Here is a 144,179-nt window from a genome sequence, read left to right as displayed (position 1 = left end):
AACTATGCGCTTTTCTATCAATTGCTCGGCAGTAATTTGTTCACCCACCGTAATATATGCTATCTTGAGAGAAGCCACTAGTGAAACCTATGGCCCCCGGGTCTACTTTACATCATATAAGTTTCCGATCTATAATTCTAGTTTACTATTTACTTTGCAATCTTTATTTTCCAATCTATACAACAAAAATACCAAAAATATTTATCTTATTATCTTTATCAGATCTCACTTTTGCAAGTGGTCGTGAAGGGATTGACAACCCCTTTATCGTGTTGGGTGCAAGGTTCTTGATTGTTTGTGCAGGTACTAGGCGATTTGCGTGTAGTCTCCTACTGGATTGATACCTTGGTTCTCAAAAATTGAGGGAAATACTTACGCTACTTTGCTGCATCACCCTTTCCTCTTCAAGGGAAAACCAATGCATGCTCAAGAGGTAGCAAGAAGAATTTCTGGCGCCGTTGCCGGGCAGATCTACGCTCAAGTCAAGACATACCAAGTACCCATCACAAACTCTTATCCCTCGCATTACATTATTTGCCATTTGCCTCTCATTTTCCTTTCCCCCACTTCACCCTTGCCGTTTTATTCACCCTTCTTCCGTTCGATCTTGTGTTACCATGTGTCTTGTTTTTGCTTGCATCTTCACTTGCTAAAAGTTTATGGATCCTCATCCACTCGCTGATCTCTTTAAGAGATCCAATTATGATGAACCTATTGCTAGTGAGTTGAGTGCACTAGATTATCTTTGTGAAGTTTTGCTTGAAATTCATGAATCTAAAAATTGTGATGAAGAAATCTATGAAGTGATTCATGATAGCTCCTTGAATAAAAAGCATGATTGCAATGGTTTTACAATAAATTCTATTTGTGTCAATTGTGCTAATAACATGCAAAATCCTAAGCTTGGGGATGCTAGTTTTTCTATGTCCACTACTTGTTGCAATGATCATGATTGGGGTGATTCTTCTTATAATCTTGAAAATTTATTTAGGCCCCATGATGAATATGAGATTGATAATAATGTTTGCAATAATATTGAAAGTGGGTTTGGAAGAGTGTCAACTTTAGATCCCACATATTTGGAGAATGTTCAATCTTATGAAGTTTTTGATAAAAGTGGGTTTGGAGAGGTCATGACTTTAGTTAATGTTAATCCCGCTATTTTGGAAGAGTGTCAACTTTGCATACATGTGGATCGTGTTAAGAATATGTTTTGTGATAGATATATTGTTGAATTTGCTTATGATCCTACATGTAATTATTATGAGAGAGGAAAATATGGTTGTAGAAATTTTCATGTTACTAAATTACCTCTCGTTATGTTGAGACTGCTATTGTTTCTTTCTGCTTCCTTGCATATGCTAGTTTTTGCTTGCCTTGATAATTTGTTTGTCTATAAGATGCCTATGCATAGGAATTATGTTAGACTTAGATGTGATTTTCATATGCTACATGATGCTCTCTTCGTGTTTCAATTGCTATCTTTTATGTAAGCATCATTGAATTTATCAATGCCTAGCTAGGGGCATTAAACGATAGCGCTTGTTGGGAGGCAACCCAAATTTATTTTTCTTCCTTGCTTTTTGTTCCTGTTTAGTAATAAATAATTCATCTAGCCTCTATTTAGATGTGGTTTTATGTTTTAATTAGTGTTTGTGCCAAGTAGAACCTTTGGGAAGACTTGGGTGAAGTCTTTTTGATCTTGCTGTAAAAAACAGAAACTTTAGCGCTCACGAGATTAGCTGCCATTTTTTTACTGGAGAGATCTTTTAGGTTGATTCTTTTTGTAGATGATTAATAGATAAATTCCTCACGTTCACCAATTTATTTCAGAATTTTTGGAGTTCCAGAAGTATACGTTTGATGCAGATTACTACAGAGTGTTCTGTTTTTGACAGATTCTGTTTTTCGTGTGTTGTTTGCTTATACTGATGAATCTATGGCTAGTATCGGGGTGTATGAACCATAGAGAAGTTGGAATAAAGTAGGATTAACACCAATATAAATAAAGAATGAGTTCATTACATTACCTTAAAGTGGTGGTTTGTTTTCTTACACTAACAGAGCTCATGAGATTTTCTGTTTAAGTTTTGTGTTGTGAAGTTTTCAAGTTTTAGGGTAAAGATTTGATGGATTTTGGAATAAAGAGTGGAAAGAGCCTAAGCTTGGGGATGCCCAAGGCACCCCAAGGTAAAATTCAAGGACAACCAAAAGCCTAATCTTGGGGATGCCCCGGAAGGCATCCCCTCTTTCGTCTTCGTCTATCGGTAACTTTACTTGAGGCTATATTTTTATTCACCACATGATATGTGTTTTGCTTGGAGCGTCTTGTATGATTTGAGTCTTTGCTTGTTAGTTTACCACAATCATCCTTGCTGTACACACCTTTTGGAGAGACACACATGAATCGTAATTTATTAGAATACTCTATGTGCTTCACTTATATCTTTTGAGCTAGATAATTTTGCTCTAGTGCTTCACTTATACCTTTTTAGAGCACGGTGGTGGTTTTATTTTATAGAAATTACTGATCTCTCATGCTTCACTTATATTATTTTGAGAGTCTTTTAGAACAGCATGGTAATTTGCTTTGGCTATAAAATTAGTCCTAATATGATAGGCATCCAAGATGGGTATAATAAAAACTTTCATATAGAGTGCATTAAATACTATGAGAAGTTTGATACTTGAAAGTTGTTTTAAGATACAAAGATGGTAATATTAGAGTCGTGCTAGTTGAGTAATTGTGGAATTGAGAAATACTTGTGTTGAGGTTTGCAAGTCCTGTAGCATGCACGTATGGTAAACGTTATGTCACAAATTTGAAGCATGAGGTGTTCTTTGATTGCTTTCCTTATGAGTGGCGTTCGGGGACGAGCGATGGTTTTTTCCTACCAATCTATCCGCCTAGGAGCATGCGCGTAGTGCTTGGTTTTGATGACTTGTAGATTTTTGCAATAATTATGTGAGTTCTTTATGACTAATGTTGAATCCATGGATTATACGCACTCTCACCCTTCCATCGTTGCTAGCCTCTTCGGTACCGTGCATTGCCCTTTCTCACCTCGAGAGTTGGTGCAAACTTCGCCGATGCATCCAAACCCCGTGATATGATACGCTCTATCACACATAAGCCTCCTTATATCTTCCTCAAAACAGCCACCATACCTACCTATTATGGCATTTCCATAGACATTCCGAGAAATATTGACGTGCAACTTCCACCCGTTCCGTTTATTATGACACGCTCCATCATTGTCATATTGCTTTGCATGATCATGTAGTTGACATCGTATTTGTGGCAAAGCCACCTTCATAATTCTTTCATACATGTCACTCTTGATTCATTGCACATCCCGGTACACCGTCGGAGGCATTCACATAGAGTCATATTTTGTTCTAAGTATCGAGTTGTAATTCTTGAGTTGTAAGTAAATAAAAGTGTGATGATTTTCATTATTAGAGCATTGTAACATGTGAGGAAAGGATGATGGAGACTATGATTCCCCCACAAGTCGGGATGAGACTCCGGACGAAAAAAATAAATAAATAAAAGAGGCCAAAGAAGCCCAAAAAAAGAGAGGCCATAAAAAAGAGAAGGCCCAAATAAAAAAATGAGAGAAAAAGAGAGAAGAGGCAATGTTACTATCATTTTTCCACACTTGTGCTTCAAAGTAGCACCATGATCTTCATGATAGGGAGTCTCTTATTTTGTCACTTTTATATACTAGTCAGAATTTTTCATTATAGAACTTGGCTTGTATATTCCAATGATGGGCTTCCTCAAAATGCCCTAGGTATTTGTGAGCAAGCAAGTTGGATGCACACCCACTTAGTTTCTTTTGTTGAGCTTTCATATATTTATAGCTCTAGTGCATCCGTTGCATGGCAATCCCTACTCCTCGCATTGACATAAATTGATGGGCATCTCCATAGCCCGTTGATTAGCCGCGTCGATGTGAGACTTTCTCCCTTTTTGTCTTCTCCACACAACCTCCATCATCATGTTCTATTCCACCCATAGTGCTATGTCCATGGCTCGCGCTCATATATTGCGTGAAAGTTGAAAGAGTTTGAAAAGGCTAAGTATGAAACAATTGCTTGGCTTGTCATCGGGGTTGTGCATGATGGGAGCATTTTGTGTGACGAAAATGAAGCATGGCCAAACTATATGATTTTGTAGGGATACACTTTCTTTGGCTATGTTATTTTGAGAAGACATAATTGCTTGGTTAGCATGCTTGAAGTATTTTTTTTATGTCAATATCAAACTTTTGTCTAGAATCTTTTGGATCTAAACATTTATGCCACAATAAAGAGAATTAAATTGAAAATTCCACATCAAAAATTCTGTTTTTATCATTTACCTACTCGAGGATGAGAAGGAATTAAGCTTGGGGATGCTTGATACGTCTCCAACGTATCTATAATGTTTGATTGTTCCATGCTATTATATTATCTGTTTTGGATGTTTAATGGGCTTTAATATACTCTTTTATATTATCTTTGGGACTAACCTATTAACCGAAGGCCCAGTGCAAATTGCTGTTTTTTGCCCATTTCAGTGTTTCCTAGAAAAGGAATATCAAACGGAACGAAACCTACGCGAGGATCTTTCTTGGAACAAACGCAATCCAGGAGACTTGGAGTGGAAGTCAGAGACGCAACGAGGCGGCCACGAGGCAGGAGGGGGCGCCCCCACCCTCGTGGGCCCCTCGTAGGTCCACCAACCTACTTCTTTCGCCTATATATACTCCTATACCCTGAAAACATCAGGGAGAGCCACAAAACCACTTTTCCACTGCCACAACCTTCTGTACCCGCGAGATCCCATCTTGGGGCCTTTTCCGGCGATCTGCCGGAGGGGGATTCGATCGCGGAGGGCTTCTACATCAACACCATAGCCTCTCCGATGATGTGTGAGTAGTTTACCATAGACCTTCGGGTCCATAGTTATTAGCTAGATGGCTTCTTCTCTCTCTCTCTTTTATTCTCAACACAAAGTTCTCCTCGATGTTCTTGGAGATCTATTCGATGTAATACTTTTTGCGGTGTGTTTGCCGAGATTCGATGAATTGTGGGTTTATGATTCAACACACGTACGGAGCAGCGACGTCTCCTCCTTCTTGATCCAGCAAGGGGGAAGGAGAGGTTGATGGAGATCCAGCAGCACGACGACGTGGTGGTGGAAGTAGCGGGATCCCGGCAGGGCTTCGCCAAGCGCAAGCGGGGAGGAAGAGGTGTCACGGGAGGGAGAGGGAGGCGCCAGGGCTTGGGTATTGCTGCCCTCCCTTCCCCCCACTATATATAGGGACAAGGGAGAGGGGGGGGGGGGCGCAGCCTTGGCCCTTCCTCCAAGGAAGGGTGCGGCCAGGGGGGAGTCCTTCCCCCCAAGGCACCTCGGAGGTGCCTTCCCCCTTTAGGACTCTCCCTTTTCCTTATCTCTTGGCGCATGGGCCTCTTGGGGCTGGTTCCCTTGGCCCATATAGGCCAAGGCGCACCCCCTACAGCCCATGTGGCCCCCCGGGGCTGGTGGACCCCCTTGGTGGACCCCCGGACCCCTTTCGGCACTCCCGGTATAATACCGATAAAGTGCGGAACTTTTCCGGCGACCAAAATAAGACTTCCCATATATAAATCTTTACCTCCGGACCATTCCGGAACTCCTCATGACATCTGGGATCTCATCCGGGACTCCGAATAACTTTCGGGTTACCGCATACTAATATCTCTATAACCCTAGCGTCACCGAACCTTAAGTGTGTAGACCCCACGGGTTCGGGAGACACGCAGACATGACCGAGATGACTCTCCGGTCAATAACCAATAGCGGGATCTGGATACCCATGTTGGCTCCCACATGCTCCTCGATGATCTCATCGGATGAACCACGATGTTGAGGATTCAATCAATCCCGTATACAATTCCCTTTGTCTATCGGTATGTTACTTGCCCGAGATTCGATCGTCGGTATCCCGATACCTTGTTCAATCTCGTTACCGGCAAGTCTCTTTACTCGTTCCGTAACACATCATCCCGTGATCAACTCCTTGGTCACATTGTGCACATTATGATGATGTCCTACCGAGTGGGCCCAGAGATATCTCTCCGTTTACACGGAGTGACAAATCCCAGTCTCGATTCGTGCCAACCCAACAGACACTTTCGGAGATACATGTAGTGCACCTTTATAGCCACCCAGTTACGTTGTGACGTTTGGTACACCCAAAGCATTCCTACGGTATCTGGGAGTTGCACAATCTCATGGTCTAAGGAAACGATACTTGACATTAGAAAAGCTCTTAGCAAACGAACCACACGATCTTGTGCTAGGCTTAGGATTGGGTCTTGTCCATCACATCATTCTCCTAATGATGTGATCCCGTTATCAACGACATCCAATGTCCATGGTCAGGAAACCGTAACCATCTATTGATCAACGAGCTAGTCAACTAGAGGCTTACTAGGGACATGGTGTTGTCTATGTATCCACACATGTATCTGAGTTTCCTATCAATACAATTCTAGCATGGATAATAAACGATTATCATGAACAAGGAAATATAATAATAACCTATTTATTATTGCCTCTAGGGCATATTTCCAACACGATCATCATCCTATGGACAAGAACATCAAGCCCTTCACGGGACATAGAACTGTCCTTGAAGAACTGCTCAACAAGCCCTGTGAGATACACACGATGTCGAATACCTAACCAACACACAGCCTTCGGGCATGTTGGGTACTCCGGCAGGTGGCTAAGAGGAGCAAGGCCATCCTCACAAACACTACCTCAGAGAAGCATTCTTCGGAGGATGCCGATCTCAATGTCTTTACGGTCTTCGAGACCTTTTCCTTAAATAATCGGCGCAAAAGGGCGCACCGCGACCTCGCCAAAGTCAACCAAGTAGCCGCAATAAATCCTTGGAACGATACGACCATAACTTTACCGCTGATGACGAACCAAGGGCCCGATCAGTCCGAGCACCAGCCGCCTTGGTCTCAAACCCAATTGTGGATGGCTTTCGGCTCACCAAAGTGCTCATGGACAGCGGCAGCGGACTGAACCTCATCTACGAAGACACGCTCAATAAATGCAAATAGACAAGCGAGCAAAGCAGTACCACCTTTCGAGACATTATCCCCAGTCGAGAAGCACGATGCTCGGGGAAAATTAAACTTGATGTAATATTCGGCACTCCGGAGAACTACAGGTCCGAAGAGTTGCTCTTCCACATGGCAGCTTTCAATAGCGGACATCATGCCCTGTTGGGGCGAGACACATTCACACGCTTTCAAGCCATACCCCATGATGGATACATGAAGCTCAAAATGCCAGGGCCCAACGGAGTTATCACTATAACCAGTGATCCGGATATAGCACTCCGCGCTGAAAACAAAACCGCATCCTTGGCCCTCGAGGCACTATCTAAGGCACTTGCGGCCGAGGAGCTAACCACTCTGCGTTCCACAGTGGACAAAGATGATGTAATCCTCGATAAGAGACCTAAGTCCACGTCTTTCAAGCCAGCAAACGAAATAGTCAAATTTCAAGTACACCCGACGGAATCTAACAAAACAGCCTCCATTGGAGCACATCTGGATCCGACGGTCGACGTCGCCTTATGAGCGTTCCTGTGCGAAAATTGGGACATCTTTGCCTGGCATCCTTCGGATATGCCAGGAATCCCACGCAGACTGGCTGAACATAGCCTCAACATAATAAAGGGGTTCAAACCAGTCAAGCAAACGTTGCGGAGATTTTCCGAACCCAAACGACAAGCTATGGGAGAAGAGCTAGCCAAACTACTTGAAGCCGAGTTCATCAGAGAGATCAAACACCCGGACTGGCTAGTGAACCTGGTCATGGTGCCGAAGAAGGATAAATCCTGGCGCCTTTGTGTCGATTTCAAGGACCTCAATAAGGCTTGCCCTAAGGACCCCTTCCCGCTGCCCCGCATTGACCAAATCATTGACGCGACCGCAGGACATGACTCGCTGTGTTTTCTTGACGCATACTCCGGATACCATCAAATTGAGATGAAGGAATCCGACCAGGCCGCAACGGCATTCATTACCCCATACGGGCCTTTCTGCTTGAACACTATGCCTTTCGGACTCAAAAACGCTGGCGCCACTTACCAACACATGATTCAAACATGTCTGGAAAAGCAAATTGGCAAGAAAGTGGAGGCATACGTAGATGGTGTAGTCATCAAAACTAAACATGTCGAATCATTGGTGGACGATCTACGCCTCACATTCGACAACCTCCGAACATATGACATACGGCTCAATCCGGAAAAATGTGTTTTCGGCGTTCTAGCCAGAAAACTACTCGGGTTCATTGTTTCCAATAGAGGAATCGAAGCGAACCCAGCCAAAATCCGAGCTTTGTCACAATTGGCAATGCCAACAGACTTAAAGTAGGTCCAAAAACTAGATGGGTGCGTGGTAGCCTTGAGCTGCTTTATCTCCAGATTGGGAGAAAAGGTGCATCCCCTATATCGACTGCTCTGACGCACTGACCACTTTGAATGGACGGATGCGGCTACTGCCGGATTGGAAGAAATCAAAACTTTGTTAGCAAGCAACCCAATCCTTGCCGTACCAAGCATTGGTGAACCTATGTTGCTCTACATATGTGTGACTCACCAGGTGGTGAGCGCCGTACTCGTCGTCGAACGAGAGGAAGAGGGACACAAATTCCCACTCCAGAAACCAGTGTACTATGTATCGACGGTCCTTACACCATGCAAATCTCGATACCCACACTATCAAAAGATAGTGTATGCGATCTTCATGGCTTCCCGGAAGCCGCGGCATTACTTTCAAGAGTATTCGATCATGGTGGCATCCGAAGTACCACTCAATGACATCATAAACAATCGGGAGGCCACCAGCCGCATAGCGAAATGGGCCATCGAGCTCTTACCATTTGAGGTAACATACAAGCCACGCCGAGGTATTAAATCTCAGGTGTTGGCCGACTTTGTCACCGAATGGACAGAAGCCGAACTCCCCAAAGAGTACAACACATACTCCAACTAGGTGATGTATTTCGACGGCTCCAAAATGCTAGCCGGATTTGGGGCAGGTGTCATCCTAACATCCCCTACAGGGGCCACAGTCCGCTACGTATTACAAATCATGTATATGGACTCCAACAACGCGGCCGAATATGAGGCACTACTGCATGGTCTCCGAATGGCTGTTTCTATGAGCATACAACGCCTCGAGGTGCATGGTGATTCGAACCTTGCAATATCCCAAATAAATGGAGAATTTGAATAAAAAGATCCAAAGATGGCGGCATACCCAAACACCATACTCAAAATATCAGCTTAGTTTGAGGGGCTCGAGTTTCATCGTGTTGCTTGAGACAGTAATTAGGCAGCGAACATCCTTGCTCGAATGGGCGCTAAACGCGACCCCGTCCCGCCTAACACCTTTGTGGAAAGGCTCTTCAAGCCATCCGTGGTATGGCAAGACGAGAGCGGCAATACTAGTCCGGAGCCGATCATACCCCCAGATGCCGAACACAATTCTGATATCATCGGGGGCTCGGGCACCGAAATGACACCTTCCGCCCATGTAATCATGGTTGTCATTGCTCCATGGACCGAACCCTTCCTGGCCTACCTTAATAGGCGGGAGCTCCCTGATGACCAGAATGAGGCCCGTCGCATAGTTCGACGCTCAAAAGCCTACAAAGTTCACGAAGGAGAACTCTACAAGAAAAGTACTATGATAACCCACAAGTATAGGGGATCGCAACAATTTTCGAGGGTAGAGTATTCAACCCAAATTTATTGATTCGACACAAGGGGAGCCAAAGAATATTCTCAAGTATTAGCAGTTGAGTTGTCAACTAAACCGCACCTGGATAGCTTAATATCTGCAGCAAAGTATTTAGTAGCAAAGTAGTATGGAAGTAACGGTAACAGTGGCAAAAGTAACAGTAGTAGTTTTGTAGTAATTGTAACAGTGGCAACGGAAAAGTAACTAAGCAAAGAGCAATATGTGAAAAGCTCGTAGGCATTGGATCGGTGATGGAGAATTATGTCGAATGCGATTCCTCATGCAACAGTTATAACATAGGGTGACACAGAACTAGCTCCAATTCATCAATTGAATGTAGGCATGTATTATGTATTCTGAATATAGTCATACGTGCTTATGGAAAAGAACTTGCATGACATCTTTTGTCCTACCCTCCCGTGGCAGCGGGGTCCTATTGGAAACTAAGGGATATTAAGGCCTCCTTTTAATAGAGTACCGGACCAAAGCATTAACACTTAGTGAATACATGAACTCCTCAAACTACGGTCATCATCGGTAAGTATCCCGATTATTGTCACTTCGGGGTTAACGGATCATAACACATAATAGGTGACTATAGAATTGCAAGATAGGATCAAGAACTCACATATATTCATGAAAACATAATAGGTTCTGATCTGAAATCATGGCACTCGGGCCCTAGTGACAAGCATTAAGCATAGCAAAGTCATAGCAACATCAATCTCAGAACATAGTGGATACTAGGGATCAAACCCTAACAAAACTAACTCGATTACATGGTAAATCTCATCCAACCCATCACCCTCCAGCAAGCCTACGATGGTATTACTCACGCACGACGGTGATCATCATGAAATTGGTGATGGAGGAAGGTTGATGATGAGGCGATGGATTCCCCTCTCCGGAGCCCCGAACGGACTCCAGATCAGCCCTCTCGAGAGAGATTAGGGCTTGGCGGCGGCTCTGTATCGTAAAACGCGATGAACCCTTCTCTCCGAATTTTTCTCCCCGAACGTGAATATATGGAGTTGGAGTTGAGGTCGGTGGAGCACCAGGGGGCCCACGAGGCAGGGGGCACGCCGGGGGGGGGGGTAGGCGCGCCCCCACCCTCGTGGACAGGGTGTGGGCCCCCTGGCCTTGATTCTTTCGCCAGTATTTTTTATATATTCCAAAAATATTCTCCGTGAAGTTTCAGGTCATTCCGAGAACTTTTATTTCTGCAAAAAAATAACACCATGGCAATTCTGCTGAAAACAACGCCAGTTCGGGTTAGTTCCACTCAAATCATGCAAGTTAGAGTCCAAAACAAGGGCAAAAGTGTTTGGAAAAGTAGATACGATGGAGACGTATCAACTCCCCCAAGCTTAAACCTTTGCTTGTCCTCAAGCAATTCAGTTGATAAACTGAAAGTGATAAAGAATTTTTTTTACAAACTATGTTTGCTCTTGTTGCTGTAAATATGTAAAGCCGCATTCAAGTTTTCAGCAAAGATTATGAACGAACCATATTCAGAATAACATTTAGGTCTCATGTTTACTAATATCAATGCCATAATAAACTAGCGAGCAATAATAATAAATCTCGGATGACAGAACTTTCTCAAAACAACCATAATATGATATAACAAGATGGTATCTCCCTAGCCCTTTCTGAGACCGCAAAACATAAATGCAGAGCACCTCTGAAGATCAAGGACCAACTAAACATTGTAATTCATGGTAAAAGAGATCCAGTCATAGTCATACTAAATGTAAACTAATAGTAATGCATGCAAATGACAGTGGTGCTTTCCAGCTGGTGCTTTTTAATAAGAGGATGATGACTCAACATAAAAGTAAATAGATAGGCCCTTCGCAGAGGGAAGCAGGGATTTGTAGAGGTACCAGAGCTCGATTTTGAAATAGAGATAAGTAATATTTTGAGCGGCATACTTTCATTGTCAACATAACAACCGAGAGATCTCGATATCTTCCATGCTACACACATTATAGGCGGTTCCCAAGCAGAATGGTAAAGTTTATACTCCCCCACCACCAACAAGCATCAATCCATGGCTTGCCCGAAAGAACGGGTGCCTCCAACTAACAACAGTCCTGGGGGAGTTTTGTTTGCAATTATTTTGATTTGGTTTGAGCATGGGACTGGGCATCCCGGTGACCAGCCATTTTCTCGTGAGTGAGGAGCGGAGTCCACTCCTCTTGAGAATAACCCGCCTAGCATGGAAGATACAAACAGCCCTAGTTGATACATGAGCTATTCGAGCATACAAAACAGAATTTCATTTGAAGGTTTAGAGTTTGGCACATACAAATTTACTTGGGACGGCAGGTAGATACCGCATATAGGAAGGTATGGTGGACTCATATGGAATAACTTTGGGGTTTATGGAAGTTGATGCACAAGCAGTATTCCCGCTTAGTACAAGTGAAGGCTAGAAAAAGACTGGGAAGCGACCAACTAGAGAGCGACAACAGTCATGAACATGCATTAAAATTAATCAACACTGAGTGCAAGCATGAGTAGGATATAATTCACCATGAACATAAATATTGTGGAGGCTATGTTGATTTTATTTCAACTACATGTGTGAACATGTGCCAAGTCAAGCCACTCGAATCGTTCAAAGGAGGATACCACCCTATCATACCACATCACAACCATTTTAATAGCATGTTGGCACGCAAGGTAAACCATTATAAACTCCTAGCTAATTAAGCATGACATAAGCAACTATAATCTCTAATTGTCATTGCAAACATTTTTAATTCATAATAAGCTGAATCATGAACGATGAACTAATCATATTTACAAAAACAAGGGAGATCGAGTTCATACCAGCTTCTCTCATCTCAATCAGTCCATCATATATCATCATTATCGCCTTTCACTTGCATGACCGAACGGTAAGGATAATAATAATAGTGCATGTGCATTGGACTAAGCTGGAATCTGCAAGCATTTAATACAAAGGAGAAGACAAGGTAATATTGGCTCTTGGTTAAATCAAGAATAATGCATATAAGAGCCACTTCAACATTTTCATTATGATCTTCTCCTCTCAACTCCCAAAGAAAAGAAAAAGAATAAAACTATTTACACGAGAAAGCTCCCAACAAGCAAAAGAAGAACAAGAAATATTTTTGGGTTTTCTTTTAATTACTACTACTACAGGCATGGGAAGTAAACTAGCTAAAAGCTATAACTAATTTTTTTTGGCTTTCCTTATGGTTATTCAAACACACAAGACGAAAGCGAGAAAAAGAAAACAAACTAGCATGGATATTACAATGAAAAAGTATGAGCACCGACAACTAGAATGAGTGTGTGAACATGAATGTAATGTCGGTGAGAGATACGTACTCCCCCAAGCTTAGGATTTTGGCCTAAGTTGGTCTATGCCCATGGATCAAAGTGGTAGCTGGGGTCGTACTGAGATGCAGTAGCTATTGCCTCATGAGCTGCAGCTTGGAGGCGAGCTGCCTTTGTCATCCTCTCATACTCGTTCGCCTCCTCCCTGGTTATAATATATCTCCTTTTTGCCTGAAAGTCAAAGAAACCAGGAGCAGGGAGAGCAACATGGACAATGCGACGCTTTTCAAAGATTAGTCGGTATTGGAGGAACTGTTCCTTCCTCTCAACAAACTGATGGTGAACCATAGCATTATAATCTAAATAAGCAGGAGGCAATTCCATATCATTTTCATGTATGGGTATCTCAAGATAATTAGCTACACGGGTTGCATAAATTCCACCAAACAAATCTCCACTTAAACTATTAAGATGCAACCTTCGTGCAACGATGCCCCCCAAGTTGTATTGTTTATCTCCTAATACAACATTCTTGAGAACAGTAAGATCGGTAACACACATGTGACATGCCTTGTCCTTGCCGTTAATGCATCTACGTATAACGAGAGCAAAATAATGTATAGCAGAAAAATGAATGCTCCCTATGGTAGCTTGTGTTATTTCTCTAGATTCCCCCACAGTGAGACTAGCAAGAAAATCTTTTAACTCAGATTTGCGAGGATCACTAGCACTACCCCATTGCGGGAGTTTACAAGCAGTATTAAAATGTTCTAAGTCCATGGTATAGGATTTATCATAAAGATCAAATAGGACAGTGTGAGAATTGCGCGAGGATGAAAATTTGTACCTTCTCACAAAGGAATCCGTTAGGTAATAATACTGAGGGGCACTTATCTAGCATGAAGCCTTCGAGTTCAGCATTACGCACATATGCGTCAAATTCCTCCATAATTCCTGCTTGGACCATGAAATTTTTCTGACGGCCATTCACAAGGCCGCACTTGAGCTTCTCTTGGTAGTTCATAGTCCGGCTCACGTATTGCGGGCCTGGGTCCTTGCTTCCTTGAAGAACCACCTTGGTACATTTTCCTAAACATATTTCTTCCTCTGAAAAATTTCTGAAATTTTTAGTGTCTCAAAATAAAAGTGAACCAAACTCAGCAAGATTGATAGCAACTACTCCCACAAGTGCCTAGAGACTATATCATGCATTAACTACTTGGGACCATATAAATTTTACATGCAAGCTCAAGAACAGGGTCACCTCAGCAACAAAAAATTGCAATAAATAAAGCACTAGAACAAAAACTAATTGGACCATTGGAGGAGTCACATACCGAAGAACAATCCCCCAAAGCAGTTTTGTGAGTGGAGCTTTGAGCAAGGAGATCGAAAATGGCAGCAAGATGAGCTAGAACTCGTGCTTGAGCTGGTGGGTGATTTTTTCTGGAGGAAGGAGTGTGTGGGTGCGAGAATAAGTGGAGAGGGGCCACGAGGGGCCCACGAGGCAGGGGCGCGCCCAGGGGGTGGGCACGCCCTGGACCCTCGTGGCCAGGTGCTGGCTCACCCTGATGTGTTCTCAGTGCCAAAAATTCTTAAATATTCTAGAAAAAAAATCATGTTTCATTTTCGAGACATTTGGAGAACTTTTATTTTCGAGGTATTTTTTTATTGCATGGATAATTCAGAAAACAGACAGAAAATACTATTTTTGCTTTATTTAATATAAATAACAGAAAGTAAAAGGAGGGTACAGAAGGTTGTGCTTTCTAACTTCATCCATCTCATGCTCATCAAAAGGGAATCCACTAACAAGGTTGATCAAGTCTTGTTAACAAACTCATTCCGAATCGCATGAAACCGGAGAATTTTTGAATAGCACTAGGTTACCTCAATGGGGATATGCACGTCCCCAACAATAAGAATATCATATTTCTTCTTGATAGTAGGAAGAGGAAATTCGAAACCTCCAATAGTAATAGTTGAAATTTTTCCAATAGAATTGATACTGTGGACTTGAGGTTGTTTCCTCGGAAAGTGTACTGTATGCTCATTACCATTAACATGAAAAGTGACATTGCCTTTGTTGCAATCAATAACAGCTCCTGCAGTATTCAAAAAGGGTCTACGAAGGATAATCGACATAGTATCGTCCTCGGGAATGTCAAGAATAACAAAGTCCGTTAAAATAGTAACATTTGCAACCACAACAGGCAGATCCTCACAAATACCGACAGGTATAGCAGTTGATTTATCGACCATTTGCAAAGATATTTCAGTAGGTGTCAACTTATTCAAATCAAGTCTACGATATAAAGAGAGAGGCATAACACTAACACCGGCTCCAAGATCACATAAAGTAGTTTTAGCATAGTTTTTTTTAATGGAGCATGGTATAGTTGGTAATCCTGGATCTCCAAGTTTCTTTGGTATTCCACCCTTAAAAGTATAATTAGCAAGCATGGTGGAAATTTCAGCTTCCGGTATCTTTCTTTTATTTGTAACAATATTTTTCATATACTTAGCATAAGGATTCATTTTAAGCATATCAGTCAAACGCATACGCAAAAAGATAGGTCTAATCATTTCAGCAAAGCGCTCAAAATCCTCATCATCCTTTTTCTTGGATGGTTTAGGAGGAAAGGGCTTGTGTTTCTGAACCCATGGTTCTCTTTCTTTACCATGCTTCCTAGCAATGAGGTCTCTCTCATCATAACGTTGATTATTTGATTGTGTTTCATCATCAGAAATAGAAATATCATTGGGATTCTCAGGTGTGTCAACAACAGGTTCACTAGAAGCATGCAAAGTCCTATCATTTTTCTTTTTCTTCTTCTTAGAAGGACTAGGTGCATCAACATTAGTTCTCTGAGTTCTCTTAGGGTGGCCCTCAGGATACAAAGGTTCCTGAGTCATTTTACCCCCTCTAGTCACAACTTTAACAACATTATCATTCTTCTTATTATTTAATTCATTGAGCAAATCATTTTGAGCTTTAAGCACTTGCTCTACTTGAGTGGTAACCATAGAAGCATGTTTACTAATGAGTTTAAGTTCTCCCTTAACTCTAGACATATAATCACTCAAGTGTTCAATCATATAATTATTACGTTTCAATTGTCTACCAACATAAGCATTGAAGTTTTCTTGTTTAACAATAAAATTATCAAACTCATCCAAGCATTGGCTAGCAGACTTATAGCGAGGAATATCACCTTCATCAAATCTATAAAGAGAATTTACCTTTACTACCTGTGTCGGGTTATCAAGACCATGTATTTCTTCAATAGGTGGTAAATTCTTAACATCTTCAGCTTTAATACCCTTTTCTTTCATAGATTTGTTTGCCTCTTGCATATCTTCAGGACTGAGAAATAGAATACCCCTTTTCTTGGGAGTTGGCTTAGGAGTTGGTTCAGGAAGTGTCCAATTATTTTCATTAGTCAACATATTATTCAATAGCAATTCAGCTTGATCAACATTTCTTTCCCTGAGAACATAACCAGCACAACTATCCAGGTGGTCTCTGGAAGCATCGGTTAGTCCATTATAAAAGATATCAAGTATTTCATTTTTCTTGAGAGGATGATCAGGCAAAGCATTAAGTAATTGGAGAAGCCTCCCCCAAGCTTGTGGGAGACTCTCTTCTTCAATTTGCACAAAATTATATATTTCCCTCAAAGCAGCTTGTTTCTTATGAGCTGGGAAATATTTAGCAGAGAAGTAATAAATCATATCCTGGGGACTATGCACACAACCAGGATCAAGAGAATTAAACCATGTTTTAGCATCACCGTTTAATGAGAACGGAAATAACTTAAGGATATAGTAGTAGCGAGTTTTCTCATCATTAGTGAATAGGGTGGCTATATCATTTAATTTAGTAAGATGTGCCACAACAGTTTCAGATTCGTAGCCATAAAAAGGATCAGATTCAACCAAAGTAATTATCCCAGGATCAACAGAGAAATCATAATCCTTATCAGAAATACAGATAGGTGAAGTAGCAAAAGCAGGGTCATATTTCATTCTAGCATTCAAAGATTTTTCTTTCAGCTTAACTAACAGTTTCTTAAGATCATATCTATCATTGCAAGCAAGAAAGTCTCTAGCAGTTTCTTCATCCATAACATAACCCTCAGGCACAACAGGCAATTCATATCTAGGGGGAGAATCTTCATCATCACTTTCGTCAATATTATCAGTTTCAATAATTTCATTCTCTCTAGCCCTAGCAAGTTGTTCATCAAGAAATTCACCTAATGGCACAGTAGTATCAAGCATAGAAGTAGTTTCATCGTAAGTACCATGCATAATAGAAGTGGCATCATCAATAACATGTGACATATCAGAATCAATAGCAGAAGCAGGTTTAGGCGTCGCAAGCTGATTCAAAATAGAAGGTGAATCAAGTGCAGAGCTAGATGGCAATTCCTTACCTCCCCTCGTAGTTGAGGGAAAAATCTTAGTTCTTTCGTCTTTCAAGTTCCTCATAGTGATCAGCAGATATAAATCCCAAGTGACTCAAAGAATAGAGTTATGCTCCCCGGCAACGGCGCCAGAAAATAGTCTTGATAACCCACAAGTATAGGGGATCGCAACAGTTTTTGAGGGTAGAGTATTCAACCCAAATTTATTGGTTCGACACAAGGGGAGCCAAAGAATATTCTCAAGTATTAGTAGTTGAGTTGTCAATTCAACCGCACCTGGATAACTTAATATCTGCAGCAAAGTATTTAATAGCAAAGTAGTATGGAAGTAACGGTAACTGTTGGGGATATTACTGCTGGGCGTAAACCGGCCAGGAAAGGCCGGGTTATCCCCATAATGAATTATTATACTTGAAGCCCACGAAGACAAAGATGAGAGTGCTTTATGAAGGCCCAGGGCCCAAAGGCGGATTAAGGCCTGTAGACGTAAACCGACATTGATATGTAAGCTTGTGTTGTAAGAAACAAATAGTAGAGATCGGGCCGGACACGTTTATGAACTGGCCTCGGGATCTTATAAACTGACGGGCGTCAACCCATGTATATAAGGGGACGACCTGGCGGCGGTTTAGGGACAACAAACAACAACTCGAGAGCCAAGCATAGCGGATTCGCTCCCTGGTCATCGAAACCCTAGCAATTCCACAACAACTGGATTAGGCTTTTACCTTCACCGCAAGGGGCCGAACCAGTATAAACTCTCTGTGTCCTTTGTCCGCTTTAACCCCTTTAAGCTAACTCGTCGCGATGGCTCCACGACTATGTCCTTTCACTAGGACATGTGCCGTGACAAAACCACGACAGTTGGCGCCCACCGTGGGGAAGTCGCATGATGGTTTCGAGTTCTTAGAGGGCAGCTTCGAAGGGCTCAAGGGATACGCTATGGGCTGGATGACCAAGAGTCATCGCGGCAAGCTCTACATCGACGACGCAGGCTGGGTCCCCGAGGCCGGCTCAATCGAGTATGGGTATCGGGTCCCCTTCGGCAGCATCCACGTTTTCATTGGCAAGATCGGCGAACCGGGCCCTGAGCCGGACATCTGCACCGACATCGTCGAGACGGCTCAGCGTGCGAGACCCGCCCGGGTTCAGCCTGCCATGAAGCGTGCCTTCGTGGGAGTCATCCATGGAGCGGAATCTGAGGATAGATCGGCATCTGGTGGTGAGACCGTTGTTTATTCTAATGATGCGTCATCGACCGGAGAGACCGAGTCATTGTACCAGTTGCAAGACGGCCGGATTGGGGGCTGTTCCGATGGCGACAGTATTCCGGACCCCTTTGATCCGCCAAACCGGGTTGCGATCTCTATGGGCGGTACGCAGCCAGTGCTCCACTCTTCGACCGCAATGGCGATGGTTTCCGGATCAGTGGCGGCGACAGCGGCCGAGGCAGGAGGCCCCGTGCGACCGCCGGCTCAGATTTTATCTGATTTATTTGACGCTCTGGCAACACTGATGGCAGAAGTTAACCCGGTGAATCAAGATGAGCATAATGCGGAAATCGCAAAGGTGAAAGATCAGATAACTCAGGCCAAGGCCGACCTGGCAGCTCAGGATACCAGGATGGCTGCAGAACGGGCCACATTGGATGCAAAGGCTTACCGGCTTATGTTGGATTAGTGCGCGTCAAATGATGTCATGAGGAGAAGGTACCGATCTCACCTGCCGCCGGTTTATGAGGCCAGGAACCTCTTTAATACCCCAGGAGCAGGGACCAATAATCCGCCTATGGTAAACCGGACGGAGGCACCTGGAATGGGGGCGCCGGTTCAGCCGCGTCCAGCAGATCTGCCTCGTCAGAACAACGTTCCGTCACAGCACTTCCCAACACCACCGGGTCACTACTCTAGCCCGATGGTTAACATTGTCGCTGCCGCTTCACGATTGGCAGCTCTCCCGATCGAAGGCGAGTCCCTAGTAGCAGTCGAGACACGACGGGCTAGAGAGCTCCTTCAGACAGCCTTGACTCAGCAGCAGGCTTATTCATACAGCCGTGAAAGGATTCATTCTACTCCCCGCCCGAGCCGGAGTTACAGCAGGCATATGGAGGAACCAGCCATGTCAAGCAGTGCGCGAAATCGTAATCCGCCCCGTGGCTATAACCCGGCGGGTGGCGGTGGAGATGCTCAGGATGTGGTGGATCGTGCTAGGGCACGTCAAGAGGACGAATTAGCAGCGCGGCATGAAGCCCGCCAACTCATTCCGGTTCGTCCAACAACTTCGGTGGCAACAGGGGTTACCTCCAGTTCTTTGGGAGTGCAGTGTCTTGTTCTGGCTCTGCGCAACGTACGGCTGCCCAAAGACTTCAAGGGTCCACGTAAAGTACCCAATTACACTGCCGATTTATCCCCCGAGTCATGGGTCGAAAGCTATGAGATGGTGATGGAGATGCTGGATGTGGATGATGTGGCGTGCGCTAAATACTTCACCATGATGTTGGAAGGAACGGCTCGCACTTGGTTGAAAAACTTACCAGCTAACTCCATTGGGTCATGGGCCGAATTGAGGGCCCAGTTTATTCAGAATTTCAAAGACACATGCAAACAGCCCATGTCAATTGTGGACTTAGCTGCCTGTGTCCAGGAGGAAGGAGAAGCAACAACCCATTGGGTGCACCGGGTTTCGGAAATTTTTCATTCATCAGACCGCATCAACGCTGATACAAAAGTTTTGACATTGGAGGGCAATTGCCGGTTTACACCTCTGAAGTTGAAGTTGGGACGGCTCAAACGTCACTGCAATGACATGGGGACTCTTATGGCTGCCTTGGTGAAGTATGCTGACTCCGATAGTACCAAGGACCCTGAATGTGACGATGACAAGACATGAAAGGGAAAGAAGGGCAGCAGCACCAAAGGACAGCAGCATAACCCGGCGGGTCATGGAAACAGCGGTAAGCGTAAAGCGGATAACAGTTTAGATTTTGTGGCTAATACCAACGCGCAGGACAAAGGCCAGTGCCGTAAGGGCAAACCGCCCCAGCGTGGTGGAGTACCAAGTCCCAATCCAGAGTGCCTGTCTCACCTATTAAACCAGCCTTGCCCGAAGCACGGGTCGCGGGATAAGCCGGCCACGCACCTCTGGAAGGATTGTTATATTATGCAGGAGTTTAAAAATTCAGATTTTTTTGGTATGATCATGGACCGGGCCGCGGTTCAGGCCCCGGATCTCATGGGCCGGGTTACGGTGGAGGCAGTTCCGGTTCAGGTTTCCACGGTAATTAGAGCGGACATGGCAATCAAGGCAATCAGGGCAACCAGGGTGGTTATAATCATCAGGGCAATCAGCAGCAACAGCAGCAGTCGGGTTACCAGAGCAACTCGAAGCAGTTGAATAGTGGGCAGTATCATGTCTTCACCACTAGCCTGTGCAAGCGCGATCAGAAGCTTCATAAAAGGGCAGTAAATTCCGTTGAAACCGGCGGTGCCCCATTACTTACGCTGGTCTGAGCAGCCGATCGTGTGGAGTAGAGAGGATCATCCACCCCGGGTTGATAATCCGGGTCATCTGGCATTGGTGGTGGCGCCTCAGGTTGGAGGATATAAGTTCACCAAGGTACTCATGGATGGAGGGAGTAGTATCAATATCCTTTATTATGAAACCTTTCGTCGCATGGGGCTAACAGATAAAAATCTTAAACCGTCCAACACGGTCTTCCATGGTGTCGTGCCTGGTAAATCGGCGTATCCGGTTGGTAAGATAGCTCTGGAGGTTGCTTTTGGTGATGAGCATGATTCAAGATCAGAAAAAATTGACCTTTGAGGTGGTGAAAATCAAGAGCCTATATCATGCCCTGTTTGGACGGCCGGCTTATGCTAAGTTCATGGCAAGGCCCTGTTATGTCTATCTGCAGCTCAAGATGTCGGGTCATAAGGGGACTATCACAGTTCATGGAAGCCGTAAGATCGCCTTGGAATGCGAAGAAGGTGATGCAGCATATGCTGAGTCGGTTTGTGCAATAGAGGAGTTGAAGTTCTACAAGGACAATGTTGATCCGGCGGATATGACTTCTTTGAAAAAGCCAACTACAGAGCATGATCCGGCCTTGAAGTTTAAATCGGCGGATGAGACTAAGCTGGTTGATTTTGTTCCAGGCGTTCATCCAAGCAGTTTAGCATCAGCGCTAACTTGGATCCGAAATAGGAAAGCGCGCTCATTGAGTTCATCCGTGAGAATCGGGACATCTTTGCGTGGAAGCCTTCTGACATGCCAGGTGTACCGAGAGAACTCGCTAAGCACACTCTTAATGTCGATCCCAAGTATAAACCGGTCAAGCAGTTTCTTCGTCGGTTCAATGAAGAAAGACGCAAGGCAATTGGTGAGGAGGTAGCCAGGCTTTTGACGGCTGGTTTTATCATTGAAGTATTTCATCCTGAGTGGTTGGATAATCCGGTGCTGGTACTTAAGAAGTACGTCACTTGGCGTATGTGTGTGGACTACACAGATTTGAACAAAGCTTGTCCGGCAGATCCTTTTGCTCTCCCTCATATTGATCAAATCATTGATGCTACGGCGGGTTGTGAGCGTTTGAGCTTTTTGGATGCATACTCTGGTTACCATCAGATCAAAATGGCAGTTAAGGACCAAGAGAAGACAGCTTTTATAACTCCTTTTGGAGCCTTCTGCTATGTATCTATGCCTTTTGGGCTCAAGAGTGCCCAGGCGACTTATCAGCGCTGTGTGCAGAATTGTCTTCATAATCAGATCGGCCGCAATGTTCATGCTTATGTGGATGATATTGTGGTGAAATCCAGAAAGGAGGAGACATTGATAGATGATTTGAAGGAGACCTTTGATAACCTCCGGGTTTATAAAATGATGCTTAATCCGGCCAAGTGTGTCTTTGGTGTACCGGCAGGTAAGCTCTTGGGCTTTCTGGTGTCTAATAGGGGCATTGAAGCTAATACGGAGAAAATCAAGGCCATAACTTCATTGGCGAAACCGAAGTGTATCAATGATGTTCAACGCCTGGCAGGCCGGATTGCAGCCTTAAGCCGGTTTATCAGTCGCCTCGGAGAGAAGGCCATCCCCTTGTATCAAATGCTGAAGAAGACAGATAACTTCGTCTGGAGTGATGCCGCCAATGAAGCGTTTGAGGACTTAAAGCGGCAGCTAGCTGAACCGCCTATCCTTGCTGCTCCTGTTGATAAGGAGCCCTTGTTGTTATATGTGGCTGCTAATGCCCGGGCTGTCGGCGTGGCTATTGTGGTGGAACGCAAGGAGGCTGGAAAAGAGTATCCGGTTCAATGGCCGGTTTATTACATCAGTGAAGTACTTATTGAGTCCAAGCAGAGGTACCCGCATTGGCAGAAGCTGGTGTATGGAGTTTTCATGGCAAGCCGGAAGCTTAAGCAATATTTCCAGGGTCATCCCATCACTATGGTCAGTTCTGCTCCTTTGGGGGATATAATCCAGAACAGGGAAGCAACTGGCCGGGTTGCCAAGTGGGTGAGCTTGGGCCCCACGGGCTAAAATATGTGCCCCGGACGGCAATCAAATCTCAGGCACTTGTGGATTTCATCAATGACTGGACAGAGTTACAGGCGCCAGAAGAGAAGCCGGATCATACTTACTGGACTATTCATTTTGATGGGTCCAGGCAATTGGAGGGCTCGGGGGCTGGAGTCGTATTAACTTCCCCACGAGGTGATAAGTTTTGTTATGTTCTCCGTTTAATGTTCCCTTGCACTAACAATGCAGTTGAATATGAGGCTTTACTCCACGGTCTTCGGATGGCTAAGGAGATGAATTTAAGCTGGGTTAAGTGCTTCGGTGACTCAGACCTGGTGGCTCAACAAGTGTCTGGTACTTGGGATTCCAAGGACCCACTCATGGCAGCATATCATCGAGAGGTGGATATTGTCGCAGGTCACTTCAAAGGTTATCAGGTGGATCATGTGGACCGGCGGAAGAACGAAGCGGCGGAAATTTTCACGCCGAGCTCATGTTCCGGCCCAGGAATTGAGGATGATTCCAATCACTTGGCCATTTGCAACTTGGGGGCTGGATATGGTTGGGCCCTTTAAGAGATCCAAGGACAAGAAGACCCACCTTTTAGTGGCGGTTGATAAGTTCACTAAGTGGGTGGAGGCAGAGCCAGTTAGTAAGTGTGATGTAGCCACGGCGGTTCAATTCCTCAAGAAGGTGATTTTCCGGTTTGGCTTTCCACACAACATTATAATTGATAATGGTACCAATCTGTCCAAAGGTGCTATGAAGGAGTTCTGTCAACGTGAGCACATCCGGCTTGACGTATCTTCAGTGGCTCACCCCCAGTCTAATGGTCAAGCGGAGCGAGCCAATCAAGAGATCTTGAGAGGCATCAAACCTCGGCTCATGGTTCCTTTGCAACGGACGCCGGGCTGTTGGGTGGAAGAGTTACCTTCTGTGTTGTGGAGTATCAATACTACACCGAACAGATCCATGGGTTACACGCCTTTTTTCATGGTTTATGGAGCAGAAGCGGTTCTCCCTAGTGACATCCGTCATGACTCGCCTCATGTGGCGGCATATGTCGAAGCTGATAATGAGAAGGCACGACAGGAAGCACTTTACCTGTTAGATGAGGAGCGTGACATTGCAGCGGCTCGTTCGGCGATTTACCAACAGCATCTGCGTCGTTATCACAGCCGCTGGGTTAGAACCAGAACTTTTCAAGAAGGCGATCTGGTGCTCCGACTCATCCAGGATCAGACTGATATGCACAAGTTATCCCCGCCTTGGGAAGGGCCCTTTGTGGTCAGCAAGAATCTACATAACGGGTCATACTACCTTATACATGTTCGAGAGCACAAAGACTCACGTAAATCGGAGGAGGAGACCCACCTGCCATGGAATATCGCTCATCTTCGGCCCTACTATACTTGAGCCACAGGCTCTGCTCATGTACATAGTTATGACAATGTATATATTATGATCAATATGATAAACCGGAGCCTCAGCTAAGGCGGGGTATCTGTTGTTTTTCTTACATCATGTGTGGTTACATGGGGGCTTCTGTTTATAAAATGACATCCGGTTTACCCCTTGATTCAGTTTATAAGGCCTTATATAAAAATCACTTGGGGGCTTGGTCGTACTCGAACCATAGCTACACCTCTTGATCGGTGCAAGGCCACCAGAAAAATCACTTGGGGGCTTGGTCGTACTAGAACCATAGCTACACCTCTTGATCGGCGCAAGGCCACCAGAAAAATCGCTTGGGGGCTTGGTCGTGTCCGAACCATAGCTACACCAGAAGATTACTTTGGGGCCAAAGAGAGTGTTGCAAAAGAACAACTCAAACATAGGCACCCGCTGAGCACAGCTCAAAATATTACTTGGGGATTCTTTGCTATCGCAATGAACAAAGAATCTACACTTGTAATAGGCTATCAAGCCACGGCTTGGAAGCCTGGTGTATACACCTAAAACCCCGGGTTAGCCTGCCTTTTTTAAGTAAGTCACTCCGTCCAGGTAAACCTGGTATGACCCGCCGAACTTTGACAAGTCAATCTCATAAGACCCTGAACTTGTCAAAGTTAAAACGACGATTGGTTAAAGATTGAGGTCCATCTTAAAAGGCTTTGTAAAATGGTTTAACTCAGTGGCCTGGCAGCCCATGAAAAGCCTCGAATTTGGGGCCTGGCAGCCCGTGAAAAGCCTCAACTACAAGTTTTCATATGCTTTTATTTGCCAACTTTTTTCTCCTTTGATGAGATTATGATGTTTTTGATAAACCGGCGTTCATTAACCCGGTTCGGCTTTCAACTATAAAGTTGTCAATACATGATCACTTATAATCCAGAGTTTATTAACCCGGTCTGGTGTCGACTATAAGTCGCCAGTATTGAATATGGATAACCCGGTGTTTATCATAACCCGGTACGGTTTTATCATAAACCGGCACAATATGAAAGGAGTTATCATTAATCAAGATTGGGGTTATCACCCTCACTACAAAAGTTGGTCAACCAAACATTGTGATTCAAGGTCATAGGTATAATTTATTTTCATATTTGATTGTCTTTTTTTACAGCCTTGGTTATAAACCCTGGCTCTATATCTGGGCATCATGACCCGTCCGGCGGTAAACCACCAGGACACTTTCCAACTTTTTGTATGCAGGAGCAGCTACGAATTATGAATATCATATATCTTAAGCATGGCAAATTAACAAGTATCAGGCAAAGTAAATATGCACGAAGGCATAACAGACCAAGTGTTTGAACTAGCCTATTACAAGGCGTTTCAGTGCCCAAAAGAATAATTTTTTTTCAGCAAGTATTGCGGTTCGCAGAAGGCTAACCCAGACTCCGGATCATGATTCATCACCAGGTTGACTTGACGGCTGCGGATCATCTTGCACCGGTTCATCCTCCTCATCTCTACCCAGCGGCTGGAAGTCAATAGTTGCCCAGTTGATCCCAGTTAGGGCTTGGAACACAGCTTCGTCGCTTATAAGGGTGGACGGTTCAATGTCAGGGGCATAGGTGTGATTACGAATTGGCGGGATAAGATTTTGGGCTTCAGGGGTTGGTGCGGCAACCCGTTTGTTGTTGACGTCATAACTCGCCTGATAATGTGAAAGATCAGCTTCTTCAGCCAATTGGCAAGCCAGTGGACGTACTTCCCGGTTTATAGCTCAAAGGTCATCATTGCCAAATTCTGACCCGTCTTCTTTTAAGCTCGGATAACCTTTACCCACGTCCACCGGATCAAGATCAGGCACCCACGCTTTTGCCCGGGTTAGCGCGCTCAGAGCACCAGCCCTCGCAGCAGATCTTTTCAGCTCTTCTACCCGGGCAGGCAGCATTGACAACCTCTCTAAAGTCTCCTTGATTAAGGTTGGGGGTGGCTTGTTGTAAGAAGCAGCGCAAATGATCCGTTGCGCACCGGTATATAATTGCTCTATCAGAGTATAAGCAGCCTTCAACTTCTTCTGTACGTCAGAGCCCAGATGGCTAATGCGAGTTCCTGCATCATTACAAACATCAGTAAACCGGCAATGAATGGGATGATATGATGAAAACTTAAAGCCAGGATATTTACCGAACACAGCAGCAGTCATGGCATGTACTTGCTGCTTTACACTTGTCAGCTCGTCTACCACCGGTTTAAGAGATGCTTTTGCGTCCTTGACTCTTTTTTGCAATGCGGATTTTTCTGTGCCCCAATCCGCCCGTTCCTTGTTGAAACTCTCCTTCAGCTTTTCCATGGCAGCTAAGGCACTGGTCACCTCATCTTTTGCTTTGGAGGTTTCTGCTTGCTGGGATTTGATGTTTTGTTGCAGATCAGCGCTTTGAGCTTATAAAAGACAGACATATCATAAGTTGATAGTACATATTTGAAGTACCACGCACATAACAGGTTATGCACCTGATACTTGGGGGCTAATGCCTATTTTCTCATTGTCAGAAATTTCTACAAGTCCCAAGCACAATACAAGCATTATTCTTGGCACTTGGGGGCTAATGTGTGATTGTTCAAAGTAACATTATGGGTTTTCTTCTAAAAAGTCCCGGTTTACCTAGAAAAGATAAACCGGCCCTTGGGGACTACACAAGTGAAAGTTGCAGTATTATAATTCTAAAAGCACCGGTTCATCTTTAAAAAGATAACCCGGCCCTTGGAGGCTAAGCATGCAAAGTTAAGCTATTACAAAGTACCGGTTTGAATTGATATCATAAACCGTCACTTGGGGGCTACTAGAGTTGATATTTGGAATTAAGAGGGAAACAGTTATGCAGAGTTGAGCACTAGTTACCTCGTATCGCTCTTTCATCAAGTTTACCAAACCGGCTTCATAGTCGCGGCTGGTGTACAGACGGTTCAAGAAACCAGAGTGAATGTCTTGGGCGTTGAGATGGGCATAGCTTGACAAATCGGTATTCCATTTGCCTTTGTTCATAGCAGAAAGTTCATCCTTGGCGCTATGTTTGGATAAAGCGACCGGATTTCCAGGAGCGGTATGGCTGACGCCAATAATCATAATGTCATCTTCTTTATCATCAGCAGCTTTCACTGGAGTGGACAGTTTCTCAGCAGCCTTAGCTGGACTGGCCATTTTATCATCTGTGCGAGCTGGACTAGTCGGTTTGTCAGGGTGACCTGTGGTGTCAGCTTCTACTTGTTCAATTATGAAGTCATAATCTTGAGGTGGCGGGTCATCATGTATAACGTCAGTATTTGTTCCTTCCAGATTTGGAGTCGTCTCTGGTTCAATAACCAGATTATCATCAGCCGGTTTATTTAACCGGGCCTTCTTGCTGGGTCTAGGCTTGGCGCTGAGAACAAATATAAAGATCAAGTACATTGTGTAAAACATAAGGTATTGAAAATAAATTTAAAGGTATGACTCACCCAGGAACTGTCTTGAGGGGTGGAACTGTGTGGCCGATGACTCGCCAGAGGATGAGTGAGGCGTGCCCTGATAATTTGAATCAGATGGATTAAGAGGCTGACGGAAACAACCCGCCTTAGGACAAGAAGTGTCAGGAATGTAAGAGACCTCTGATTGACGTTTCCGGACTGGAGTATTTGGTAAACCGGCGGAGGTAACTACCTAGCCGATGCCAAGTTGTGCGGCGAGCTTCGTGTTGCTACGTCTTCAAAAGAAAGTTTGGGTCCAAGTGAGCAAGGGGGTGAGAAAATTTTACTTTCCGGTTTGCTCAACGGATTTTCGGTGTTGGCAAAGGATCTGAACCGGAGGAAAGGATAATTACCTCTACATCGTCAGCTTGGCTGCCTTCAGCATCATCCTGATAATGGTCATTGTCAATGAGGTGTATAAAAAATGAACCAAGAGAGTCAAATTCTACCTCTGAGTCCGGATTAGCCAAGTCAGCATCGGCATTTGGTTCGGAAGATGCAGTGGTGTTCTTCTTGGCATATTTTTTGGTAACTTTGGTGTTCGGGCGAGTTGGTTTTGCCGGTTTATCCTGTGGTTTTTTCTTCCAGAACGAATCATCGCCCTGGCAAGGATGAACAAAATTTCGAGAGAGTATTTCAATGATTAAGCTGAAAACAAAAAAGTCATATGATTCTTACAGCTGGCGGTTTGTTGGAGGTGCAGAAAGGACTTAATCCGGTCTGGCTACAGACAGCCTCCGGGTCATTCAGTATTTTCTTAACAACCTCAGTAACTTTAGCTTCTGTTAGGTGAATGTCAATATGCCGTTGAGGATCTTTCAAGCTTCCTGTATATTCACACATTAAACCAGGGCGCCGGCTTAAAGGCAGAACGCTCCAAGATATCCAGCAACGAGCAAAATCAACACCTGTTAAACCGTTTGCCATAAAGGCTCTGAGCTTTGACAGTTGTGGAGCATAGTTGGACCTTTCCTTTGCAGTTAATCTCTGAGGAAAGGGATGTGTATTGCTAAGACGGTGAGGGCGGTAACCCGGCAAAGGATTTCCATTAGTTGGAGATGTGTCCTTGCAATAAAACCAAGTCTGGTTCCACTCCTTGGGGTGACTATGAAGTTTGGCGTGAGGGAAGCTGACATCCTTCCTCTTTTGAATCGCCATTCCGCCAAGCTCAGTATTCGGTCCGTTTGTGAACTCTGTGCGACAGTTTAAATAGAAGAAATCCCTAAACAGTTCAACTGTGGGTTCCTCCTGAAGATAAACCTCGCAAAATACTTGGAAGTGGCAGACATTGGACACAGAGTTCGGGCCAATGTCCTGAGGATGGAGTTGAAAGCTGGCAAGCACATCTCGGAATTTTTTTGAACCGGGTGGACTAAAGCCTCGACCCAGATGGTCAACGAACACGACTATTTCTCCGTCCTTGGGTTCAGGAGGATTTTCCGGGCCAGGGGCCCTCCAGTGGATGACATCTTTCTTTGCTAAAGCGCCGGTTGCAACGCATCTGTTTAGTTGTTCTTTAGTAACCCGGGAAGGAACCCAGTTGCACTCGTAAACTTGTTTGGCCATTTCAATGGAAAGCTGAAACATGGTTATTTCCGGTTTAAGATTCATATTGGACAAGTATAAAGCGGAGCAAGATAAGCAGAAGCAAAGGTATATGCATGTTGTTAAACCGGATTCAGACATTGGAGATGGTATAAAGATAAAGCGGCTTTGTGGTTCAACAGGGGACTAATGGTACCTACCGGATCGTCATTTTTCTATGAGATTAAACCACGTACTCTAGTATAGAACATACGGGTCTAAGATGCCTAAGTGAAGGAAAAACAAGTTTCACAACTTGGCATGGTAATTTCAGATCTGCAGTGCATTGGTAAATCAAATTATATTCAAACTTAAAGCGCGGGTGCTTAAGAAAGTTTAACAGATCCAGATGAGTTTTTCTACACGAGGCAGATGATATAAGGATGAAAAAGGGGATTGTAACTATAACTATGTAAGAAAGTAGCAGATCTGAAGTCATCATGTACACTATAAAGAAGAACAGGGAAGAACAGTTTCAAGCCACGAGGAACACCGAAACCCTAATGATAGATCTAAAGTAAGGGAATGGAAAACTTACTGACATTGACAGAGCAGCGGAGGAGCACCGCGTTTCTCTGGTGTGTTCAGGTCGATGCAGCAGCCAGAGTTGAGGACGATGGCGAAGCTTGTCGATGGCGGCCGTGCGTGAGGGTTAGGTTGGCTCGAGGAGGAAGAAGAAGCAAAGAGGCACGGGGGGAAATGGAAAAGACCCCCTGGTCCTATTTATAAAGACAAAGGGATAAGTGACAGGCGCGAAAATCCAGGAGCCCAAAAGTTGGATATGTGACGGAGCCGTCACCTTGATTGTCGGAGGCTCATTAATGAAGGTGAGCTATATGCAATTTTTAATAACAGATGACGTCATGACAGTTTATCATGATCCTGGAAGATGACTCACGGCGGTTTACAAGATTTATGCGAAGGTGCTAAAGAAGAAATTTTCTTAAGTATTGAAGATTGACATGAACCAGTTCAAATCAATCTGGGGCCTAATGTTGGGGATATTACTGCTGGGCGTAAACCGGCCAGGAGAGGCCGGGTTATCCCCATAATGAGTTATTATACTTGAAGCCCATGAAGACAAAGATGATGGCGCTTTATGAAGGCCCAGGGCCCAAAGGCGGATTAAGGCCTGTAGACATAAACCGACATTGACATGTAAGCTTGTGTTGTAAGAAAGAAATAGTAGAGATCGGGCCGGACACGTTTATGAATCAGCCTCGGGATCTTTTAAACTGATGGGCGTCAACCCATGTATATAAGGGGACGACCCGGAGGCGGTTTAGGGACAACAAACAACAACTCAAGAGCCAGGCATAGTGGATTTGCTCCCTGGTCATCGAAACCCTAGCAATTCCACAACAACTGGATTAGGCTTTTACCTTCACCGCAAGGGGCCGAACCAGTATAAACTCTCTGCGTCCTTTGTCCGCTTTAACCCCTTGAAGCTAACCCGTCGCGATGGCTCCACGACTAAGTCCTTTCACTAGGACATCTGCCGTGACAAAACAACGACAGTTGCCGCCCACCGTGGGGAAGTCGCATTATGGTTTCGAGTTCTTAGAGGGCAGCTTCGAAGGGCTCAAGGGATGCGCTGTGGGCCGGATGACCAAGAGTCGTCGCGGCAAGCTCTACATCGACGACGCAGGCTGGGGTCCCGAGGCCGGCTCAATCGAGTACGGGTACCGGGTCCCCTTCGGCGGCATCCACGTTTTCATTGGCAAGATCGGCGAACCGGGCCCTGAGCCGGACATCTGCACCAACATCGTCGAGACGGCTCAGCGTGCGAGACACGCCCGGGTTCAGCCTGCCATGAAGCGTGCCTTCGTGGGAGTCATCCATGGAGCGGAATCTAAGGATAGATCGGCATCTGGTGGTGAGACCGTCGTTTATTTTGATGATGAGTCATCGACCGGAGAGACCGAGTCATTGTACCAGTTGCAAGACGGCCGGATTGGGGGTTGTTCCCATGGCGACAGTATTCTGGACCCCTTTGCTCCGCCAAACCGGGTTGCGATCTTTATGGGTGGTACGCAGCCAGCGCTCCACTCTTCGACCGTAGTGGCGATGGTTTCCGGATCAGTGGCGGCGACAGCGGCCGGGGCAGGAGGCCCCGTGCGACCGCCGGCTACCAGGAAGGCACGAGGTAGGGGGGCGCGCCTACCCCCCAGGCGCGCCCTCCACCCTCGTGGGCCCCACGTTTCTCCACCGACGTACTTCTTCCTCCTATATATACCTACGTACCCCCAAACTACCAGATACGGAGCCAAAAACCTAATTCCACCACCGCAACCTTCTGTACCCGTGAGATCCCATCTTGGGGCCTTTTCCGGAGCTCCGCCGGAGGGGGCATCGATCATGGAGGGCTTCTACATCAACACCATAGCCTCTCCGATGATGTGTGAGTAGTTTACCTCAGACCTTCGGGTCCATAGTTATTAGCTAGATGGCTTCTTCTCTCTCTTTGGATCTCAATACAAAGTTCTCCACGATTCTCGTGGAGATCTATTTGATGTAATCTTCTTTTGCAGTGTGTTTGTTGAGACCGATGAACTGTGGGTTTATGATCAAGTTTATCTATGAACAATATTTGAATCTTCTCTGAATTCTTTTATGTATGATTGGTTATCTTTGCAAGTCTCTTCAAATTATCAGTTTGGTCTGGCCTACTAGATTGATCTTTCTTGCAATGGGAGAAGTGCTTGGCTCTGGGTTCAATCTTGCGGTGTCCTTTCCCAGTGACAGTAGGGGCAGCAAGGCACGTATTGTATTGTTGCCATCGAGGATAACAAGATGGGGTTTATATCATATTGCATGAGTTTATCCCTCTACATCATGTCATTTTACTTAAAGCGTTACTCTGTTCTTATGAACTTAATACTCTAGATGCATGCTGGATAGCGGTCGATGTGTGGAGTATTAGTAGTAGATGCAGGCAGGAGTCGGTCTACTTGTCGCGGACGTGATGCCTATGTACATGATCATACCTAGATATTCTCATAACTATGCTCAATTTTGTCAATTGCTCCACAGTAATTTGTTCACCCACCGTAATACTTATGCTCTCGAGAGAAGCCACTAGTGAAACCTATGGCCCCCGGGTCTATCTTCCATCATATTAATCTTCCAACACTTAGCTATTTTTATTGCCTTTTATTTTACTTTGCATCTTTATCATAAAAATACCAAAAATATTATCTTATCATATCTATCAGATCTCACTCTCGTAAGTGACCGTGAAGGGATTGACAACCCCTTTATTGCGTTGGTTGCGAGGATTTATTTGTTTGTGTAGGTGCGAGGGACTCGTGCGTGGCCTCCTACTGGATTGATACCTTGGTTCTCAAAAACTGAGGGAAATACTTACGCTGCTTTACTGCATCACCCTTTCCTCTTCAAGGGAAAACTAACGCAGTGCTCAAGAGGTAGCAAGAAGGATTTCTGGCGCCGTTGCCGGGGAGTCTACGCAAAAGTCAACATACCAAGTACCCATCACAAACCCTTATCTCCCGCATTACATTATTTGCCATTTGCCTCTCGTTTTCCTCTCCCCCACTTCACCCTTGCCGTTTTATTCGCCCTCTCTTTTTCGTTTGCCTCTTTTTCGCTTGCTTGTCGTTATGGCTAGTCCCCTATCTGCTCCTTTGTCCCCTAAGTTTGAAGTTCTTCACTTTAAACAAAGACAAGGAGAAAATTTAAAAGATGGTTGGTATAGGATGATGGAATCTTATCATAATTGCACCTTAGAGGTGAGTTTTAGAATTTTGCTTCACAGTTTTTACGTTGGACTAAATATGTCCCATAGACAACTCTTGGATTGTGTTGCCAAAGGAAATTTTATTGAAATTGATCCCAGTGTTGCGCATGAAATCATAGAGGGGGTAGTGGGAACACTACCTCAACAAAAGGGGCCACAACATACCCAGGAAGAGACACAAGTTTTAGAAAAGATTTGCGAAGTAACTAAGATCTTACAAAAGTCTCTTGAACCTCTTAAGAGCGTTAGCGGAAATATTCACCGCATGAACATGTTGATTAACCTTTGCAATAAGCGGTTGGATTCTTTAGATCTAAAAATTTCCGAATATGAAGGGAAACGTAAAGAACATCCCGGATTCGAGCATGATTCCGCTAAAAAATTGAAAGCCAAAGATGACAATACCTAGATCTATCCTTGCTATCATGCCTAGCTAGGGGCGTTAAACGATAGCACTTGTTGGGAGGCAAGCCAATTTTATTTTTAGTTTTTTGATTTTTGCTTCCGTTTAGGAATAAATATTTGATCTATCCTCTGGTTAGATTTGTTTTTATGTTTCAATTAGTGTTTGTGCCAAGTTAAACCTATAGGATCTTCTTGGATGTTAGTTATTTGATCTTGCTGAAAATTCCAGAAACTTTCTGTTCATGAAAATAATTGTTAAAAATCACCAGAACGTGATAAAATATTGATTCCAATTGCTTCTGATCAATAAAAAAATTATCTAGGTCTTCCTATTTTGGCTGAAGTTTTGGAGTTCCAGAAGTTTGCGTTAGTTACAGATTACTACAGACTGTTCTGTTTTTAACAGATTCTGTTTTTCGTGTGTTGTTTGCTTATTTTGATGAATCTATGGCTAGTAAAATAGTTTATAAACCATAGAGAAGTTGGAATACAGTAGGTTTAACACCAATATAAATAAATAATTATCTCATTACAGTACCTTGAAGTGGTATTTTGTTTTCTTTCGCTAACGGAGCTCTCGAGATTTTCTGTTAACTTTTGTGTTGTGAAGTTTTCAAGTTTTGGGTAAAAGATTTGATGGATATTGGAACAAGGAGTGGCAAGAGCCTAAGCTTGGGGATTCCCATGGCACCCCAAGATAATCTAAGGACACCAAAAAGCCAAAGCTTGGGGATGCCCCGGAAGGCATCCCCTCTTTCGTGTACTTCCATCGGTAACTTTACTTGGAGCTATATTTTTATTCACCACATGATATGTGTTTTGCTTGGAGCGTCTTGTATGATTTGAGTCTTTGATTTTTAGTTTACCACAATCATCTTTGCTGTACACACCTTTTGAGAGAGACACGCATGATTCGGAATTTATTAGAATACTCTATACGCTTCACTTATATCTTTTGAGCTATATAGTTTTTGCTCTAGTGCTTCACTTATATCTTTTAGAGCACGGCGGTGGTTTTATTTTATAGAAACTATTATTCTCTCATGCTTCACTTATATTATTTTGAGAGTCTTAAACAGCATGGTAATTTGCTTAAATTGGGAAATTAATCCTAATATGTTAGGTATTCAAGACTAGTAAAAAACTTTCTTATGAGTGTGCTGAATGCTAAGAGAAGTTTGATGCTTGATGATTGTTTTGAGATATGGAGGTAGTGATATTAAAGTTGTGCTAGTTGAGTAGTTGTGAGTTTGAGAAATACTTGTGTTGAAGTTTGCAAGTCCCGTAGCATGCACGTATGGTAAACGTTATGTAACAAATTTGAAACATGAGGTGTTCTTTGATTGTCCTCCTTATGAGTGGCGGTCGGGGACGAGCGATGGTCTTTTCCTACCAATCTATCCCCCTAGGAGCATGCGCGTAGTGCTTGGTTTTTGATGACTTGTAGATTTTTGCAATAAGTATGTGATTTCTTTATGACTAATGTTGAGTCCATGGATTATACGCACTCTTACCCTTCCATCATTGCTAGCCTCTTCGGTACCGTGCATTGCCCTTTCTCACATTGAGAGTTGGTGCAAACTTCACCGATGCATCCAAACCCCGTGATATGATACGCTCTTTCACACATAAACCTCCTTATATCCTCCTCAAAATAGCCACCATACCTACCTATTATGGCATTTCCATAGCCATTCCGAGATATATTGCCATGCAACTTTCCACCGTTTCGTTTTTCATGACACGTTCATCATTGTCATATTGCTTTGCATGATCATGTAGTTGACATCATATTTGTGGCAAAGCCACCGTTCATAATTTTTCATACATGTCACTCTTGATTCATTGCTATCCCGGTATACCGCCGGAGGCATTCATATAGAGTCATACTTTGTTCTAGTATCGACTTGTAATCATTGAGTTGTAAATAAATAGAAGTGTGATGATCATCATTCATAGAGCATTGTCCCAATAAAAAAAGAGAGAAATGCCAAAAAAAGAAGGCCCAAAAAAAGAGAAGGGGGACAATGCTACTATCCTTTTTCCACACTTGTGCTTCAAAGTAGCACCATGATCTTCATGATAGAGAGTCTCTTGTTTTGTCACTTTCATATACTAGTGGGAATTTTTCATTATAGAACTTGGCTTGTATATTCCAACAATGGGCTTCCTCAAATGCCCTAGGTCTTCGTGAGCAAGCAATTTGGATGCACACCCACTTAGTTTCTTTTGTTGAGCTTTCATGCATTTATAGCTCTAGTGCATCCGTTGCATGGCAATCCCTACTCCTTGCATTAACATCAATCGATGAGCATCTCCATAGCTCATTGATTAGCCGCGTTGATGTGAGACTCTCTCCTTTTTTGTCTTCTCCACATAACCCCTATCATTATATTCTATTCCACCCATAGTGCTATATCCACACAATTGCTTGGCTTGTCATCGGGGTTGTGCATGATGAGAGCATTCTTGTGTGACGAAAATGGAGCATGACTAAACTATATGATTTTGTAGGGATGAACTTTCTTTGGCCATGTTATTTTGAGAAGACATAATTGCTTAGTTAGTATGCTTGAAGTATTATTACTTTTATGTCAATATTAAACTTTTATCTTGAATCTTTTGGATCTGAATATTCATACTACAATTAAGAGAATTACATTGAAATTATGCCAAGTAGCATTCCACATCAAAAATTCTGTTTTTATCATTTACGTACTCGAGGACGAGCAGGAATTAAGCTTGGGGATGCTTGATACGTCTCCAACGTATCTATAATTTTTGATTGTTCCATGCTATATTATATTCTGTTTTGGACATTAATGGGCTTCATTATACACTTTTATATTATTTTTGGGACTAACCTATTAACCGGAGGCCCAGCCCAGATTTGCTGCTTTTTGCCTATTTGAGAGTTTCGCAGAAAAAGAATATCAAACGGAGTCCAAACGGAATGAAACCTTCGGGAACGTGATTTTCGGAACGAACTTGATCCAGAGGACTTGGACCCTACGTCAAGACATCAACCAGGAAGGCACGAGGTAGGGGGCGCGCCTACCCCCCAGGCGCGCCCTCCACCCTCGTGGGCCCCATGTTGCTCCACCGACGTACTTCTTCCTCCTATATATACCTACGTACCCCCAAACTACCAGATACGGAGCCAAAAACCTAATTCCACCGCCGCAACCTTCTGTACCCGTGAGATCCCATCTTGGGGCCTTTTTCGGAGCTCCGCCGGAGGGGGCATCGATCACGGAGGGCTTCTACATCAACACCATAGCCTCTCCGATGATGTGTGAGTAGTTTACCTCAGACCTTCGGGTCCATAGTTATTAGCTAGATGGCTTCTTCTCTCTCTTTGGATCTCAATACAAAGTTCTCCACGATTCTCGTGGAGATCTATTCGATGTAATCATCTTTTGCAGTGTGTTTGTTGAGACCGATGAATTGTGGGTTTATGATCAAGTTTATCTATGAACAATATTTGAATCTTCTCTGAATTATTTTATGTATGATTGGTTATCTTTGAAAGTCTCTTCAAATTATCAGTTTGGTCTGGCCTACTAGATTGATCTTTCTTGCAATGGGAGAAGTGCTTGGCTCTGGGTTCAATCTTGCGGTGTCCTTTCCCAGTGACAGTAGGGGCAGCAAGGCACGTATTGTATTGTTGCCATCGAGGATAACAAGATGGGGTTTATATCATATTGCATGAGTTTATCCCTCTACATCATGTCATTTTACTTAAAGCGTTACTCTGTTCTTATGAACTTAATACTCTAGATGCATGCTGGATAGCGGTCGATGTGTGGAGTAATAGTAGTAGATGCAGGCAGGAGTCGGTCTACTTGTCGCGGACGTGATGCCTATGTACATGATCATACCTAGATATTCTCATAACTATGCTCAATTTTGTCAATTGCTCCACAGTAATTTGTTCACCCACCGTAATACTTATGCTCTCGAGAGAAGCCACTAGTGAAACCTATGGCCCCCGGGTCTATCTTCCATCATATTAATCTTCCAACACTTAGCTATTTTTATTGCCTTTTATTTTACTTTGCATCTTTATCATAAAAATACCAAAAATATTATCTTATCATATCTATCAGATCTCACTCTCGTAAGTGACCATGAAGGGATTGACAACCCCTTTATTCCGTTGGTTGCGAGGATTTATTTGTTTGTGTAGGTGCGAGGGACTCGTGCGTGGCCTCCTACTGGATTGATACCTTGGTTCTCAAAAACTGAGGGAAATACTTACGCTGCTTTACTGCATCACCCTTTCCTCTTCAAGGGAAAACCAACGCAGTGCTCAAGAGGTAGCAGATACTAGGGATCATACCCTAACAAAACTAACTCGATTACATGGTAAATCTCATCAAACCCATGACCGTCCAGCAAGACTACGATGGAATTACTCACGCACGGCGGTGAGCATCATGAAATTGGTGATGGGGGAAGGTTGATGATGACGATGGCGACAGATTCCCCTCTCCGGAGCCCCGAACGGACTCCAGATCAGCCCTCCCGAGAGAGATTAGGGCTTGGCGGCGGCTCCGTATCGTAAAACGCGATGAATCCTTCTCTCTGATTTTTTTCTCCCGAACATGAATATATGGAGTTGGAGTTGAGGTCGGTGGAGCACCTGGGGCCCACTGAAAGGACATGCGGTGCCCCCATGTGTGGTTTTGGTAATTGATGACATTCTCTATGGACTAATGGTTGCATTGAGTTATATTTGAAGGATTTGTCCATAGGCATTTCATGAAGTACATGTGTTGGTTTCAAGGAGTTTATGAGTTGACCAAGGTGGTATTAAGGAATTATCCAAAGATTGGTCATAGAGTTGGTAAGAGTCAAGGTTGATCAAGACTAAGTACAGAGAGTGATTCAAGTTGATCATCACACAAACAGAGAAGATACACTGAGTGGGATCAACTGATCTCATGGTATGGTAAGCATTGTCCATTGTGCTTTGTGTACTAACCCATGGTCTATGTGAGAGTTCTATGTGGGGTTAGGTACGTGTTCATGGGCTTGCGTCAAGAGGAAGATATCACTCAAGCAATGGAGAGGATGACATGAAGTGGTGATCGTCATCAAGAATTCCGTGCGCAAGTTCAAGTGGAGCATCACGAAGAGATCAAGTGCTTGATGCTTGCCATCCATTGTGGTGTTAATGGACTTGTGAAGATGTGCCGAAGAGTGGCTCACCCATAGTGGAGTCAACGCAATCAAGAAAGGTGGTCCAACTTGAGGGAGTCAAGATCATCATCATCTAGCTCAAGTGGACTTCATGCAAGGCAAAGGTTTGCCCTTGATAGGTTTATATTTTACCGGTCTCATGGTGATAGTTTGGAGATCGGGTTATAGGATCGACAGCCGTACTATCAAGGGGGGCTCTCGAGTGAGTAGTGTGATCGTATCGTTTGTCGAGAGCTCAAACCATTGCATCCCTGCATCATATTTCTTGATTCTTATTTGTATTTTATTTTGAGGTTTTAGAGCTTGTGGTTATCTTCGTGACAAGCACAAGTACATCGAAAACGGATTTCATATGCTTCTTCTATCGCGTTTTCGGTGTTGGAGGTTTTACCGGTCTTTTTTGAGGAAGGGTTCTCACCATTTTCTCTTGGGCCTTTTGTAATTTCCTTCTTATTGTTAGTTCTATCAATATTGTGTTAGCCCTTGTTGCTAGCTTTCCAACAAACTTGGTTTCGTTGAATTCGGAGTCCGTTTGCAGAAGTTGTGGCAGTTTTGGTGTTCTGAAAAGGCTGCAGCGGTACTACCACGGACAGGAGCGGATGTAATTTTTTAGTACCGCTCCAGAGCGGTACTACGGCGGCTACTACAGCGGTAGTACCGCTCCGGACCAAAAACTCGTCACAAGTCCAACGGTGGTAGGCACGGATGTATTTTTTTAGTACCGCTCGCAAGCAGTAGTACCGCTACCCCTTGCGGTAGTACCGTGAGGTCGAGCAGTAGTACCGCTCTGTGCGGGCTGTGAGCATAACGGTTGGATTTTTCCCCACCTATATAAGGGGGTCTTCTTCCCCAATGAACTTTATCCTTTGAGCTCATGTTCTTCCCCCATTGTTGACCTTCTTCGGGCTTGCTAACTCTCAATCCCTCCATGGATTCTTCCTAGTTTTTGAGGGAAAAGAGAGAGGAGATCTAGATCCACATTTCCACCAATCACTTTCTCCTCTATGTGAGGGGAACCCCGTGGATCTAGATCTTGGAGTTCTTGGTGTTCTCCTTCTTGTTCGTCCTCTCATTTTCCTCCCTAGCATTAGTTGCTTTGGTGGGATTTGGGAGAGAAGGACTTGGGCACTCCGTGTGCCCTTGCCATTGCATTTGGTGCATCGGTTTGAGTTCCCCACGGTGAGACATGGAAGTTACAAGTTGAGAAGCTTATTACTCTTGGGTGCTTGGTGACCTTCAGCTTGTTCCTCTTGGGTGCTTGGGCGCCCTAGACGGTTGGTGGTGTTCGGAGCTCAATAATTGTGGTGTAAAGCTCCGGGCAAGCGTCGGGGTCTCCAATTAGGTTGTGGAGATCGCCCTGAGCAATTTCACGGGTACCGGTGACCGCCCCCAAGGGTTGCCAAAGTGTACGGCTTCGGTGACCGCCCCCAAGGGTTGCCATTTGTACGGGTTCGGTGACCGCCCTCAAGGGTCCCTTAGTGGAATCACGACATCTTGCATTGTGCGAGGGCGTGAGGAGATTACGGTGGCCCTAGTTGCTTCTTGGGGAGCATTGTGCCTCCACACCGCTCCAAACAGAGATTAGCATCCGCAAGGGTGTGAACTACGGGATACATCGTCGTCTTCGCGTGCCTCGGTTATCTCTTACCCGAGCCCTTTTACTTATGCACTTTACTTTGTGATAGCCATATTGTTTCTTGTCATATATCTTGCTATCACATAGTTGTTTATCTTGCTTAGTATAAGTTGTTGGTGCACATAGGTGAGCCTAGTTGTTGTAGGTTTTGTGCTTGACAAATTAACCGTTAGGTTTATTCCGCATTTGTTCAAGCCTAAACCGTAATTATTTTAAAGCGCCTATTCACCCCCCTCTAGGCGACATCCACGATCTTTCAATTGGTATCAGAGCCTCATCTCTCTTTGTTAGGTTAACCGCCTAGAGAGTAAAGATGTCGACTAGGGGATTAGGATTCTCTGACACTCTTAGTTTCAATGGCACAAATTTTGATGTTTGGGTTATTCGCATGCTTAATCTCTTTAGGGTCATGGACCCAAATTTAGAGAGAATTTTAGATATGGGGTTTTCTCCTCCAAAGGATCCCCAAAGATTATCTTTAGAGGATGAGAAAAACTCTTATCTCAATGCTCAAGCTTCTAATGTGCTTTTTGATGCTTTGAGTAATGTAGTTATATTTCAACTCATGCCGTTCCGGGATGCTCATGAGTTGTGGACAAAGCTTCAAGATAAATATGGTGTGTCCAAGATTTGTGGGGATGATTGTTCTCCCTCCACCTCCGGCCGTGTTGCTTTCTCAACTTCTGAAAGTGCGTTATATCGACTAGAGGGGGGTGAATAGGCGATTTTTATGAATTCTTCACTGAGGAATTTGCGGGTGAGGAAATTCCTTAGCGAAGAACTATTTGCAGCGAAATAAGTACTCAGAAGTAAACATAACAGAATACAAGCATGGTCATCATGATGAAATGAAGACAAGCACAGAGTACAAAAAGCGTAAACACAAGATGAAGACAAACAGACTGAAGAAATTGAACTAAGGAAATTGATAAAGTCTTCAGTCAAAGTCTTCAAACACAAATATGAACAAGTGCACAACACATTTATGAGGAAATGAAAGAGTTGAGGAAATAGAACCAGTAAGCTCGATGAAGACAATGATTTGGTAGACCAGTTCCAACTGCTGTCTCAGTTGTACATCTGGTTGGAGCGGCTAGGTATTTAAACCTGAGGACACACAGTCCTGAACACCCAGTCCTGAACACACAGTCCAGGACACCTAGTCCTCACCATATTCTCCTTGAGCTAAGGTCACACAGACCTCGTCCAATCACTCATGGTAAGTCTTCAGGTGACTTCCGAACCTTCACAAACTCGGTCACTCGGCGATCCACAATTCCTCTTGGATGCTCTAGACCATGACGCCTAACCGTCTGGAAGAAGCACAGTCTTCAAAGGTAACAAGCGTCGGATCCACGCCAGATCAATCTCTTCAGTGATGCTCAATCACTTTGGGTTTGTAGGTGTTTGGGTTTGGGTTTTCCTCACTTGATGATTTTCGCTCAAAGTCCTCGGAGGATGGGATGCTCTCAAATGACAAATGTCAGTTTCTCTCAGAGCAGCCAACCAACTAGTGGTTGTAGGGGGCGGCTATTTATAGCCTAGGGAGCAGCCCGACATGATAAGACATAAATGCCCTTCAATGATATGACCGTTAGGTGGGTAGATATTTTGGGATAGCTGGCACATAGCACGGCAATGGTCGGAAATTTGAGTATCAAATTCCTCAGGGCTATCATGTTCCTCACTGTGTAGGCAATCCACATTGGCGAATTCCTGACTCCTCAGTCAGAACAAATTCCTCAGAGACCAGAGGAACTTCGTCTCTGTCACTGAAGAATATGACTGAACTATATGACATTTCCAATGGCTTCACTCGAAGGGATTGGTAGGTGTAGGATTTTGAGTTGAGCATCACATGGAAATTGTTCCTTAGTATTTCCTCGACCCCCTTTAACAGTACGGTGTTTCCTGTGACTCCAGAAAGAGAAAATGAAACTACGAAAACAAAAGTCTTCACGCTTCATGTTCCTCAAATGAATACCAAGTCTTCAAGGTCACACCAATTTCTTCACTTTCAAAGTCTTCAGAAAGTCTTCAGAAATCCAAAGTCTTCAGTCGAAGAACTTCATTTTTAGGGGTCGACTTTCTCTGTAAATATCAAACTCCTCATAGACTTATAGACCTGTGTACACTCATAAACACATTAGTCCCTTAACCTATAAGTCTTCAATACACCAAAATCACTAAGGGGCGCTAGATGCACTTACAACTTCTACTACATCACCCACATGTGGTTTGCCACAAGGTAATGATATGGTGAGTAGTGGTGGTCATTGCAATGATGATAGTGTGCTTATCATTGATGACTCTTCATCACCATCCTATTGCAATGCTCCACCTTTGGACTTCAACACTCCGAGCTCTCTAAATGTTTCACATGCTTGTGTTGATAGTCCTTGCATATCATGTAGAAATTGCTTTACTAAATCTCATGATGATATGCTTGCTATGTCTTGTTGCCATGATAAAAATGCATCTATTTCCTCGAATTGTTGTGCTAACAATGTAGAGGAAATCCAACACCCCATGGAACAAGATGTGGTCGGGAATGGTGCCTCAAGGGATCCTACATCATCATCGATTGAATTTGCCTTATGGCTAATGCTTCAAAGGTATCTCCCACTTTGAATCCCAATATATCTTGTGATGATGTTAGTGATGAAGAGAATGATACCGTTGCCTCCTTAAAAATTAAGGGAGAAATGATTTTTAAAGCTCTTCATAAGAATAAAATTGCTCGTTCCAACTTCATGGAAATCATGTCTATTTCTATTGAGGGCAAGAAATATATTGATGAGTTGGAATCTCGTCTTGAGGAGCATGAGGTCACCATTGATAAAATGGAAGGTCATGAGCGTGATTACGCTAATGAGATTGCAGACCTCTCTCAAGCTCCTGAACTTGAACAAACCACCAAGGAATCTCTTGAGGAGCCTTTTGCTCTAGAATTACCTAGAGTGAAGGAATCTCGTGATAGAGCTCTTGAGGTGGCCAATGTTTTTGAAACTAAAAATGCTAAGCTTGAATTTGCTCATGATAGACTCCTTGAGGATTTTGAGCACCTCAAAAATGGCTCAAGGGTCATCAAGGGTGAGCTCATCAAACTCACCGAGTCTCATGATAAACTTGAAGCTTCTTATTTAAAAGAGCTTTCCAAGTTGTCCTCTCCTATTGTTGTTAATGATGATGCTTGTGCTACTAACTCTATTACTTGTGAAGCATCCATTTTGAAGGAGAACGTTGAGCTACGGGCTCAACTTGAGTTGCTATCTAGCAATTATGGGAAATTGGAAGAAAGCCATGAAAAGCTCTCAAGCTGTCATGATGATCTTCTAGTATCCCATAATGTGCTAAAGATGGCACATGAGGCCATGATTGCTAAGGTAACATCTAGTGACCCTCATGTGGACACTAGCACTACTTTTAGTCAAAATGCTATATTGCCTTGTGCTAGTCCTCGCGATTCATCCATGCATAACTTTGGTACATCTTGTGATGAATTGCTTTCCTTGCCTTGTTGCTCTAACAATGAAGCTTATACTTCCTCTAGTGCTTGTGTTGAGACTAACCATGTAGAGGAAATCAAAGAGCTCAAGGCCCAAGTCATTTCTTTGAAGAAAGATTTGGAAAAGTGTCATGAAGGGAAGGCCATACTCAACAATATCTTGAGTGTACAAAAATCCCCCAATGACAAAGGTGGACTTGGATTCAACTCCAATAAGAAGAAGAAGTCCAAGAGCAACAAGAAGAAGGGCCAAAAACAAGTCAAGAATTCGGCAAAGATCATTTGCTTCAAGTGCAAAGTTGAAGGGCATCATGTTAGATCTTGCCCTTTGAAGAAGAAGGCCATTAGTGACAAGCAATAAGGGAAGCGGCCACAAGTTCACTCTCATTCTCAACTTCAAGTTGAAGAAAGGCCTCTTCCCAAGAAAACTCAAGCTAATGCTTCTCAAGTTGAGAAATCAAGTGAGAAGGAAGTAAAGAGTAGACGTTGCTACCTATGTCGTGAAAAAGGTCACGTCGCTTATTCATGCACAAATGGTACCCTATCCAACCCTATTCTAATTGATGATATCTATTCTCTTGGGAAGGATAAGGTTGGCAGTGTGTTTGCCAAATTTTTTGGTGCTCAAAGTGGTGTCAAGAAAAGAACCATTTGGGTAGCCAAGCCTAATGTGACTAACCTCTTAGGACCCAACTTGGTTGGGGACCAACTAGCTCATACTTGATCAATAGGTGTTGTTGGAGGTCATTCGAGACTTGGCTACATTATGAAGAATTAAGGGGACTTCATCATTCTTATTGTCTCAAGCCAAGTCATTCGGATTATCAAGTTTCTATCTTATATCCAATGTTCCTCCTTGCGGTAACTCGTGCTTAAAGTGTTTACATTGATAGTTACTTGCCCCTTTGCATGTTTGGTTCCGTTCCTTGCATGTGTTTGTATATGTTGTGCTTCCAACTTGATTATCTTGAGCAATCAAGTATGTGTGTGTTGGTTTGCACATCATGTACGTGTGTGTCATGCGTTGAGCCTTTTGCATCTTGTTTATTTCTTAGTTGGCTCTTGTGAGAGATTAATAGAATATCCCATTATGGGGGCGTGATGTGCTTTGTGCACCTCACAATCCTATAAATGTGTGTACATGAGTAATACCATCTAGTATTGATATTTCAAGATTATCTAGTCGCTATGTGGTATGTCTTCTCATGAGAAATTCAAATTCTAAATAGTCCATTAATTATCTCTTGTTGGATCTTTTTTTTGCCTCTTGTTTATCCTTAATTGGTATGGCATTATGGGGGATTAATATGCTATGTGTATATTACTAGCCTAGAAAATGTGTACATTTGAGATATTGTCACCTAGAGTTGATATTGTAAATTATCTTGTTCCTAGGTGGCATGTTAGCTCTACAAGTTGCAATTTCCTTTTTGTTTGGTGTGAAGATGATGACGGATATCCTTGCTATCTACCACCGGGAATTATTTCCATTTACTTCTTGTCTTTTGACAATTGGTACTCACTTGTGCGGTAGAATTTATTGATCATCTTTACATTGGCTTTTGCTTTTATTTGCCTTTTCTCTTGCCAAGGAATGTATCAACTCCCTTTGTCTTCCATACCACTTGTGGATCTTGTTTATTTCTTGATCTTGTCTAGTGTTTTCTAGATATAGTGAAAGTGCTGATCCCACCTTGTGCATTTTGTATTCAAATGCAAATTCTCTATAATGCACTAGTCTTGGGGGAGCTATCCTATTTTCTATAAAACACTCATCTTGCGATCCTTATCAAGTGTGTGTTGGTGGAAGGCAAGCCATTTTCGTTTTGGTACTTTGTGCCATCATGAAACTTTGTAGAAAGCTTGGTTTGTTTGGAACCATCCTCTCTTTTGGGAGTTTGATATCTTTTATTTTGAGTGTATCAATGGATATCTCATTCCTTGATGTATCTTTTACGGATATCCTCCAAGTGATGTTTTATTCATTTGGTATCTTTTCTTCACTTGGTTTTTCTTTGTCACTTGGTATCGGTTCTTGAAGGTCTTGAGCATGCATATTTACTTCATGTAGTCTCTGTGGCATGCCTTCTTTATTTGACCCAATATATATGGAAACTCCACCAAGTCTCAAATTGGATGAGACGTGAATGAAATTCATTTCCTTCTCTATATGCACATATTTATGTGGAGTTTGTCCTATGTATATTGGTGTTTCTAACTCTTTGGTCCCAATGAGTTTGGGTACCATTTTGTTTGTGTTGTTGTTCTAGGAACAATTGGAGATGCATTGGATGCTCGGCTCACTCACAAGGAAGGCGGTGTCACCATGTGCTTATTGGAGTCAAGCTAGGATGCTCAATGAACTACTATCTACTACCTTCAATTGGTTTCTTCTACATCCTTCCAATGATATCTCGGTAACAAGTATCTATTCATGCATTATTTTCTTGCATTCAACCTTGTGTAGGTTGCATCTTGGAATGCTATTCATTCCATCTTGTGATACTTGTTTCCTTTCTCAAAGCATCTCAACGACGATCTCATGTTGCTAGTTGTGATGTCTTTGATGGTTGTATGGTAGGAATTCATTTATATACAATAAGACCATATCTAGCCATGTGCTATGCTTCCAAGCAAACATCTTATTGGTATATGTATGACTTCCTTTTGGATATCTTGTTCCTCGTGTTGTAACTATTTCGGGTGTACATCCTTCTTTGTAGATATATATCATCATGATTTCGTCTACCTAGAATCTTATACACTTGAGAGAAGTTGCATATCTAGTTGATATCCTTTCTTTCACGTCCACCTTGTCTTTCTTATGTTATTTCTTTGGTGGCTCCGTAAAAGCTTTTGCCTTGAGTGTGTGTCTTCTATCATTGCATCTTGATGCACTCTTGTGTGGTGAAGGTTATTTTCCTCATGCTTATCTTTACGAGGCTTTTGCCATGTTAATTGGTATCCCTCGTCTTGATGAGGCTTTCATCTTCTATCTTCACCACGGGTTGTCACAAGCATATGTTCTTTATATGCTTATTAGTAAGCTTGTGAACCCATTTGCTAGTTGTGTGTGGGAATGATAGGCCTTGCACCGTGTGCCTCATTCTTTCAAGACTTTATTGATGCTTAATGCTCATCCATACATTAGTCTTCTCAAGTGCATTGCCTTGACTCACACACATCATTTAGGTTGAGCCCATTCTTAAGTTGCCTCTTTTACATGTTGCTCAGCCATGTGTTTGTTGCAAGTGCTAGGCTTTGTTTCCTATATGCTCACTTGCACTTGTTGTAAGTTTCTATTGATTTTGGGGGAGCTATGATCCTATTTTGTGCACTTTGTATCCAAATACAAATATTCTTATGTGTGCACAAATCATGGGGAGCTTCTCTAGTTTCTTTAGAACACTCCTTTGCTCATATCATAATATCCTTTATTCATGTGGCTCGTAGGATCTTTGGTCCAGTTGGTTCAATTGATATCCTTTGATTGCTTGCTTCAATTGGTATCTTTTGATTGCTTGATTGCTTGTGTCTCTCTTTGTTATGTCCTTGTGGCATATCATTCTTTAGCAATCTTTGTGCCTCAATATAGTTTCTGTTCCTCCAAGTATTTACCTTTGGATATGTGTATGGCATTCCACTATCTTGTTGAGAAATACAGAATTTATGGAGGAACACTTTTTATATTGGCCTTATAAGCTTTTCGCCCATTTTGGCAATCGATGCCAATGGGGGAGAAGTTTCAGAGAGTTTTGTGGAGAAGGCTTTCAGAGTCTTCTCCTTGCTTTGGTTTTGTTCCTAAGAATTTGCATCTCATTCTCCTGCATCATTGGTTGTTGCATTGCATGGTGATGCACAATTCCTTATATAAACTCTCTTGAAAGTGATTGTCATCAATTACCAAAATGGGGGAGATTGAAAGGACATGCGGTGCCCCCATGTGTGATTTTGGTAATTGATGACATTCTCTATGGACTAATGGTTGCATTGAGTTATATTTGAAGGATTTGTCCATAGGCATTTCTTAAAGTACATGTGTTGGTTTAAAGGAGTTTATGAGTTGACCAAGGTGGTATTAAGGAATTATCCAAAGATTGGTCATAGAGTTGGAAAGAGTCAAGGTTGATCAAGACTAAGTACAGAGAGTGATTCAAGTTGATCATCACACAAAGTGTAGAAGATACACCGAGTGGGATCAAGTGATCTCATGGTATGGTAAGCATTGTCCATTGTGCTTTGTGTACTAACCCATGGTCTATGTGAGAGTTCTATGTGGGGTTAGGTACGTGTTCATGGGCTTGCGTCAAGAGGAAGATATCACTCAAGCAATGGAGAGGATGACATGAAGTGGTGATCGTCATCAAGAATGCCGTGCGCAAGTTCAAGTGGAGCATCATGAAGAGATCAAGTGCTTGATGCTTGCCGTCCATTGTGGTGTCAATGGACTTGTGAAGATGTGCCGAAGAGTGGCTCACCCATAGTGGAGTATGGGGGAGCAATCATCTAGTCTTCATCGACCCAACGCAATCAAGAAAGGTGGTCCAACTTGAGGGAGTCAAGATCGTCATCATCTAGCTCAAGTGGACTTCATGCAAGGCGAAGGTTTGCCCTTGATAGGTTTATATTTTACCGGTCTCATGGTGATAGTTTGGAGACCGGGTTATAGGATCGATAGCCGTACTATCAAGGCGGGCTCTCGAGTGAGTAGCATGATCGTATCGTTTGTCGAGAGCTCAAACCATTGCATCCTTGCATCATCTTTCTTGATTCTTATTTGTATTTTATTTTGAGGTTTTAGAGCTTGTGGTTATCTTCGTGACAAGCTCAAGTACATCGAAAACGGATTTCATATGCTTCTTCTATCGCGTTTTCGGTGTTGGAGGTTTTACCGGTCTTTTTCGAGGAAGGGTTCTCACCATTTTCTCTTGGGCCTTGTATAATTTCCTTCTTATTGTTAGTTCTATCAAGATTGTGTTAGCACTTGTCACTAACTTTCCAACAAACTTGGTTTCGTTGAATTCGGAGTCCGTTTGTAGAAGTTGTGGCAGTTTTGGTGTTCTGAAAAGGCTGCAGCGGTACTACCGCGGACAGGAGCGGATGTAATTTTTTACTACCGCTCCAGAGTGGTACTACCGCGGCTACTACAGCGGTAGTACCGCTCCGGACCAAAAACTCGTCACAAGTCCAGCGGTGGTAGGCACGGATGTATTTTTTTAGTACCGCTCGCAAGCAGTAGTACCGCTACCCCTTGCGGTAGTACCGTGAGGTCGAGTAGTAGTACTGCTCTGTGCGGGCTGTGAGCATAACGGTTGGATTTTTCCCCACCTATATAAGGGGGTCTTCTTCCCCAATGAACTTTATCCTTTGAGCTCATGTTCTTCCCCCATTGTTGACCTTCTTCGGGCTTGCTAACTCTCAATCCCTCCATGGATTCTTCCTAGTTTTTGAGGGAAAAGAGAGAGGAGATCTAGATCCACATTTCCACCAATCACTTTCTCCTCTATGTGAGGGGAACCCCGTGGATCTAGATCTTGGAGTTCTTGGTGTTCTCCTTCTTGTTCGTCCTCTCATTTTCCTCCCTAGCATTAGTTGCTTTGGTGGGATTTGGGAGAGAAGGACTTGGGCACTCCGTGTGCCCTTGCCATTGCATTTGGTGCATCGGTTTGAGTTCCCCACGGTGATACATGGAAGTTACAAGTTGAGAAGCCTATTACTCTTGGGTGCTTGGTGACCTTGAGCTTGTTCCTCTTGGGTACTTGGGCGCCCTAGACGGTTGGTGGTGTTCGGAGCTCAATAATTGTGGTGTAAAGCTCCGGGCAAGCGTCGGGGTCTCCAATTAGGTTGTGGAGATCGCCCCGAGCAATTTCATGGGTACCGGTGACCGCCCCAAGGGTTGCCAAAGTGTACGGCTTCGGTGACCGCCCCCAAGGGTTGCCATTTGTACGGGTTCGGTGACCGCCCTCAAGGGTCCCTTAGTGGAATCACGACATCTTGCATTGTGCGAGGGCGTGAGGAGATTACGGTGGCCCTAGTTGCTTCTTGGGGAGCATTGTGCCTCCACACCGCTCCAAACAGAGATTAGCATCCGCAAGGGTGTGAACTACGGGATACATCATCGTCTTCGCGTGCCTCGGTTATCTCTTACCCGAGCCCTTTTACTTATGCACTTTACTTTGTGATAGACATATTGTTTCTTGTCATATATCTTGCTATCACATAGTTGTTTATCTTGCTTAGTATAAGTTGTTGGTGCACATAGGTGAGCCTAGTTGCTGTAGGTTTTGTGCTTGACAAATTAACCGTTAGGTTTATTCTGCATTTGTTCAAGCATAAACTGTAATTATTTTAAAGCGCATATTCACCCCCCCTCTAGGTGACATCCACGATCTTTCACCCACGAGGCAGGGGGGCGCCCGAGGGGGTAGGCGCGTCCCCCACCCTCGTGGACAGGGTGTGGGTCCCCTGGCCTTGATTCTTTCGCCAGTATTTTTTATATATTCCAAAAATATTCTTCGTGAAGTTTCAGGTCATTCTGAGAACTTTTATTATCGCACAAAAATAACACCATGGCAATTCTGCTGAAAACAGCGTCAGTCCGGGTTAGTTCCATTCAAATCATGCAAGTTAGAGTCCAAAATAAGGGCCAAAGTGTTTGGAAAAGTAGATACGATGGAGACGTATCATACTACTGGAGTTCTTCAAAGGTGTATCTCCGAAGAGGAGGGATGTCAAATCTTGGCCGAAATACATGCTGGTCTGGGTGGCCATCACGCCGCAGCTCGGGCCCTCGTAAGTAAGTCCTTCCGTACAGTTTCGTTTGGCCAACGGCCTGAGCAGACGCACAGGCCCTGGTACAACGCTGTGTAGGATGCCATCTTTTCGCCAATCAGAGTCATATGCCGCCCGCCGCCCTAAAAAATCCCCATTACTTGGCCTTTTGCGGTCTGGGGACTAGATATGGTCGGACTCCTTAAAGGGGGAAGCCACAAGAAGAAATATTTGCTGGTTATGGTAGATAAATTCACTAAGTGGATAGAGGCCAAACCAGTAAAAATGGTTGAAGCTGGGCCGGTGATCGACTTTATATCTGGCATTGTACACCGTTATGGTCACCCGCACAACATCATTACTAACAACGGCTCTAACTTCATAGCCGATGAGGTGAAAAATTGGTGTGCTAACCTGGGCATTAAGCTCGATTACGCCTCCGTATATCACCCTCAAACAAATGGTCAGGCCGAACGGCTAATGGACTAATAATGAGTGGCATCAAACGCAGACTAGTGCGATCCCTCCGGGAGTCAGATAAACACTGGGTCGAGGAACTTGATTCCGTACTCTGGGGACTGCGGACCATGCCAAATCGCATGACTGGATACACACCCTTTTTCATGGTGTACGGCGCAGAGGTTGTCTTGCCCTGTGACATTATTCATGACTCACCTCGAGTGCGCATGTATGAAGAAAGAGAAGCCGAGCTTGATCGGCAGGACGACCTAGATGGCCTGGAGGAGGAGCGCGATATTACAAAAGCCCGTTCCGCATTCTATCAACAACAGGCTCGAAGATACCAAAGCAGAGAAGTGCGGGCCAAGACTTATAATGTCGGTGAACTTGGTTTACGCCTCCCAGAGAAGAAGGACAAACTCAAACCAAAATGGGAGGGTCCCTTCATTATAGATGTAGTTCTCACAGGAGGGGCCTACCACCTTCGTAATGCATCGGATAATCGCCTAGAGCCGAATCCATGGAACGCTGCTCGGCTCCGAAGATTCTACGCATAAGTTCGGCCCTACTTCTTTTTCGTTCCTTTTTCTCCTCTTCAATTTTTTTTCTTTTCTCATTTTCTATACGATTTCCAGGATGTGTTCGGATAAGCCGAACACTTGAGGGGTACACATCCTTAAATGTACACACCCCATCATGACTGGGGGCTTCTTTAACCGAAGCTTATTATTATTCCGAGCCTGGAGCTCACAATATATGTGTCATTTGCTCATATACATCCTTTTTGCCATTATATGCACCTCTATGACTTAAGTTTTTGCCAAGCTGGGTTGCCTTGCTGTAGCGACCCGACCTCAGACGGTCATGTCTCTGTGCTTCAGTGTCATCCCTGGATTGGTAATGCTGACACACACAGTACTCGAAGGATTTATAACAGAGTAGCAATCACACACTTATTACATCGAATGTCTCAAAAGAGAACTTATTACAATAAATATGGCTTAAGGCCATCTAATACGATAACAGCGGAAGGCTTGGAAGATAAAGTGAGTCCATCAACTCCAACGGCATAGCTGAGCTGTACGGCAACGACCTAACATACCTTACTCCTCGTCCGAAAAGTCTGCAACATAATACGTTGCAGCCCGAAAATGGGCAGCACATGGAATATGCTGGCAATATAACACAGTAGAGCAAGAATAGAATAATGCTATTACTACATGCATATTTGGCTGGTGGAAAGCTCTATGGTTATAGTTTTTGCGAAAAGCCAATTTTTCCCTACAACAAAGGAATAAATTTTATTTCAACTATCATGGTAGTTGAAACATCATTGAGAAGGTTCCTCCAACTCAATCCCAATTAAAGTGATTATCAACCCAACAATATTAATTTAGAGTGATGAGATACTTAGGATACTCCAAGTACTAGATACTCAAGATTGTCCATAACCGGGGACACGGCTAACCATGATTAGATTGTACACTCTGCAGAGGTTTGCGCACTTTTCCCCACAAGACTCGGTCGCCTCCGTTGGATTTCTCGCACTACATGGTGTTTGAGAAACGGATGACCGAGACACAGTCTTTCAGAAACATTAACTCTTTACTCCGGGCAGGCCATACCAAACCTACATCCCTCTACCTGCTGATCCACCTCTTCAAGAGCTCATGCAACTTACTCAACTATGCTAGAGCCCATAATAGCTTGTGGCTGCACACGGAAGTCTCTAGCATGAAAATGTCTCAGTTCCCTTTGAGCCTGGGTGGCAGACCTTAGGATGATCACACGGGTACTCCGGGATATCCTAGGACAACACTGGATTCTCCAGGTGCCCGACAAGCAATCCATCCAGATGTGTATTTAAGTTGCCACCTTAAGTTGAACCATTTTAAATCATCTCACATCTGTCATGGATTCACTCACCCAAACCACGTCTACGAGCATAGCATAGCAATATAAGCAATACGTAGAAGTAACTCCCAAGGGTTTGAAAATAACAGGGCAATAGGTTCTACCTCATCAACTACTTCCCAACCCACATGTTAATCACATCCTAATCATGCAATGTTTGAGGATTGGAGCTAATGCATAAAAACTGGGTATGAAAAGAGTATGATCAATGTGTTACTTGCCTTGCTGACGATCCGCAAAACCTAGAGACTCGTAGTAGCACGCTTCGCACTCCGGGAATTCTATCGCAAACAAACAATAGCATACATAAGCAATCAAGCAAAGAAGCACGGGTAAAACTCAAATAAGAGGAATTGACCAGAAAGTTCAACTTAAGAACTCCGGTTTGCAAAAAATATCAAATCAAACGGAGCAACGAAACTCAAAATGCGAAAGAAACAAGATCCGTTTACTAATCTGAACTAAAGTCAAATTTTACAGTACCAAAATCTTGTTCAAGTTGATTAAACAGAAAGAGGGTTTCGAGACGACGATCTAGGCGCTTGAATCGCCTGATTCCGATAAACGAGCGAAAAGATAAACTAAAACGAAAATCGGATCAGAAATCGCGATCGAAAATAATCGTGGAAAATCTGAGAAAAAGAAAACTGACGAACAGGCTAACGAACGAACGAAAACCGTTCGTTAAAATTAATGTACGGATGAACGTCCGCTAAAAAAATTAAACCGAGAAAACCGGCGAACCGATCTAAAAAAACGAACTAGGGTTTTTCAAAAAAACCCGGATCGATGTTTTTTTTGAATAAAACCGAACGGCGGCGGCAGCGGCGTATACCTCCAGCGAGGCGGGGCAGCGACGGCAAAGCGGGGCTGTGGCGGCGGGGTGCGCGGGCGGCGGCTGCTGCTGCTGCTTGCGGCGGCGGGGTGGCGATTTGGGGGCGGGGGCGGCGGCTTATAAAGGGGAGGGGGCTTGGTTGGGGGATGGGGCAAGGCGGCGCGAGGAGGAGTCCCGGCCGGACTCGGGGCCGCGGCGGCGGCGGCCTCCCGGTCTCCTGGAAGGAGATGGCGGCGCGGGGCTAGCGGGCCGGCTCTGCTGGGCTTCGGCCCAGTCGGGCACTGAAGTTTAAAAAAAAATGATTTCGCCGAAATTTAAATAAATCCTAGAAAATAAAATAAAAATCTAAAAATGCCAAACAAATTTTCACCGTCTAAATAAAATATTTAGAACGAGATGAACATTTTCTTGGCCCTAAAATGCAACTTTAAAAAACGTGCAATTTTTCTAATGCAAATAAAATAGCAATAAAATCCGAATAAAATCAAGTATTTGATTTTAATATTTTTCCTCCAATATTTCAATTATTTTGGAGAAGTCATATTATCTCCTCTCATATATTTTAATATGAAATATTTTTGGAGAGAAAAATAATTAAAACCAAAAATCCTCGTTTCAATATTTGATAAGATTCAAATATGAAAACAATGAAATCCCCAACTCTCTCTGAGGGTCCTTGAGCTGCTTAGGATTTCGAGGATCGCGAAACGAAATGCAATAAAATATGATATGCATGGATGATCTATGTATAACATTCCAAATTGAAAATTTGGGATGTTACAAACCTACCCCCCTTAAGATGAATCTCGCCCTCGACATTCGGGTTGGCTAGAAAATATGTGTGGGTGGTCTTTGCGAAGATCATCCTCTCGTTCCCAGGTGGCTTCATCCTCGGTATGGTGGCTCCACTGAACTTTGTAAAACTTGATAACCTTACTGCGGGTGACTCGGCTGGCAAATTCAAGAATCCTGACTCGCTTCTCCTCATAGGTTAGATCACTGTCCAACTGAATCGCCTCCAAGGGTACTGTATCTTTTAACGGTATATCGGCCATCTCAGCATGACACTTCTTCAGCTGTGAAACATGAAAAACATCATGAACTCCTGACAGTCCTTCAGGTAACTCCAATTTGTAGGCAACTTCTCCCATACGTTCCAAAACACGATACGGTCCTACAAATCTCGGGGCTAACTTTCCCTTAACTCCAAAACGTTTCACTCCTCGCAAGGGTGAGACTCGCAGATATGCTTTGTCTCCAATTTCATAGGTTACCTCCTTGCGTTTTGAATCTGCATAACTCTTCTTCCTGTACTGAGCTACCTTGAGTCTATCTCTGATCAACTTAACTTTCTCTTCGGACTCCTTGATCAAGTCTGGTCCAAACAACTGTCGGTCTCCAACTTCATCCCACATCAATGGTGTTCTGCACCTTCATCCATATAGGGCTTCGAACGGTGCCATCTTCAAACTGGCTTGGTAGCTATTGTTGTATGAGAACTCTGCGTAGGGCAAATTGTCATCCCAACTAGATCCATAATCTAGCGCACAAGCCCTCAACATATCCTCCAGAATCTGGTTGACTCTCTCGGTCTGTCCATCTGTCTGCGGGTGAAATGTTGTACTGAACTCCAATCTCGTTCCCAAAGTCTGGTGCAGCTGATGCCAAAACTTTGAAGTAAACTGTGTTCCTCTATCTGATACGATGGTCCTCGGAACTCCATGCAGACATACGATCCTGGTCATGTATATCTTGGCCAACTTCGCACTTGTATAGGTGGTTTTCACTGGAATAAAGTGAGCTACTTTGGTCAAGCGATCAACTACTACCCATATAGAATCATATCCTGATTGTTCCTGGGCAATCCGGTGATAAAATCCATGCCAAGTTTATCCCACTTCCATTCGGGTATCGGCATAGGCTGTAACAATCCTGCTGGCTTTTGATGCTCAGCCTTCACTCTCTGACATACATCACATACAGCTACATACTCGGCAATATCCTTCTTCATACCAGTCCACCAGAAACGTTCCTTCAAATCCAAATACATCTTGGTGTTTCCGAGGTGTATAGAGTATGGTGAGTCATGGGCCTCCTGAAGTATTAACTTCCTGATCTCTGTGTTATTGGGCACATAAACACGGTCCTCAAACCATAAGGTGTCGTGCTCATCCTCACGAAAACCTTTGGCCTTTCCCTTGCTCATTCTCTCTTTTATCTCGGCAATCTCTTTGTCATCCTTCTGAGCTTCTCAAATCTTTCCTAACAATGTAGACTGAACCTCCATTGTTGCAACAAAACCTCTAGGAACAATCTCCAATCGAAGTTCCCTGAGATCCTCTGCTAACTCCTTCGGCAATCCCGTGCTCACTAGGGTGTTAGCATAACTCTTTCGACTCAAAGCGTCTGCTACGACATTGGCCTTGCCTGGATGATAGTGCAGCTTCATGTCATAATCCTTTATGAGCTCCAACCATCTCCTCTGCCTAAGGTTCAGCTCCTTCTGTGTGAAAATGTACTTCAAACTCTTATGATCCGTGAACACATCACAACGATTTCCAATAAGGTAATGTCTCCAAGTCTTCAACGCATGCACTACGGCTGTTAACTCCAAATCATGCATGGCATAATTCAATTCGTGCGGTTTTGGTTGTCATGAGGCATACGAAACAACTCTTCCGTCCTGCATAAGCACACTTCCAAGTCCTAGGCGAGAGGCGTCGCAATACACTTGGAAATCCTTGCGTATATCCGGCAGAATCAGCACTGGGGTTGTAGTCAAGCGTTTCTTTAACTCCTGAAAACTTGCCTCACATTCTTCTGTCCATTTAAATTTGGTATCCTTCTTCAATAACTCCGTTATTGGCTTCGCAATCTTGGAAAAATTCTCAATGAATCTCCGATAGTATCCTGCGAGTCCAAGAAAACTGCGGATCTCGCTAACTGAAGTGGGTGCCAACCATTCAGTGACTGAATAAACCTTGGTGGGGTCTACTGCTATACCTTCTCCTGATATAACATGTCCAAGGAATCCGACTTCCTTCAACCAAAACTCACATTTGCTGAACTTGGCATACAACTGGTGTTCCCTGAGTTTCTCGAGAACTAATCGCAAATGCTCCTTGTGCTCCTCCTCATTCTTCGAGTATACCATTATATCATCAATGAACACCACAACAAACTTATCCAAATATTCCATGAACACCTTGTTCATCATGCTCATGAAGTAGGCAGGGGCGTTAGTCAGTCCAAATGACATGACCGTATACTCATACAACCCGTACAGTGTGGTGAATGCTGTATTTGGTATATCCTTCTCTCGAATCTTCAGCTGGTGATATCCTGATCGCAGATCGATCTTTGAAAACACCTTAGCTCCTTGCAGTTGGTCAAACAAATCATTGATCATCGGCAGTGGGTATTTGTTCTTGATCGTCACTTCATTTAACGCACGATAATCAACAACCATTCTTAGAGACTTATCCTTCTTCTCAACCAAAAGCACTGGGGCTCCCCATGGTGATGAACTCCGTCGAATGTAACCTTTCTCCAATAACTCCTTGATCTGCTTCTTAATCTCCTCCAGATCATTTGCGGGCATCCGGTATGGTCTCTTTGATATTGGCCCGGTTCCTGGCAATAGCTCTATCAGAAACTCGATGTCTCGATCCGGTGGCATGCCTGGTAACTCTTCTGGAAAAACATCCGGGTAATCCTTCACTACAGGCACTTCCTCCTGAACAACTCCCGTGAGGGTATTTACTTGGCTCCTCCTAGGCGCATGCCTAGATACATACTTAATCCTTTTTCCCTCCGGGGTGGTGAGATAAATCAACTTACTAGCACAGTCAATGCTTCCTCCATACTTTGACATCCAGTCCATGCCTAATATCACATCCAATCCTTGTGACTCCAAGATTATTAGGTCGGACGGAAAAACATGGCTACCAATGGTTAAGGGTATCTGGTCGCACCTTCGGCTAGCCATATACTCTTTTCCAGTTGAACTCGCTAATAGAGGGGTCCTAAGGGTTTGGGTTGGTAGTTTAAACTTATCCACGAATCCCCTTGATATGTATGAATGCGATGCACCAGTATCAAAAAGAACAAGTGCGGTAAAAGACTTAACCAAAAACTTACCTATAACCGCGTCTGGCTGCTCTTCAACCTCCTCCACATTAACGTGGTTCACTTATCCTTTTTTGAATGGATTGGGCTTCTTCCCAGCGCTCCCATTGCCGTTTCCATTCTTCGCTTCAGGGCACTCCATGGCATAGTGTCCAGTCTTCCCGCACTTGAAGCAAGTAATGTGACTTAGATCTCTCTTGGCGGGTGTGGCTGGGTTGGAGCGGTTTTGATTGTTGCTTGCTCCATTCCCATTCCCATTCTTAGAACCATTGTGGTTATGCGAACTTCCTCCGGTGTGGTTATGACCTCCATGGTTATGAACAAGTCCTCCCGAGTTCGGGGTTAGGCGAGGTTTCTGCTGAGCTCCTGAGTTATACCTCCCTTGCCCATACTTCCTCTTACAGTTCTCAATTTGCTGCTGCTTCCCTTCAATCATAAGAGCCTTATCTACCAACTCCTGGTAGTTGTTGAATGTTGCCACCATCAACTGCATGCTCATCTCATCATTCAGCCCTTCCATAAATTTCTCCTGCTCCGTGACATCTGTGGCCACATCATCCGGGGCATAGCGAGATAACTTGCTAAACTCATCCACGTACTGAGCTACAGGACGGTTCCCCTGGAGTAAGTTGCGAAACTCACGCTTCTTCATATTCATAGCTCCAGTTGAGACATGGGCCGTGCGGAAAGCTTGCTGAAACTGATCCCAAGTGACGTTGGCTATGGGGAAAGTGGCCGTATAATTCTCCCACCATGAGGCTGCTGGTCCATCCAATTGATGTGCGGCAAAGCGCACCATCTCAGCATCTGTGCAACCTGCGGTAGTCAACTACCTTCCAATACGGTGTAGCCAATCGTCAGCAACTATAGGCTCGGTACTACTGGAAAACACCGGCGGATGCAACCTCAGAAAGCGAGCTAAGTTGTCAACTGGAGGCGGGTTGTTGTTGTTGTTGTTGTTGTTGTTGTTGTTGTTATTGCCTTGGTTCTGGACTAACAATTGCATCAAGGCATTCTGCTGCCGGATCAACTAAGTGAGCTCCGGCGGAAAGGCAAATCCGGTGTCACGTCTCGGAGGCATCTGGTGGGTTTAGAGGGGAGAGATTAGAATAGAAAAGGGGTCTAGTGAGAAAGCACTACCCATATGCACATGAGACAAACACAATCATTTCACTCAATCAATCAAGCAAGGGCATACAAATGGTCTAGAACTATCGTAAAAGTGCTCAACTACTACTATATACATGGGGGAATACTACTATCATTTGGTGGTCATCTAGAAATTTTGATCGGTGGAAGACTCCATGATGTCTGCTCCAGCTTCGTCTTCAAAGTCATCATCACTGGGGTCGGAGTCGGTGTCGTCGATGATGATGTAGTTCTCCGGGCAAGTGGAATCGTCGTCCTCTCCTCCCGGCGCGGGATCTCCCATGAATACTCCGATCTTCTTTATCAGGTCATCATTCTTCTCCAATAGTGTTGCAATTTCCTCCTCATATCCATCACGTGTAGACTTAAGTTCTTCTTCTAGCTCGATGATCCTTGTCTTCGCCTTCTTCAAATCTATCATATCCGCGCATATCTGGTTCTCCTGGCGTCGAATGTGTTGGTTTAACTCCTGGATGAAAGTTGCAATGGATCTGTCCTTCTTGGTGCTGATCATCTCCCATTGCTCATCTCGGCGCCCACATATCTGATAGATTGTGTCCTTAAGATCCTTGTTGTAGACTTCTCCAATGCGACCCATGGTAATGTGGGCTGTAATGCTCTTGCCTAGACTCCAGGTGGGTGCTTCAAAAGAAAATTCTATGGGCTTAGTGGTTGGCGAGAACGTCCTTCCTGGAACTTGAACTTGAATCATCTAGGGCTCCTCTTCTGGTAAAGTGGCGTTGTAAGTCCCGGTGAAGCTTGGTATTCCGATGTTCAGGTACCTAGTGACTTCCTTCAAGTGGCGTCCAAAGGGTGTGTCTTCATCCGGTTGTGCAAACTTGTTCTTCAAATCCACCATCCTAAAGAGTAAAAAATGGGGAGGAGTCAGAAATGAGTAGAGAAGAGTGACCTATGGCTTATCTTAGTGGCTGTGTCCTACACTCAGCGTGTGCTCCGATACCATCTTGTAGCGACCCGACCTCAAACGGTCAAGTCTCTGTGCTTCAGTGTCATCCCTGGATCGGTAATGCTGACACACACAGTACTCGAAGGATTTATAACAGAGTAGCAATCACACACTTATTACATTGAATGTATCAAAAGAGAACTTATCACAATAAATATGGCTTAAGGCCATCTAATATGATAAGATCGGAAGGCTTGGAAGATAAAGTGAGTCCATCAACTCCAACGGCATAGCTGAGCTGCACGGCAACGACCTAACGTACCTTACTCCTCGTCCGAAAAGTCTGCAACATAATACGTTGCAGCCCAAAAACGGGTCAGCACATGGAATATGCTGGCAATATAACACAGTAGAGCAAGAACAGAATAATGCTATTACTACATGCATATTTGGCTGGTGGAAAGCTCTATGGTTATAGTTTTTGCGAAAAGCCAATTTTTCCCTACAACAAAGGAATAAATTTTATTTCAACTATCATGGTAGTTGAAACATCATTGAGAAGGTTCCTCCAACTCAATCCCAATTAAAGTGATTATCAACCCAACAATATTAATTTAGAGTGATGAGATACTTAGGATACTCCAAGTACTAGATACTCAAGATTGTCCATAACCGGGGACACGGCTAACCATGATTAGATTGTACACTCTGCAGAGGTTTGCGCACTTTTCCCCACAAGACTCGATCGCCTCCGTTGGATTTCTCGCACTACATGGTGTTTGAGAAACGGATGACTGAGACACAGTCTTTCAGAAACATTAACTCTTTACTCCGGGCAGACCATACCAAACCTACATCCCTCTACCTGCTGATCCACCTCTTCAAGAGCTCATGCAACTTACTCAACTATGCTAGAGCCCATAATAGCTTGTGGCTGCACACAGAAGTCTCTAGCATGAAAATATCTCAGTTCCCTTTGAGCCTGGGTGGCGGACCTTAGGATGATCACACGGGTACTCCGGGATATCCTAAGACAACACTGGATTCTCCAGGTGCCCGACAAGCAATCCACCCAGATGTGTATTTAAGTTGCCACCTTAAGTTGAACCATTAATTAAGTCATCTCGCATCTGTCACGGATTCACTCACCCAAACCACGTCTACGAGCATAGCATAGCAATATAAGCAATACGTAGAAGTAACTCCCAAGGGTTTGAATATAACAGGGCAATAGGTTCTACCTCATCAACTACTTCCCAACCCACATGTTAATCACATCCTAATCATGCAATGTTTGAGGATTGGAGCTAATGCATAAAAACTGGGTATGAAAAGAGTATGATCAATGTGTTACTTGCCTTGCTGACGATCCGCAAAACCTACAGACTCCTAGTAGCACGCTTCGCACTCCGGGAATTCTATCGCAAACAAACAATAGCATACATAAGCAATCATGCAAATAAGCACGTGTAAAACTCAAATAAGAGGAATTGACCAGAAAGTTCAACTTAAGAACTCCGGTTTGCAAAAAGAATCAAATCAAACGGAGCAACGAAACTCAAACTGCGAAAGAAACAAGATCCGTTTACCAATCTGAACTAAAGTCAAATTTTATAGTACCAAAATCTTGTTCAAGTTGATTAAACAGAAAGAGGGTTTCGAGACGAAGATCTAGGCGCTTAAATCGCCTGATTCCGATAAACGAGCGAAAAGATAAACTAAAACGAAAATCGGATCAGAAATCGCGATCGAAAATAATCGCGGAAAATCTGAGAAAAAGACAACTGACGAACAGGCTAATGAACGAACGTTCGTTGTCTGTAACTAACGAGTGAAAACCGTTTGTTAAAACGAATTTACGGACGAACGTGCGCTAAAAAAACTAAACCGAGAAAACCGGCGAACCGATCTAAAAAAACGAACTAGGGTTTTTCAAAAAAAACCGGATCGGTTTTTTTGAATAGAACCGAATGGCGGCGGCAGCGGTGTATACCTCCGGCGAGGCGGGGCTGCGGCGGCGGGGTGCGCAGGCGGCGGTGGCGCGGCAGGCGGCGAGGCGCAGCAGGCGGCGGCGGGCGGCGGCTGCTGCTGCTGCTTGCGGTGGCGGGGTGGCGATTTGGGGGCGGGGGCGGCGGCTTATAAAGGGGGGCTTCCTTGGGGGAGGGGGAAAGGCGGCGCGAGGAGGAGTCCCGGCCGGACTCGGGGTCGCGGCGGCGGCAGCCTCCCGGTCTCCTGGAAGGAGACAGTGGCACGGGGCTAGCCGGCCGGCTCGGCTGGGCTTCGGCCCAGTCGGGCGCTGAAGTTTTTTAAATTTTTTTTGCCAGAAATTAAATAAATTCTAGAAAATAAAATAAAAATCTAGAAATGCCAAAACAAATTTTCACCGTCTAAATAAAATATTTAGAACGAGATGAACATTTTCTTGGCCCTAAAATGCAACTTTGAAAAATGTGCAATTTTTCTAATGCAAATAAAATAGCAATAAAATCCGAATAAAATCAAATATTTGATTTTAATATTTTTCCTCCAATATTTCAATTATTTTGGAGAAGTCATGTTATCTCCTCTCATATATTTTAATATGAAATATTTTCGGAGAGAAAAATAATTAAAACCAAAAATCCTCGTTTCAATATTTGATAAGATTCAAATATGAAAACAATGAAATCCCCAACTCTCTCCGAGGGTCCTTGAGCTGCTTAGGATTTCGAGGATCGCGAAACGAAATGCAATAAAATATGATATGCATGGATGATCTATGTATAACATTCCAAATTGAAAATTTGGGATGTTACATTTGCTCCTGTGTTTATGCCCTACGTTCCTGATTGTTCGGCTATGGCGTAAAGGGAGCACCTCTGCGATTGTTACAACCGGGTCATCCGGACACGTACCTCAGACGGGTGAAGCCGAAGGCTAGCGTTCTTAAGAGAATATTTGGTCGGTAATCAAACGACAGATTGTTACATTCTTGTAACCATTCCCACACTGCGTGACACCTTTTTCCGTCTTACGGACCCACGCCCCGGCACGCATAATTACAGCATGCCAACCCAAGGAAAGAAACCCTTAACGGAACTATTTTCCATGGAAGATGTTTCTTACATATGTAATATAACATACATCCTGGACTAAAAATTTTGTCTGTTCAAGCATAATGACTGGGTTGCCTGGTTTTCAGACATAGTGAATGCTTCTTTTCATTTCGAATAGTATCCGGAAACACTCACCATTTTTTGGGTTCAGAGGTTAAAGCCAAAAGCCGCGATGTCAAACATTTTACATGTTCGGATAAAGGTACAGGTTGATCATAACGTACATCAATACGTTAAATCAAAAACCTATTCCTTATCTATACCATCTATAAGACTGTCTAACCTACAGTCTTCCTGTGAATATTTCGCAGCAGCCATTACTTGGTCATACACCAAATTCACCGGAATTTCTTTCTCGTCTGGTCCCTGTGGTCCCACTCGGGCCATATGATTTGGATCTAGCTTGGTGAAGCGTGTTTTCACCATAGCCCAGGCTTCTCGTGCGCCTTCACGACAGGCGGATGTCTTCCATAGCTCAAACCGGCGTCGGGCACCTTTGAACAAGTTTGCCAAGCCCTCCATACTTTCTGGAGGGGTATCAGAGGGCCATAACGCCTTCACTATACTCTTCATGGATTTCCGGACCGAAGCATGTTCCACGGACAGATCAGCACGTCGCCTTGAAATCCGGATACTTCCTCGTTAACAGACATGCAGCAATAGAGTTATGACATTCTGAATTATGGACTGCACATGAGCCCCTAGGGTGGTTTTTAAACAAAAAAAGAGGAAAAAGACATACCGAACATGCCGCCCTTCAGCTTCTCATTTTCTTTCTAAGCGGCTGATAACTGAGCCTTTAAGCTCTCTATCTCTTCGGATTGTTTATCTTTTTCCTCCTCATGTTTTTTCTTCCCGGATGCACTCATTGCGGCCTTTTTCATTTCCGCCAGTTCGGCGGTGACGGCATTTAGATGCGTCTGGTTTATCTTTAGCTCCTGGGATAGCGCAGCATTCTTCTCTTTAGGACCTGCGGGTCATATCAATCCTTAAATCGGTTTATCTCACCGCTTCAAGTCTCAGGGGCTACTGGCATATGACTATCAAAATTGCATAACACTTTTACCTGTATATCCTTTGAGAATAACTGAGTGACTCCGGCAAGTCCGTCTCGAGCGCCTCGGATGTATGCATCCATCGAGCTGAGTGTGGTAAATTCTTGCTCGGAAAAGGCCGGAGCTTGCATGCCCTCTTTCAATCGACGGTGATTCATCACGCTCTCCACTTCGGAATTCGTAACAGATACATTGTCCAAATCTTCATGAGGTGGCAGAACTGGCATTGCATCGGCTCTCGTCCTAGTTGACGAGTCCGGCACCGGATTGCCGGACATCCGGCTGATAGGGCGGTTTCCCACCGTGTGCCGCGTGCTTCTCCTGACATAAAAAAAAATAAAAGGAGACTTTAAACAATCCGGACTCATACCTAGGCCTCTATTAAAGCGGACGTACCTCTTGGAAGGCTGTGAGGTTTCTGCAGCACTCCCGGTGCCCTTTCGTTTCGAACGATTACCCTGTGTAGGGCCTGCCCTGGAGGAGGTACGGTCCGCCGAGCGCCGATCCTATTAAAATCTGGATCAGTATAATGGGCAAAAGTGTGAATAGGGATTTACTTTTAAGAGCCCTCCGAATACTTACGATGCAAAAGGGATAGAGGCGAGGGGTAGTCGGCGGTGATAGACACTTCCGAACCTTCAAGGCTCGCTTGATAAAATACCCCATCATCGAACTCTATGTATATATCCGGATCCTCGCGAAAGCCGGGGTCTCTATCGCGGTTATGATCCTCTGGCTGTGGAGCAGGACAGTGGACGTTTTCAGTCATCTTCCTCCATGACTATTTATGGCAACAAAAGGCAAATTTGATTAGTATCTGTGGCAGCAATAAGGCAACATATACTATCAAAATCTTACCCATTCAATGGGGTTGTACATGGAATAGCCTTCCCGGCAGTTTAAGCGGAGGAAATCTTCTTTTTCACCCTTATACAGATCGGCCAAGATTGTGGCCAATTCGGCAGGGGTATCCAGACCCTTCCGCCTGTAACGGGACGCGTCATCTTCTTTGTTGTAACACCGTTAGGGAGTTACTCTGGATTGAAGAGGGTGAACGCACCTCTTTATTGCAATAGCCATGACCTCAACTACCGAGAGCTCGGTATGGGCTAGTAACCTGACCTTGCTAACAGACCTTTTTATTTCTGCACTATCTTCCTCTTTGGGACTTCGGGGACACCAGTTGAAGCACTTCTTTAAAGGAGCGCTGGAAAATTCAGGAAGGCCGCGCCGAACTGGGTCCGGCAGTGGGACGTCATCCATGTAAAACAATTCCGAAGACCGCTGTGGGTATACCTCTTTGGGAGTTCCTATGAGGTATCCGGATCTGGCTATACACCATAATTCGGCACCGCCCACTTCAAATATGGAGCCTCCTCGATGGCGGGGAACAAGGCAAAAGAACTTCCTCCATAATTCAAAATGGGCCTCAATGCCTAAGAACAGTTCGCAGAGGGCAACGAAACTTGTGATGTGCAGAATCGAACCTGGGGTAAGGTTGTGCAGTTGGATGCCCTAAAATTCCAATAGGCCCCTGAGAAAGGGATGGATTGGAAATCCTACGCCCCGCAACAGGAATGGGACGAAGCACACCCTCTCCTCCTTATTGGGGTTGGGGAAATTCTCAGCCATCACATCGTTGCCGATTGAGGCCAATCCCGCTCGAACGGAGACTAGATCTGCGAGGGGAAGATAGCCCAGCGTCTGGAGTTGACTTAGTTGAAGATGAGGCACCAAGCAACTCCGCCAGTCACCCTCTTGAGGGCCATGAGGGCGCGACGAGGAGCCAGGAGCACTGGCCATATCAGGAGGTTTCTTTCGTGGCTAGCCTTGACGGTTTTTCTTCTACGCGATGTGAGATGGCATTTGGGGATTTACATATCCTTATATAGATGTCGTCCGAGCGTGGTGAGGGGCTTATTTGAAGAAAATCACGGACCGTTCGTATTCATCCGGCGCGTGGAAACCAAAGCGACAACAGGGAGGAATCATCAAGGAAAAACATTGAGGTCAGGGCCGGACTGTCATTGGTCTGAAATATAATGAAGAACCTGCCTTGCAAAGCCGAAGACATAAGCCAGATACTACGTCGTCATTGAAGGCAAGTTCGGGGGCTATTGAGGGAGACCTGGATTCAGGGGTCCTCAGGTGTCCGGCCTATTCAAACATGGGCCGGGCTGATGGGCCATGAAGATGGAGCGGAAGATTATTCCTCGTGTTCGGATAGGACTCCTGGATACGTGGAGGACAAGATTGGAGTACGGATGTATTGTTTCCTTCCCTTGTAAATCGCCCTTGTACCCCTCCGGTGATTATATAAGACGGAGGGTTTAGTCCATAGAGGCTATCAAAATTCAAGTAGGCTAGACATATAGGGTTTAGCCAGTATGATCTCGAGGTAGGTCAACTCTTGTAACCCCTATACTCATCAAAGTCAATCAAGCAGGAAGTAGGGTTTTACCTCCATGAAGATGGCCCGAACCAGGGTAAACATCGTGTCCCCTTTGTCTCGTGTTACCTTCGATCCTCAGACGCACAGTTCGGGACCCCCTACCCAAGATCGGCCAGTTTTGACACCGACAACATCCTCATTAGGAGTACCGGAAAATGATCTTCCATAACAAGATTCAGCAAAGCAGTATTAATATCATGAGATTCCGCACTAGTGGCGGGAGCAATCGGAGTGCCAATAAAATCATTGTTGTTGGTATTTGAGAAATCACACAACTTGGTGTCGGGGGAAACGACACCTACGGGATCACGGGGAATCCCTTTTGCTACGGTTGGCGGGCGCGGGGCTGTGGAAAGAGCAGGATTGAGAGATCAACGCAGGGGGATTATCCAGGTTCGGGCCGCAAGCGATGCGTAATACCCTACTCCTGCTAGTTTATGTTTATCTGGTGTTCTTGGACTAGCTACAAAACGTGCAGGGTTCAAAAAGTACGAATCCTCTCTCAATACGCCGCGGGCCTCCTTTTATAGTCCAAAGGGGCTACCACAGTGGCACACAGGAGGTGGAAAGTTGTACAGTAGTCGAGTCTATCTCCTGCCACCGTAGGACAAACACATTTAATGCGTTGCCGACGTGCCCTTCTTGCTTTATCGGGGACGGCAAGGAAGCTTGTCCCAGCTGTCGCTGCCTCGCCTGGCTTCGACGCGCGTCCAAGCTGACGAGGCGTGTAGCACCACGCTGGCTGGCTGGCTGCTGTGTTGGTGCGGTGGCAGAGTCTTCACGAAGATCTGCATGCCACCATGCAGGTGCTTGCTGAGTTGGCCTAGAGGCCGCACATCACCACACAGGTGCCTGCCTAGTTGGTGGGCTGGCAGCTGCGTGGGAAAGGCGGCAGAGTCTTGGCAGGCGTGGGCCTGGTCGTGGCCCTGCGGATGTCTCCGGCAAGGGCCTTGCCGGGGCCCCGGCAAGGGTCTTTCCGTGGCGTCGTGGGCGTCCCCGGCAAGAGGGTCTTGCCGGGGGGTCTCGTGGGTATCCTCAGCAAGATCTCGCCGAGGATCTCCGTCTTCTGATTCTCATCTAGTCTTGTATGTTCTTGGTCTTCACAAAGATCTGCATGCCACCACGGAGGCGCCTCCCGAGCTTTGGTTCCAGTGGGGTTGAGGGAGCTGGAACTCTTAGGCTCAAGGGCGGCAGCCCCGCTGGCATTGGGCAAGTTGCCCTGGCAAGGTTCTTGTCGGGGCTGTGGAGGCCCCCCGACAAGGGTCTTGCCGGGGGAGTTCACCTCGCCCTTCTGCTCTTCGTGTTTCTGGCTTGGCGTTGCTCTGGTTGTCCTGTGGCTCTGCTTCCTTCCTCTGCCCCGCTAAGTGTGGCCAGGGGCGTGGGGCTGCGACTGCCCGCGCACAAGTAAAGGGGTACAAAAAGGGACCCCTACTTTTGTACACTGACAGGAGCCCCCGGGCCTGGGCCACATATAAGCGTGGGGCGTTATTGGGCCAGGCCCAGAATGGTGCGCGGGCGCGCGTGCGGCGGAGTTTTTACCACAGTAACCCCCTCGGCAGTTGCGCTTCCCCACGACCCGCGTTGAATGCGTGACATGGGGGTCGTGCGTGGAATGACCGCAGCATGCTCGCGTCATCCCGCAGTGAACAGTAAAGAGGTGGCTTGCGTGCCCCTTTAAAACTACAGGGCTGCTGCCCATTTACTCTCTTTGCCTTGGAACCGTCGTTCCAAGTTTCCCACTACGCCTGCCCCTTGCGCCACGTACGCCGCATGCACGGCGCGGGGTAGGTTACAGACGCATGGAATACGGGAAGGCGCGCGGGGGCCAATACTCACGTGCCTTTGATTGGGCGGGGAGGGCGGTCGATGGCCTTGCTCATTGCCACTTAATGAGCCGGACCTGAGCGGGCTCTTTAGAGGTGTAGAGCTAGTCCTTTGGCCTTCCCCGCCCAACTATAAAAAGGGAACTCAGGGGTAGGAGGAAGAGTGTATCCCTGCGTCTCCCCTCCATCTCCATTCTTCACCAACGGTCATGGCGAGAGGGCGTGGCTGTGGCCGTTCTTCCGCGGAGGCGACCAGGTCCTCCTCCCACCAGAGAGCTGCGGCGGTCAAGGAAGAGCCAGACATCCAAGGTGAAGGCCATGCTCGAGGCGGGGGCGCCGGACGGGGTCGCGGCTGGCGAGGCGGCCGAGGCAGAGGTGGGCGCGGAAGGGGGACACCTGCGTCGTCTCCGTCTCCATCGCCATCTCCCCCACCATCTCCTCCTGCTTCGTCAAGTGGTCACGTCGGGGACACGACGCTCGAGTTTATTCTGCAGCTGCATGGGCCGTTGCGCAACCGCCTTCGCCTTCCCGGGGCGTTCGTGAGGGTGCTGGAGATCGACCGGCCACCGCGGCTGAGGCTTCACATGAAGGGGTGTTGCCACGGCGACATGTGGGTGAACACAAGGTTTCCCGCCCCTCAAGTGATGCTTCTTCGTCGGGGCTGGAAAATCTTTGCACGTGCCCATTTCTTGATGGATGGGCACGTCCTCTGCTTCAAGCTAGCGGAGAGCGACCTGCTCTCCATCAAGGTCTTCGGGCACTCGGGACACAGGCTAGGGTGCTGTGCAGAGAGCTTGACCGATGACGAAAGCTCCTCCTCGGGCGACAACGACGAGGAGGACAGCGACGACGACGATGAGGCTAGCGGGCGGGAGGATGACGGGTCCGACTAGGTGCCGGACACACCGTCCCTGGGCGACACCGGCAGCACCACAATTTGCACCGCCAGCTCCTTGAATTTCTCAGGGCCGCTGCTTCTGGTGGCTGGCGCTGGAGGGCCGGAGAAGGCAAAGAAGGCGGGTGGCGGGCCGTCAACTCGGAGTACGACGGCACCGACGCCTTCGTCGCGTATTGCCAGCCCGCTGCCGCATCTTTCGGCCCCTTCCCCGGCACCGTCATCACCAGCCTTCTCTTGGTGTCTTCTGCTGCTCGTACCTCGCCAAGGCGCCCCCTTTGCCCTCCTGCTTCTCCTGATCCGTTTCTTGAGGGAAGGGACAAGAAAGGGATTATGGGCATCTTATCCTTTTTTAGTTTTTAGCCTGCGGGCACTTGTTAGATTTAAACCTTGTAATCCCCTTGCTCATGTTTACATTCCGTACGAACTGTACCTATTTGGAACGTATTAATGAAAAAGGGTGCTTGCCGGGTTCTTTGTGCGTGAGCGAGGCCCATGCCAAGGAATGAATCCTTATTACTTTTAAGATAAACATTGTCGCCCGGCAATAGGCCTTGCCATCCCCTCACTTCATGGCACGACCATACTCACGCTCTCGGCGGAAGCAGGGGCGAAGTAGGATTAGGCCCTTCGTTTGCTCTCTTGTCACCGCAACTACAACCAAGTTCCGGCCCAGAGAATAGTTCTTGGGCACAGGAAAGGGGGAGCACGGTGGCCCAGGAATAAATGAGGCTTCATACGTCCCAATCTCATACGGAATGCACAACAGGGGATAAAAGACTTATCTGAATCTGCAGCCCCCAGCAACCTTGGCTTGCCGTGGTTGGATGCTTGAATCCGCAGCCCCCCGGAAATGGCTTGCCGGGGTCAGGGATGTCGATCCGTCTCCCTGCCCCTAAATAGCTTGGCAGAAACGCCTATGCAGCCTGCGAACCAAAGAAAGGACTGGAAAGGACGGGAAGACACACACCCGACCTCTATGCTAGGGGTTAGTTGCCGCTGAGCACTATCAACCCTACCAAAGAGAGAGGCTCAGCCTAGCATGCATGCTAAAACTTAGGGCGCCAGCGCTTCATTTATTTATGCTCAGGGTCTGCGCCTGGCTCTGTACAAAGGGTTACATGCCTCACCGGCAAGGCTTGTACAAAAGGTGGTTTGCCTGGAGGCCCGGCAACCGCGCCTCATGGGTAAAACTTACGGAGATGTTCGATAATCCAGGAGTTGCTCACTGGGATACCATCTTCGGTCTCCAGGCGGACTGCGCCAGGCCTGGTGACTCGTATTACCCGATAAGGGCCTTCCCACTTCAGTGTCAACTTGTTGGAATTCTTGGCCGACTGAACGCGCCGAAGAACAAGGTCGCCTTCCTCAAGACTTCGGGCGTGAACCTTGCGGCTATGGTAGCGGCGCAAGGCTTGCTGGTAGCGCGCAGCTCGCACAGCCGCCCGAAGACGATCTTCCTCAAGGAGCGTCATGTCATCTTGCCGCAACTGCTCTTGCTCAAGCTCGTCATAAGCGAGCACTCGAGGTGACCCGTATGTGAGTTCCATGGGGAGAACTGCTTCTGCCCCGTATGCCAGGGGAAAGGGTGTCTGCCCGGTGGCTCGATTTGGCGTCGTTCTGATCGACCAAAGAACCGTCGGCAACTCATCAATCCAGTGCCTTCCACACTTGTGGAGCCTGTCAAAAGTCTTTGTTCTCAGGCCTCGCAGTACTTCAGCATTTGCCCTCTCCGCCTGGCCGTTGCTCCGTGGGTGTGCCACTGAAGCGAAACAAACCTTGCTACCGAGGTCCTGGATGTATTGCATGAAGGTGCGACTTGTGAACTGCGTGCCGTTGTCGGTGATGACCCTGTTCGGCACACCGAAACGGCAAACTAGCCCCTTGAAGAACTTGACGACTGACTGTGCTGTCACCTTCCTCACTGCCTCCACTTCGGGCCACTTTGTGGACTTGTCGATTGCGACGTACAAGTACTCAAAGCCCCCGACAGCACGGGGGAAGGGGCCCAGTATGTCGAGCCCCCAGACCGAAAATGGCCAGGAGAGGGGGATTGTTTGAACGGCTTGAGCTTGTTGATGAAGCTTCTTCGAATGGAACTGACACGCTTCACACTTGGTTACTAGCGCAGCTGCATCGTGGAGGGCTGTGGGCCAGAAGAAACCTTGCTGGAATGCCTTGCCGGCAAGGGCCCTTGACCCTATGTGGGAGCCACACATACCTCCATGTATCTCTGCCAACAACTCTAGTCCGTCCTCTTGAGGAATGCACTTCAGCCTGACTCCGTTTGGCCTCCTTTTGTACAGGGTATCATCCACAAACTGGTACATGTTGGACCGACGGGCTACTTTCTCTGCTTCTTCCTACTCCTCAGGGAGCTCTCCTGTTTGGAGGAAACGGACGGTGGGCTACGCCCATGCCTGAGCCTGGGGCTCGACGACAAGGACCAAAGGCACATCTTCGGCCGCAGGGGCAGCTGCCTCTACGGTCAGGGCCTGGGGCCCCGTCGGAGGTAGTTGCCCCTCGGCAAGCTTGGGGTACCCGGCAACCTCCTTGCCGGCGGCTCCCGGGAGCTCGGCGGGAAGGTACTTGCCGGGGCTTGTCTTCCTTCACTTGTTCTTCCCTGCTAATGGCTCTACGGATGGCTGAATTAACTGAAGTACAAAGGTACCTGGTTCCACAGGCAACTTGAGGGCAGCGCATTTCGACAGGTCGTCGGCAATGCTGTTCTCCGCTCGGGGAACATGCTCCGCTTGTAGGCCGTCGAAACGTTCTTCCAACTTCCTCACTTCATACACGTAGGCCTCCATCAGCGGGCTCTGGTAATCCTTGTTAACTTGCTTGAAGATGAGCTGCGAATCACCTCTGATGATGAGCTTCTTGATTCCGAGGTCTGCCGCGATCCTGAGACCGGCAAGCAACCCCTAGTACTCCGCCGTATTGTTCGTTGATTTTTCCCGGGTAAAGTGCATCTGGACTATGTACTTGAGGTGCTCTCCGGTGGGTGCGACGAGTAGCACGCCAGCACCAGCACCTTGGAGTGATAAAGCTCCGTCAAAGTACATAATCCACTCACTGCTCGTCTCCTTGCCGGGAAGGGCGGTCTCTTGAATCTCCTCATCGGGCGTTCCGGTCCACTCTACTATGAACTATGCCAAAGCTCGGCTCTTGATTGTTGAAGTACTTTCAAACTTGAGGCCAAAGCTCGACAGCTCCAATGCCCATTCCACAATCCTCCCTGTCGCATCTGGGTTGTGCAAAATCCGTTGCAAAGGGAGGCGGGTGACGATGGTGATCTCGTGCGCATGGAAATAGTGGCGCAGCTTTCTCGAGGACATGAGAAGGCCAAAAAGCAGCTTCTGCATTCCATAATATCTTGATCTAGCCCCCTGCAAGAGGGAACTAACAATATATACTGGGTGCTGCACCATCTTCTTCTTCTGTCCCACTTCGCCCATCCGCTCAGGCTCTGCCTTGCCGGGTCCGGGCCTTGCCGGGGGTTCTGGTTTGCCGGCGTCTGGCTCTGCCGGGGAAGGCCCCGGCCCGCCATCTGACGGCTCTGCTGCAACTGCCGCTTCTCCCTCAAGTTCCCTCTGCACCACCGGCGCAGCACTGACCACTTGATTCGTTGCTGCTAAGTACAGCAGCAACGTTTCCCGTGGTTTAGGCGCGACTAGTATTGGCGTGGAGGAGAGGTACCTCTTCAAATCTTGCAGTGCTGCCTCTGCCTCTGGAGTCCATTTTACTTGACCCACCTTTTTCAAAACTTTGAAAAAGGGGAGGGCACGCTCAACAGATTTGGAGATGAACCTACTCAGGGCAGCAACACAGTCGGCGAGCCTACGGACGCCTTTGACCCGTTTCGGTGCCTCAATCTGCTCGATCGCCTTGATCTTGTCGGGATTTGCTTTGATTCCGTGTTGAGACACAAAGAACCCAAGAAGTTTTTCGGAGGGGACACCGAACACGCACTTCTCTGGGTTGAGCTTGAGGTTGATCTTGTGCAAATTTGCGAATGTTTCTTCTAAATCTTGCATGAGCGTGGCCCTGTCTCTTGGTGTTGACCACTATGTCATCCATATTTCTATGTAGCTGGGGCTCAAAACCAATCTGGATAACTCGGGCAAATGTCAAACCAGCGCTCTTCAACCCGAAAGGCATTCGTACTATACAGTACTTACCACATGGGGTGATGAACGCGATCTTTTCTTCGTCTTCCTTCATCATAAAGATCTGGTGGTATCCTGAATATGCATCGAGGAATGACAGCAGGTCACACCCAGCAGTGGAGTCTACAATCTGGTTGATGCGTGGCAGAGGGAAAGGATCCTTTGGACAGGCTTTATTGATGTCTGTGTAGTCAATACACAGCCTCCACTTCCCATTTGCCTTACGCACCACCACCGGATTGGCCAACCACGTGGGGTGGAGTACTCCTCTTACCAGGCCTGCCGCCTCCAACTTCCTGATCTCTTCAATGATGAACTCTTTTCGCTCCAAAGCTTGCTTCCTGACCTTCTGATTGACGGGCCGCGCATGAGGACAGACAGCAAGATGGTGCTCAATCACCTCCCTGGGAACGCCGGGGATGTCAGATGCTTGACATGAAAATACATCGACATTCACCCGCAGGAAGGCAACGAGCGCGCTTTCCTATTTGCTGTCGAGGGTGGAGCTTATAGTGAAAGCCCCGCCCGTGTCATCCTCCTTGACGGACACCTTCTTGGTTTCTGGTGGTGCAGCCTTGGACTTCTTGCTCTTGCCGATGGAGCTCTCTGGCACGTCCTCAACGGGAGCACAGCACTCCGAAGAGGTGCGCTTGCCGGAGTGGGTGCAAGAGGTCTTGCCGGCCTTCTTGCTCTTGCCGGTGGAGCTCTTTGGCACGTCCTCAACGGGAGCACAGCACTCCGAAGAGGTTCGCTCGCCGAAGTGGGCGTAGGAGATCTTGCCGGCCTTCTTCCTTCCCGGGGCTTCAGCGGCAGGAGCAAGTGCCCTGGCGACAGTTGCTGCAACTGCCTCTCGGGAGAGTTGGTCGGTGCAGATGAGCGCGTCTTTCTTGTCAAAGGGGACGGTGATGATGGTCAGCGGCCCTGGCATCTTCAATGTGTTGTAGGCGTAGTGTGACACCGCCATGAACTTGGCCAGCGCCGGGCGGCCAAGGATCCTGTTGTACGGCAGGGGGATCTCGGCAACATCAAAGACGATCTTCTCCGTCATGTGGTTCAGCTCGCCCCCGAATGTAACGGGCAGCGTGATTTTTCCTTTCGGCTAACTCTTTCCCAGGTTGACCCCTTGGAACGTGTCCGTCTCCTCGAGATCTCCATCAGGAATCTGCAGCTTCTTGATCACAGCGGGCGAGATCAAATTCAGACCGGCCCACTGTCAACCAGCACTTTGGTCACCTTGAGGTTGCGTATTGTTGGTGAAACCAACAACGGCAAACACCCGACCGCAGTTGTGCGATCAGGGTGATCCTCGGTGTCAAAAACGATGGGCGTGCGGGACCACATCAGCGGCTTCTGGGCATCGAACGACGGCTCTGCTGCAGTGACCTCACGCGCCAACTGCTTCAGCTGGCGATGTGAGGTGTGCAACGAGGCGCCACCGTCGACGCACATGGCCTCTGTAGCCTTCTGGAACTCGTGCTCGTCAGACTCGTCGTCTTCGTCGTGATCATCATCTTCCTCTTTCTTGTCGCGGCCCCGAGCAGGCCTTTCTTGCTGGTTATCTTTGCCGCGGTGACCCCCTTGGCCGCCACGCTTCTTGCCGGACCCCTCGGCACCATCCTGACCCTTCTCCTTGTCCCGCCTTTCATATTCAGCCTTCTGCTTTTCTGCAAGAAGCTCAACCTGTCGGTAGTTCTGGAGGTCATGGCCCTTGGTGCGATGGATCTTGCAGTACTGCTTGTCGGAGCCTCCTGGCTTGCCGGCAGCCGCCAAAGCCAGGCAGGCAGCACAACCGGCAACCTCCTTGCCGGGGTCGTCAGCCTTGGCCTTTTTGGCGGCGCCGGGCTCGCCGGATCCCTCGACGGCAAGCACAGTCTTGCCCTTATGCTTCCCGTTGCGGCGCTGGCCCTTCTTCGTCGAGGCGGCAGCGTCTTCGTCTGTGGAGTTGGTTTCCGCACCGGCGTCTTCACCGGAGTACATCCTCCCCTCTTCAGCCCGGGCACATCTATCGGCCATAACATAGAGTTCGGCCACATCCTTGACCTTGTTCATTGCCAACTCTTCACGCATCTTGCGGTTGCGCACATTCTGATGGAATGTGCTGATGACAGCGGCGGGATGGACATCTGGGATGTTGTACTGCACCCGGCCGAACCTCTGTATTTACTTGCGCAGGTTTTCACCTTCTTTCTGGGGGATGATATGCAAATTGCTTACCTGGCCATGAGCTTGGTGGCCTCCAGTGAAGGCACCAACAAACTCATGACACAAATCTTACCAAGAAGAAATGGAATCTACTGGCAAGTGCATCAACCATGACATGACGTTGGGTTTGAGTGCCAACGGGAAGTAATTGGCAAGCACCTTGTCGTTGCGGGCTCCAGCGGCTTGCATCGCGATGGTGTAGATGCTGAGGAACTCCGACGGGTGGGTCTTGCCGTTGTACTTCTCGCCAATATCGGACTTGAGCGTGCGGTGGGAGGGCCACTGGAACTGCCGCAGCTCTCGGGTAAAGGCTAGACAACCCACCTCGTAAGGCAGGTCGCCGGGGCCTCCCGGTGCCGGGTGGTCCATAGTGGGCCCCGCACGCCGATCTGACTGATGGCGCGTCTCCTGTCGGTGTTCGATGGTAGTTCGAGCGTCTTCCTGGGCCCGTTCACGAAGGACTTGACGCAGGTCGCAGCGGGTTCGCGGGTCGGACGACGCGGTGGAAACATTGTCACCGACGTCGGCCCGACGGGCCGGCGGCTGCTGTCGCGGCCGCGGGGGGGGGGGGGGGGGGGGTGCACCGTGGTCGCAGCGTCTCCGGTCCCCCCACCGCCGGTGTGCACCGGCTCGGCAGGACGCCGGTGTGAGGGTCCCGTTGGGAGCGGCTCGTCTTTGTTGGCGAAGCTGACAAGGCTTCGGATGCTGGCCCTCCACTCGTCGAGCTTCTCCGCAAGGGGGGGAGTCGAGGAGCAGCTGCACGCGTTCCAGCGCTTCCATCGACGTAGGCGGCGGCAAGAGCTGCGTAGACCGCGACGCGCTCTGACTTCTAACCGGGTTAGAAGGGGCTCTGTCACGGTCTCGCGGTCGCACGCCGCCTGCACCGGCGTCCGAGCGCGCACGCCGGCCTGGTTCGTCCTGCGAGTGGTGCATAGGGCTCTTTCCGCGGCGGTGCCTGGGGGCTCCGGCATCGCGGTGTTGCTCATCGCGCGCGTCCTGGGAAGGGCGCGACGCAGGCGCCAGCTGGGGTGCCGTAGAGGCTGCCGTGCCGCCCATGGGCAGCGCGGCCCCGCCCCTGGACCCAGCGGCGCGTGGCTCATCGTCTCGGATTCGGACGACGCCGCTCGCCTGGCTCCGATCGCCAGAATTTCGTGGTTGGCGCGGGCCACGTCTTTGGCCCCATCCGTGGCCACCCAGCCGCCTGCTCGCGCTGGCGCGGACGGGCCGGCTCCGGACGAGCCGATCGCTGTGATCCCCTTTATCTTGGGGGCCATGGTGATGATGAAGTAGGTGTGCTAACCTTCAAACCGAGGGGGCCCCGGACGAGCTGATCGCTGTGATCCCCTTTCTCTTGGGGGGTCTCCTGGGTATCCTCGGCAAGGATCTCGCCGAGGATCTCTGTCTTCCGATTCTCATCTAGTCTTGTATGTTCTTGGTCTTCACAAAGATCTGCATGCCACCACTGAGGTGCCTCCCGAGCTTTGGTTCCAATGTGGTTGAGGGCGTTGGAACTCTTAGGCTCAAGGGCGCCAGTCCCGCTGGCGTTGGGCAAGTTGCCCCGGCAAGGTTCTTGCCAGGGCTGTGGAGGCTGCCCCGGCAAGGGTATTGCCGGGGGAGTTCACCTCACCCTTCTGCTCTTCGTGTTTCTGGCTTGGCGTTGCTCTGGTTGTCTTGTGGCTCTGCTTCCTTCCTCTGCCCCGCTAAGCGTGGCCAGGGGCGTGGGGCTGCGACTGCCCGCGCACAAGTAAAGGGGTACAAAAAGGGGCCCCTACTTTTGTACACCGACACTTGGTGTTCCCTTGATGCATGGTGACTACGCAACAAGATTGCACTCAAAAACAGATCCGGCAAGAAAACGACGAATGAAAAAGAGGGCGAATAAAACGGCAAATTTTTGTGAAGTGGGGGAGAGGAAAACGAGAGGCAAATGGAAAATAATTTCAATTGCAAGGAGATGATATTTGTGATCAGGATCCTGGTAGATGTTGATGACCCTCCCCGGCAACGACGCCAGAAATTCCTTTTGATGTTTGCTAGAACTACGTCGGTATTTCCCAAAGAGGAAGGGATGATGCAGCACAACCACGGTAGGTATTTCCCTTAGTGATGATACCAAGGTTATCGAACCATTAGGAGAACCAAGCAACACTACATAAAGAACACCTGCACATAGATAACAAATACTCGCAAACCGATGTGAAAAGGGGTTGCCAAACCCTTTTGGGTAACGACGCCAGAAATTGGCAAACGGACGTGAGAGAGTTGTAATAATTGATAGATCGAACACCAAATAAAATAAAGTGCAGCAAGGTATTTTTTATTTTTGGTTTAATAGATCTGAAAATAAAAGCAAAGGAAAATAGATTGCAAAGGTAAATATATTAAAGAAGAGGCCCCGGGGGGCCGTAGGTTTCACTGGTGGCTTCTCTCAAGAAAAATAGCAAACGGTGGGTAAACAAATTACTGTTGGGCAATTGATAGAACTTCAAATAATCATGACGATATCCAGGCAATGATCATTATATAGGCATCACGTCCAAGATTAGTAGACCGACTCCTGCCTGCATCTACTACTGTTACTCCACACATCGATCGCTATCCAGCATGCATCTTGTGTATTAAGTTCATGGAGAAATGGAGTAATGCAATAAGAACGATGACATGATGTAGACAAGATCTATTTATGTATAAATAGTCCCCATCTTGTTATCCTTAATGGCAACGATACATACGTGTCGGTTCCCCTTCTGTCACTGGGATCAAGCACCGTAAGATCGAACCCATCACAAAGCACCTCTTCCCATTGCAACATAAATAGATCAAGTTGGCCAAACAAAACCCAAATATCGGAGAAGAAATAGGAGGCTATAAGCAATCATGCATATAAGAGATCAAAGAAGACTCAATTAACTTTCATGGATAAAAAGATAGATCTGATCATAAATTCAAAGTTCATCCGATCCCAACAAACACACCGCAAAAAGAGTTACATCATATGGATCTCGAAGAGACCATTGTATTGAGAATCAAAAGAGAGAGAGAGAGAGGAAGCCATATAGCTACTAACTACGGACCCGTAGGTCTACAAAAGACTACTCACGGATCATCGGAGAGGCACCAATGGGCATGATGAACCTCTCCGTGATGGTGTTTAGATTGGATCTAGTGCTTCTGGACTCTACGGCAGCTGGAATTGATTTTTGTCGACTCCTCTAGGGTTTCTAGAATATTAGGGTATTTATTGAGCAAAGAGTCGGTTTGGGAGGCACCCGAGGTGGGCACAACCCACCAGGCGTTTCTCCGGCCCATTGGATGTCTTCTGGTCCAAAAAATCCACAAAAAGTTTCACTGCGTTTGGACTCCATTTGGTATTGATTTCCTGTGATGTAAAAAACATACAGAAAATAGCAACTGGCACTTGGCTCTATGTCAATAGGTTATTACCAAAAAATGATATAAAATGACTATAAAATGATTATAAAAGATCCACGAATGATAATATAATAGCATGGAACAATAAAAAACGATAGATAAGTTGGAGATGTATCAGATACATATTAAAAGTGGGAGCAATTAGCTAGAGTAGCTCCGTGCAGAGCATTGTAGACATAGAAATTTGGAAAATACATACGGATCTGAATGTGGCAGACCCGTTGACTAAACCTCTCTCACAAGCAAAACATGGTCACACCTTAGTACTCTTTGGGTGTTAATCACATGGCGATGTGAACTAGATTGTTGAATCTAGTAAACCCTTTGGGTGTTGGTCACATGGCGATGTGAACTATGAGTGTTAATCAAATGGCGAAGTGAACTATTGGTGTTAATCACATGGCGATGTGAACTAGATTATTGACTCTAGTGCAAGTGGGAGACTGAAGGGAATATGCCCTAGAGGCAATAATAAAAAAATTCTTTTATATTTCCTTACTCATGATAAATGTTTATTATTCATGCTAGAATTGTATTGATCGGAAACCTAAATACATGTGTGAATATATAGACAAGCACGGTGTCCCTAGTAAGCCTCTACATGACTAGCTCATTGATCAAAGATGGTTAAGGTTTCCTAACCATGGACATGAGTTGTCATTCTATAACGGGATCACATCATTAGGAGAATGACGTGATGGAGAAGACCCATCCGTTAGCTTAGCATGTTGGTCGTTCAGTTTTATTGTTATTGCTTTCTTCATGTCAAATACATATTCCTTCGACTATGAGATTATGCAAATCCCGGATACCGGAGGAATACCTTGTGTGCTATCAAACATAACAACGTAACTGGGTGATTATAAAGATGCTCTACAGGTATATCCGAAGGTGTTTATTCGGTTGGCATATATCGAGATTAGGATTTGTCACTCTGAGTATCGGAGAGGTATCTCTGGGCCCTCTCGGTGATGCGCATCGTAAGAAGCCTTGCAAGCAAAGTGACTAATGAGTTAGTTGTAGGATGATGTATTACGGAACGAATAAAAGAGATTTGCCGGTAACGAGATTGAACTAGGTATGTAGATACCGACGATCGAATCTCGGGCAAGTAACATACCGATGGACAAAGGGAATAACGTCTGTTGTCGTAATGGTTCGACCCATAAAGATCTTCTAGAATATGTAGGAGCCAATATGAGCATCTAGGTTCCACTATTGGTTATTCGCCAGAGAGGTGTCTCGGTCATGTCTACATAGTTCTCGAACCCGTAGGGTCCGCACGCTTAACGTTCGATGACGATATAGTATTATATGAGTTATATGATTTGTTGACCGAATGTTGTTCGGAGTCCCGGATGAGATCACGGACATGAAGAGGAGTCTCAAAATGGTCAAGAGGTAAAGATTTATATATAGGACGATGGTATTCGGACACCGATAGTGTTTCGGAGGGTATCAGGTACTTATCGGGTCACCGGAATGTGTTTCGGGTACCCCCGGCAATCCTATGGGCCATATGGCCCTTGTGAAGGAACACACCAGCCCACAAGGGGCTGGTGCGCTCTATAAGGCCATAAGAGGAGGAGAAGGAAAGGGGGAAAGGGAAAGGAAAGTATGGATTAGGATTCCCACTTCCTTCCCTCACCCCCCTCTTTCCTTCCCCTTCATGCATACATGGAAAGGGGGAGGACGAATTGGGGAGTGAAAGTGCGTTATATCGACTAGAGGGGGGGTGAATAGGCGATTTTTACAAATTCGTCACTGAGGAATTTCAATGTCAGGAGATTCCTAAGTCACGAACAACTAGCAGCGGAATAAGTACTCAGATGCAAGCATAACAAAGCAGTAGCACAGTCATCATGATGAAATGAAAACAAGCACAGAGTACAAGTAGCGTAAACACAAGATACACAGTCTGAAGACAGAGTGACTAAAGAATTAGGACTGAGGAAATTGAGAAAGCCTTCAGTTAAATTCTTCAAACAGTAACGATCCAGTACAATAGTATATGAATGAGGAAATTGAAGGGTTGAGGAAATAGAACCAGTAGCTCGGTGAAGACAGCGATTTGGTAGACCAGTTCCAGCTGCTGTGACAGTCGTACGTCTGGTTGGAGCGGCTAGGAATTTAAACTTGAGGACACACAGTCCCAGGCACACAGTCCTCACCGTATTGTCCTTGAGCTAAGGTCACACAGACCTCACCCAATCACTCGTGGTAAGTCTTCAGGTGACTTCCAAACCTTCATAGACTCGGTCACTCGGTGATCCACAATTTCCTCTTGGATGCTCTAGACCATGACGCCTAACCGTCTGGAGGATGCACAATCCTCAAAGGTAGAAAGAATCGGTTCCACACAGGAACAATCTCTTCAGTGATGCTCAATCACTTTGGGTTTGTAGGTGTTTGGGTTTGGGTTTTCCTCACTTGATGATTTTCGCTCAAAGTCCTTGGAGGATGGGATGCTCTCAATGACAAGTGTCAGTTTCTCTCGGAGCAGCCAACCAACTAGTGGTTGTAGGGGGTGGCTATTTATAGCCTAGGGAGCAGCCCGACATGATAAGAAATAAATGCCCTTCAATGATATGACCGTTAGGTGGGTAGATATTTTGGGACAGCTGGCGCATAGCACAACAACGGTCGGATATTTGAGTATCAAATTCCCGAGGGCTATCATGTTCCTATCTTGTAGGCAATCTGCACTGGCGAATTCCTAACTCCTCAGTCAGAACAAATTCCTCAGACACCACAAGATCTTCATCTCTGTCACTGAAGAAATTGAGTGAACTGTATGAGATTTCCAATGGCTTCACTCGAAAGGATTGGTAGGTGTAGGGTTTTGAGATGAGCATCACTTGGAAACTTTTCCTTAGTTTTACCTCGACCCCCTTTAACAATACGGTGTTTCCTATGACTCAAGAAAGAGAAAATGAAGCTACGAAAACAAAAGTCTTCACGCTTCACATTCCTCGCATGAATATCAAGTCTTCACGGTAACACCAATTTCTTCACTTTCAAAGTATTCAGAGCCAAAGTCTTCAGTTGAAGACATTCATTTTTAGGGGTCGACTTTCTCCGTAAATATCAAACTCCTCATAGACTTATAGACCCGTGTACACTCACAAACGCATTAGTCCCTTAACCTATAAGTCCCCAATACACCAAAATCACTAAGGGGCACTAGATGCACTTACAATCTCCCCCTTTTTGGTGATTGGTGACAATATAGGTTAAGTTTTCAACTGGGATAAACATATGAAGTGTAAATACAGATATTGAGGAATTTGATTGCAAGATATAGAAGAACTCCCCGTGGAGATGTGCATATATGAGGAATTTGCTTTGAATAGCAATGCACATTGTAGAGTAGAATCATTGAGATCCCCCCCTATATCTTGTAATTCATACATGCATTTAACATATGATATGAAGAATTTGAAATGCATGATGAAATATCATGACTGATGTAACTCAACATGCATGCATTAACATATCCGAGGAAATAGCATGCAGAAAAATAGAGCAAAAATATCAGAGCACCATAGGACTTCAGTTTACAACTCGATCCAACAAATACTTCAGAAGAACGAGAGTTGTAACTTAGCAAAAAAACGCCCATATATAGAGACCCTCTTGAAGACTAAATCAAACTTCTCCCCCTTTTTCATTGAATGACCAAAAGGGATGAAAAATGAGGACTAACGCCCCTGAAGAATATCATCACGATGTCGATGGAGGAGCGCCAGCGTTGTTGGGGTCGTCCGTTGATGTAGGGCCTACCGCAGTGTCGTTCAAATCTTCGGCTTCGTTCATCTCGCGCGATGAAGAATATGAACTGGCCACCAAGTGAGGAACTTTGACCTTCTTGAATTTCTTCGAAGGCGGTTGAGACCAGTCAAAGTCCTGCTTGAAGCCCATCTGCTTGAGGTCTTCATCACCGTAGAGGTGAGACATTATGGCCCAAGTGCGATCAAAAACTTCATGCAAGTAGTAACGGTTCTTCTTCACAGTGTTTTGAGTGATTGTCATATTCTGAAGAATTGAACCAAACCGACGCTTGAACCACTTGTGATTGCGATCGACCTTCTGATGAAGACTGAGGAGAAGCTCACGATCAGTCATCACCCGTGGAGCAGTGGCTTGACGATTTTGCCTTGAAGCATTTGCGGCAGTATCATGTGTGGAAGAGTCATCATTGGTGGAGTAGGATGCAACTTTGCGAAACTGTCCATCCAATGGACGAGTGCCTTCATCAATAAGAGCAGCCTTGCCCTTCTCATCAGCTGAGGAAATAGGCAGTTTGAGGCTTCTATTGGGGCAAGTAGCTGTGATGATTTAAAACGTCATCCTTGTAGTTGATTGAAGACCTTCATCTGATGAATCTCATGATCCAGGGAGCGTAAGGCTTCAATTCAAACGGTGATAGAGCTACATTGGCCAAAGTCCTCATGAAGAAATCATGGTAGTTGATAGGGATACCATGTATGATGTTGAAAAGCAGATTCTTCATGATGCCAACAACCTCTTCTTCATCAGAGTTGTGGCCCTTGATCGGACTGAGGGTTTTGGTCAATATCCTGTACACTGTCCTTGGCACATAGAGCAATTCCTTGACGAGGAATTTGGTCCTTGGAGCTTGGCCTGGCTTCAAAGGCTTCATCAGCACTTGCATCAGATGATCTGAGAGTTCAGGGTCAACATAGATGAGCCTTGCACCTTCAACGGGAGGACTGACTGGGATGGCATGAAGTAATTCAGAGGCCGGAGCTTTATAATGAGTGTTTTCAGTCATCCATTCCAATATCCATGAATTCACATCTTCGACATTGCCAGTGGTGTGCAACATGGCATAGAACTGAAGAATGAGTTCTTCATTCCAGTCGCAGATGCCGGTGCAGAAGTTAAGAAGCCCAGCATCATGAAGAACACTGAGGACTGGGGTGAAGCACGGTAGAGACTCCATGTCCACATGAGGAATTTTCTCATGGTCAAAGATCTTGTCCTTATCGAATAGCACTCAGGAATAGAAGTTCACTTGACTAGCAGTCCAAAAACGCTTGCGTCTAAGATGAGCAGAGTCATAGGGATTGTAGCCAGTGAAGAAAATGTGCTCATTAAAGAAGTCTTCAACCTTGAACTTCTGCTTCTTGGAGTGAGGATATTGTGGCTTGGCCTGAAGATTTGCAGTTGATGTCTTGGCAACCTCTTGAGGTATAGCCAATGGAGCCACAGGCTGAGGAATTTTAGTGGTATTTTCATCAATAGCATTGGCATCCATTTCTTTAGCAACATTTATATCAGCGCTAGTGGCTGGATCTTCTTCGGGGATTGACAGAAGTGAAGCTTGAGGTCCTTCAGAGCCCGTGTGAATTTCTTCAGTTTGAACAGGGGACTGAGGAATTTGTTGCAGAGGTGTGGTCAGTGGTGAATTGGGATGATGACTTTCCCAGTAGTCATCATATAGAATAGGAGTTGTAGACCCAGTATCCACATCCTCATCTTCTTCATCAATTTCTTCAACGCCCGCCTCTGCAGCTGTGAACTGAGGCATGGGCAATGATACCAGCGGAGTTGATGTGATATTGTCCACTTTAATTTCTTCATCAATCTGCTCTGACGTAGCAACAGAAGGATCTTCTTCATCAGATTCACTTGGAATCACATATTCCTCACCAAAGGGAACAATCTCCTTTGATGGAATGCTTGATAAGGGGACATCATCTATGGATTTTCATAGGAGCTTGTCAAAGTCTTCACTTTCTTCGGAGCTGAAGACTCTGAAGATGCATATGCTTTCCTTTTCTTCACAGCTTCTCGCTCCGTAGCCTTGGTTTTCTTCGCTTTTGATGCAGAAGGAAGGTTAGAACTTGTCGTCTGTGCAGGATGAGCAGTGGAAATTGGTGCAGTTTCTTTAGGTGCAACCGATGCAATTTCCCTGGCATGTTCAGTTTCTTCAGGCACAGTAGCAGATGCTTCAACTGGCCTGGCTTATTCTTCAGGCGCAACACTAGAGGTTGCCCTGGCAGTTTCTTTAGCGGCTGGAATATCTTCATCAGCCCTGGTGCTTTCAGAATCATCAACAACCTGATTTTCATCGGCTGTGCTTGCATGTTCTTCAGTTGGCTGTGCAGATGCTTCAGCCTGAGGAATTTCACATTGCGTTGAGGCTGCAACATTTGAGGTGAATCCCTTCGCCATTCTGACGAATCTGACCTCGGCTCCCAGCCAATCTGCACGATATGCGTCAAATTCATCACTGAGTGCTTTGATCTCAGTTTGCATGGCCACAAGTTCATTAGGAGTCATAGTGACAACATGTTTCTTCAGAAAACGCTCCTTCTTGTACTGAGCTTTCTTCAGTTACCTGGCCTTTTCAAACTTCCATTTTTCTTCGCCTATGAAGGCTGTCAACATATTACTCTGGCCAGGTGTGAGATTGAAATCGGGCATAGGAGTGTTGGGGTCCTTGTGCCAGAGATCAATGAAGTCAAGGATCAACTTGGGATCCAGCAGAAGAGGCACATTGCTGCCTTTGGCTCTAGCGGCCCTTTGCTGTCCGTGTCTGATGATTTCTGCTAATTCCTCATCATCAGCTTCGTCTACACTAGACGGCACATGGAAGGCAACCTGCTTCTTGTGAGGACTTGGCCTTGTGCCTCGTCCAGTAGTGGCCTTTGTCTTTAGCAGAGTTGGGCCTATTGAGGACTGGGGAGGAGCTGAAGAACTTGCAGATGCTCCTGAAGCAATAGAGATACTAGTGGACCTTTGGCAAGAGGCAAGATGCGTAGGTGCCGAGGACTTTGCAGCAGCAGCTAAAGGTTTTGTAACAGTAGGTACTGGAGCTGCTTGAGGAATATGCCGTGAGGGCTTTGCTGAGGAAGTGGGCTTGTGAGCAGGCTTCTTGGACATAGCCTTCTTAGGCTTGCTAGCAGAGGCCTCAGCAGCGACAGTAGTAGAATCTTCATTGAATTTCTTCACTGCTTCTTTGGCCATTTTGGCCAACTTGGCTTACCACTTTACCCATTTCCTCACCGCACTTGATGCTTGTGGGATCAACTACTTCGCCAGGTGCCAATGGAGGTCAACTACTTGTAAAGCGAATTTCTTCATGTACTTCGGAGTTACATATCTGTACTCCCTCCATTCCCGTGCCCATCTCCTCTCTATCCTCTGAATGCGCACCTTGCGCTGATTTTTGTTCTCCTTGCCATGTTTGGCTTCATCAGGAGTGCAATATTCCTCATAGATGTCATCAGGGATCTCGAAAGCAGTGTTCACTTCTGGTCTCTTGCCTCCCTTCTAAGGTCTTTTGCCATCAGCCATTTTCTTCAGTTGAGGATTTTAAACAATAGAATTCTATGAAGAGGTATGCAATTTGTCTTCAAGGAACGCTGCAAATGAGTTAAGTTGATGAGAACCTAGAGATTCAGCAGCGGACATGTGTACCTGTGAACAAAGTATAGGTGGAGAGAATTTGGAGAGGTCATATGCGTTCTCAGAAGTTTCTCAAAAGAATCTAGTTTGAGGAATTTGACCAAGAGTGTCTTGAGGAATTTCACTAAGCGGTCTTTGCCTTAGGTTCCAGAGTTGTATAGATTGAAAATCCCCACAATTGAGGAATCTTGAAGAAAAACGTTGTTTAGAGAAACAAATCAAGAACAGATGCATGTGTGGTGTTTAAGAGTGTGGAAGTTGAAGAATAAACACCTTTTGAGGATTTTGTGGAAATCATCAGAATCAACAAGGGCAGTAAAAATAGATTTTGTTTACCCTTGACGAAGAACATGACGAAATGGGAGTAGAAGTTGAGAAGTTCGTCCGTCCAGATCTTCCACGCCCTAACTTGGCGGCGGAAGACAACTACGACGGTGGCAGAGTGAAGATTTCCGCGGCCGGTGCGAGTACAACGGCGACGAGGTCGAGGCTGTGAAGCTCTTCCTCACCGGCGATGATGGAGATTAGCGGAGGCGCTAGGTCAGAGAGCTCGAGCGAGGGGAGTGAGGTCGAGCGGGGTAAATGCGGCCTGAGGAGGGTGAGGGGTATTTATAGCCATGGTGAAAAACCGCTCGTCCGAGGAAAATGGACGAACGTGCCCCCGACCCTTCTCATCCTAGCGACATGTGTCACCCACGTACTGTGAAGTGGAGATCGTGGGTGAATAGAATAATCGTATCATGGGATGTGGAACGGTTTGAGCGGCAAAAGCCGAAAATTCAGATAAGAATATTTTAAAGTTTCGTTCGCAAATTCTTCAGCTGACAAGGACATAGTGAAGATTTTGAATGGGTTTCAAATAGAACGCACATGAAGAATTTGTGAACAGACTGGGTTGAGTTTAGCATAGAGGGGGACGGGTCCGATCACATTCACTTAGCAGAAAAGTCAACTTGAAGAATTAGCAATAAGTGAATGATGTAGAGGACTAGAAACTCAAATATATATATATATAGTCAATGAATAACACAGTCGGAAAGAGTGAAGACTTGCAAAGTTGAAGAATTTGAACAACTGAGGAATTTAAAAACTGAAGAAAAACTCAACTTGAAGATTTTCAACTTTTGTTGGTGGTGTGACCCACCGTATAAGAATGATGATTTCAGACAACGCGTACAATTGTCGTAGGGCTCTGAGAATCAACTTCTTCGTTAATTTATTCACACTTAGAGGGTTACTCTTCATTGATTGAAGAAAAACATTACTTCGTGTGTTGCACATCTAAGTCATCAATTTTGCATATGTGTTAGGATGTGTGTCCTTTTCAAAGAACATTCGAAGATTCTAAGATATTTAGCTCACACCGCAACTTGCTAAATCTTTTCTCATCCAAGGGCTTTGTGAAGATATTGGCTAGCTGTTCTTCAGTCTTCACGTGCTCGATAGATATGTCGCCCTTCAACACATGATCTCGAAGAAAATGATGATGAATCTGGATGTGCTTTGTCTTCGAGTGCTAAACTGGGTTATGAGCAATCTTGATGGCACTCTCATTGTCACAGAAGAGTGCACATGCTTCACATTGATGTCATAGTCCTTGAGGGTTTGCTTCATCCATAGCAATTGAGCACAGCACAAACCAGCAGCAATGTACTCAGCTTCAGCAGTAGAGAGTGATACGCAGTTTTGCTTCTTCGAGGACCAACATACCAAGGATCGTCCGAGGAAATGGCATGTGCCTGATGTTGACTTGCGGTCCACACGATCACCAGCATAGTGAGAGTCAGAATATCCAATGAGATCAAAAGCCGAGCCCTTGGGATACCATAATCCAAGTGTTGGAGTGTGATCTAGATATCGAAGAATATGCTTCACAGCCTTATGGTGTGATTCCTTTGGTGTAGCTTGAAAACAGGCACACATGCAAACACTAAGCATAATATCTGACCTAGATGCACATAGATACAATAAAGAGCCAACCATGGAGCGGTATACCTTTTGATCGAAGTCAATACCATTTTCATCAGTGCATAGATCGCCATTTGTGGGCATAGGGATTTTGACCCCTCTGCAATCTTGCATGCCGAATTTCCTCAACACATCCTTGAGGTATTTCTCTTGAGATATGAAGATGTTTTTGCGCTGTTGACGAATTTGAAGACCTAAGAAGAATTTCAATTCTCCCATCATAGACATTTGATATTCCTCACTCATCATATAGGCAAATTCGTCATTGTAACGTTGGTCAGTACAACCAAAGATAATATCATCAACATATATTTGGCACACGAATAATTCATCATCATAGGTTTTGGTGAAAAGAGTTGGTCAAGTGAACCGGGTTTTAAGCCTTTCTTCATGAGGAATTCCTTCAAAGTATCATACCACGCCCGAGGGGCCTGCGAGGCCATAGAGGGCCTTATTGAGTCTGAAGATTTTGTCAGGATGCTTTGGATCTTCAAAACGTGGGGGTTGAGCAACATATACTTCTTCCTCAAGCTTAACATTCAGGAATGCACTTTTCACATCCATTTGATACAAGATGATATTATGATGGTTAGCATAAGCAAGCAATATGCAAATAGCCTCAAGTCTAGCAACATGTGCAAAAGTTTCATCGAAATCAATTCATTCAACCTGTGTGTAGCCTTGAGCTACAAGCCGTGCCTTATTCCTCACCACAAGGCCATTTTCATCTTGCTTGTTGCGGTAGATCCATTTGGTCCCGATGATATTGTGCTTGCGTGGGTCTGGTCGCTTGACAAGTTCCGAGACATTGTTGAGCTCAAACTGATGTAATTCCTCTTGCATCGCTTGAATCCACTCAGGCTCCAGAAATGCCTCATCTACTTTGGCGGGATCTGTGATAGAGACAAAATCAAAGTGCCCACAAAAGTTAGAAAAATGAGAAGATCTTGAGCGTGTGAGAGGACCTGGTGCATTGATGTCGTTGATGATTTTCTCGATCTGCACTTCATTTGTAACGCGAGGATGAGCGGGTTGACGCCGTTGATTGGGCTTGGCATTTTCTTCAGATGCATTTTCCTCAGGTGCACCAGCATGAGATTCTTCACTATCTGGAATGACTTTTTTAGCAGATTCTTCGGTAGGAATGACATCCTCAGTAGCCTTGAACTTAATGGATTCCTCAGGAGAAGGTTCATCTAGCACAGGAGGTAGGTGCTCTCTTTGCGAGCCGTTAGTTTCATCGAGCCGCACATCTACAGTTTCAACAACCTTGTGATGAACGGTGTTGAAGACTCTGTAGGTGTGCGAGTCCTTTCCGTAACCAAGCATAAAACCTTCATGTGCTTTCGGTGCAGATTTAGAATTGTGATGAGGATCTCTAATCCAACATTTAGCACCGAAGACTTTGAAATAACTCACATTAGGTTTCTTGTCAGTGAGGAGTTCATATGAGGTCTTTTTGAAGAATTTGTGAAGATATACCCTGTTGATTATGTGGCACGTAGTATCAATTGCCTCAGGCCAGAAATGATGAGGCGTCTTGTATTCATCAAGCATAGTGCGAGCCATCTCAACAAGAGTCCTGTTCTTGCGCTCCATGACGCCATTTTGCTGAGGAGTATAAGGAGTAGATAACTCGTGAGTAATACCAAGTTCATCAAGATAGTCATCAAGACCAGTATTCTTGAACTCGGTCCGAAGTTTGTTGAAGCCCTCGAGGAAAATCGTTTGAAGACTTCCTGCACTTCAGTTTTGTAAGCGATGATATGCACCCATGTGTAACGAGAATAGTCATCAACAATAACAAAGCCATATAAAGATGCAGCATTGGTGAATGTGGCATAGTGAGTAGGGCCAAAGAGATCCATGTGAAGCAATTCAAATGGACGGGTGGTAGTCATGATAGTCTTTGAGGGATGCTTGGCCTTGGTCATCTTTCCAGCTTCACAAGCTCCACACAAGTGATCCTTGAGGAATTTGACACCCTCGATGCCAATGACATGCTTCTTCTTCATGAGCGTGTGCAAGTTCCACATGCCAGCATGACCAAGTCATCGATGCCATAGCCGGCCTTCTGAAGCTTTTGCAAGTAGACATGTAGCAGGTTGTGGTCCTGTAGAGAAATCAACAATATACAAGCCTCCTCTCCTAAAGCCTTTGAAGACTTTGGAATGGTCAGCTTCCATGATCACAACACAACGATACTTGCCAAATACAACAACCATATCAAGATCACAAAGCATTGAGACAAACATGAGATTGAATCCTAAGGACTCGACAAGCATGACTTTGTCCATGTGTCGATCCTTTGAGATCGCAACCTACCTAGACCCAATACCTTGCTTTTGCCTTTGTCAGCGTAAGTGATATGCTTCAGATGCAATGGAGATAAATCAGTGTCCATCAATAAGTTCCTGTCACCAGTCATGTGATTTGTACATCCACTGTCGAGGACCCACTCAGTAGCTTTGGGTTGATCATCCTGCAGATGAATTAGTGCATCTTACGAACTCATATACTTCATCGATGAACAATATGACATCAAATTCATCAGATCAATTTCATCAAGCAATAGAAATGATATAGCAGTATGAGGACATAAGAAATGGAAATTCATTTCTTCATGATTAGCTTGCGTCCTTTCAGGCATATTCAGGTCTCCAGCAAATTCTTCAGACGTTTAAGTTCGTCTGGAGACCTGACCCTACATAAGAGATTAGTTATTTTTCTTCACCACCCACATGTGAAGGGGTGGCAAAGAGTTCATCATTCTGCGAGCTCCATATGAGAAAGGTGGCATAGAAGCCAGTCCACTTCGTTTCACAGAAGAGGGGTTAGAGTAAGCATATGAATAAGCAGAGAAATTCTTCGAGGACTTATGACCATAACGATTTGAAGAATAATGCACATATTCATAGCCCTTAGACTTTCCCTGCGAAACAGAGGTGTTAACACGATGATGTTCATATGAGGACTTTGATCCATATGAGGAATTTGATCCACGTGAGGAATTTGGTCCATATGAGGACTTGGATGCATATGAAGACTTTGGTCCATATGAAGAATTTGATCCGGGGTTCCTATTCTTCACAGGTGGTGTCATGATGACATTCACCTGAAGACTTTCAAGGCACCTTTTGGGAACCTAGATTTTCTTCATAGGGGGATCGTTCTTGCAGTTAGTGCCAACATATCTAGAAAATACTTCACCATTCTGATTTTTGAACAGTTTATAGATTGAGTCAAATGACTCATCAGAAGAATATGAAGATTCACATGTAAAGCCAGGTAGAGTGGATGGATCTATGGGAGGTCCCTTTGCAGCAACCCATGAGGTTTTGGGATACTGCTCAGGTTTCCAGTAGGTCCCATCAGCATTGAGTTTCCTCTTAAAGGCAATACCCTCTTTCCTAGGGTTCCTGTTGAGGATCTGCTTTTTAAGCACATCACAAAGAGCCTGATGCCCTTTGAGGCTTTTGTACACGCCTGTCACATACAGTTTCTTCAGCCCTGCATTGTAAGTGACACTAGTAGCATCCTTAGATGAGGAATTTGTGATAGCAGAGACAATTGAAGAATTTGCAGCAATAGAAGCATTTGAACTTTCAGGTGAAGAATTAGCAGATTCACGTTCAATGCATTTCAAACATGGTGGAATGAATTCATCCTGAGCGGCACTGATCTGTTGAGCAAGCAATGAATCACGTGTTGGGGAACGTAGTATTTCAAAAATTTCCTACGATCACGCAAGATCTATCTAGGAGAAGCATAGCAACGAGCGGGGAGAGTGTGTCCACGTACCCTCGTAGACCGAAAGCGGAAGCGTTTAGTAACGCGGTTGATGTAGTCGAACGTTTTCGCGATCCAAACGATCCAAGTACCGAACGTACGGCACCTCTGCGATCTGCACACGTTCAACTCGGTGACGTCCCTCGAACTCTAGATCTGGCTGAGGCCGAGGGAGAGTTACATCAGCATGACGACGTGGTGACGGTGATGATGAAGTTACCGACGCAGGGCTTTGAAAACTGTGGAGAGGGGCACCGCACATGGCTAAGAAATCAACTTGTGTGTCTATGGGGTGCCCCTCCCCATATATAAAGGAGGGGGGAGGAGGAGGGCCAGCCACAAGGGGTGCGCCCAAGGGGGGTTTCCTACTCCAAGTAGGAGTAGGTTTCCCCCTTTCCTAGTCCGAGTAGGAGAAGAGGGAAGGAGGAAGAGGGGAGAAGGAAGGAGGGGGTGCCGCCCCTTCCTAGTCCAAATCGGACCAGCCCATGGGGGGCACCCCTTAAGGCCCTTCTCTCCTTTCCCTTATAGCCCATTAAAGCCCACTACTTCCCCTGGCGAATTCCCGTAACTCTCCGGTACTCCGAAAAATACCCGAATCACTCGGAACCTTTCCGATGTCCGAATATAGCCTTCCAATATCGATCTTTACCTCTCGACCATTTCGAGACTCCTCGTCATGTCTGTGATCTCATATGGGACTCTGATCAACCTTTGGTACATCAAATCACATAAACTCATAATACCAATCGTCATCGAACGTTAAGCGTGCGGACCCTACGGGTTCGAGAGCTATGTAGACATGACCGAGACACATCTCTGGTCAATAACCAATAGCGGAACCTGGATGCTCATATTGGCTCCTACATATTATATGAAGATATTTATCGGTCAAACCGCATAACAACATACGTTGTTCCCTTTGTCATCGGTATGTTACTTGCCCGAGATTCGATCGTCGGTATCACCATACCTAGTTCAATCTCGTTACCGACAAGTCTCTTTACTCGTTCCGTAATGCATGATCCCGCAACTAACTCATTAGTCACATTGCTTGCAAGGCTTATAGTGATGTGCATTACCGAGAGGGCCCAGAGATACCTCTTCGATACACGAACTGACAAATCCTAATCTCGATCTATGCCAACTCAACAAACACCATCGGAGACACCTGTAGAGCATCTTTATGATCACCCAGTTACGTTGTGACGTTTGATAGCACACAAGGTGTTCCTCCGGTATTCGGGAGTTGCATAATCTCATAGTCACAGGAACATGTATAAGTCATGAAGAAAGCAATAGCAATAAAACTATACGATCATTATGCTAAGCTAACGGATGGGCCTTGTCCATCACATCATTCTCTAATAATGTGATCCCGTTCATCAAATGACAACACACGTCTATGGCTAGGAAACTTAACCATCTTTGATTAACGAGCTAGTCAAGTAGAGGCATACTAGGGACACTCTGTTTGTCTATGTATTCACACATGTACTAAGTTTCCGGTTAATACTATTCTAGCATGAATAATAAACATTTATCATGATATAAGGAAATGTAAATAACAACTTTATTATTGCCTCTAGGGCATATTTCCTTCAGTCTCCCACTTGCACTAGAGTCAATAATCTAGTTCACATCGTCATGTGATTTCACACCAATGGTTCACATCTTTATGTGATTAGTTCACATCGCCATGTGACCAACACCCAAAGGGTTTACTAGAGTCAATAATCTAGTTTACATCGCTATGTGATTAACACCCAAAGATTGCTCATGTTTTGCTTGTGAGAGAAGTTTAGTCAACGGGTCTGCCACATTCGGAGCCGTATGTATTTTGCAAATTTTCTATGTCTACAATGATCTGCATGGAGCTACACTAGCTAATCGCTCCCACTTTCAATATGTATCAAGATCGAGACTTAGAGTCATCCAGATCGGTGTGAAAGCTTGCATCAACGTAACTCTTTACGACGAACTCTTTGTCACCTCCATGACCAAGAAACATTTGCTTATTCCACTAAGGATAATTTTGACCGCTGTTTAGTGATCCACTCCTAGATCACTATTGTACCCCCTTGCCAAACTCATGTCAAGGTACACAATAGGTTTGGTACACAACATAGCATTCTTTATAGAACCTATGGCTGAGGCATAGGGAATGACTTTCATTCTCTTTCTATTTTCTGCCGTGGTCGTGTTTTGAGTCTTACTCAACTTTACACCTTGCAATGCAGGCAAGAACTCCTTCTTTGACAGTTCCATTTAGAACTACTTCAAAAATCTTGTCAAGGTATGTACTCATTGAAAAGTCTTATCAAGCGTCTTGATCTATCTCTATAGATATTGATGCCCAATATGTAAGCAGCTTCACCGAGGTCTTTCTTTGAAAAAATCCTTTCAAACACTCCTTTATGCTTTCCAGAAAATTCTACATTATTTCCGATCAACAATATGTCATTCACATATGCTTATCAGAAATGCAGTAGTGCTGCCAATAACTTTCTTGTAAATACAGGCTTCTCCACAAGTCCGTATAAAACCATATGCTTTGATCACACTATCAAAGTGTATATTCCAACTCCGAGATGCTTGCACCAGTCCATAGATGGATTGCTGGAGCTTGCACACTTTGTTAGCACCTTTAGGATTGACAAAACCTTCTTGTTGCATCATATACAACTCTTCTTTAAGAAATCCTTTAAGGAATGTAGTTTTGACATCGATTTGCCAGATTTCATGAAATGTGGCAATTGCTAACATGATTCGGACAGACTTTAAGCATTGATACGAGTATGAAAATCTCATCGTAGTCAACATCTTGAACTTGTCAAAAACCCTTTTCGACAAGTCGAGCTTTGTAGATAGTAACACTACTATCAGCATCCGTCTTCCTCTTGATGATCCATTTTATTCTCTATGGCTTGCCAATCATTGGGCAAGTCAACTAAAGTCTATACTTTGTTCTCATACATGGATCCTATCTCAGATTTCATGGCCTCAAGCCATTTTGCGGAATCTGGGCTCATCATCGCTTCCTCATAGTTCATAGGTTCATCATGGTCAAGTAACATGACCTCCAGAAGATTGCCGTACCACTCTGGTGCCTACCTTACTCTGGTTGACCTACGAGGTTTGGTAGTAACTTGATCTGAAGTTTCATGATCATCATCATTAGCTTCCTCACTAATTGGTGTAGGCATCAACGGAACTGATTTCTGTGATGAACTACTTTCCAACTCGAGAGAAGGTACAATTACCTCATCAAGTTCTACTTTCCTCCCACTCACTTCTTTCGAGAGAAACTCCCTCTCTAGAAAGGATCCATTCTAAGCAACGAATATCTTGCTTTCGGATCTATGATAGAAGGTGTACCCAACAGTCTCCTTTGGGTATCCTATGAAGACACATTTCTCCGATTTGGGTTTGAGCTTATCACGTTGAAGCTTTTTCACATAAGCATTGCAGCCCCAAACTTTAAGGAACGACATCCTAGGTTTCTTGCCAAACCACAGTTCGTATGGTGTCGTCTCAATGGATTTAGATGGTGCCCTATTTAACGTGAATGCAGCTGTCTCTAATGCATAACCCCAAAACGATAGTGATAAATCGGTAAGAGACATCATAGATCGCACCATATCTAATAAAGTACGGTTATGATGTTCGGACACACCATTACGTTGTAGTGTTCCAGGTGGCGTGAGTAGCGAAACTATTCCACATTGTTTCAAATGAAGATCAAACTCATAACTCAAATATTCATCTCCACGATCAGATCGTAGAAACTTTATTTTCTTGTTACGATGATTTTCCACTTCACTCTGAAATTTTTGAACTTTTCAAATGTTTCAGACTTATGTTTCATCAAGTCGATATACCTATATCTGCTCATATCATCTGTGAAGGTAAGAAAATAACGATACCCGCCGCGAGCCGCAACACTCATCGGACCACATACACCAGTATGTATTATTTCTAATAAGTCAGTTGCTCGCTCCATTGTTCCGGAGAACGGAGTCTTAGTCATCTTGCCCATGAGGCATGGTTCTCAAGCATCAAGTGATTCATAATCAAGTGATTCCAAAAGTCCATCAGCATGGAGTTTCTTCATGCGCTTTACACCAATATGACCTAAACGGCAGTGCCACATATAAGTTGCATTATCATCATTAACTTTGCATCTTTTGGCTTTAATATTATGAATATGTGTATCACTACGATCGAGATTCAATAAACCATTTATATTGAGTGTATGACCATTGAATGTTTTATTCATGTAAATAGAACAATAATTATTCTTTGACTTAAATGAATAACCGTATTGCAATAAACATGATCCAATCATATTCATGCTCAACGCAAACACCAAATAACATTTATTTTAGGTTCAACACTAATCCCGAAGGTAAAGGGAGTGTGCGATGCTGATCTTATCAACCTTGGAATCACTTCCAACTCACATCATCACCTCGCCCTTAACTAGTCTCTGTTTATTTTGCAACTCCCGTTTCGAGTTACTACTCTTAGCAACTGAACCAGTATCAAATACTAAGGGATTGCTATAAACACTAGTAAAGTACACATCAATAACATGTATATCAAATATACCTTTGTTCACTTTGCCATCCTTCTTATCCGCCAAGTATCTAGGGCAGTTCCACTTCCAGTGACCATTTCCTTTGAAGTATAAGCACTCAGTTTTAGGCTTGGGTCAAGCTTTGGGCTTCTTCATGTGAGTGAAAACTTGCTTGTCATTCTTCTTGAAGTTCCCATTCTTTCCCTTGCCCTTTAACTCGAAACTAGTGGTCTTGTCAACCATCAACACTTGATGCTTTTCTACCTTCGCCGATTTCAGCATCGCGAAGAGCTCGGGGAATCGTTTACGTCATCCCTTGCATATTATAGTTCGTCACGAAGTTCCAGTAAGTTGGTGATAGTGACTAGAGAACTCTGTCAATCACTATCATATATGGAAGATTAACTCCCACTTGATTCAAGGGATTGTAGTACTCAGACATTCTGAGCACATGCTCACTGGTTGAGCTATTCTCCTCCATCTTGTAGGCAAAATACATGTCAGAGGTCTCACACCTCTCGACTCAGGCATGAGTCTGAAATACCAATTTCAGCTCTTGGAACATCTTATATGCTCCTTGTCGTTCAAAACGTTTTTGAAGTCCCAGTTCTAAGCCGAAAGCATGGCGCACTAAACTATCAAGTAGTCATCATACCGACCTTGCCAAACGTTCATAACGTCTGCATCTGCTCCTGCAATAGGTTGATGTCTAATACACAACCTTCTTCTTGTAGACGTTGTTGGGCCTCCAAGTGCAGAGGTTTGTAGGACAGTAGAAAATTTCCCTCAAGTGGATGACCTAAGGTTTATCAATTCGTGGGAGGCGTAGGATGAAGATGGTCTCTCTCAAGCAACCCTGCAACCAAATAACAAAGAGTCTCTTGTGTCCCCAACACACCCAATACAATGGTAAAATTGTATAGGTGCACTAGTTCGGCGAAGAGATGGTGATACTAGTGCAATATGGATGGTAGATATAGGTTTTTGTAATCTGAAAATACAAAAACAGCAAGGTAACTAATGATATAAGTGAGCGTAAACGGTATTGCAATGCTAGGAAACAAGGCCTAGGGTTCATACTTTCACTAGTGCAAGTTCCCTAAACAATAATAACATAATTGGATCATATAACTATCCCTCAACATGCAACAAAGAGTCACTCCAAAGTCACTAATAGCGGAGAACGAACGAAGAGATTATGGTAGGGTACGCAACCACCTCAAAGTTATCCTTTCTAATCGATCTATTCAAGAGTCCGTAGTAAAATAACATGAAGCTATTCTTTCCGTTCGATCTATCATAGAGTTCATACTAGAATAACAACTTAAGACACAAATCAACCAAAACCCTAATGTCACCTAGATACTCGAATGTCACCTCAAGTATCCTTGGGTATGATTATATGATATGCATCACAAAATCTCAGATTCATCTATTCAACCAACACAAAGAACTTCAAAGAGTGCCCCAAAGTTTCTACCGAAGAGTCAAGACGAAAACGTGTGCCAACCCCTATGCATAAGTTCACAAGGTTACGGAACCCGCAAGTTGACCACCAAAACATACATCAAGTAGATCACGTGGATATCCCATTGTCACCACAGATAAGCACATGCAACACATACATCAAGTGTTCTCAAATCCTTAATGACTCAATCCGATAAGATAACTTCAAAGGGAAAACTCAATCCATTACAAGAGAGTAGAGGGGGAGAAACATCATAAGATCCAACTATAATAGCAAAGCTCGCGATACATCAAGATCGTACCACCTCAAGAACACAAGAGAGAGAGAGAGAGAGAGAGAGAGAGATCGAACACATAGCTACTGGTACATACCCTCAGACCCGAGGGTGAACTACTCCCTCATCATCATGGAGAGCACCGGGATGATGAAGATGGCCACCGGAGAGGGATTTCCCCCTCCGGCAGGGTGCCGGAACGGGTCTAGATTGGTTTTCGGTGGCTACAGAGGCTTGCGGCGGCGGAACTCCCGATCTAGGTTATGTTATGGGGGTTTCTGTATATATAAGAGGTTTTGGCGTCGGGAACAAGTCAAGGGGGTCTCCGAGGCGGCCACGAGGTAGGGGGGCGCGCCCCCACCCTCGTGGGTGCCTCAGGACTCCTCTGGCCCATCTCCGGTGCTCCGTGGGCTTCTTCTGGTCCAAAAATAATCTCCATCAATTTTCAGGTCAATTGGACTCCGTTTGGTTTTCCATTTCTACGATACTCAAAAACAAGGAAAAAACAGAAACTGGCACTGGGCTCTAGGTTAATAGGTTAGTCCCAAAAATCATATAAAATAGCATATAAATGCATATAAAACATCCACGATTGATAATATAATAGCATGGAACAATCAAAAATCATAGATACGTTGGAGACGTATCAAGCATCCACAAGCTTAATTCCTGCTCGTCCTCGAGTAGGTAAATGATAAAAACAGAATTTTTGATGTGGAATGCTACCTAACATATTTATCAATGTAATCTTCTTTATTGTGGCAAGAATATTCAGATCCATAAGATTCAAGACAAAAGTTTAATATTGACATAAAAATAATAATACTTCAAGCATACTAACCAAGCAATTATGTCCTATCAAAATAACATAGCCAAAGAAAGCTCATCCCTACAAAATCATATAGTTTGGCCATGCTTCATTTTCGTCACACAAAATGCTCTCATCATGCACAACCCCGATGACAAGCCAAGCAATTGTTTCATACTTTAGTATTCTCAAACTTTTTTCAACTTTCACGCAATACATGAGCGTGAGCCATGGACATAGCACTATGGGTGGAATAGAATATGATGATGGGGGTTGTGTGGAGAAGACGAAAAAGGAGAAAGTCTCACATTGATGCGGCTAATCAACAGGCTATGGAGATGCCCATCAATTGATGTCAATGCGAGGAGTAGGGATTGCCATGCAACGGATGCACTAGAGCTATAAATGTATGAAAGCTCAACAGAAGAAACTAAGTGGGTGTGCATCCAACTTGCTTGCTCATGAAGACCTAGGGCATTTGAGGAAGCCCATTGTTGGAATATACAAGCCAAGTCCTATAATGAAAAATTCCCACTAGTATATGAAAGTGACAAAATAAGAGACTCTCTATCATGAAGATCATGGTGCTACTTTGAAGCACAAGTGTGGAAAAAGGATAGTAGCATTGTCCCTTTTATCTTTTTTTCTTTTTTTTATTTGGCCTTTCTTTTTTTATTTGGCCTTTCTCTTTTTTTTTCTTTTTTTGGCCTTTCTATTTTTTTTCTTTTTTTCGGGAAAATGCTATAATAATGATGATCATCACACTTCTATTTATTTACAACTCGATACTAGAACAAAGTATGACTATATGAGAGCCTCCGGTGGTGTACCGGGATAGGAAATGAATCAAGAGTGACATGTATGAAAAATTATGCATGGTGGCCTTGCCACAAATACGATGTCAACTACATGATCATGCAAGGCAATATGACAATGATGAAGCGTGTCATAATAAACGAAACGGTGGAAAGTTACATGGCAATATATCTCGGAATGGCTATGGAAATGCCATAATAGGTAGGTATGGTGGCTGTTTTGAGGAAGATATAAGGAGGTTTATGTGTGATAGAGCGTATCATATCACTGGGTTTGGATGCACCGAGGAAGTTTGCACCAACTCTCAAGGTGAGAAAGGGCAATGCACGTTACCGAAGAGGCTAGCAATGATGGAAGGGTGAGAGTGCGTATAATCCATGGACTCAACATTAGTCATAAAGAACTCACATACTTATTCCAAAAATCTACAAGTCATCAAAACCAAGCACTACGCGCATGCTCCTAGGGGGATAGATTGGTAGGAAAAGACCATCGCTCGTCCCTGACCGCCACTCATAAGGATGACAATCAAATAACACCTCATGTTTCAAATTTGTTACACAACGGTTACCATACGTGCATGCTACAGGACTTGCAAACCTCAACACAAGTATTTCTCAATTTCACAATTACTCAACTAGCATGACTCTAATATTACCATCTTCATATCTCAAAACAATCATCAAGTATCATACTTCTCATAGTATTCAATGCACTCTATATGAAAGTTTTTATTATATCCCTCTTGGATGCCTATCATATTAGGACTAAATTCATAACCAAAGCAAATTACCATGCTGTTATATAAGACTCTCAAAATAGTATAAGTAAAGCATGAGAGTTCATCTATTTCTTCAAAATAAAACCACCACCGTGCTCTAAAATATATAAGTGAAGCACTAGAGCAAATGACAAACTACTCCAAAAGATATAAGTGAAGATCAATGAGTAATCGAATAATTATGTAACTATGTGAATACTCTCTAACAATTAAGAATTTCAGATCTTGGTATTTTATTCAAACAACAAGCAAAATAAAAGAAAAGAAATGACGCTCCAAGCAAAACACATATCATGTGGTGAATAAAAATATAGCTCCAAGTCAAGTTACCGATGAACGAAGACGAAAGAGGGGATGCCATCCGGGGCATCCCCAAGCTTAGTCTTGGTTATCCTTGAATATTACCTTGGGGTTCCTTGGGCGTCCCCAAGCTTAGGCTCTTGTCACTCCTTATTCCATATTCCATCGAATCTTTACCCAAAACTTGAAAACTTCACAACACAACACTCAACAGAAAACTCATAAGCTCCGTTAGTACAAGAAAATAAAACCACAACTTAGGTACTGTTGTGAACTCATTCTAAATTCATATTGGTGTAATATCTACTGTATTCCAACTTCTCTATGGTTCATACCCTCCGATACTACTCATAGATTCATCAAAATAAGCAAACAACACATAGAAAACAGAATCTGTCAAAAACAGAACAGTATGTAGTAATCTGTATCATTCGAATACTTTTGTAACTCCAAAAATTATAAAATAAATTTGTGGACCTGAGAAATTTGTCTGTTAATCATATGAAAAAATAATAAACCTAAAAGAACTCTCCAGTAAAAAATGGCAGCTAAACTAGTGAGCGCAAAGTTTCTGTTTTTTACAGCAAGGTCGCAAAGACTTCACCCAAGTCTTCCCAAAGGTTCTACTTGGCACAAACACTAATTAAAACAATAAAACCACATCTAAACATAGGCTAGATGAATTATTTATTACTAAACAGGAACAAAAATCAAAGAACAAAAATAAGATTGGGTTGCCTCCCAATAAGCGCTAACGTTTAACGCCCTAGCCAGGCATGATGATTTCAATGATGCTCACATAAAAGATAAGAATTGAAACATAAAGAGAGCATCATGAGGAATATGACTAGCATATTTAATTCTAACCCACTTCCTATGCATAGGGCTTTTTTCAGCAAACAACTTATGGGAACAATAATCAACTAGCATAGGAAGGCAAAACAAGCATAACTTCAAAACCTTAAGCACATAGAGAGGAAACTAGATATTATTGCAATTCCTACAAGCATATGTTCCTCCCTCATAATAATTTTCAGTAGCATCATGAATGAATTCAAAGATATAACTATCACATAAAGCATTCTTTTCATGAGCCACAATCATAGAATTTTTATTACTCTCCACATAAGCGAATTTCTTCTCATAAATAGTAGTGGGAGCAAAGTCAACAAAATAACTATCATGTGAGGCATAATCCAATTGAAAATTAAAATCATGATGACAAGTTCCATGGTTATCATTATTCTTTATAGAATACATATCATCACAATAATCATCATAAATAGCAACTTTATTCTCATAATCAATTGAAACCTCTTCTGAAATAGTGGATTCATCAATAAATAAAGTCATGACCTCTCCAAATTCACTTTCATAAATATTATAAGATTCAACACCCTCCAAAATAGCGGGATCACTACTTCCTAAAGTTGACACTCTTCCAAACCCACTTTCATCAATATAATCATCATAAATAGGAGGCATGTTATCATCAAAATAAATTTGCTCATCTAGACTTGGGGGACAAAAATATCAACTTCATCAAAAATAGCATCCCCAAGCTTGTGGCTTTGCATATCGTTAGCATCATGGATATTCAAGGAATTCATACTAACAACATTGCAATCATGCTCATCATACAAATATTTAGTGCCAAACATTCTAATGCATTCTTCTTCTAGCACCTGAGCACAATTATCGGAATCCTTATTTTCACGAAAGACATTAAAAAGATGAAGCGTATGAGGCACCCTCAATTCCAATTTTTTGTAGTTTTCTTTTATAAACTAAACTAGTGATAAAACAAGAAACTAAAAGATTCGATTGCAACATCTAAAGATATACCTTCAAGCACTCACCTCCCCGGCAACGGTGCCAGAAACTACTTGATGTCTACTACACAACCTTCTTCTTGTAGACGTTGTTGGGGCTCCAAGTGCAGAGGTTTGTGGGACAGAAGAAAATTTCCCTCAAGTGGATGACCTAAGGTTTATCAATCCATCGGAGGTGTAGGATGAAGATGGTCTCTCTCAAGCAACCCTGCAACCAAATAACAAAGAGTCTCTTGTGTCCCCAACACACCCAATACAATGGTAAATTGTATAGGTGCACTAGTTCGGCGAAGAGATGGTGATACAAGTGCAATATGGATGGTAGATATAGGTTTTTGTAATCTGAAAATATAAAAACAGCAAGGTAACTAATGATAAAAGTGAGCGTAAATGGTATTGCAATGCTAGGAAACAAGGCATAGGGTTCATACTTTCACTAGTGCAAGTTCTCTCAGCAATAATAACATAATTGGATCATATAACTATCCCTCAACATGCAACAAAGAGTCACTCCAAAGTCACTAATAGCGGAGAATGAACGAAGATATTATGGTAGGGTATGAAACCACCTCAAAGTTATCCTTTCTGATCGATCTATTCAAGAGTCCGTAGTAAAATAACATGAAGCTATTCTTTCCGTTCGATCTATCATAGAGTTCGTACTAGAATAACACCTTAAGACACAAATCAACCAAAGCCATAATGTCACCTAGATACTCCAATGTCACCTCAAGTATCCATGGGTATGATTATACGATATGCATCACACAATCTCAGATTCATCTATTCAACCAACACAAAGAACTTCAAAGAGTGCCCCAAAGTTTCTATCGGAGAGTCAAGACGAAAACGTGTGCCAACCCCTATGCATAAGTTCACAAGGTTACGGAACCCGCAAGTTGATCACCAAAACATACATCAAGTAGATCATGTGAATATCCCATTGTCACCACAGATAAGCACATGCAACACATACATCAAGTGTTCCCAAATCCTTAAAGAATCAATCCGATAAGATAACTTCAAAGGGAAAACTCAATCCATTACAAGAGAGTGGAGGGGGAGAAACATCATAAGGTCCAACTATAATATCAAAGCTCGCGATACATCAAGATCGTACCACCTCAAGAACACGAGAGAGAGATATCAAACACATACCTACTGGTACATACCCTCAGCCCCGAGGGTGAACTACTCCCTCCTCGGTGGCTATAGAAGTTTGCGGCGGCCGAACTTCCGATCTAGGTTATGTTCTGGGGGTTTCTGTATATATAAGAGGTTTTGGCGTCGGGAACAAGTCAAGGGGGTCTCCGAGGCAGCCACGACGTAGGGGGGACGCCCAGGGGGGTAGGGCGTGCCCCCACCCTCGTGGGTGCCTCGGGACTCCTCTGGCCCATCTCCGGTGCTCCGTGGGCTTCTTCTGGTCCAAAAATAATCTCCGTCAATTTTCAGGTCAATTCGACTCCGTTTGGTTTTCCTTTTTTGCGATACTCAAAAACAAGGAAAAAAACAGAAACTGGCACTGGGCTCTAGGTTAATAGGTTAGTCCCAAAAATCATATAAAATAGCATATAAATGCATATAAAACATCCATGATTGATAATATAATAGCATGGAACAATCAAAAATTATAAATACGTTGGAAACGTATCATAGGTCCGTCACCTAGCGGTGCATCAAGGACATAATTCTTCTGTGCAGCAATGAGGATAATCCTCAGATCACGGACCCAGTCTGCATCATTGCTACTATCATCTTTCAACTTATTTTTCTCTAGGAACATATCAAAAATAAAATAGGGGAGCTATACGCGAGCTATTGATCTACAACATAGATATGCAAAAACTATCAGGACTAAGTTCATGATAAATTAAAGTTCAATTAATCATATTAATTAAGAACTCCCACTTAGATAGACATCCCTCTAATCATCTAAGTGATCCCGTGATCCATATCAACTAAACCATGTCCGATCATCACGTGAGATGGAGTAGTTTTCAATGGTGAACGTCACTATGTTGATCATATCTACTATATGATTCACGCTCGACCTATTGGTCTCAGTGTTCCGAGGCCATATCTGCATATGCTAGGCTCGTCAAGTTTAACCCGAGTATTTTGCGTGTGCAAAACTGGCTTGCACCCGTTGTATGTGAACGTAGAGCTTATCACACCCGATCATCACGTGGTGTCTCAGCACGAAGAACTGTCGCAACGGTGAATACTCAGGGAGAACACTTATACCTTGAAATTTTAGTATGGGATCATCTCATAATGCTACCATCGTACTAAGCAAAATAATATGCATAAAAGATAAACATCAGATGCAATCAAAATATGTGACATGATATGGCCATCATCATCTTGTGCCTTTGATCTCCATCTCCAAAGTACCGTCTTGATCTCCATCGTCACCGGCATGACACCATGATCTCCATCATCTTGATCTTTATCAACGTGTCATCACATGGTCGTCTCGCCAACTATTACTTTTGAAACTATTGGTATCGCATAGCGATAAAGTAAATCAATTATATGGCGCCTGCATCTTATGCAAGAGACAACCATAAGGTTCTTGCCAGTTGCCGATAACTTTAACAAAGCATGATCATCTCATACAACAATTTATATCTCATCACGTCTTGACCATATCACATCACAACATGCGCTACAAAAACAAGTTAGACGTCCTCTACTTTGTTGTTGCAAGTTTTACGTGGCTGCTACGGGCTTCTAGCAATAACCGTTCGTACCTACGCATCGAAACCACAACGATTTTTCGTCAAGTGTGCTGTTTTAACCTTCAACAAGGACCGGGCATAGTCAAACTCGATTCAACTAAAGCTAGAGAAACAGACACCCAGTAGCCACCTATGTGCGAAGCACGGCGGTAGAACCAGTCTCATGAACGTGGTCACGTAATGTCGGTCTGGGCCGCTTCATCCAACAATAACACCGAATCAAAGTATGACATGGTCGTAAGAAGTATGACTATTATCGCCCACAACTCTTTGTGTTCTACTCGTCCATATAACATCTACGCATAGACCTGGCTCGGATGCCACTGTTGGGGAACGTAGTATTCCAAAAATTTCCTACGATCGCGCAAGATCTATCTAGGAGAAGCATAGAAACGAGCGGGGAGAGTGTGTCCACGTACCCTCGTAGACCGAAAGCGGAAGCGTTTAGTAACGCGGTTGACGTAGTCGAACGTCTTCACGATCCAACCGATCCAAGTACCGAACGTTTGGCACCTCCGCGATCTGCACACGTTCAGCTCGGTGACGTCCCTCGAACTCTAGATCGCCGAGGGAGAGTTTCGTCAGCACAACGGCATGGAGATGGTGATGATGAAGTTACCGACGCAGGGCTTCGCCTAAACATTACGACAATATGACCGAGGTGGAAAACTGTGGAGGGGGGCACCGCACACGGCTAAGAAATCAACTTGTGTGTCTGTGGGGTGCCCCCCTCCCCGTATATAAAGGAGGGGAGGAGGAGGAGGAGGGCCGGCCACAAGGGGCGCGCCCAAGGGGGGGATTCCTACTCCTAGTAGGAGTAGGTTTCCCCCTTTCCTAGTCCAAGTAGGAGAAGAAGGAAGGAGGAAGAGGGGAGAAGGAAGGAGGGGGGCGCCGCCCCTTCCTAGTCCAAATCGGACCAACCCATGGGGGGGCACCCCATGTGGCCCTTCTCTCCTTTCCCGTATGGCCCATTAAGGCCCACTACTTCCTCCGGCGAATTCTCGTAACTCTCCGGTTCTCCGAAAAATACCCGAATCACTCGGAACCTTTCCGATGTCCGAATATAGCCTTCCAATATATTGATCTTTACCTCTCGACCATTTCGAGACTCCTCGTCATGTCCGCGATCTCATCCGGGACTCTGAACAACCATCGGTACATCAAATCACATAAACTCATAATACCAATCGTCATCGAACGTTAAGCGTGCAGACGCTACGGGTTCGAGAACTATGTAGACATGACCGAGACACATCTCCGGTCAATAACAAATAGCGGAACCTGGATGGTCATATTGGCTCCTACATATTCTACGAAGATATTTATCGGTCAAACCGCATAACAGCATATGTTGTTCCCTTTGTCATCGGTATGTTACTTGCCCGAGATTCAATCGTCGGTATCACAATACCTAGTTCAATCTTGTTACCGGCAAGTCTCTTTACTCGTTCTGTAATGCATCATCCCGCAACTAAATCATTAGTCACATTGGTTGCAAGGCTTATAGTGATGTGCATTACCGAGAGGGCCCAGAGATACCTCTCCGATACACGGACTGACAAATCCTAATCTCGATCTATGCCAACTCAACAAACACCATCGGAGACACCTGTAGAGCATCTTTATGATCACCCAGTTACATTGTGATGTTTGATAGCACACAAGGTGTTCCTCCGGTATTCAGGAGTTGCATAATCTCATAGTTAGAGGAACATGTATAAGTCATGAAGAAAGCAATAGCAATAAAACTATACGATCATTCTGCTAAGCTAACGGAATGGTCTTGTCCATCGCATCATGCTCTAATGATGTGATCCCGTTCATCAAATGACAACACATGTCTATGGCTAGGAAACTTAACCATCTTTGATGAACGAGCTAGTCAAGTAGAGGCATACTAGGGACACTCTGTTTGTCTATGTATTCACACATGTACTAAGTTTCCGGTTAATACAATTCTAGCATGAATAATAAACAGTTATCATGATATAAGGAAATATAAATAACAACTTTATTAATGCCTCTAGGGCATATTTCCTTCATCACGTTCCTTCTGAAGATCTTCATAACTCACCCTTAGCTTTTCAAGATCTTGCTTTCTTTGAAGAAATTCATAAGAAAGCTGCTCATGATCAGATAAGAGAGTGTTATGATGACTTTGAAGGTTCTCAAACTTAGACTGAAGTCTCTAGAGATTATCAGTCAAGGTTTGAGTTCGATCCATTTCTTCACCCAACAGGTCATCGCTTTTGTGTAGCATATTTTGAATCTTTTCAAAAGCCTTTTGTTGTTTCACAACAATCTTAGCAAGTTTAAAATAGCTAGGCTTGAGGTTTTCATCAGATTCATCCTCACTTGATTAAGAGCAGGGATATTTGAGTACCTTGGCACCCTTTGCCATGAAGCAATAGGTGGGAGCGTAGTCATCCTCGCCGTCGTCAGCAGTGTTGGGGAATTCATTTTCCTCATTGTTGAAGATGGACTTGCTGACGAACGCAGTAGCGAGGGCTAGGCTCGCCACACCAGAGTCTGACTCCTTGGATGTCTCCTCTTCCTCTTTTTCCTCAGATTCAGCTTCAGAGTCCATTTCCTTGCCAATGAATGCCCGAGCCTTTTTGGAGCTGCTCTTCTTGTGAGATGAAGACTTCGAAGATTTTGACGATGAAGACTTTGAAGATTTCTTCTTCTTCGCGTCATCAGAATTGTAATCCTTGTATTTCCTCTTCTTTGCTTCCTTCTCCCACTAAGGACAATCAGTAATGTAGTGACCAGGTTTCTTGCATTTGTGGCAAGTTCTCTTCTTGTAGTCACGGGATGAGGAATCTGATCTCATGTCATCACTTCTTGAGGATTTACCAAAGCGACCACGCCTTGAGAACTTATGGAATTTCCTCACGAGCATTGCTAGCTCCTGGCTCAGTTGTTCAGGATCACCTAGGCTGCTACCAAAATCCCCACCTTCAGATTCAGAGACTGCCTTGGCCTTCAGAGCGCGTGATTTGCCATAGCTCGGTCCATAGAGATCTCTCTTCTCAGCAAGTTGGAACTCATGAGTCTTTAGCCTCTCGAGGATATCTGCGGGATTAACTGACTTATAGTCTCCATGTTCTTGTATCATCGGTGCAAGAGTGTCAAATGAGGAATCAAGCGATCTCGGCAATTTCTTCACCACCTCATGGTCGATGATGTCAGTGGCACCAAGTGCTTGAAGCTCATTTGAGATGTCAGTGAGGCGATCGAAGGTTTGCTGAACATTTTCATTGTCGAGTCTTTTGAAGCGGTTGAAGAGATTGCAAAGAACGTCAACTCGAGAGTCATGCTGTGTTGAGACTCCTTCGTTGACCTAGGATAGCCTATCCCAGATAAGCTTAGCTGTCTCCAAAGCACTCACTCTGCCATACCGCCCTTTGCTCAGATGGCCACATATGATGTTCTTCGCTTGAGATTCGAGTTGCTTGAATCTCTTCACATCAGCAGCGTTGATTGTAGGAGTGAAGGATGGAACACCATTTTCCACAACGTACCAGAGATCGTTATCAATTGCCTCAAGATGCATTCACATCTTACTCTTCCAGTAGGGGTAGTCCGTCCCATCGAAGGTAGGACACCCAGCAGAGACCTTGATCATACTTGCAGTCGACATAACTAAAACTCCAGGCGGTTAAACCAAAATCACACAAAACAAGGGAGTACCTTGCTCTGATACCAATTGAAAGTGCGTTATATCGACTAGGGGGTGAATAGGCGATTTTACAAATTCATCACTGAGGAATTTCAAGGTGAGGAATTTCCTAAGTCACGAACAACTAGCAACGGAATAAGTACTCAGATGCAAGCATAACAGAGCAGTAGCACAGTCATCATGATGAAATGAAAATAAGCACATAGTACAAGTAGCGTAAACACAGGATACGCAGGCTGAAGACAGAGTGACTGAAGAATTAGGACTGGGGAAATTGAGAAAGTATTCAATCAAAGTCTTCAAACAGTAATGATCAAGTACAACAGTATATGAATGAGGAAATGGAGGGTTGAGGAAATAGAACCAGTAGCTCGGTGAAGACAATGATTTGGTAGACCAATTCCAACTGCTGTGACAGTCGTACGTCTGGTTGGAGCGGCTAGGTATTTAAACCCGAGGACACACAGTCCCGGACAAACAGTCCTCACCGTATTCTCCTTGAGCTAAGGTCACACAGACCTCGCCGAATCACTCGTGGTAAGTCTTCAGGTGACTTCCAAACCTTCACAGACTCGGTCACTCGGCGATCCACAATTTCCTCTTGGATGCTCTAGACCATGACGCCTAACCATCTGGAGGATGCACGGTCCTCAAAGGTAACAAGCGTCGGTTCCAGACATGAACAATCTCTTTAGTGATGCTCAATCACTTTGGGTTTGTAGGTGTTTGGGTTTGGGTTTGGGTTTTCCTCACTTGATGATTTTCGCTCAAAGTCCTCGGAGGATGGGATGCTCTCAATGACAAGTGTCAGTTTCTCTCAGAGTAGCCAACCAACTAGTGGTTGTAGGGGGGGGGGGCTATTTATAGCCTAGGGAGCAGCCCGACGTGATAATACATAAATGTCCTTCAATGATATGACCGTTAGGTGGGTAGATATTTTGGGACAGCTGGCGCATAGCACAACAACGGTCGGATATTTGAGTATCAAATTCCTCAGGGCTATCATGTTCCTCACTTGTAGGCAATCCGCACTGGCGAATTCCTAACTCCTCAGTCAGAACAAATTCCTTAGAGACCAGAAGATCTTCGTCTCTGTCACTGAAGAAATTGACTGAACTGTATGAGATTTCCAATGGCTTCACTCGAAAGGATTGGTAGGTGTAGGATTTTGAGATGAGCAACACTTAAAAACTTTTCCTTAGTTTTACCTTGAACCCCTTTAACAGTATGGTGTTTCCTATGACTCAAGAAAGAGAAAATGAAGCTACGAAAACAAAAGTCTTCACGCTTCATATTCCTCGCATGAATATCAAGTCTTCACGGTCACACCAATTTCTTCACTTTCAAAGTCTTCAGTTGAAGACATTCATTTTTAGGGGTCGACTTTCTCCGTAAATATCAAACTCCTTATAGACTTATAGACCTGTGTACACTCACAAACGCATTAGTCCCTTAACCTATAAGTCTTCAATACACCAAAATCACTAAGGGCACTAGACGCACTTACAGGGAGGACCCCAAGTAGAATTCCTCCCACTTGGGGAGCCCCCTTGACTGCCTCTCCTCCCCTCCAACCTATATATATATATATATATGTGTGTGGGGGGGCACTGCTAGAACATACACCAACTATTGTTAGTCATGTGCGGCACCCCCTCCATAGTTTACGCCTCCGGTCATATCTTCGTAGTGCTTAGGCGAAGCCCTGCGCGGATCACTTCACCATCGCCGTCACCACGCCACCGTGCTGACGGAACTCATCTTCATCCTTGACACCTTTGATGGATCAAGAGGACGAGGGATGTCATCAAGCTGAACATGTGCAAAACTTGGAGGTGCCGTACGTTCGGTGCTTGATCGGTCGGATCTAGAAGAAGTTTGACTACATCAACCACATTGTCAAACGCTTCCGCTTTCGGTCTACGAGGGTACGTGGACACACTCTCCCCCTCTCGTTGCTATGCATCTCCTAGATAGATCTTTCATGAGCGTAGGAGTTTTTTTGAAATTGCATGCTACGTTTCCAAACACGTTCCGCTCAAGATCTGTGCTAAAGCGTGTACAACCCGTTTGGTGCCGATCACTCACTGAATGATTAGCCGCACGCAATCGGCATTCATTCATGGGAGTAACATACTGGAGGGCCCGCTTGCCATTCAGGAGATCATTCACGAGCTGAAATGCACGAAAGAACAGGGCATTCTTCTGAAAGTAGACTTCGAGAAGGCGTAAGACCAAGTAAATTGGGATTTCCTGCATTAGGTACCGCTGAGTCACGGTTTCTCGGTAGTCTGGGTTCACAGAGAGATGCTGCTAGTCTCGGGGGGGGGGGCAAACTGCAATCTCTGTCAACGGGGATGTAGGGCACTTCTTCCGTAACAGACGCGGACTACGCCAGGGCGACCCCATGTCCCCGATTCTATTCAACTTTGTGGTCGACGCCCTCGCGGCAATGCTGCGTAAAGCCACAACTACCAACCACATTAAAGGGGTGGTTGGTCACCTAATCCCAGGGGGTTTCCCACCTCCAGTATGCAGACGACACGCTGCTGCTTTTTCAGCCTGACCCTCATAGCATAGCTACGGTGAAAGCACTCTTACTTAGTTTCGAGCTGTTGTCAGGGCTGAAAATCAATTTCCACAAATATGAAGTTCTATCCATGGGGGTAGATAGTGACGCGGGACATCGCCTGTTAAACTGCAAAGTAGGGAAATTTCCTTTCACCTACTTAGGTTTCCCTTAGCCATCAAAAGGCTCACGATAGATGATTGGGAGCCGCTCTGCTCAAAGGTGGGGGCGCGGGTGTGTCCTTGGTGCGGCACGTTCCTATCCCCGCGACTAGGCTTGTGCTGAAAAAATTGAGTCTCTCATCACTATTGTAGCGATCCGACCTCAGACGGTCAAGTCTCTGTGTTCAGTGTCATCCCTGGATCGGCAATGCTGACACACACAGTACTTAAATGGATTTATAACAGAGTAGAAATCACACACTTATTACATCGAATGTCTCAAAAGAGAACTTATTACAATAAATAAGGCTTAAGGCCATCTAAATAAGATAACAGCGGAAGGCTTGGAAGATAAAGTGAGTCCATCAACTCCAACGGCATAGCTCAGTGCATGACAAACGACCTATGACACCTTACTCGTCGTCTGAAAAGTCTGCAACATGATACGTTGCAGCCCAAAAACGGGTCAGCACATGGAATATGATGGCAGTATAACACAGTAGAGCAATGAACAGATAAATGCTATCACTACATGCATATATGGCTGGTGGAGGCTCTATGGTTATATTATTTTTGCAAAAAGCCAATTTTTCCCTACAACAAAGCAATAAATTTTTATTTAACTACCATGGTGGTTGAAACATTGAGAATGGTACCCCCATCTCAATCCCAACTAAAAGTAATCATTAACAACCCAACAAATTAATTTAGCGTGATGAGATCAAATCAATAATTCAAGTACCAGATACTCAAGTTGTCTGTAACTAGGGACACGGCTAACCATGATTAGTTTATACACTCTGCAGAGCTTTGCACACTTTTCCCCACAAGACTTGATCTCCTCCGTTGGAATTTCTCCACTACAAGGTATTTGAGAAACGGATGACCGAGACACAGTCTTTCAGAAGCATTAACTCTAACCCGGGTAGAGAGTACCAACCTACATCCCCTACATCTGCTAGCCTACCACTGGAAGAGGTCATGCAACCTACTCAACCATGCTAGAGCCCATAATAGCTTGTGGCTGCACAAGGAAGTCTCTAGCATGAATAATCTTATGATCCCTTTGAGCCTGGGTGGCGGACCATAGGAGGATCACACGGTATAACCCCGGGATCTCCTAGGACAACACTGGTATAACCCCAGGTGCCCAAAACCAACAATCCACCTAGATTTGTATTAAAGTTGCCACCTTAAATTGAACCATTAATTAACAATCTCACATTTGTCATGGAATACACTCAAACCCAATCCACGTCTACGAGCATAGCATGGCAATATAAGCATAGCATAGAAGTAACTCCCAAGGGTTTGATAATAAAACAGGTGATAGGTTCTACCTCATCAACTACTTCCCAGACACACAAGTTAATCACATCCTAATCATGCAGTGTTTGAGGATTGTAACTAATGCATAAACTGGGTATGAAAAGAGTATGATCAATGTGTTACTTGCCTTGCTGACGATCCGCAAAACATAGTGACTCGTAGTAGCACGCTTCGCACTCCGGGAATTCTATCGCAAAGAAACAATAGCATACATAAGCACTCAAGCAAAGATGCACGAGTAAATCTCAAATAAAGATCTAACTAGAAAGTTCAACTGAAGAACTCCGGTTTGCAAAAAGAATCAAATCAAACGGAGCAACGAAACTCAAACTGCGAAAGAAACAAGGTCCGATTACTAATCTGGACTAAAGTCAAATTTTACAATACCAAAATCTTGTTCAAGTTGGTTAAACAGAAAGAGGGCTTCGAGACGAAGATCTAGGCGCTTGTTTCACCTGATTTGGATAAACGAGCGAAAAGTTATACTAGATCGAAGATTAGGGCAAAAATCGCGATCGGAAATAATCGCAAAAAACCCTGGAAAAAGAAAAACTGACGAACAGGCTAACGAACAAACGTTCGCTGTCTGCGGCTAACGGATGAACTGCGTTCGTTAAAATGAGCGTACGGACGAACGTCCGCTAAATAACCGAACCGAAAAACCCCGAACAAAACCGATCTAGGGTTTTCTGTAAAAAAAACGAGACGAAGGCGGCGGCGGTTTCTACCTCCGGCGACGTCGGCGGCGGGATTGCGGGGCGGCGGCGGCGGCTCCGGCGGGGTTGGGTGGTGGGGTGGCGGTAGTGCGGGGCGGCGGCGCGAGGCGGCGGCAGCGCTAGGGTTTGGCGTGGCGGTGGCTTGGGCTGGCGGCGGGGTCGGGCCTCCTGGCTTATAATGGCCGGCCGGGCCAGGAGTCCTAGTCGGACACGGCCCGTTTAGGTCGGTGCAATTTTTTTTAAAAACCTGACACGGAAAAACAAACAAAAGAAATACTAAACGGACTCTAAAATCCTGAAATAAATTTTCACAGTCCTCTAGTAATATTTCGGACAAAGTGAACATTTATTTGGGCCTCTAATTGAAAAACGCATATTTTTACTAATTCAAATAAAATTGCAATAATATCCAAATAAAATTTATTTATTTGATTTTAATATTTTCCTCCAATATTTCATTTATTTTGGAGAAGTCATATTATCTCCTCTCATATATTTTAATATGAAATATTTTCGGAGAGAAAAATAATTAAAACCAAAGTGATCCTTGTTTCGATATTTGACAAAATTCAAATATGAAGAACGTGAAATCCCCAACTCTCTCCGTGGGTCCTTGAGTTGCTTAGAATTTCGAGGATCACAAAACAAAATGCAATAAAAAATATGATATGCATGAATGACCTATGTATAACATTCCAAATTGAAAATTTGGGATGTTACAAACCTACCCCCTTAAGATGAATCTCGTCCCCGAGATTCGGGTTGGCTAGAAAATAGGTGTGCGTGGTCTTTGCGTAGATCATCCTCTCGTTCCCTGGTGGCTTCATCCTCGGTATGGTGGCTCCACTAAACTTTGCAAAACTTGATAACCTTGCTGTGAGTAACTCGGCTGGCAAACTCGAGAATATCCTTCTTCATTCCAGTCCACCAAAAATGCTCCTTCAAATCTAAATACATCTTGGTGTTTCCGGGGTATATCGAGTATGGTGAGTCATGAGCTTCCTGTAGTATCAACTTCTTGATCTCGGCATTATTGGGCACGTATACATGGTCCTCAAACCACAAGGTGTCGAGCTCATCCTCACGAAAACCCTTGGCTTTTCCTTTGCTCATTCTCTCGTTTATCTCTGCAATTTCTTTGTCATCCTTCTGAGCTTCTCGAATCTTTCCCAATAATGTTGACTGAACCTCCATTGCTGCAACAAAACCTCTAGGGACTATCTCCAAACGAAGCTCCCTGAGATCCTCTGCTAACTCCTTTGGCAATCCCCCGTTTACGAGGGTATTGGTGTAACTCTTCCGGCTCAAAGCGTCTGCTACGACATTGGCCTTGCCTGGATGATAGTGCAACTTCATATCATAATCCTTTATGAGCTCCAACCATCTCCTTTGCCTGAGGTTCAGCTCCTTCTACGTGAAAATGTACTTCAAAGTCTTATGATCCGTGTACACATCACAACGGTTTCCAATAAGGAAATGTCTCCAGGTCTTGAGCGCATGCACTACGGCTGCTAACTCCAAATCATGGGTGGTGTAATTCAACTCATGCAGTCGAAGTTGACGTGAGGCATATGAAACAACTCTTCCGTATTGCATAAGTACTCCTCCAAGTCCTAAGCGAGAGGCGTCGCAATACACTTGGAAATCCTTGCGTATATCCGGCAGAATCAGCACTGGGGCTGCAGTAAAACGTTTCTTCAACTCCTGGAAACTTGCTTCGCATTCTTTAGTCCAATGGAACTTGGTGTCCTTCTTCAACAATGCCGTCATAGGCTTCGCAATCTTGGAGAAATTCCCAATAAATCTCCGATAGTATCCCGCGAGTCCAAGAAAACTGCGGATCTCCCCAACTGAGGTGGGTGCCAACCACTCGGTGACTGACTGAACCTCGGTAGGATCCACTGCTATACCTTCTCCTGATATAACATGTCCAAGAAATCCAACTTCCTTCAACCAAAACTCACATTTGCTGAACTTGGCATATAACTGATGTTCCCTGAGCTTCTCAAGAACTAATGCAAATGCTCCTTGTGTTCCTCTTCATTCTTCGAGTATACCAAGATATCATCAATGAACACCACGACAAACTTATCCAAGAACTCCATGAATACCTTGTTCATCATACTCATGAAATAGGCAGGGGCGTTAGTCAGTCATCCGCAACTATTGGCTCGGTGCTACTGGAAAACACCGGCGGCCGCAACCTCAGAAAACGGGCTAATTTGTCAACTGGAGGTGGGTTGTTGTTGTTGTTGTTGTTGCCTTGGTTCTGGACTAATATGTGCATCAAGGCATTCTGCTGCTGGATCAACTGGGTGATCTCAGATGGGAAGACAAATCCAGTGTCACGTCTCGGAGGCATCTGATGGGTCTAGAGGGAAGAGATTAGAATAGAAATGAGGTCTAGCGAGAAAGCACTACCCATATGCACATGAGACAAACACAATCATATCACACCAATCAATTCAAGCAAGGGCATACAATCGGTCTAGAACTATCGTTACAAAGTGCTCGGACTACTACTATATACATGGGGAATACTACTAGTCATGTGGTGGTCATCTAAATTGATCGGTGGAAGACTCCATGATATCCGCTCCAGCTTCGTCTTCATGATCATCATCACTATCGTCGGGGTCGGAGTCGGTGTCGTCGATGATGATGTAGTCTTCAGAACGAATTTCCTTGGGTTCGCCGTCTTCTCCTCCTGGCGCGGGGTCTCCCAAGAATACTCCTATCTTTCTTATCAGGTCGTCATTCTTCTCCACTAGTATTGCGATTTCCTCCTCGTATCCATCGCGTGTAGACTTGAGTTCCTCTTCTAGCTCGATGATCCTATTCATCACCTTCTTCAAATCCATCATGCCTGCGCACATCTGGTTCTCCTGTCGACGAATGTGCTGGTTTAGCTCCTGGATGAAAGCTGCAATGGACATGTCCCTCCTGGTGCTGACTATCTCCCATTGCTCGTCTCGGTGCCCACATATCTGATAGATAGTATCCTTGAGATCCTTGTGATAACCTTCACCAATGCGTCCCATGGCGATGTGGGCTGCCATGCTCTTGCCTAAACTCCAGGTTGGTGCATCAAAGGAAAACTCTATGGGCTCAGTGACTGGCGGGAATGTCCTTCCTGGAACTTGAACTCGAATCATCCAACGCTCCTCTTCTGGTAAAGTAGTGGTGTAGGTCTCGGTGAAGCTTGGTATTCCGATGTTCAGATACCTAGTGACTTCTTTCAAGTGTCATCCAAACGGTGTGTCTTCATCCGGTTGTGCAAACTTGCTCCTTCAGTCCGCCATCCTAAAGAGTAGAAAATGGAGACGAGTCAGAAATGAGTAGAGAAGAGTGACCTATGGCTTATCTTAGTGGTCGTGTCCTACATTCAGCGTGTGCTCTGATACCATCTTGTAGCGACCCGACCTCAGACGGTCAAGTCTCTGTGTTCAGTGTCATCCCTGGATCGGTAATGCTGACACACACAGTACTTAAATGGATTTATAACAGAGTAGCAATCACACACTTATTACATCGAATGTCCCAAAAGAGAACTTATTACAATAAATATGGCTTAAGGCCATCTAAATGAGATAACAACGGAAGGCTTGGAAGATAAATTGAGTCCATCAACTCCAACGGCATAGCTGAGTGCATGACAAACGACCTATGGCACCTTACTCGTCGTCTGGAAAGTCTGCAACATGATACGTTGCAGCCCGAAAACGGGTCAGCACATGGAATATGCTGGCAGTATAACACAGTAGAGCAATGAACAGATAATGCTATCACTACATGCATATATGGCTGGTGGAGGCTCTATGGTTATATTATTTTTGCGAAAAGCCAATTTTTCCCTACAACAATGGAATAAATTTTTATTTAACTACCATGGTGGTTGAAACATTGAGAATGGTACACTACTGGAATCAGCTACTTTGCCATCTGCCAGCTCTTTGCCATCAGCTAGCAGACGGCAAAGAAGCTCTTTGCCATCAGCTACCCAAAAACTGACGGCTAAGAACTGGCTGATGGCAAAGACTTTCTTTGCCATCGGCCAGTTCTTTGTCGTCCGCTAGCAGACGGCAAAGAGGGAGGGGGCCCCACTGACGAGCTGCTTAAAAAAACTTAACGGCCCCCCTCTTTGCCGTCTGCTAGCAGACGGCAAAGGGCAAAAAAGCGGACGGCAAAGGGGGCGGACGGCAAAGATTTAACATATCTAACGGCCGCGCCCCACCCCGCCCTGTTTCTCTCCCTGCTCTTCACACGCGCGCCGCCGCCCCCACCACTCGCCGCCGCCCGGTCATCCCACCACCCCGCCGCCCCACCGCCCCCCCCGCCCCGTCACCACTGCCGCCCGGCGCCGTCGGCCCACCACCCGGCGCCCCACCGGCCCCCCGCCCCGTCGCCCCCGCCGCCCTACCGTCTCGGCGCCGCCGCGCCCCGGCCCCCCCGCGCCCCAACGCCCCGGGCCCGCCGCCGCCGCCCCAGGCCGCCCCGCCCCCCTCCTCCACCGGCCACCTCCTCCACCGCCCCGCCCCCTCCTCCACCGGCCACCTCCTCCACCGGCCCTGCCCCAGGTGAGCTCTACCTCCTCTTTTTTTCCTTTTTGTTCTGTTTTTTTAGTTTTAGGTTTATGTTTAGTTTAGATTTAGTTTTAGTTTAGTTTTAGGTTTAGTTTTAGTTTAGTTTTAGGTTTAGATTTAGTTTTTTCCTTTTTTTCTTCTATTTTTTTAGTTTTAGGTTTATGTTTAGTTTAGATTTAGTTTTAGTTTTAGTTTTAGTTTTAGATTTAGGTTTAGTTTTAGGTTTAGTTTTAGGTTTAGTGTAGTTTGAGGAAAGAAGAAGAATAAGAAAAAAAGAGGAGAGGAGGAGAAGAAGAGGAAAAAGGAAAGGAAGAAGAGGAGGAGGAGAAGAAAAAAGAAGAAGAGGAAGAAGAAGAAGAAAAAAGGGGAGAGGAGGAGAAGAAGAAGAGGAAAAAGGAAAGGAGGAAGAAGAAGAAGAAGAAGAAGAAGAAGAAGAAGAAGAAGAAGAAGGAAAAAAAGGAAGAAAAGGAAGAAAAGGAAGAAGAGGAAGAAGAAGAAAAGGAAAAAAGAGGAAAAAAACCCGACCCGACACGGCACCCCGACCCCGACCCGGCACCCCGACACGACACCCCGACCCCTAGACCCCGACCCCGACACCCCGACCCCGACCCCGACCCGACACCCCGACCCCGAGCCTGACCCGACACCCCGACCCCGACACCGACAGGGCACCCCGACCCCGACCCGGCACCCCGACCCGACACCCCGACCCCGAGCCCCCGACCCCGACCCCGACACGGCACCCCGACACCGACACGACACCCCGGCCCCCGACACCTCCCGACAAGGTGTTCTTTGGCTTTCCAGAGGCCGACGGGGTCATATATTTGTGAATTATTAGTTAGGTCATATATTTTTCGATTTTGTTATGAAAAACATCATATATAATTGTGTTGATCGGGTAGTTTTAAATGTGCAGTTGTTTCATTGCTGCGAGGTTTGGTGTTCGACGACCTCGCCGTGCGTTTGACGAGCTCTGCCCCTTCGTTCGTGGGTGAGCACAAATGACATGTCCTCCTCCCCCATTAATTATTTGATCTATTCCGATGAAACTTGATAGCTAGCTATATATGTGTCTTGAATCATCAGTATGCGTAACCATATGTGTCTCCCGTTCGAAAGCGTCATAGTTATAAATATGCATGCATTTGCATATTTATAACCTTGATTCTTTCGAATTGTCCAACGCTATCCATGGACAGCCCGAGTATGTTTAGATTGGGTTCGTTTTTCCATATGCTTTGCTCTGGATCCGACGCATAAATTTCGTCAGTGCCTCCCCTGTTGTTCTCCGGGTACACATCCTCTCTGTTTATTGCAGAGACGTGTATCAGGAGAATAGCGGGGAGGTGCTGCCGAAATTTTGCGTAGGATCCGGAGCATAGCATGGGAAAATGAACCCAATCTAAGCATACTCGGGTGGGATTAGGACCTATCATTACCTATTAGAGTGTAGGTTGCATGGACGTAATAAAATTGACAAAGTAGATCAACTGATGAATATATACATGGTGAATTATATATATATATTTGTTGTGTGTCTAGTAGCTCTGAAAGTCAAGATGAGTGATCGTGCGTGGATGTACACCGGTCACACTGGTCAGAACAAATGGAGCACTGAATGGTTCACAAAAACCAAGGGGTTTGTGCGAGCCGCATTTGCAAATGGCCAGAGGAAAACCTGGTGCCCCTGTTTACGGTGCGGCAATTGGGAAAAGAGGACAGAGGCTGAAATGGGCAAACACCTGCAGAAGAGTGGTTTTACGCCTGATTATACGGTGTGGACATTTCATGGTGAGTCTGCCCAACGTGACCGAGCTGAGGTGGATCGTCGTCGCACCGACGAGCATGGTACTGGGATGGAAAACATGGTGCAAGACTTTGATGATGCTCGGGATTCGGACGAGGAGATGGAGGAATCTGCAAAGGCCTTCAATGAAATGTTGGAGTCTTCAAAACGTCTGCTCCATGAGCACACTGAGCTTTGTCAGTTGGATGCCATCTCGCAACTAATGGCTCTGAAGGCTCAGTTCAACTTGGGCAGAGAATGCTACGATGCAATGATGACAGTATTTGGACGCTTTCTACCCAAAGGCCATGTAATGCCTGCAAACCTGTACCAGTCGGACAAAATCCTCCGTGCACTGAAGATGCCCTATGATAAGATACATGCCTGTGAGAAAGGATGTGTCTTGTTTAGGCTTGACTATGCGGACTTGAACTATTGTCCCATTTGCAAGTATTCCAGGTATGTTGTGGTAGACAACGGTATGGGTGAGAAGACACAGACCAAAATCCCCGTTAGTGTTCTTCGGTATATGCCAATCGTACCAAGACTTCAATATCTTTTCATGGTTGAAGAGACGGCCAGACAGATGACATGGCACAAAACGGGCAAAAGAACCGAACTAGATGCAGATGGGAATCTGATGATTGTACACACATCGGATGGTGTTGCGTGGAAAAAGTTTGATGAATTACATGGTGACAAAGCGGCAGATCCGAGGCATCCTCGAGTCGGCATCAGCACGGATGGGTTCAGTGTGTTTGGTATGACGGCAGCCCAATACAGTTGTTGGCCCGTATTTGTCTTTCCACTCAATCTCCCCCCCGGACAGATTATGCAAAGAAAGAACATTTTCCTGACGTTGATAATTCCAGGGCCCAACTATCCGGGGAAAAATATGAATGTGTACATGCAGCCGCTTAAGGACGAATTGCAAGAAGGCTGGGATAATGGGTTCAAGACATACGACGCCTATAGCAAACGGAACTTCATAATGCGTGTCTGGTACATGTACTCGACGCATGACTTGCCGGCGTATGCGCTATTCGTTGGCTGGTGTGTGCATGGAAGGTTCCCGTGCCCCACATGCAAGGGAGCTCTTGAGTTTGTTGGCTTCAGGCCGGTCGCAAGTTTTCTTGCTTCGACATGCATAGACAGTTCCTGAATCCTCGCCATAAGTTCAGGAAAGACAAGAAGAACTTCATCAGAGGTAGAGTTGTCAAAAACTCTGCACCACCTGCATTGACATGCCAACAGACCTTGGATCAGTTAAACGCTCTCGAGCCAGATCCAGAGCGTCCAGGGTACTTCAAGGGGTATAATTCTAAGCACGCCTGGACTCACAAAACATGCTTATGGGATCTGCCTTACTTCAAAGACCTCCTTTGCCCACACAACATCGACGTGATGCACACTGAGAAGAATATCGCCGAGGCACTTTTTGGTACATTGTTCGGCATAGATTGGAAGTCAAAGGATAATACTAAGGCTAGAGTCGATCTGGAGGCGCTATGTGATAGGCCGTTACAAAACATGAAAGAACCGAAAGGAAAGCAGAACTGGACGAAGCCAAAGGCATGGTTCAATCTTGGAAGGCCAGCTATGAGGGAAATTATCTTGTGGGTGAAAATGCAGTTGATGTTCCCCGATGGGTATGCAGTGAATCTAAAGAGGGGAGCCAGTCTTGATAAATTGAAGATATTTGGTCTCAAGAGTCATGATTGGCACATATGGATTGAGCGGGTAATGCCGGTGATGTTGCGTGGCTTCATCCCTGAGGATGAATGGCTAGTACTGGCAGAACTCAGCTATTTCTTCCGTGTTCTTTGTGCGAAAGAACTATCGCCTGGCGTGCTAGAAGAAATGGAAGAGTTGGCACCGGAGTTGATCTGCAAGTTAGAGAAGATCTTTCCACCGGGCTTCTTTAATCCAATGCAACATTTGATTTTGCATCTCCCGACCGAGGCAAGATTGGGGGGGCCCGTGCAAAATCGTTGGTGCTACCCAACTGAGAGGATGCAGAAGACGCTTTGACAAAAATGTAAAAATAAACGTAGAATTGAAGCATCGATGGCTGAGGCGTTCATCACTGAGGAGGCGGCAAACTTCGTGACAGCACGCTACGAAGCCAAAAATCGTCATTTGCATAATCCGAAGCCTCGGTACAATGCTGACGACCCTAAAAAGGGTGGATACAACCTCAGCCTATTCAAAGGGAATCTCGCACCAGCCAGTGTTTCAAATCCAGTATCTTTGGATAACGAACAATGGCGGACCATTTCGTTGTATATCTTCAACAACCTGATAGAAGTGCGGCCGTACATCGAGTAAGTTCTCGGTACATAGTTTCGCAACTTCTATTTCCTTTGAACTGCTCTTATTCCTGGATATTTCATACAGTCGATACGTCGCCTTATTCTCGTATGGAGCGGTGATCCAAAAGGATTCTGTCAAAGAGTATGAGCTTCTCGCAAAGCAAGGAGGCGGCTATCCCGGTTTCATCTCTTGGTTGAAACAAACGGTAATTTCTATTAGACAATTTCATTTCATTCGCTAATTTGTGCGTAATGCAACAATCCTTTCATATTAAACTTGTAGGCTAATTCAGAGTCTATGGACGCCGAATTGAGACAAGTCGCTAATGGTTTTGACTATAAGGTCCGTTCATTTGACAAATACGACATCAACGGGTATCGCTTTCGTACCTATGGCAAAGAGCTATCTATGGCCGACCGAAAGTCTACAAATTGTTGTGTATCTTCTATCAGCGAAGGAGGTACCGAGTATTATGGGAGAGTTGAAGCAATTTATGAACTTCTATTCTATGGTGAAAACCCACCGAATGTCGTAGTCTTCAAATGTTATTGGTTTCAGCCGAAGGAGACTAGAAGGACTCATGAACATATAGGGCTAGTTGAAATCAACCAAAGCACCCATTTAGATGTTCCGGATGTCTATATTACGGCTCAACAGGTGACCCAAGTATTCTATCTACCGTGGGCCTGCCAAACTAATCCAAATCTGAAAGGTTGGGATGTCGTTTATGAAGTGCCGCCACGTGCTAGACTATCTCCCCCAAAGGAAGAGGATTATGAACCTCGCATTAACCCAGACACATATGAAGGAGAATTCTTCCAAGAGACACGTCTTTCCAAAAAGCGATTCAAGAACCGCTATACTTCACCCCAAAACATTGAAGTAGACAGCGACAGTGAATCCGACATCACCCCAGAGGAGGAACAAGAAGAGCCGGAACAAGAAGAGGTTACTGCTGCGGATGACCTATCATTGCTTGACCGATTACGTCAAGGTGGCCTTCCACATGTTGATGCCACTGAACCCTATGAGCCCGTCATTGATTATAGTGATGATGATTATTATGCATTTATTGATGATACTGATCGAGATTATTAGTAGTGTCAGGTATTAAATTTTTTTATGTTGTACTTGATGATGATACACTTAAGTGATACACATATTATTATTCATGTCGGTCTTTTTTTATGTTGTACTAATTTCGTTTACTGTTTGTCATGGCAGGTGTTGAAAGATGGTGGGCGCTGGTCGGGAGCGCGCCAAGGCCCCTTCTTCGTCGGTGCGTGGTCTGAGGTCTTCCATTCCAGACGCACCTCTCCGTCGAGCGTTGCTGGACAGTATGGCGACACCGCCGGGCCCTTCTTCGTCGACCACGGTGCCCAGCAGGGGACGAGGTAGGAAGAGAGGAGGTGAGGCACGTGATCGCGGGAGAGGAGGTAGGGTGACTGCTACGACGCCTTCCTCGCCGCCACCCCCAGCTGTTTCACCCGAGCACGTGACTGCTAGGGTGGACTCGTCCGAGGAGGAGGCTACACGGACTCCGGTCCACGAGCCTCCGGTCCACGGGTCTTGGGCCCACGAGCCTCGGGTCGACTGGCCTTCGGCCCACGAGACCCCGGAGGAGCACACGTCCGGATGGGGTACCTGGCCGGATCAGCCCGAGGAGCCGAGTGGCCATGCCGATGATGGCGGGGAGCCGACTGATATTGAGGAGGAGGGGGCACCGTCTACCAGCGTGGTGCTACACGGCTCCCGTCCGTGCCGGCGACCCGCGAGCAGAGGTGGTTGATTTTCCCTGATGGGGAGAGGTACGTAAGTGAATTTAATATTTTTGTACCTTCTGCATTCACGTTTCTTCAAATAACTAATGCGTTGGCCTTGTCATGCTGCAGGGGTTGGGACCACCATCATAGTGTCCGCCGGCCCAACTCCGTCCTTGGAGTTCTTTGCCGGCAAAACTTCCCGGGGTTTGTCATGTTGCCTGGTGAGGGTCGGCTTCCAGAGGTTGGATTGAGCTGGGAGCACTACTTGGCTGCCCCGGCCCCGTCGGATGAGATTATCGACGGTGTCTTGTGCGACACGAGGGCAGACATGGTGATCAAAAAGTTCTGGGTAATTTCTCCTTTACACATTTAAAAATCTTCAACTAGCTAGTTATTAATTGTACTATCAATATTGTCTCATTTGATTGCAGACATTCTACAGGTGTGAGGAGGGATACGAGGAGGACGCGACACATGTTATCGAGAACGTCTGCAAGCGCCTACTACAGAACTTACAACACGAGGCTCAGGTGCAGGCTGTTCGAGACTACTACGCCTTGCGTGGTATCAAGAAGACTAAGCCGGCGTGCCGCGATAAGTTCCTGAGTAAGGAGCAGTACATGAAGGTAATTCTTAAGGCCTTCTACTTAAGTTCCTTCATTTAGTAATTCTTAGCCGTAGCGCTCAAGGTTCTATTTGCTAACTTAGGCGCCTCCGAGATGGTGTGCGGATCGGATGGATTGTTGGGAGGTGTTGGTCAATGAGTGGTGCTCAAAAGAATGGCTATCCCTCCACAACGAGGCCAAGGACAAACGTGCCCAAATGGAAGGTGTGCCACACCATCAAGGCAGCTCCAACTTATATCAGTTCGGGCGGAACTGGGTATGTGGTTTGCTTCATGATTCATGCAATTCATTCATCATGCTAGCTTGAGCCCTTTAATTACTAATTTACATTGTTTCTCTCTTTCAGGCACGCCACAATAAGGTGGATAAGGTGCCAGAGGTGTACGACCTGTATGCCATGGCCCACACTGCCTCTTTCAAGAAAGTCAAGGCTTTCTCTCAGTCTGACCTCGATGATGCAAACAACTTCACCAACATCTCCTCCCACAACAAGCTCGTGAGATATAGAGATGAGGGGAAGGCGAGGAAAGGGGAGGACTTTAACCCGAGCCAGGGTCCCATTGATCCAGAGCTGGTGATGATATCTGGTGGCGGGAGGTCCCATGGCTCCATAGCCATTGGAGATGGACTTATCCGTTGTCCTAGCACTCTCCCGGAGATCAAGGCGCGCCAGTCGAGCTCCGCTCCTGAGATAAGGCCTCGTGAACGGCCAGTGCAACTCGCCATCAAGGTTAGTGATACGTACTCAGCTATCTTTCTCCATTACATTGTGTGCGATTCCATCAATGATTACAAATGGTCATGTGAGTGGTGTTGCAGGCTGCTATACAGAGTGAGAGAGATAGAACGGAGAAACTTCTGGCGGAGGCGGCGGAGAGGCAGCGGGAGTTGGAGGAGAGGACGACAAAGATGATGGAGGAGGAGAGGGCACGGAATGACATGCAGGCAAGGGCCATGTACGAGCTCCTTGTGGTAAGTTTCTTCTGCAGATTAGCCAAAACATTCATGTAGTGTTTGTCTCATTACTAACTAGTATGACTGAGTCGTCAAAACCAAATGTGCAGTCTGTGTGCGAGAAGACCGGCCAGACCGCTCCGCCAATGCCAGTGATTGCTCCTGGGATCACGGTGAGTTTAATTTGAATGGACATTACTTGCTAGTCTTAACATTTGAGTGTCATCATGCTAACAAGACATTGGAAATGATCTTTGGTGCAGCGTAACTCCAGACAAGCATCGCACGATCCTTCTCTAGCTACCGACACGAGCCAGCCCGCTCCTACACCTCCTGGATCATGGTAAGTTTATCTAGTGTTTTGCTTAACACATGCATAAAGACCTAGACTTAGCTTTATTTCCTCCAATGCTTACCATAATGACCTAGACTTAGCTTCTTCTCCTCCAAAATGACTTAATAATCTTACTGACCTCCAAAACCATCCATTTTACCTAAGTTAGCTCTAAAACGATCTGTACTTAGCTTACTTATGTCAAAAATTGCATAATTAGCTTAGTTAGCTCATAAACGATCCATTTTACCTAAGTTAGCTCTAAAATGACCCATTTTACCTTGGTTAGCTTATAAATGATCCAGTTCATCCAAGTTAGCTCAAAAATGACCCATTTTACCTAGATTAGCTCCTAAATGATCCATTTTACCTATGTTAGCTTTAAAATGACCCATTTCACCTAGGTTAACTCCAAAATGACCCATCTTACCTAGGTTATCTCATAAACGATCCATTTCAACTAATTTAGCTCATAAACGATCCATTTCACCAAGTTAGCTCAAAAATGATCCATTTCACCTAAATTAGCTCTTAAATGATCCATTTCACCTAAGTTAGCTCAAAAACGATCCATTTCAACTAAGTTAGCTCATAAATGATCCATTTCACCTAAGTTAGCTAAAAAATGATCCATTTCACCTTAGTTACCTCAAAAACGATCCATTTGACCTTAGTTAGCTCATAAACGACCCATTTCAACTAAGTTAGCTCATAAATGATCCATTTCACCTTAGCTAGCTCATAAACGACCCATTTCAACTTAGTTAGCTCATATATGATCCATTTCACGTAAGTTAGCTCATAAATGACATACTCTTCTTGTTCTAGTCTTCTTCTTGTTCTACTCTTCTTGTTCTAGTCTTCTTCTTGTTCTACTCTTCTTGTTCTAGTCTTCTTATTCTAGTCACCTATTTCTAACTTTCTTATTTTGCCATTTTGCAGATTTCATTATGTGCTGGATGGAGTGCTTGTTCTACTCTTCTTGTTCTAGTCTTCTTATTCTAGTCACCTTAGCTATGGAGTGCTTGTTTATGTATGGATGGAACTTGTTTATGTATGAATTGATGGATGGAACTTGCTTATGTAATATGTATGGATGGAACTTGCTTATGTATTAATGGATTGAACTTACTTATGTATGAATGTATGGAACTTATGTGCTGGATATATGTGATATGAATGCCTGTGAAATATATCTATATATGTCATATATATTTGCTGTGAAAATTGTTGGATTTAATAAAAAACAGAAAAAAGAGCCAATATGCAGGCTCTTTGCCGTCTGACACCGACGGCAACGGGCTCTTTGCCGTCTGCCGCGGACGGCAAAGAAGCCACGTGGCATCCAGCTGTGCTTCCTGGGAGCTGACCCATTTGGGCAGTTTGCCTACAGTGGCAGACGGCAAAGAGTAAACAATTTTGCCGTCAGCGGCGGACGGCAAAGGCCTGCCATGTAGTGACGCGTAGATGACATCATACGGCGGACGGCAAAGACACTAGAAAGTTTGCCGTCTGCCGCGGACGGCAAAGGCATGCCGTTAGCCACTTAACAGACTGACAGCGCAATTATTGCCGTCCGCTCTCTTTGCCGTCCGCGGCAGACGGCAAAGGGCCTTTGCCGTCAGCCGCTAGGAAGCAGACGGCAAAGTAGCTCTTTACCGTAGCCTACTTTGCCGGAGCCTTTTGCCGTCCGCGGCTGACGGCAAAGGCCTTTGCCGTCCGCCGTTCATGCCTTTGCCGTCCGCCGTGGCAGACGGCAAAATAGCTGATTCCTGTAGTGGTACCCCCATCTCAATCCCAATTAAAAGTAATCAATAACAACCCAACAAATTAATTTAGAGTGATGAGATCAAATCAATAATTCAAGTACCAGATACTCAAGTTGTCCGTAACCAGGGACACGACTAACCATGATTAGTTTATACACTCTGCAGAGGTTTGCGCACTTTTCCCCACAAGACTCGATCTCCTCCGTTGGAATTTCCCGCACTACATGGTGTTTGAGAAACGGATGACCGAGACACAGTCTTTCAGAAGCATTAACTCTAACCCTCGGTAGACAGTACCAACCTACATCCCCTACATCTGCTAGCCTACCACTGGAAGAGGTCATGCAACCTACTCAACTATGCTAGAGCCCATAATAGCTTGTGGCTGCACACGGAAGTGTCTAGCATGAATAATCTTATGATCCCTTTGAGCCTGGGTGGCGGACTATAGGAGGATCACACTGTATAACCCCGGGATCTCCTAGGACAACACTGGTATAACCCCAGGTGCCCAAAACCAACAATCCACCCTGATCTGTATTAAAGTTGCCACCTTAAATTGAACCATTAATTAACAATCTCACATTTGTCATGGAATACACTCAAACCCAATCCACGTCTACGAGCATAGCATGGCAATATAAGCATAGCGTAGAAGTAACTCCCAAGGGTTTGATAATAAAACAGGTGATAGGTTCTACCTCATCAACTACTTCCCAGACCCACAAGTTAATCACATCCTAATCATGCAGTGTTTGAGGATTGTAACTAATGCATAAAAACTGGGTATGAAAAGAGTATGATCAATGTGTTACTGGCCTTGCTGACGATCCGCAAAACCTAGTGACTCGTAGTAGCACGCTTCGCACTCTGGGAATTCTATCACAAACAAACAATAGCCTACATAAGCACTCAAGCAAAGATGCATGGGTAAATCTCAAATAAAAAGATCTAACCAGAAAGTTCAACTGAAGAACTCCGGTTTGCAAAAAGAATCAAATCAAACGGAGCAACGAAACTCAAACTATGAAAGAAACAAGGTCCGATTACTAATCTGTACTAAAGTCAAATTTTAGAGTACCAAAATCCTGTTCAAGTTGGTTAAACAGAAAGAGGGCTTCGAGACGAAGATCTAGGCGCTTGTTTCACCTGATTTGGATAAACGAGCGAAAAGTTATACTAGATCGAAGATTAGGGCAGAAATCGCGATCGGAAATAATCGCGGAAAAACCCTGGAAAAAGAAAAACTGACGAATAGGCTAACGAACGAACGTTCGCTGTCTACGGCTAACGGATGAATAGCGTTCGTTAAAACGAACGTACATACGAACGTGTGCTAAATAACCGAACCAAAAAAACCAAACAAAACCGATCTAGGGTTTTCTGCAAAAAAACTGAGACGATGGCGACGGTGGTTTCTACCTCCGGCGAGGTCGGCGGTGGCGGCGGCGGCTCCGGCGGGGTCGGGTGGCGGGGCGGCGGCTCCGGCGGGGCGACAGCAGTGCGGGGCGGCGGCGGCGCGAGGCGGTGGCGGTGCAAGGGTTTGGCAGGGCGGCGGCTTGGGCTGGCGGCGGGGTCGGGCCTCCTGGCTTATAAAGGCCGGCCGGGCCAGGAGTCCTAGTCGGACACGACCCGTTTAGGTCGGTGCAATTTTTTTTAAAACCTGACGCGGAAAAACAAACAAAAGAAATACTAAACGGACTCCAAAAATCCTGAAATAAATTTTCACGGTCCTCTAATAATATTCCGGACAAAGTGAACATTTATTTGGGCCTCTAATGCAATTTTGAAAATGCATATTTTTCGTAATTCAAATAAAATTGCAATAAAATCCAAATAAAATTTATTTATTTGATTTTAGTTTTTTCCTCCAATATTTCATTTATTTTGGAGAAGTCATATTATCTCCTCCCATATATTTTAATATGAAATATTTTCGGAGAGAAAAATAATTAAAACCAAAGTGACCCTTGTTTCGATATTTGACAAAATTCAAATATGAAGAACGTGAAATCCCCAACTCTATCCGTGGGTCCTTGAGTTGCTTAGAATTTCGAGGATCGCAAAACAAAATGCAATAAAAAAATATGGTATGCATGAATGACCTATGTATAACATTTCAAATTGAAAATTTGGGATGTTACAACTATCCATGTTTGCCATGGGCCTCTTCCTCCTAGCTGAAGGGGTTCATGCCAAAATGGACACGCCGCGATCCCGCTTCTTCTAGGAAGGAACGGGACTCGAATGCAAATACCACATTGTAAAATGGGGTGTTGTTTGCCGTCCCAAGTCCTTGAGAGGAATTGGGATCACTAACACCAGACTCCAAAACATTGCCTTGATGTGTAAGTGGATCTGGAAGCTATCGCAAGGGGCGACGGGCTTGTGGGCGGACATACTCAGAGCGAAATACCTCCCGGATGGGAATTTTACGAAGGGGCTCTGAGGGGATCCCCATTCTGGAATGACCTCAAATCCATCAGGCTGGCCTTTGCCCTGGGAGAAAAAATCGCCGCCGGCAATGGCCGATTTGTGAAGGAAATATGCCTTAGAGGCAATAATAAAGTTGTTATTTAATATTTCCTTATATCATGATAAATGTTTATTATTCATGCTAGAATTTTATTAACCGGAAACTTGATACATGTGTGGATACATAGACAAAATATTGTGTCCCTAGTAAGCCTCTACTAGACTAGCTCGTTAATCAAAGATGGTTAAGTTTCCTAACGACATGTGTTGTCATTTGATGAACGGGATCACATCATTAGGAGAATGATGTGATGGACAAGACCCACCCGTTAGCTTAGCATATGGATCGTTTAGTTTTATTGCTATTGCTTTCTTCATGTCAAATACATATTCCTTGGACTATGAGATTATGCAACTCCCGGATACCAGAGGAATACCTTGTGTGTTATCAAACATCACAACGTAAATGGGTGATTATAAAGATGCTCCACAGGTATCTCCGAAGGTGTTTGTTGGGATGGCATAGATCGGGATTAGGATTTGTCACTCCGAGTATCGGAGAGGTATCTCTGGGCCCTCTCGGTAATGCACATCATAAGAAGCCTTGCAAGCAAAGTGACTAATGAGTTAGTTACAAGATGATGTATTACGGAACAAGTAAAGAGACTTGCCGGTAACGAGATTGAACTAGGTATGTGGATACCGACGATCGAATCTCAGGCAAGTAACATACTGATGGACAAAGGGAATAACATATGTTGTCATAACGGTTCGACCGATAAAGATCTTTGTATAATATGTAGGAACCAATATGAGCATCCAGGTTCCACTATTGGTTATTGACCGGAGAGGTGTCTCGGTCATGTCTACATAGTTATCGAACTCGCAGGGTCCGCACGCTTAACATTCGTTGACAATATAGTGTTATATGATTTGGTGACCGAATGTTGTTCGGAGTCCTAGATGAGATCACGGACATGACGAGGAGTCTCTAAATGGTCAAGAGGTGAAGATCAATATATAGGACGATGGTATTTCGACACAAGTGTTTCAGGACGTATCAGGAAGGAATCGGGTCACCAGAAGGGGTTCTGGGCACTCCCCGGCAATTTATGGGCTTAATGGGCCAAAGGGATGGATAGACCAGCCCACTAGGGGGCTGGTGCACCCCTCCACTTGTTTTGACAACCCTAGGGAAGGAAAAGGGGGAGGGCTAGCCCCTTCTGCCTTTCCCTCTCATGGGAGAAAGGAAAGGGAGGGGCGCCACCCTCCCCTGCCTTTCCCCGCACTCCAAATAAGGAAAGAAGGGGGCGCGGCTTGGGAGGGACCCCAAGTATCCGTTGGATGCTCCTCTCTCCCTCCCACCTATATATATGTGGGAGGGGGCGCCTAGCACACACCAGACTAATGCATAGCCATGTGCGGCGCCCCCTACACCGTTTACTCCCACAGTCATATCTCTGCGGTGCTTAGGCGAAGCCCTGCGCGGATCACTTCACCATCACCGTCACCACTCCGTCGTGTTGATGGAACTCATCTACTTCCTCAACACCTTGATGCATCAAGAAGGTGAGGGACGTCATCGCGCTGAACGTGCACAAAACTTGGAGGTGCCGTACGTTCGGTGCTTGATCGGTCAGAGCTAGAAGAAGTTCGACTACATTAACCGCGTTGTCAAACGCTTCCGCTTATGGTCTACGAGGGTACGTAGGCACACTCTCCCCCCTCATTGCTATGCATCTCCTAGATAGATCTTGCGTGAGCGTAGGATTTTTTTTGAAATTACATGCTACGTTCCCCAACAGTGGCATCCGAGCCAGGTCTATGCATAGATGATATGCACGAGTAGATCACAAAGAGTTGTGGGCGGTGATCATCATACTGCTTACCACCAATGTCTTGTTTTGATTCGGCGGTATTGTTGGATGAAGTGGCCCGGACCAACCTTACATGACTACGTTCATGAGACCGGTTCCACCGACAGACGTGCAACTAGTTTTTGAAGGAAATATGCCCTAGAGGCAATAATAAAGTTGTTAATTATATTTCCTTATATCATGATAAATGTTTATTGTTCATGCTAGAATTGTATTAACCGAAAACTTAGTACATGTGTGAATACATAGACAAACAGAGTGTCCCTAGTATGCCTCTAGTAGACTAGCTCGTTAATCAAAGATGGTTAAGTTTCCTGACCATAGACATGTGTTGTCATTTGATGAATGGGATCACATCATTAGAGAATGATGTGATGGACAAGATCCATCCGTTAGCTTAGCACAAATGATCGTTTAGTTTTATTGCTAATGCTTTCATCATGACTTATACATGTTCCTTTGACTATGAGATTATGCAACGCCCGAATACCGGAGGAACACCTTGTGTGCAATCAAACGTCACAACGTAACTGGGTGATTATAAAGATGTTCTACAGGTGTCTCCGATGGTGTTTGTTGAGTTGGCATAGATCGAGATTAGGATTTGTCATTCCGTGTATCGGAGAGGTATCTCTGGGCCCTCTCGGTAATGCTCATCACTATAAGCCTTGCAAGCAATAAGACTAATGAGTTAGTTGCGGGATGATGCATTACGGAACGAGTAAAGAGACTTGCCGGTAACGAGATTGAACTAGGTATGATGATACTGACGATCGAATCTCAGGCAAGTAACTACCGATGACAAAGGGAACAACGTATGTTGTTATGCGGTTTGACCGATAAAGATCTTCGTAGAATATGTAGGAGCCAATATGGGCATCCAGGTTCCCCTATTGGTTATTGACCGGAGATGTGTCTCGGTCATATCTACATAGTTCTCGAACCCGTAGGGTCCGCACGCTGAACGTTTGATGACGATTTGTATTATGAGTTATGTGATTTTATGTACCGAAGTTTGTACGGAGTCCCGGATGAGATCACGGACATGACGAGGAGTCTTGAAATGGTCGAGACATAAAGATTGATATATTGGATGATATTATTCGGACACCGGATGAGTTCCGAGAGGTACCTGATTATTATCGGAGTGCCGAAGGGTTATCGGAACCCCCCGGGGGAACTAATGGGCCTTAGTGGGAAGAGAGGAAGGGCCATAAGGGGCTGGCCGCGTGTCCCCCTTGGGTCTGAATTGGACTAGGGGAAGGCGGCGGCGCCCCCTTTCCTTCCCTTCCCTCTCTCCCTTCCTTTTTCCCCCTCTTCCTTAGGTGGAAACCTACTAGGACTTGGAGTCCTAGTAGGATTCCCCTCTCCTCTGGCGCCCTAGGAGGGCTGGCCGGCCTCCCCTCCCCTCCTTTATATACGAGAGAAGGGGGGCACCCTAGAACACACAAGTTTCTCTTAACCGTGTGCGGTGCCCCCACCACAGTTACACACCTCAGTCATATCGTCGTAGTGCTTAGGCGAAGACCTGCGCCTGTAACTTCATCATCACCGTCGCCACGCCGTCGCGCTGACGGAACTCTCCCTCGACCTCAACTGGATCAAGAGTTCGAGGGATGTCATCGAGCTGAACGTGTGCTGATCGCGGAGGTGCCGTACGTTCGGTACTTGGATCGGTTGGATCGTGAAGACGTTCGACTACATCAACCGCGTTACTAAACGCTTCCGCTTTCGGTCTACGAGAGTACATGGACACACTCTCCCCACTCGTTGCTATGCATCTCCTAGATAGATCTTGCGTGATCGTAGGTAAATGTTTGAAATACTGCGTTCCCCAACAGTGGCATCCGAGCCAGGTCTATGTGTAGATGTTATATGCACGAGTAGAACACAATGAGTTGTGGGCGATAATAGTCATACTGCTTACCAGCAACGTCTTACTTTGATTCGGCGGCATTGTTGGATGAAGTGGCCCAGAGCGACATTACATGACCGCGTTCATGAGATTGGTTCTACCGATGTGCTTCGCACACAGGTGGCTAGTGGGTGTCTGGTTCTCCAACTTTAGTTGAATCGAGTTTGACTACGCCCAGTCCTTGTTGAAGGTTAAAACAACACACTTGACAAAAAAAATTGTGGTTTTGATGCGTAGGTAAGAACGGTTCTTGCTGGAAGCCCGTAGCAGCCACGTAAAACTTGCAACAACAAAGTAGAGGATGTCTAACTTGTTTTTGCAGGGCTTGCTGTGATGTGATATGGTCAAGACATGATAATATATAAATTGTAGTATGAGATGATCATGTTTTGTAACAGTTATCGGCAACTGGTAGGAGCCATATGGTTGTCGCTTTATTGTATGAAATGCAATTGCCATGTAATTGCTTTACTTTATCACTAAGCAGTAGCAATAGTCGTAGAAGCAATAGTTGGCAAGACAACAACGATGCTTCGATGGAGATCAAGGTGTCAAGCCGGTGACGATGGTGATCATGACGGTGCTTTGGAGATGGAGATCAAAGGCACAAGATGATGATGGCCATATCATATCACTTATTTGATTGCATGTGATGTTTATCTTTTATGCATCTTATTTTGCTTAGTATGGCGGTAGCATTATAAGATGATCTCTCACTAAATTTCAAGGTATAAGTGTTCTCCCTGAGTATGCACCGTTGGTACAGTTTGTCGTGCCGAGACACCACGTGATGATCGGGTGTGATAAGCTCTACGTTCACCTACAATGGGTGCAAGCCAGTTTTGCACACGCAGAATACTCGGGTTAAACTTGATGAGCCTAGCATATGCAGATATGGCCTCGAAATACTGAGACCGAAAGGTCGAGCATGAATCATATAGTAGATATGATCAACATAGTGATGTTCACCATTGAAAACTACTCCATCTCACGTGATGATCGGACATGGTTTAGTTGATTTGGATCACGTGATCATTTAGATGACCAGAGGGATGTCTATCTAAGTGGGAGTTCTTAAGTAATATGATTAATAGAATTTTAATTTATCATGAACTTAGTACCTGATAGTATTTTGCATGTCTATCTTGTTGTAGATAAATGGCCCGTGCTACTGTTCCTTTGAATTTTAATGCGTTCCTAGAGAAAGCTTAGTTGAAAGATCATGGTAGCAACTACACGGACTGGGTCAGTAACTTGAGGATTATCCTCATTGCTGCACAGAAGAATTATGCCCTGGAAGCACTGCTAGGTGCAAGACCCGCTACAGGAGCAACTCCAGATGTTATGAACGTCTGGCAAAGCAAAGCTGATGACTACTCGATAGTTCAGTGTGCCATGCTTTACGGCTTAGAACCGGGACTTCAACGACGTATTAAACGTCATGGAGCATATGAGATGTTCCAGGAGTTGAAGTTAAGATTTCAAGCAAATTCCCGGATTGAGAGATATGAAGTCTCCAATAAGTTCTGGGGTTATGCTTTAGAGACGGCTGCATTCACGTTAAATAGGGCACCATCTAAATCCGTTGAGACGACACCATATGAACTGTGGTTTCGCAAGAAACCCAAGTTGTCGTTTCTTAAATTTTGGGGTTGCGATGCTTATGTGAAAAAGCTTCAACCTGATAAGCTCGAACCCAAATCGGAGAAATGTGTCTTCATAGGATACCCTAAGGAAACTGTTGGGTACACCTTCTATCACAGATCCGAAGGCAAGATATTCGTTGCTAGGAATGGATCCTCTCTAGATAAGGAGTTTCTCTCGAAAGAAGTGAGTGGGAGGAAAGTAGAACTTGATGAGGTAATTGTACCTGCTCCCTTATTGGAAAATAGTTCATCACAGAAATCAGTTCCAGTGATTCCTACACCAATTAGTGTGGTAGCTAATGATTATGATCATGAAACTTTTGATCAAGTTATTACCAAACCTCGTAGGTCAACCAGAGTTAGATCCGCACCAGAATGGTACGGTAATCCAGTTCTGGAGGTCATGTTACTTGACCATGACGAACCTACGAACTATGAGGAAGCGTTGATGAACCCAAATTCCGCAAAATGGCTTAAGGCCATGAAATCTGAGATGGGATCCATGTATGAGAACAAAGTATGGACTTTGGTTGACTTGCCCAATGATCGGCAAGCAATAGAGAATAAGTGGATCTTCAAGAAGAAGACTGACGCTAACGGTAGTGTTATTGTCTACAAAGCTCGACTTTTTGCGAAAGGTTTTTGACAAGTTGGAATATACGCTTTGATAGTGTGATCAAAGCATATGGTTTTACATAGACTTTTGGAGAAGCCTGTATTTACAAGAAAGTGAGTGGGAGCTTGTAGCATTTCTGATATTACATGTAGATGACATATTGTTGATAGGAAATGATACTGAATTTCTGGATAGCATAAAAGGGTACTTGAATAAGAATTTTTCAATGAAAGACCTTAGTGAAGTTGCTTATATATTGGGCATCAAGATCTATAGAGATAGATCAAGACGCTTAATTGGACTTTCACAAAGCACATACCTTGATAAAGTTTTGAAGAAGTTCAAATTGGATCAAGCAAAGAAAGGGTTCTTGTCTGTGTTACAAGGTGTGAAGTTGAGTCAGACTGAATGCCCGACCACTGCAGAAGATAGAGAGAAAATGAAAGTCATTCCCTATGCTTCAGCCATAGGTTCTATCATGTATGCAATGTTGTGTACCAGACCTGATGTGTGCCTTGCTATTAGTTTAGCAGGGAGGTACCAAAGTAATCTAGGATTGGATCATTGGACAGTGGTCAAGAACATCCTGAAATACCTAAAAAGGACTAAGGATATGTTTCTTGTTTATCTAGGTGACAAAGAGCTCGTCGTAAATGGTTACGTCGATGCAAGCTTTGACACTGATCCAGATGACTCTAAGTCACAAACCAGATACGTATTTATATTGAATGGTGGAGCTATAAGTTGGTGCAGTTCCAAACAGAGCGTCGTGGCGGGATCTACGTGTGAAGCGGAGTACATAGCTGCTTCGGAAGCAACAAATGAAGGAGTCTGGATGAAGGAGTTCATATCCGATCTAGGTGTCGTACCTAGTGCATCGGGTCCAATGAAAATCTTTTGTGACAATACTGGTGCAATTGCATGGGCAAAGGAATCTAGATTTCACAAGAGAACCAAGCACATCAAGAGACGCTTCAATTCCATCCGCGATCAAGTCAAGGTTGGAGACATAGAGATTTGCAAGATACATGCATATCTGAATGTTGCAGACTCGTTGACTAAGCCTCTCTCACCAGCAAAACATGATCAGCACCAAGACTCCATAGGTGTTAGAATCATTACTATGTAATCTAGTTTATTGACTCTAGTGCAAATGGGAGACTGAAGGAAATATGCCCTAGAGGCAATAATAAAGTTGTTATTTATATTTCCTTATATGATGATAAATGTTTATTATTCATATTAGAATTGTATTAACCGGAAACTTAGTACATGTGTGAATACATAGACAAACAGAGTATCCCTAGTATGCCTCTACTAGACTAGCTCATTAATCAAAGATGGTTAAGTTTCCTGACCATAGGCATGTGTTGTCATTTGATGAATGGGATCACATCATTAGAGAATGATGTGATGGACAAGACCCATCCATTAGCTTAGCACAAATGATTGTTTAGTTTTATTGCTAATGCTTTCATCATGACTTATACATGTTCCTCTGACTATGAGATTATGCAACTCCCGAATACCGGAGGAACACCTTGTGTGCTATCAAACGTCACAACGTAACTGGGTGATTATAAAGATGATCTATAGGTGTTTCCGATGGTGTTTGTTGAGTTGGCATAGATCGAGATTAGGATTGTCACTCCGTGTATCAGAGAGGTATCTCTGGGCCCTCTCGGTAATGCTCATCACTATAAGCCTTGCAAGCAATGTGACTAATGAGTTAGTTACGGGATTATTCATTACGGAACGAGTAAAGAGACTTGCCGGTAACGAGATTGAACTAGGTATGATGATACTGATGATCGAATCTCGGGCAAATAACATACCGATGACAAAGGGAACAACGTATGTTGTTATGCGGTTTGACTGATAAAGATCTTCATAGAATATGTAGGAGCCAATATGAGCATCTAGGTTCCGCTATTGGTTATTGACCGGAGATGTGTCTCGGTCATATCTACATAGTTCTCGAACCCGTAGGGTCCGCACGCTTAATATTCGATGACGGTTTGTATTATGAGTTATGTGATTTGATGTACCAAAGTTTGTTCGGAGTCCCGGATGAGATCACGGACATGACGAGGAGTCCTGAAATGGTCGAGACATAAAGATTGATATATTGGACGATATTATTCGGACACCGGATGAGTTTCGAGAGGTACCGGATAATTATCAGAGTGCCGGAGGGTTATCTGAACCCCCCGGGGGAACTAATGGGCCTTGATGGGCCTTAGTGGGAAGAGAGGAAGGGACAAAAGGGGCCGGCCGCGTGCCCCCCTTGGGTCCAAATTGGACTATGGGAAGGGGGCGGCGCCCCCCTTTCCTTCCCTTCCCTCTCTCCCTTCCTTCTTCCCCCTCTTCCTTAGGTGGAAACCTACTAGGACTTGGAGTCCTAGTAAGATTCCCCTCTCCTGGCGCGCCCTAGGAGGGCCGGCCAGCCTCCCCTCCGCTCCTTTATATACGGGGGCAGGGGGCACCCTAGAACACACAAGTTTCTCTTAACCGTGTGCGGTGCCCCCCTCCACAGTTACACACCTCGGTCATATCGTCGTAGTGCTTAGGCGAAGCCCTGCGCTGGTAACTTCATTGTCACCATCGCCACGCCGTCGTGATGACGGAACTCTCCCTCGGCCTCAACTGGATCAAGAGTTCGAGGGACGTCATCAAGCTGAACGTGTGCTGATCGCGGAGGTGCCGTACGTTCGGTACTTGGATCGGTTGGATCGTGAGGACGTGCGACTACATCAACCGCGTTACTAAACGCTTCCGCTTTCGATCTACGAGGGTACGTGGACGCACTCTCCCCGCTTGTTGCTATGCATCTCCTAGATAGATCTTGCGTGATCATAGGTAAAATTTTGAAATATTGCGTTCCCCAACAGTTTTGCATAAAGGTGGCTGGCGGGTGTCTGTTTCTCCTACTTTAGTTGAATCGAATTTGACGGCGGCCCGTCCTTGTTGAAGGTTAAAACAGCAAACTTGATAAATCACCATTTTGGTTTTATTGCGTAGGTAAGAACTGTTCTTGCTAGAAGCCCGCAGCAGCCACGTAAAACTTGCAACAACATAGTAGAGGACGTCTAACTTGTTTTTGCAGGGCATGTTGTGATGTGATATGGTCAAGACATGATGTGATATACGTTGTTGTATGAGATGATCATGTTTTGTAAAAGTTATCAGCAACCGGCAGGAGCCTTATGGTTGTCTCTTTATTGTATGAAATGCAAACGCCATGTAATTGCTTTACTTTCTCACTATGCATCAGCGATAGTTGTAGAAGAAATAGTTGGCGAGACGACCACGATGCTACGATGGAGATCGAGGTGTCGAGCCGGTGACAATGGAGATCATGACGATGCTTTGGAGATGGAGATCAAAAGCACAAGATGATGATGGCCATATCATGTCACATATTTTGATTGCATGTGATGTTTATCTTTTATGCATCTTATTTTGCTTAGTACAGCGCTAGCATTATAAGAGGACCCCTTAACTAAAATTTCAAGGTATAAGTGTTCTCCCTGAGTATGCACCGTATGCGATAGTTCGTCGTGTTGAGACACCACGTGATGATCGGGTGTGATAGACTCTACGTTCACATACAACGGGCGCAAGACAGTTTTGCACATGCGGAATACTCAGGTTAAACTTGACGAGCCTGTCATGTATAGACATGGCCTCGGAACATTGGAGACCGAAAGGTCGAACGTAATTCATATAGTAGATATGATCAACATAGAGATGTTCACCATTAATGACTACTCCATCTCACGTGATGATCGGACATGGTTTAGTTGATTTGGATCACGTATCATTTAGATGACTTGAGGGTTGTCTGTCTAAGTGGGAGTTCTTAAGTAATTTGATTAATTGAACTTAATTTATCATGAACTTAGTACCGATAGTATTTGCATATCTATGTTGTAGATCAATAGCACGCGATTTAGCTCCCTTATTTTTTTATATGTTCCTAGAGAAAACTAAGTTGAAAGATGATAGTAGCAATGATGCGGACTGGGTCGGTGATCTAAGGATTATCCTCATTGCTGCACAAAAGAATTATGTCCTTGATGCATCACTAGGTGACAAACCTGTTGCAGGAGCAGATACCGACGTTATGAATGTTTTGCAAGCTCGATACGATGACTACTTTATAGTTTATTGCGCCATGCTTTACGGCTTAGAACCGGTACTTCAAAAACATTTTGAACGCCACGGAGCATATGGGACGTTCCAAGAGCTGAAATTGGTATTTCAGACTCATGCCCGTGTCAAGAGGTATGAGACCTCTGACAAGTACTTTGCCTACAAGATGGAGGAGAATAGCTCAACCAGTGAGCTTGTACTCAGAATGTCTGGGTAGTACAATTACTTGAATCAAGTGGGAGTTAATCTTCCAGATAAGATAGTGATTGACATAGTTCTCTAGTCACTATCACCAAGCTACTAGAACTTCCTGATGAACTATAATGTGCAAGGGATAACGGAAAAGATTCCCGAGCTCTTTGCGATGCTGAAATCGACGAAGGTAGAAATCAAGAAAGAGCATCAAGTGTTGATGGTTAACAAGACCACTAGTTTCAAAAAAAAAGTCCAAGGAAAAGAAAGGGAACTTCAAGAAGAATGAAAAGCAAGTTGCCACTCCCGTGAAGGATCCCAAAGCTAGACCTAAGCCTGAAACTGAGTGCTTCTACAGCAAAGGGAATGGTCACTTGAAGCGGAACTAGCACAAATACTTGGCGGATAAGAAGGATGGCAAAGTGAACAAAGGTATATTTGATATGCATGTTATTGATGTGTACTTTACTAGTGTTCATAGTAACCCCAGAGTATTTGATACCGGTTCAGTTGCTAAGATTAGTAACTCAAAACAGATGTTGCAAAATGAACAGAGACTAGTTAAGGGCGAGGTGACGATTTGTGTTGGAAGTGATTCCAAGGTTGATAAGATCACCATCGCACACTCCCTCTACCTTTGGGATTAGTGTTGGACCTAAATAAATGTTATTTGGTGTTTGCGTTGAGCATGAATATGATTGGATCATGTTTATTGTGTTACGTTTATTCATTTAAGTCAAAGAATAATTGTTGTTCTGTTTACATGAATAAAACCTTCTATGGTCATACATTCACTGTAAATGGTTTACTGAATCTCGATCGTAGTGATACACATATTCATAATATTGATGCCAAAAGATGCAAAGTTGATAATGATAGTGCAACATATTTGTGGCACTGCCATTTAGGTCATATTGGTGTAAAGCGCATGAAGAAACTCCATACGGATGGATTTTTGGAATCACTTGATTATGCATCATTTGATACTTGCGAACCATGCCTCATGGGCAAGATGACTAAAACTCTGTTCTCCGGAACAACGGAGCGAGCCAATGACTTATTGGAAATAATACATACCAATGTATGCAATCCTATGAGTGTTGAGGCACACGGCGGGTATCGTTATTTTCGACCTTCACAGATGATTCGAGCGGATATGGGTATATCTACTTAATGAAACACAAGTCTGAAACATTTGAAAAGTTCAAGGAATTTCAGAGTGAAGTGGACAATCATCGTAAAAAGAAAATAAAGTTTCTACGATCTGATCACGGAGGTGAATATTTGAGTTACGAGTTTGGCCTTCATGTAAAACAATGTGGAATAGTTTCACAACTCACGCCACCTGGAACACCACAGCGTAATGGTGTGTCCAAACGTCGAAACCGTACTTCATTAGATATAGTGCGATCTATGATGTCTCTTACCGAATTACCAATATCATTTTGGGGTTATGCATTAGAGACATCTGCATTCACGTTAAATAGGGCATCGTCTAAATCCGTTGAGATGACACCGTATGAACTGTGGTTTAGCAAGAAACCTAAGCTGTCGTTTCTTAAAGTTTCGGGTTGCGACACTTATGTCAAAAGGCTTCAGCCTGATAAGCTCGAACCCAAATCGGAGAAGTGCATCTTCATAGGATGCCATAAATAAACAATTGGGTACACCTTCTACCACATATCCGAAGGCAAGATCTTTGTTGCCGAGAATGGAACCTTTCCAGAGAAGGAGTTTCTCTCGAAAGAAGTGAGTGGGAGGAAAGTAGAACTTGATGAGGTAATTGTACCTTCTCTCAAATTGGAAAGTAGCACATCAGTGAAATCCGTTCCCGTGATGCCTACACCAACTAGAGAGGAAGCTAATGATGCTGATCATGAAACTTCAGATCAAGTTACTACTGGACCTTGTAGGTCGAACAGAGCACGTTCCACACCAGAGTGGTATTGTAATCCTGTCCTAGAAGTCATGTTATTAGACCATGGCGAACCTATGAACTATATAGAAGCGACGATGAGCCCAAATTCTGATAAATGGCTTGAGGCCATGAAATCTGAGATAGGATCCATGTATGAGAAAAAAGTGTGGACTTTGGTTGACTTGCCCGATGATCAGCGAGCCATAGAGAATAAATGGATCTTCAATATGATATGGCCACAACTAATGTTAGTGTTTCCATTGGAATTGTTCCGCGGGTCGATGGTTTAGAGGGAAGAGATGTGTATGTACCAAAATATATTAGTTTTCATGAGAATTGCCCAGAGAAGGTCGCAGCTCTAGTAAAAATTACATACATGCATACCAAGGCTTTGATGGAGACGTACTCATACAACGAAGAGGAATTGAGGATGTTGAACGTGCATGTTCCTAGCAAAAGTTACATGCGTGCGCATGCTGGGACGTACACTAGCACATTTGATTCACGAGGAAGAATAGATAATTTTCCGACGTTTACTCAGAAAGAAAATACCAAATTTGCTAGTTTTGATCACATGTCTTACGAGAGGAAATTAGATATGGAGAGTCCATATATTGGTTTAAAGTGGAGGAGGTGCAGATCGATTTTTTATTTTTACACCTGCCTCGTA

This window comes from Aegilops tauschii, chromosome 2 (assembly GCF_002575655.3).
Source record: "Aegilops tauschii subsp. strangulata cultivar AL8/78 chromosome 2, Aet v6.0, whole genome shotgun sequence".
In the NCBI taxonomy this organism is placed as follows: domain Eukaryota; kingdom Viridiplantae; phylum Streptophyta; class Magnoliopsida; order Poales; family Poaceae; genus Aegilops; species Aegilops tauschii.
The sequence above is the reverse complement of the archived record's forward strand: the minus strand, read 5'-3'. Positions refer to the sequence as shown.